Source organism: Lissotriton helveticus, chromosome 8, assembly GCF_964261635.1.
Source record: "Lissotriton helveticus chromosome 8, aLisHel1.1, whole genome shotgun sequence".
Taxonomy (NCBI): Eukaryota; Metazoa; Chordata; class Amphibia; order Caudata; family Salamandridae; genus Lissotriton; species Lissotriton helveticus.
In genome coordinates, this window is record NC_136069.1 from 52,704,537 (window position 1) to 52,831,738 (window position 127,202).

Genomic DNA, 127,202 nt, shown 5'->3' on the forward strand with positions numbered 1-127,202 from the left:
TGGGCTCAGCGCAGAGCCCTGCGGAACTCCCTGTGCAATGGGATGAGATTTAGCTAAGAAAGGGGGTGCTGAGACCCGAAGGATCTGTCCTTAAGGAAAGAATGGAACCACTTTAAAGCAAGGCCAGATACTCCGAATGTCTCCAGATGATCAAGAAGGATGTCATGGGACACCGTATCAAAGGCCGCACTGAGATCAAGAAGAATCAGCGCAGCACTTTGACCGGCATCTAAGATCGTCCGGAGGTACTCGGTAGTGGCCAGGAGAGCAGACTCCGTGCTATGGCCCGGTCTGAACCCATTTTGAGATGGGTCCAGGATGTTGTTCTGAACCATATGTTGGGACAGGGTGCTGTTAACATGGGCTTCAGCGGGTTTAGACAGCCATGGAAGCAGCGAGATCGGTCGGAAATTTTCTGGTTTAGATGGATCTAGGGAGGGTTTCTTGATGATAGGTGAAACCCACGCTTGCTTCCAGGCAGATGGTACACTAGCTGAGGAGAAAGAGAGATTCAGAACAGAGGCCAGGGAAGGTAGAAAAAAGTCAAGTGACTCCAAGAATTGAGCCGGACGCATGGGGTCTGACGGGAACCAGTTTTCACTTTGCGACACAATTTAGTGAGGTTGTCAAAGGAAATTGCTGGAATGTGGGTCATAATAGTGTGGTTAGGGAGGAGGTTAGTGCATTTAGCAAGGTTTGGGGAGTGCTGAGGGAAGGAGCTGTAGATCTTTTGTACTTTGTCAACAAAGAACGTGGCGAGCTCCTCACATTGTTGCGCAGAGGAGATATTGGGGAGGGGGATTTACAGCTCTGTAGTTCTTGGACAAGTTTAAAGACTTCTTTGGCAGGAGTGGGGCTCGAGTTGATTTTATCTGCATAGAAGGCGGTTCGTGCACCACGGATGGCTTTGTGGTAAATTTTTTGTTTTGATAGATAATTATTTTTGTCTTCATTGTTGTAATCTCTTCTCCAAAGACGCTCAGCTCTTTTACAATCTTTGCGCATGGCTTTGAGGGTGTCATTATACCATGGATTGGACGGTGTGCTGCGTCCTTTCGTCCATTTCGCTGGAATAAGAGTATCTAGTCCTCCCGTAATCCAGTCATGGAACGTGCTATAGATTAAGTTGATGTCTGAGTTAGTCTCATGATGGAATTCCCCAAGAGTGGCATGAAGATCACTAGTGGATAGTTTATGCCATGGTCTTTTTAGACGTCGGGCTGGTGCGTTTTTGTGCGTAGTTTTATTGACTAAAATAGTCAGTTTAATGAGGTAGTGATCTGTCCATCCCATTGGTAGGGGCATATCAGTTTTAGCCTCCTCGATGTTTGTAAATACTGGGTCTAAGGTGTGACCAGCTAGATGCGTTGAGGTTTGTATAAGGGAGTTAAGTTGCAGGGCGGAGAAGTCGGCAAGAAGATTTTTGATCGTGGAATCATTAGGTAAGTCAAAATGAAGATTGAGGTCACCTAATATGGTAAAGTTTGCAGTTTTAGTCACTAGAGAGTTCGCTGTCTCAAGAAGAGCTTCGATGAACCTTGAGGCAGGTCCAGGTGGGCGATATATGTAAAGACCTGACATAGTGAAGTTAGGGTTTATAGTGATTTTGAAGTGAGCACATTCACAGTTGGGAAGTTCTTCTCTGGTGAATGCGCAGGTGAATGTTTTTCTGTAGATTACAGCAATGCCTCCACCTCTCCCATCTCTATTCAAGCTTAACATAAGGTAGTCGTCTGGGAGCGTAAGGTTAGGTATGACTGAGCTGCCATCGCGTAACCAGGTTTCACAGAGGAAAAGGATGTCTGGGTTTTCATCCAGTATGAGGGTGTTAACCTCAAGGTGATGTTTGATGAGTGACCTGACATTGAGATGGAGGATCGTAATAGGGGTTGTTTTGGGTAAGTCTTGGAATTGTCGAATGTGGCGGGGGGTGACAGTAGTAAAATGACAGCTTTTACATTGAAGGCACGTTTGACCAAGCGTACCTGTTGGGTGGGCACAGGTCCGTCCAAGGTCACAGGCAAGTAGTTGTTCCCTGTCGTAGTGAAGGGGTGCTGGTGGAGTCCGACCAGGGGGACTGGCGAGAGGCGATGACTTGGCGAAGATGGGCTTGCCTTAGGCGTGCCTTCCGCGCGCAAACGGCGCGCCCGCTGCGCCCGTCCGCTGCGCGTCCGGTGAATGCACATGGTTTAATAGATGTAATAGGGCGGGGGGCGTGGCCTCGGAGTGGGCCGTCAATGGCGGCAGGGATTGTTGGTGTTTTTCTCGCTTCTCTCTACAGCGCTAGATCCGCTGTGAGAGAGTTCAAAAGGGCACGTCCAGAAGTGCCAGGAGATCGAAGTAAGTGCATTTTTTTTAAAAAGCAACACAAATTATAAGTGACACAATATTTTTAAAAACAAGTGGTCTCGCTCCCGGCTTTTCGCCTCACGAGGGTGGGTGAATCTGTAAACAGCGCTAGCAGTCAGCGCTTATATACAGGTAGGGCAGGGGGCGTGGCCTCGGAGTGGGCGTGGCCTCGCAGCACGCCGTCAATGGCGGCAGGGATTGTTGGCGTCTTTCTCGCCTCTCTCTACAGCGCTAGATCCGTTGTGAGAGAGTTCAAAAGGGCACGTCCAGAAGTGCCAGGAGATCGAAGTAAGTGCGTTTTTTTTTTAAAAGCAACACAAATTATAAGTGACACAATATTTTTAAAAACAAGTGGTCTCGCTCCCGGTTTTTCGCCTCAGGAGGGTGGGTGAATCTGTTTCTCTTCTGTCTGTTGCACGTGAGAGGTTCCTCTGCTGTCTGTGACAGGTGAGAGGTTGCTCTGCTATCTACAGGTTTGCTCTTCTGTCTGTTACACGTGAGAGATTGCTCTGCTGTCTGTGACAGGTGGTAGGTTGCTCTTCTGTCTGTGACAGGTGAGAGGTTGCTTTGCTGCCTGTGACAGGTGATGGGTTGCTCTGCTATCTATTGAGTTGCTCTTCAGTCTGTAACACGTAAGAGGTTGCTCTGTTGTCTGTGACAGGTGAGCGGTTGCTCTGCTGTCTGTGAAAGGTGATGGGTTGCTCTGCTGTCTGTGACAGGTGATGGGTTGCTCTGCTGTCTGTGACAGGTGATGGGTTGCTCAGCTATCTATAGGGTTGCTCTGCTGTCTGTGACAGGTGAGTGGTTGCTCATCTGTCTGTGACATGTTGGAGGTTGCTCTTCTGTCAGTGACAGGTGAGCGGTTGCTCTGCTGTCTGTGACAGACGATAGGTTGCTCTGCTATCTATAGGGTTTCTCTGCTGTCTGTGACAGGTGAGCTGTTGCTCTGCTATCTATAGAGTTGTTCTGCTGTCTGTGACAGGTGAGAGGTTGCTCTTCTGTCTGTGACAAGTGAGAAGTTGCTCTGCTGTCTGTGACAGGTGATGGGTTGCTCTGCAGTCTGTGACAGTTGATGGGTTGCTCTGCTGTCTGTGACAGGTGATGGGCTGCTCTGCTATCTATAAGGTTTCTATTCTGTCTGTGACAGGTGAGTGGATGCTCGTCCGTCTGTGACAGGTGGGAGGTTGCTCTTCTGTCTGTGACAGGTGAGCGGTTGCTCTGCTGTTTGTGACAGTTGATGGGTTGCTCTGCTATCAATAGGGTTTCTATTCTGTCTGTGACAGGTGAGTGGTTGCTCGTCTGTCTGTGACAGGTGGGAGGTTGCTCTTCTGTCTGTGACAGGTGAGCGGTTGCTCTGCTGTCTGTGACAGACGATGGGTTTCTCTGCTATCTATAGAGTTGCTCTGCTGTCTGTAACAGGTGAAAGATTGCTCTGCTATCTATAGAGTTGCTCTGCTGTCTGTGACAGGTGAGAAGTTGCTCTTCTGTCTATGACAGGTGAGAGGTTGCTCTAGTGTCTGTGAGAGGTGAGCGGTTGCTCTGCTATCTATAGAGTTGCTTTGCTGCCTGTGACAGGTGACAGATTGCGCTGCTATCTATAAGGTTGTACTGCTGTCTGTGACAGGTAAGAGGTTGCTCTTCTGTCTGTGACAAGCGAGAGGTTGCTCTGCTGTCTGTGACAGGTGAGAAGTTGCTCTGATGTCTTTGTTAGGTGATGGGTTGCTCTGCTGTCTGTAGCAGGTGAGAAGTTGCTCTGATGTCTTTGTTAGGTGATGGGTTGCTCTGCTGTCTGTGACAGGTGATGGGTTGCTCTGCTCTCTGTGACAGGTGATGGGTTTCTCTGCTATCTATAGGGTTTCTCTTCTGTCTGTGACAGGGGAGTGGTTGGTCGTCTGTCTGTGACAGGTGAGCGGTTGCTCTGCTGTCTGTGACAGGCGATGGGTTGCTCTGCTATCTATAGGGTTGCTCTGCTGTCTGTGACAGGTGAGCAGTGGCTCTGCTGTCTATAGGGTTGCTCTTCTGTTTGTTGCACGTGAGAGGTTGCTCTGCTGTCTGTGACAGGTGACAGGTTGCTCTGCTATCTATAGAGTTGCTCTGCTGTCTGTGACAGGTGATGGGTTGCTCTGCTATCTATAGGGTTGCACTGCTGTCTGTGACAGGTGGGAGGTTGCTTTTCTGTCTGTGACAGGTGATGGGTTGCTCTGCTGTCTGTGACAGGTGATGGGTTGCTCTGCTATCTATAGGGTTTCTCTTCTGTCTGTGACAGGTGAGAGGTTGCTCTGCTGTCTGTGAAAGGTGATGGGTTGCTCTGATGTCTGTGACAGGTGATGGGTTGCTCTGCTGTCTGTGACAGGTGATGGGTTGCTCAGCTATCTATAGGGTTGCTCTGCTGTCTGTGACAGGTGAGCGGTTGCTCATCTGTCTGTGACATGTTGGAGGTTGCTCTTCTGTCAGTGACAGGTGAGCGGTTGCTCAGCTGTCTGTGACAGACGATAGGTTGCTCTGCTATCTATAGGGTTTCTCTGCTGTCTGTGACAGGTGAGCTGTTGCTCTGCTATCTATAGAGTTGTTCTGCTGTCTGTGACAGGTGAGAGGTTGCTCTTCTGTCTGTGACAAGTGAGAAGTTGCTCTGCTGTCTGTGACAGGTGATGGGTTGCTCTGCAGTCTGTGACAGTTGATGGGTTGCTCTGCTCTCTGTGACAGGTGATGGGTTTCTCTGCTATCTATAGGGTTTCTCTTCTGTCTGTGACAAGGGAGTGGTTGGTCGTCTGTCTGTGACAGGTGAGCGGTTGCTCTGCTGTCTGTGACAGGCGATGGGTTGCTCTGCTATCTATAGGGTTGCTCTGCTGTCTGTGACAGGTGATGGGTTGCTCTGCTATCTATAGGGTTGCACTGCTGTCTGTGACAGGTGGGAGGTTGCTTTTCTGTCTGTGACAGGTGATGGGTTGCTCTGCTGTCTGTGACAGGTGATGGGTTGCTCTGCTATCTATAGGGTTTCTCTTCTGTCTGTGACAGGGGAGTGGTTGGTCGTCTGTCTGTGACAGGTGAGCGGTTGCTCTGCTGTCTGTGACAGGCGATGGGTTGCTCTGCTATCTATAGGGTTGCTCTGCTGTCTGTGACAGGTGAGCAGTTGCTCTGCTGTCTATAGGGTTGCTCTTCTGTCTGTTGCACGTGAGAGGTTGCTCTGCTGTCTGTGACAGGTGACGGGTTGCTCTGCTATCTATAGAGTTTCTCTGCTGTCTGTGACAGGTGATGGGTTGCTCTGCTATCTATAGGGTTGCACTGCTGTCTGTGACAGGTGGGAGGTTGCTTTTCTGTCTGTGACAGGTGATGGGTTGCTCTGCTGTCTGTGACAGGTGATGGGTTGCTCTGCTATCTATAGGGTTTCTCTTCTGTCTGTGACAGGGGAGTGGTTGGTCGTCTGTCTGTGACAGGTGAGCGGTTGCTCTGCTGTCTGTGACAGGCGATGGGTTGCTCTGCTATCTATAGGGTTGCTCTGCTGTCTGTGACAGGTGAGCAGTGGCTCTGCTGTCTATAGGGTTGCTCTTCTGTTTGTTGCACGTGAGAGGTTGCTCTGCTGTCTGTGACAGGTGACGGGTTGCTCTGCTATCTATAGAGTTGCTCTGCTGTCTGTGACAGGTGATGGGTTGCTCTGCTATCTATAGGGTTGCACTGCTGTCTGTGACAGGTGGGAGGTTGCTTTTCTGTCTGTGACAGGTGATGGGTTGCTCTGCTGTCTGTGACAGGTGATGGGTTGCTCTGCTATCTATAGGGTTTCTCTTCTGTCTGTGACAGGTGAGAGGTTGCTCTGCTGTCTGTGAAAGGTGATGGGTTGCTCTGATGTCTGTGACAGGTGATGGGTTGCTCTGCTGTCTGTGACAGGTGATGGGTTGCTCAGCTATCTATAGGGTTGCTCTGCTGTCTGTGACAGGTGAGCGGTTGCTCATCTGTCTGTGACATGTTGGAGGTTGCTCTTCTGTCAGTGACAGGTGAGCGGTTGCTCAGCTGTCTGTGACAGACGATAGGTTGCTCTGCTATCTATAGGGTTTCTCTGCTGTCTGTGACAGGTGAGCTGTTGCTCTGCTATCTATAGAGTTGTTCTGCTGTCTGTGACAGGTGAGAGGTTGCTCTTCTGTCTGTGACAAGTGAGAAGTTGCTCTGCTGTCTGTGACAGGTGATGGGTTGCTCTGCAGTCTGTGACAGTTGATGGGTTGCTCTGCTCTCTGTGACAGGTGATGGGTTTCTCTGCTATCTATAGGGTTTCTCTTCTGTCTGTGACAAGGGAGTGGTTGGTCGTCTGTCTGTGACAGGTGAGCGGTTGCTCTGCTGTCTGTGACAGGCGATGGGTTGCTCTGCTATCTATAGGGTTGCTCTGCTGTCTGTGACAGGTGAGCAGTTGCTCTGCTGTCTATAGGGTTGCTCTTCTGTCTGTTGCACGTGAGAGGTTGCTCTGCTGTCTGTGACAGGTGACGGGTTGCTCTGCTATCTATAGAGTTTCTCTGCTGTCTGTGACAGGTGATGGGTTGCTCTGCTATCTATAGGGTTGCACTGCTGTCTGTGACAGGTGGGAGTATGCTTTTCTGTCTGTGACAGGTGATGGGTTGCTCTGCTGTCTGTGACAGGTGATGGGTTGCTCTGCTATCTATAGGGTTTCTCTTCTGTCTGTGACAGGTGAGAGGTTGCTCTGCTGTCTGTGACAGGTGAGAGGTTGCTCTGCTGTCTGTGACAGGTGAGCGGTTGCTCTGCTGTCTGTGACAGGTGATGGGTTGCTCTGCTGTCTGTGACAGGTGATGGGTTGCTCTGCTGTCTGTGACAGGTGATGGATTGCTCTGCTATCTATAGGGTTGCTCTGCTGTCTGTGACAGGTGAGAGGTTGCTCTGCTGTCTGTTGTCTGTGACAGGTGATGGGTTGCTCTGCTGTCTGTGGCAGGTGATGGGTTGCTCTGCTATCTATAGGGTTGCACTGCTGTCTGTGACAGCTGGGAGGTTGCTTTTCTGTCTGTGACAGGTGATGGGTTGCTCTGCTGTCTGTGACAGGTAATGGGTTGCTCTGCTATCTATAGGGTTTCTCTTCTGTCTGTGACAGGTGAGAGGTTGCTTTGCTGTCTGTGACAGGTGAGAGGTTGCTCTGCTGTCTGTGACAGGTGAGCGGTTGCTCTGCTATATATAGAGTTTCTCTGCTGTCTGTGACAGGTGGGAGGTTGCATTTCTGTCTGTGACAGGTGATGGGTTGCTCTGCTGTCTGTGACAGGTGATGGGTTGCTCTGCTATCTATAGAGTAGCTCTTCTGTCTGTAACACGTGAGAGGTTGCTCTGCTGTCTTTGACAGGTGAGAAGTTGCTCTGCTGTCTGTGTCAGGTGGGAGGTTGCATTTCTGTCTGTGACAGGTGATGGGTTGCTCTGCTGTCAGTGACAGGTGATGGGTTGCTCTGCTCTCTGTGACAGGTGATGGGTTTCTCTGCTATCTATAGCGTTTCTCTTCTGTCTGTGACAGGTGAGTGGTTGGCCGTCTGTCTGTGACTGGTGGGAGGTTGCTCTTCTGTCTGTGACAGGTGAGCGGTTGCTCTGCTGTCTTTGACAGTTGAGAGGTTGCTCTGCTATCTATAGAGTTGCTCTTCTGTCCGTGACATGTGAGAGGTTGCTCTGCTGTCTGTGACAGTTCAGAGGTTGCTCTGCTATCTATAGAGTTGCTCTTCTGTCTGTAACACGTGAGAGGTGGCTATGCTGTCTGTGACAGTTGAGAGGTTGCTCTACTGTCTGTGAAAGGTGATGGGTTGCTCTGCTATCTATAGAGTTGCTCTTCTGTCTGTGACATGTGAGAGGTTGCTCATCTGCTGTGACAGGTGAGAGGTTGCTCTTCTGTCTGTGACAGGTGAGAGGTTGCTCTGCTGCCTGTGACAGGTGATGGGTTGCTCTGCTGTCTGTGACAGGTGAGAGATTGCTCTGCTGTCTGTGACAGGTGGGAGGTTGCTCTTCTGTCTGTGACAGTTGAGAGGTTGCTCTGCTATTTATAGAGTTGCTCTTCTGTCTGTGACAGTTGAGAGGTTGCTCTGCTGTCTGTGAAAGGTGATGGGTTGCTCTGCTGTCTGTGACAGGTGATGGGTTGCTCTGCTGACTGTGACAGGTGATGGGTTGCTCCGCTATCTATAGGGTTTCTCTTCTGTTTGTGACAGGTGATGGGTTGCTCTGTTGTCTGTGACAGGTGATGGGTTGCTCTGCTATCTATAGGGTTTCTCTTCTGTCTGTGACAGGTGGGAGGTTGCTCTTCTGTCTGTGACAGGTGAGCGGTTGCTCTGCTGTCTGTGACAGGTGATGGGTTGCTCTGCTATCTATAGAGTTGCTCTTCTGTCTGTAACACGTGAGAGGTTGCTATGCTGTCTGTGACAGTTGAGAGGTTGCTCTGCTGTCTGTGACAGGTGGGAGGTTGCTCTTCTGTCTGTGACAGGTGAGCGGTTGCTCTGCTGTCTGTGACAGGTGATGTGTTGCTCTGCTATCTATAGAGTTGCTCTTCTGTCTGTAACACGTGGGAGGTTGCTATGCTGTCTGTGACAGTTGAGAGGTTGCTCTGCTGTCTGTGACAGGTGGGAGGTTGCTCTTTTGTCTGTGACAGGTGAGTGGTTGCTCTGCTGTCTGTGACAGGTGAGAGGTTGCTCTGCTGTCTGTGACAGGTGAGCGGTTGCTCTGCTGTCTGTGACAGGTGATAGGTTGCTCTGCTATCTATAGAGTTGCTCTTCTGTCTGTGACACGTGTGAGATTGCTCTGCTGTCTGTGACAGGTGGGAGGTTGCTCTTCTGTTTGTGACAGGTGAGCTGTTTCTCTGCTGTCTGTGACAGGTAAGAGGTTGCTCTGCTGTCTGTGACAGGTGAGCGGTTGCTCCGCTGTCTGTGACAGGTGATGGGTTGCTCTGCTGTCTATAGGGTTGCTCTGCTGTCTGTGACAGGTGAGAGGTTGCTCTGCTGTCTCTGACAGGTGATGGGTTGCTCTGCTGTCTGTGACAGGTGATGGGTTGCTCTGCTATCTATAGGGTTTCTCTTCTGTCTGTGACGTGTGAGAGGTTGCTCGTCTGTCCGTGACAGGTGGGAGGTTGCTCTTCTGTCTGTGACAGGTGAGTGGTTGCTCTGCTGTCTGTGACAGGTGATGGGTTGCTCTGCTATCTATAGAATTGCTTTTCTGTCTGTAACACGTGAGAGGTTGCTCTGCTGTCTATGACAGTTGAGAGGTTGCTCTGCTGCCTGTGACAGGTGGTGAGTTGCTCTGCTATCTATAGAGTTGCTCTTCTGTCTGTGACACGTGAGAGATTGCTATGCTGTCTGTGACAGGTGAGAGATTGCTCTTCTGTCTGTGACAGGTGAGTGGTTGCTCTGCTGTCTGTGACAGGTGATGGGTTGCTCTGCTATCTATAGAATTGCTTTTCTGTCTGTAACACGTGAGAGGTTGCTCTGCTGTCTGTGACAGTTGAGAGGTTGCTCTGCTGCCTGTGACAGGTGGTGAGTTGCTCTGCTATCTATAGAGTTGGTCTTCTGTCTGTGACAGGTGAGCGGTTGCTCTGCTGTCTGTGACAGTTGAGAGGTTGCTCTGCTGCCTGTGACAGGTGGTGAGTTGCTCTGCTATCTATAGAGTTGCTCTTCTGTCTGTGACACGTGAGAGATTGCTATGCTGTCTGTGACAGGTGAGAGATTGCTCTTCTGTCTGTGACAGGTGAGTGGTTGCTCTGCTGTCTGTGACAGGTGATGGGTTGCTCTGCTATCTATAGAATTGCTTTTCTGTCTGTAACACGTGAGAGGTTGCTCTGCTGTCTGTGACAGTTGAGAGGTTGCTCTGCTGCCTGTGACAGGTGGTGAGTTGCTCTGCTATCTATAGAGTTGGTCTTCTGTCTGTGACAGGTGAGCGGTTGCTCTGCTGTCTGTGACAGGTGATGGGTTGCTCTGCTGTCTGTGACAGGTGATGGGTTGCTCTGCTGTCTGTGACAGGCGATGGGTTGCTCTGCTATCCATAGGGTTTCTCTTCTGTCTGTGACATGTGAGAGGTTGCTCATCTGTCTGTGACAGGTGAGAGGTTGCTCTGCTGTCTGTGACAGGTGTTGGATTTCTTTGCTATCTATAGAGTTGCTCTTCTGTCTGTGACACGTGAGAGGTTGCTCTGTTGTCTGTGACAGATGGGAGGTTGCTCTTCTGTCTGTGACACGTGAGAGGTTGCACTGCTGTCTGTGACAGGTGATGGGTGGCTCTGCTACCTATAGGGTTGCTCTTCTGTCTGTGACAGGTGAGAGGTAGCTCTGCTGCCTGTGACAGGGGAGAGGTTGCTCTGCTGTCTGTGGCAGGTGATGGGTTGTTCTGCTGTCTGTGACAGGTGATGGCTTGCTCTGCTGTCTGGGACAGGTGATGGGTCGCTCTACTATCGATAGTATTGCTCGGCTGTCTGTGACAGGTGATAGGTTGATCTGCTGTCTGTGACAGGTGATGGGTTGCTCTGCTGTCTGTGACAGGTGATGGGTTGCTCTGCTATCTATAGGGTTTCTCTTCTGTCTGTGACAGGTGAGAGGTAGCTCTGCTGTCTGTGACAGGTGTGGAGTTGCTCTGCAGTCTGCGACAGGTGGGAGGTTGCTTTTCTGTCTGTGACAGGTGATGGGTTGCGCTTCTGTCTGTGACAGGTGATGGGTAGCTCTACTATCTATAGTGTTGCTCGGCTGTCTGTGACAGGTGATGGGTTGCTCTGCTGTCTGTGACAGGTGATGGGTTGCTCTGCTGTCTGTGACAGGTGATGGGTTGCTCTGGTGTCTGTGACAGGTGATGGGTTGCTCTGCTATCTATAGGGTTTCTCTTCTGTCTGTGACAGGTGAGAGGTTGCTCTGATGCCTGTGACAGGAACGGGTATATAACAACAAAGGGTACGGCTCATAAGCAGTAAGGCTGAGCACAAGAATGGGGCAGCTCTGGCATATATATAGGGTTGCGCTGTTGTCTGTGGCAAGTGAGAGGTTGCTCTGATGGCTCCGACAAGCCTCCCAATGACCCACTAAAAGTCAGGTGGGCCTAGATTCCTTGGAAAGAAGCTGTGCTCAAAGCTAAGCTGAGAGCTGAGTCTGAGTCCGGGTCTAGCCGCATCCCCTGAACAAGGGAAGATAGTCTATTTCCTACCTTTCCTACCAACTGGTGGCTCCACAACCTCTCACAATGCATCACCCACTTACTACCTCTTAGGGGCACTTGGCACTGGAGTCCGAGTTTCCATTAAACCCTCAAATCCTTTTGAAGAGAGCCTGAGGTCTCTGGTGCAAGACATTTCGCTCTCTAGCCCCCACAGGTCATGTCCATCCTCTGGGACAGACCCCATGACTCACCTATAGCCTCTGTCATTCACCTACAGGCTCCTGGAGTCACCAACAGGCTCTGCCACTGACCTACAGGCTTTGTCACTCACCTACAGGCCATTTCACTCACTTACAGGCTCCGTGACTCACCTATAGGCTCCGTGACTCACCTATAGGCTATGTCACTCACCTAAAGCCGCAGTGACTCGCCTACAGGCTCTGCCACTGCCCTACAGGCTCTGTGACTCACCTACAGGCTCTGTTACTCACCTACAGGCCATGTCACTCACCTATAGTCTCCGTGACTCACCTATAGGCTCTGTCACTCACCTATAGGCTCTGTCACTCACCTACAGCCTCCGTGACTCACCTACATGTTCTGCCACTGACCTACATGCTCTGTGACTCACCTACAGGCTCTGTCACTCACCTACAGGCTCTGTTTCTCACCTATAGCCTCTGTCACTCACCTACAGTCTCTGTGACTCACCTATAGGCTCTGTCACTCACCTACAGGCCATGTCACTCACCTACATGCTCTGTCACTCACCTATAGGCTTCGTGACTCACTTATAGGCTCTGTCACTCACCTACAGCCTCCGTGACTCACCTACAGGCTCTGTCACTTACCTATTATAGGAAGCTGGCTCTGTATATAATATACCAAAATGAGGTATAGTGTGCACAGAGTCCAGTAGAACCCCAAAGGTAGGCAGAGGTAAAAGTAGATAGCACCTTACTCTCTATTTGTGGTAGTGTGGGCGAGCAGTAAGGCTTTATCAGGGGTATGACGGCAACTGCACTACCTAGGCTAGTCACAAAGAAGATATTATATACTTGTATTTCCCACCTCAAGTGGCCAGCTGCCACATGACTACAAATTGATTACATAAAAGGATTGATGAGAGGCAACACAGAGAAGCAACAAATTACAGTGCATACAAAACAAATTAGTTACGCAGGCGTGATAAGGTTGGTATCACGTCTTTAACCCCTTGCATGCTGGTGACGAGCCCCAGCCGTCACGCTCCGCGGTGCTCGTGTGCCGATGACGGCTGGGGTTCGTCACGGCCCCGCCCTGTTCGTTTGTTTACCGCACAGCGGCGGAAACGGGCCAGCATCGAAGGGGTTAATATCCAGTCCTTTGTACACAAACAGCCAATGCGTTTCACCCTTCACAAGGGCTTCTCCAGGGCTAAGGTAAGATGGCCAAATTCATGTCTTAGTTAGAAAAGTTCAGCAATCTGTGTCGCTGAGAAACGTCATTATTGTAGGACGCTGTCTCCATTCGTGAGGCTTCAGGCAGACAGGCGGGATCAAGTCTCCATGCACAACTCCTTGCATCTTCACTTACCACAGAGCTAAGTGTGCACTCCCTGCAAGCACATGCATGCACAGGATAACGTCTATGTGCACACTCCTTGCATCTTCACTTACCACAGAGCTGAGTGTGCACTCCCTGCAAGCACATGCATGCACTGGATCAAGGCCCCATCCATACTACTTGGATCTTCACTTATCGTAAACCTAAGAGAGCACTCCCTGCAAGAACATTCATGTATGGGATCACTTCTCCATGCACAGTCCTTGGATCTTCACTTACCACTAAACTAAGTTTGCACTCCCTGCAATCACATGCATGCACAGGATAACGTCTATGTGCACACTCCTTGCATCTTCACTTACCATAGAGTTAAGTGCACACTCCCTGCAAATGCATGCATGCACAGGATCAAGTCTCCAGGCACACTCCTTCCATCTTCACTTACTACATAGCTAATTGTGCACTCCCTGCAACCGCATGCATGGTAGGGATCAAGTCCCCATCCACTAAATACGCACTCCCTGCAGCCTTATGCATGCATGGGATCACATCCCCATGCACACTTCTTGCATCTTCACTTACCACAGAACTAAGTGTGCACTCCCTGCAACCGCATGCATGCACGAGATCATGTCTCCATGCAGACTCCTTGCATCTTCACTTAACATACAGCTAAGTGCACACTCCCTGCAACTGCATACATGCATGGGATCAAGTCTCCATACACAACTCCTTTCATCTTCACTTACTGTAGGGGTAAACCACATTCATGTATGGGATAATTTCTCCATGCACACTTACATGCATCTTCACTTACCACTAAACTAAGTGTGCACTCCCGGCAATCGTTTGCATGCACAGGATCACATCTACGTGCACACTCCTTGCATCTTCACTAACCAGAGAGCTAAGTGCACACTCCTTGCAACTGCATGCATGCATGGGATTGAAATTGAATTGAATTGAAAGAATATTTGTATAACGCCATACTACCCGGAGGCCTTGTAGCGCTTCAGAACCAAGAGTGACAATTCAGTGAAGACATTAGTTGAAAAGATGTGTCTTCAGGTGTTTACGGAAGGCAGTGAGGCTGTGTATCTCTCTTAAAGACTGGGGGAGAGCGTTCCACGATTTAGCCGCTAGATGTGAAAAGGAGCGGCCCCCCATCTTGCTTCCACATGCACATTCCTTGGATCTTCACTTACCATAGAGCTAATTGTGCACTCCCTGCAACCGCATGCATGCAAGGGATCAAGGCCCCATCCACTAAATACGCACTCCCTGCAACCTTATGCATGCATGGGATCACATCCCCATGCACACTTCTTGCATCTTCACTTACCACAGAGCAAAGTGTGCACTCCCTGCAACTGCATGCATGCACTAAATCAAGTCCCCATCCACACTCCGTGGATCTTCACTTATCATAAACCTAAGAGAGCACTCCCTGCAAACACATTCATGTATGGGATCACTTCCCCATGCACACTACTTGCATCTTCACTTACCATTAAACTAAGTGTGCACTCCCGGCAATCATATGCATGCACAGGATCACGTCTACGTGCACACTCCTTGCATATTCACTTACCATAGAGCTAAGTGCACACTCCCTGTAAATGCATGCATGCATGAGATCACTTCCACATGCACACTCCTTGGATCTTCACTTACCATAGAGCTAAGTGTGCACTCCCTGCAACTGCATGCATGCACTGAATCAAGTTCCCATCCACACTCCTTGCATTTTCACTTACCATAGGGCTAGGTTTGCATTCCCTGCAACCGTATGAATGCATCAGATCAAGTCCCCATGCACACTCCTTGCATCTTCAGTTATCATAGAGCTAAGTGTGCACTCCCTGCAACTGCATGCATGCATGAGATCAAGTCTCCATGCACAACTCCTCCTCAGCTTGCACGCACATTTTCATCTTTAATATCTACTGTTCAATTTTGGGATACATGTGTTGAATCAGACAAGGAGTCGTCTAGCTCCCTAGGTGCTTGCCTAGAGGCCGTGGCCGAGTGGATGGAACTCTCTTGCCTCAAGCTCAATGGGGACAAGATGGATATTATGTTCCTGGGCAACCCTCCGTCGTCCATCCCCGCTCTCCAGTGGCCGGTATGTCTTGGCCCTGCACCACCTCCAAAGGTACAGATCAAGAGCCTTGCATGTGGCTCGACAGCTCCCTTAATTTTAACTACCATGTCACCAAGCTCTCAGCTACCTGCTACAGGCTGATGAGAATGGTGCGGAAAATCATCCCCTTCTTCCCTTCCAGGCAAGAAGAATTATGGTACAGGCCCTCATACTCTCTTCCTTGATTATGGGAATGCCCTATATCTTGGAGCTCCCCAATTTACTGTCCACAAACTGCAATTGATTCAGAATTGCGCAGCGCGCCAACTTCTCCAGATTCTCCAGTGGCAATCTGCAAAACCAGCACTGAGGAGTCTTCATTGGCTACCAATTCCGGGCAGGATACAGTTTAAAGCCATGTGCCTGGCTCACAGAGCCATCTGGAAGACTGGCCCGGCCATTACCCATTCCCTGGTCACTCCCTATCTCCCAACCAGAACCCTTCGCTCTAGTTCTTCGTTTTTGGCCACCCCAAAGAAAATACGAAGATCTGGATGGGATGGACGCTGCTTTTCGTTCAATGCCTCCAAGATTTGGAACACTCTCCCCCCCCCCCCCCCCCCCCCCCCCACACACTTTACGGAAGGAAAATAGCCTCTTGGCCTTCCGGAAACTCTTAGAAACCCATCTCTTCAAGACATTGCTTTAACTCCACAGCTCTTCTGTTTCTCTGTCAACAGCGCTGGGAGGCCTCAGGGTAGCCATGTGCTATACAACTACAATTTCATTCATTCAATCACAAGCAGGATCTTATAATATAGTTTACTAGGCTGTGGGTAGGAGAACAACTTTAAAGGTATTAACAAATGGGTGATATGCAGTAAGCACTGCCTGCTGTCCCGATCCCTGTGCTGCCTGCTGTCCCTGTGCCTGCGCTTCCCACTCCCGGTCCCTACCCGGCACCCAGGTCCACCTGAACCACCTACCAGGACCTGGGCATGACCACGCAGCGGTCGCGCACAATGGGTGCCACCAACACCCTGTCAGTTGGACAACGCCCAGAGCCAGGATCCCTGGCCCTCCCGCCACCCAATGGTACACGACCAAGGAACTCCTGGACCAGGCACCCGGATTCCAAAACAACAGCTGTGTCTACTTCTCCCTACGATTCACCATAGGACCCTTCACCTGCTGACACTGCCACTTCTCCTGCAACAGAACCTATGAAAGATCCAGTACCACTCCTGCCCACAAGACTACGAACACCCCGCAACCACTCCAATGTATGTTGCTCAATGCCTGCAAACACGTCTCGGAAATCTGGCACACCATCACCACCTGCTCCATGGACATTGCCTTCATCACCAAAACATGGCTCAACCCCTCCTTGAACCCCAACATCACCACCGCCACTCCTGAAGACTACAAGATGATACACAATGACTGCGCCAACAAACTAGTCATAGGCATCACTATCATCCTTAAGCAAACCATGAGATGCACCATCACCAACGACTATCCCACGAGTCTCATGGAACACCTCAACTTCCTACTGCAAACTGACGCAAAGACCACAATAAGAGACACCCTCGCGTACAGACCCCCGGGACCCCAAGCAAAAGTCTGCGATGCCATCGCCAACCTTATTGCCCCTCTAGCAATCAACACTCACTACTAGATCCTACTTGGCAAACCCAACTTCCACATCAATGACTCCAACTCCATTGCCCTCCTGGAGAAACTGGACAACATTAGCCTCTCCCAAAAGATCACTGAAGCCACGCACAAAACAAGACACACACTCGACCCCATTTTCACCTCCAGCAATAGAATAAAATTCAGCCACAACACACAGAACTCACCTGGATTGACCACAACATCATATACTTCACCATCACCGATGTCCAGCACATCATCACCAGGCCTCAGATCTCCTCCCACCACAGTTGTAGCAAGGTCACTGAAACTCAGTGGTCACAGGCCCTCACCACCTCCCAACCCGATGCCTCAATGGACCTTGACTAGGCCATCCAGAACTTTGCCGCCTGGATCACCAATAGACACAGTTGACTCACTGAAACCCACAAAACCCAGCAAGACCTCCAAGAATGCCAGCTGGTAGACCCCAGAACTCAGGACCACCAAGCGCAACTGCCACCAACTGGAGAAACTATAGTGCGCCACCAAGAACCTCGCCGACAGAGCTGCTCTCAGCAACTATCACCGGCACATCGAAGAAGCCAAAAAAGCAGCCATCTTCATCCGCATCAACTTCACAACTAACCACACAAGGGAACTCTTCAAAATAGTCAAAGAATTCTCCAACCCGACAGCAATAGAGAACACCATCCACCTCTCCCAAGAAATCAGCGACACTCTCTTAGACTGTTGTATAGCACTTTAGGACCCAAGTCCAATTTTCCCGATTCATGCCCTTATATAGGTACAAATCACCTTGCCCTTAAATAGGCATAGAAATCATAACCATATTTAGACATAGCCCATGCAGTCCAAATACAGGCATGGATACTTCCACTAGTTCCGAAAAGCCACAAACGATTTCTTGGAAAACAGGGACTTCCCCTTGCTTGAATATTGATTTGTCCAAGAGCTCATGGAGTTTTCAAAGAACTGCCATTCCCTTGGAGTTCTTTGATGACGTTATTATGTCCAATTTTACGTCACATTCGGCACCTTCAAGGTATAAATATGCCCCCACTTGCCCTAGCAAACACGCGGTGGTTTGGAGCGGTTCGACTATCTACTTGCCCGACACAGCTCGCTACACCAAGTTCCGAAGGAAGCCGACCCTCCAGCTGACGCACTGACAGAGAGGCTGCCTTTCTCTCGCTGAGAATCCAGCTCCAGTGTTTCCAAGCTCCCCTTGCGGGGTGTTGGGAAATCAAGTCCCGAGACAGAGATACCAGACCTCCTTCATTCTAAACCAAGGTGCGGAGCTGATTAGACCCTAAGAGAAATCTTGGATAGATTATTGGCAAAGATTACTAAACTTATGATACACCTCACTTACTCCTTCCCTCGTACTAGACTTAGGTTAGGTACATCGGGGTAGGCATATTTTAGAAGCACCGGTTGAGTACTTTTAGTCTTTGTTATTTATATATGTATTTTATGGCTTGGAAACCATACCATGCTTTTACAGTATTATTTTATAATACTCTTTTTTCTGTACGCATTATACTTTACAGCCAGTATTACGATTGTAGCAGTTAATTTCTTCTGCATGAGAAAGAAGACTGTTCAATAAATCCTTTTATTGAAAACACCCGTCTCTCTATTTCTCTGCACCTCTGATGAAACGAAGCATGCACGATTGACTGAGTGAAATATCTATCTATTGTTTCCACGACTGTGAAGATACATTTTATTCTTGGGAAACAAAGTTGTCATGTTTATGCGGTTGTCAGAAACGAATCCCTTCTTGTTTATTCGAGAAAGTTTCTAGTGACCTCTGAGCTAGCTGGCACTCACAATTAAGTTTAATATATTCGATAGAGACCTAGTCGACCTAAGTCCTACGTCAAATTTATAGGATATGTTATTCCAATGCGCAGAGCCTATTGGGAATATAGTAACTACACTACAAGACTACTTCCACAGCAACATCACCAACATCTACAACAATTTCAACCTCCAACCTGCCACCCTCAACCCCAACGGCCTCATCCAACGAGCGAACACCCGGTTTCCACTCACCGCCCTGACCACCTCAGCCATCATGTCTTCCATCCACTACGGAACGCCCACCGACCCCTACCCCCACCACTTCTACAACCTTGCAACAAACCCAATCAGCATGCAATTCACCAGCATTCTCAACATGTCCATCTCCACAGCAACCTTCCCGGACAGATGGAAAAATGCAGACATCAGCACCTCCTAAAGAAAGCCTCTGCAGACCCCAGCAATCTCCAAAATTATCATCCAATATCCATGTTCCCTTACCCTGCCAAAGTACTTGAGGAAGCCATCAACCAGCAATTCACCGAATTCCTGGAACAAAACCACCTACTGGACGCCTCACAATCAGGATTCCATGCTGACCACAGTACTGAGACCATGCTGATCACTGCCACAGATGACATCAGGATGTCACTCGACCGTGGAGAAGTTGTGGCCCTAATCCTCCTCGATCTCTCTGCCGCATTTAACACTGTCTCCCACAACAACCTCATTACCAGTCTCTACAACAAAGGCATACAGAAAGATGCCCTCAAGTGGATTGCCTCCTTCCTTACAGGAGGCACATAGGGCATTCGACTGCCTCCCTTCACCTCCGCTCCCAAAAACATTATAAGTGGCATACCACAAGGATCATCTCTCAGCCCTACCCTGTTCATGTCTACATGACCCCCCTCGCAGATGTTGTCAGATCCTATGGACACAACATAATCTCCCATGCAGATGACACTCAACTGATCCTCTCACTCACCTAGGAACCTCCAATGCCAAATCCAACTTCTGCGACCCTGTGACCAATGTTGCCAAATGGACGAGGGACAACTGCCTCCCAATCAATTCCGACAAAAATCAAAGTACTGTTCTTCTGGAAGAATACCTCCGCATGCGACCACTGCTGGTGGCCTGCAGAACTCGGACCTACCCCCACACCGACCGACCATGAACGCAACCTCTGCTTCATCCTCGACAGCCAACTGACCATGAAACTACAAGTCAACGCAGTCGCATCCTCATGCTTTTACACACTTTGCATGCTCAGTAGAATCTTTAGATGAATCCCATCCAACACCAGAAAGACTGCCACTCAGGCCCTTCTCATCAGCTGCTTCTACTACGGCAATGCCCTCTACGCCGGCATCTCCAACCAGCTCCTCAGCAGCCTCCAGACCATACAGAACGCTGCAGCCACACTCATCCTGGACCTCCCCAAACGAACCCACATCACCCCCCACCTGAGAGACCTCCACTGGCTCCCCATCCAGAGAGATGTTAGTTCAAGAGCCTCACGTACGCCTACAAAGCCCTCCATGACCTAGGACCTGCCTACATCAACCATCAACTGAGCTTCACAAACCCTCTAGACAACTGCGCTCCTGTTCACTCGCCCTCGAACACCCACACCCCACATCCTTTGCAGCCACATCAGTGACTGCTCCTCCTCCTACATCACTGCCAAGATCTGGAACGTTTCCCTCCTGCTCTGCACAACCCCCTCAATGGCAGACTTCAGACAGACTCAAAATCTGGCACTTCGAGGGAGAATCAGCGCTGTGATACCCCTGGGGGTGACAATTTTGCGCTTTACAAATGCTGTTTGATTGATTGAATTGATGCAAGAAGTGGCAGGTTTCTTTTAATTATTCAGTAGCATATGGCTGTTTTTTCTAAATTGTTTGCTTTTAACATATTATGAAGCTTCTCTTATTATTCACGAGCCCTTCTTGAGACACTGTCAATGTTCTACCTTGATGTGATAAGCATGAAAAGAATGTGGGGACATTGATGAAGGAGAGCTGTTTGCTGTTGGATGTATCTACTTCTCCTTGATGTTTGAAGAGGGTTTAAGTAAAGGAATATACCTGGAAAATACCTCTGGGGTATTGGAATTCTTTACAACAATCTACAACTACGAAGTTCTGTTTTGCTTTTACAGGTGGTTTTCTGGAGTTGTCGTTAACAACAATACAACTTCACTCACAAAGCTGTAAAACTTGTCCTTTTCCAATATGGCCGCCCTATTTCCTTCCACAGAACCGAAGCCTCAGCACAGCCTGTTTTCAATATCCTCTTGAGATTCGTCGACCTATTAGATGGCAGAGTGTGCATTCCAAGCCTCACTCTGGGCGCGGCCCCGCCCCTCTCCTTGGCCGCGAGCCGCTGGCTCTGATTGGCCGGTGTCACGGAGACGTCCAGAGCAGCTGTGAGTAAAACGGGAGGCGGTGGAATGGAATGTGGGTGCTGTGATTGTAGGGCTCGGCCATGGGGTGACGGTGGATTTGGAACCCCACCCAGGGGGGGCCCTGTGAGGTGCATGTGGGGGTCCGGGGAACTTCTCTTGGTTCTACACACGGCCACCTTACTTTCACCGCACCGGGGGATAGAGAGCATCTTGAGGGATAGACCTGCTATACAGAGCTTTAGCCTAGTTGTTACCTTGCCTTGAACAATTGCTCTCCTGGCTGGCAACAGAGGCAAAAAAATGCGGTAGAGTGTAAACAAAGGCTCACACCTTGTTAACACTTCACACATACTTAAGAGAGGCAGCTTTTCACTTTGTTCAGGTCTGTTTAGGAGCTATGCGTGCACTGTTAGAACATCAGATGTGTTGATCTTTCCCAGCATTTGCACAAAATAAATAGCATTTATATAGCGCTTACTTCCCTTTGAGGAGGCGTTGTAATAATTTAAACATCACTCTTTTTTCTTTTAAAGCACTATGGGTAGAGGAAGCTTTATGCTGACAATAGGCAACATTGGTTTATGTGAAGCTTTACAAAAGTCTGAATCTTCTTCCTAAATCCGGAGGGTTTGCAAGTATACTCTAAATGTGCTCAAATGTCCTAATGCTAGCCCTGTGTTGCATCTGTACCTTTAACTTCACTTAGGTTCTGTTATGACATGTTCTGTGTTCCACATTCTTTTACCAGTGTTGGCTGTCGTGTCATTCCGATCTGTACCTGGACACGACAGCATCTCATCTTCATACCTCTTCTTGTGGGTTTCTTATGATATTGACTTTTATCTGAAATAAACATCTATCAATATCACTCGTGCCATTTATGTTGTCCTCATTACAACATAAATATGGCGACGATGGATTGGGATCCGAAATAAAAAAATTTTTTTTAAAAGGCAGTTGAGTTTGAAAGTCAACCCACCGAGAAGCAGAAAATTGTTTTGAGAAAGAAGGAGGCATCTACTTCCACAGACATCTAAGAAAATATTGCGGTAAGATTACTTTACCTAAATAGTATGCCTTGGATGTCGGAAGGATGATAACTGCCTCTTTTTGAAATGGACCCGGCATTCCAGAGCCGCGTGTGACTGCAGCGTGTCAGTGAAGCGCGTGTCAGCCTTCTACGCGTCGTGACAGAGCCAGAGCTTCGCGTTACTACAGCGCGTCACAGAGGCGCGTCTCAACTTTCAGCGCGTCATTGAGGGGCAGAGCGTTCTGAGCAAGGCAAGCAGAGCGCGCCGCGTGGTTTGTGTGTCATCACGCAAGGTCAAAGGACGTGACCCAACGCGGCGGCCATTTTGTGATAGTTAGGAAGATCGTAGGAAGCAGATTTGCAGTACATCACGAAGGAAGAAGATAAAGGGGCCATATAAAGATCTTTTTGTGGTATTTACAATTTCTTCTCAAATCGGAAGCTAAAGGGAACGATTACAAAGTACTTGCATTGAAAATTTAGACTTAAAAAAAAAAAAAAACAACTATAATAACAAACTGTTTGAAAAATAAGCTGAAGGTAATTGGATATTTGTTTATTGAGATTTATTAGGAGAATGGCTTATCAGATTCAACCCTATCAAATTAATCCTTTCCTACAGAATGCTGGTAAACCACCAGTTAGGTGGGAACAGTGGCATAAGTCTTTTGAGAGTTATCTCATTGCAATAGATGGGAAAGACTATTCGAATGAAAGGAAAAGTGCTGTTTTATATGGACTTCTCGGTGATGCAGGAAGGGAAATATTTGATAACATTCCTGAAAGTGAACCACCAGCTGGCCAATTCATTCCATGGGATGATTACACTGAAGCAGTTAAAAGGTTGGAGAAAAGATTTCATGAACAACCTAACATTATGGTGGGAAGACACAGTTTTAACAAAAGAAAACAATTGCCAGAGGAAAGAATAGAAGACTATGTTTCAAACTTACGTATTTTGGCAGCGAAGTGTGATTTTGGAGATATGTTAGACATTTATTTAAGAGATCAATTAGTATTTCATTGTTTCTCAAAAAAGGTACAAGAACGTCTCTTGGCATGTAGGAATCCAACTTTAACGGAAGTGATTGACATTGCTATCGGAATAGATAGGTCTTCAGTGTCAACGAAAGTTATATCTGGAACAGATAATTCAGAGGCTGTATGTTCAGTAACCGACAAGATAAAAACTTTAGAAATTAGAAAAGATAAAGGTGCCACTTCTGCTAAGAAGAATTTGTCATGTTATCGTTGTGGGTCTAAGTCTCACTTTGCTAATAATCCAAAATGTCCTGCACATGGAAAAAAATGTGCAAAGTGTAAAAAAATAGGTCATCTTGAAAGTGCATGTAAAACTGTTTTTAGAAATAGGAATGTTTCACAAACCAGTGTTAATGCTTTAGATGATATGGAGGATGAAATCAGTAACCTTGTAATTAATATAAATCTAATTGATTCGGAGATTACTTTCAAAGCACCCCTTGGTGAAGCAGTTATTGCAGGTGTTAAATTGGAGGTTATGGCGGATTCTGGTTCGCCAATAACCATTGTGGATGAAATAACATATGCTAATAATTCTTTTCCTACCAAGATGTCAATCCAAAGGCTATTGGAGGTCATTACATCAACATATTAGGATATTTCACAGGTTTGGTGGAACTACTTGGAAGGGAGATAACAACTAAAGTTTATGTTGTTAAGAAAGGTAAAGATATCATTGGTTGGCGCGATTTAGGAAGAATGGGTATCATGTTAAAACCCGGTAGTGATACACCCATTATTCTTGGAGATATTCCTATTGCTTTTATGGACGAATGCAAGGTGTCAGAAAATTCACATGATTTAGAATCAATTCTTAAAAAGTACAAGGAAGTATTTGAAGACAGAATTGGGTGTGTGAGAGGGGTGGAGCATGAAATTGTATTAAAAAAAATGCATCACCTGTGATACATAAGGTTAGAAATGTACCGTTGAGTGTAAGAGAAGAATTGAAAGACCATTTGGATAGCCTGTGCAAGGATGGAGTGATTAAACCTACTAGCTCATCAGAGTGGGTTTCAGCTGTAGTTTTAGCTAAGAGGAAAAATGGAAAGTTGCGCATGTGTGCAGATTTGCGCACTCTAAACAAGAACATCTTAGTGGATTGCCATCCCTTGCCTTTGATTCAGGAGATGCTGATGGCTATAGGCGAATCTACTCATTTCTCTCTTATTGACTTAAAATCAGCCTATCATCAGGTTGTTTTATCAGATAAGTCACAGAATCTTACCACGTTTGTAACTCCCTTTGGTGCCTTCAAATATACGAGACTCCCATTTGGATTAGCTTCTGCAGCTAGTGTGTTTCAGAAGCTAATGGACTCGTTGTTTGTAGACATCAAAGGAGTGCAGGCATTTCAGGATGACATCCTCATCTTTGGAAAAGGAGTTGAGGAACACAACGAAATTTTGGGAAAAGTTTTGAGCATCTTGAGTAAGAGGGGGATGACTGCATCGAAAGATAAGTGCAAGTTTTTGGTTCAAGAGTTGGAATATTTAGGGCACTCTATCACCAAAGAAGGCATTAAACCTAAACAGGATCTAATTGATTCTATTATGCTTGCACCAGCACCTGTTGATAAAGACTCACTAAGGTCTTTTTTAGGACTTAGCGAGTACTATGCACGCTTTGTGCATGGCTATGCATTTGTAGTAGAACCACTCAGATGTTTAACCAGAAAGAATGTGAAGTATGATTGGTCTTTAATTCATGAGGAAGCTTTTCAGAAAGTAAAAGAAATGATCAAGAATGCTCCAGCATTAAAACCTTTTACTTGTGGTATCAAGTGTATTGTCACTGTAGATGCCAGCTGTGTAGGTCTAGGTGGAGTTTTAACACAGTTTGTGAATGGAAAGGAGAATACGATTGCTTTTATTTCTACAACTTTGAGTGTGGCAGAAGCTAATTATAGCACTATAGAACGTGAAGCTTTAGCCTGCTCTTGGGCAGTCGAAAAGTTCAGAAATTACTTATGGGGTACTTGTTTTGATCTATTTACTGATCATAAACCGCTTATTTACTTGATGAACGGCAACGGAACTGGTCAAGCTACTTCGAGATTAGTCAGGATAATTTCAAAATTGCAGGAATATAATTTTGAAGTGAAACACATCTCAGGAGGAGCAAATTTTAGGGCGGATTGTTTGTCTAGGATTCCCCTAGTGAATCAGGATGAGAGTTTAGACTCAAATGAGGAGGAATGTGTGGTTGTTTCCGCTTTAGATGCTTGTGATAATACTTTGGGATGTTTTACAGAGAGTGATTGGTTGGAGGGTTACAAAAAAGATTCTCTTCTGTTGGAAGTCAAGGAATACATTAGAAAAGGATGGCCACCATTGAGAAATCTAAGTAAAGTTTTGATTCCTTTCCAACAGGTTTCTTCCGAGCTTAGTCTAGAGAATGGGTTCATCACTAGATGTGGGTTTTTTGTACCACCTGAAACTCTGAAAGAGGGTCTTGTGGTTAGAGCACACTCTGGACATCCTGGCATGTCTGGAACCAAGAAAATTTTAAGAACATTTTATTGGTGGCCGTGCATGGATTCTTTTGTTGATCAGTTTGTTAATCGTTGTCCAGAATGCCTTCTATCGGACAAGCATTGGAAGAGTAAAAAAGCAGTTACCTCCACCAATTTGTTGCCAGACCAAGCATGGGAAAAGTTGGCAATAGGTTTTTCAGGACCTTATAATATTTTGGCAGAAGACATGAAATATTTAATAGTCTTGACTGATTATTACTCAAAATGGATATCGTATGATTTTGTGAGGTTCCCTAGTACAGAAGTTGTGATTGATTTTTTTGGAGAAAGTTTTTTGTGTGGAAGGGTTTCCCAAGAAATTAGTATCCGATAATGGCACACATTTTGTGTCAAAAAAGATGGTTGATTTTTTTAAGTAAGCATAATATTAAGCATATTAAAAGTCCTTTGTATTTTCCAGCGGCTAATGGGTTAGTTGAGAGAGCTAACACATTTTTCAAAGAAGGGTTACAAACAGCTCTATCTTCTGGCATGGATGTAAAGAAACATATCAAAGAGAAAGTTTGGAGTTATTTGAACACTCCACATTCAGTAACCGGTTTCACACCTTTTTTCTTATTGAAAGGGAGAGATGCAAATGATATAAACAAACCTGTCTTTCAAAAAGATATGACCACTTTAAAAAAAATTGAGGGAGATACTTCTCCTAGCTCTATTGATGAATGTGTAATAAAAAACTTTGAAAAAAAGTACGGATTACAGAATAGGGTTTCTCCTCTGAATGACTCCAAAATTGAAACAGGTGATTGGGTGATCATCAGAAAACCGAAGAAAGTTGTTAAAGGGGAATCTAGGTATCCTTTGCCTCAACAGGTGGTCAGAGCGTCTAATTCATCTGTGATGATTAAGAACAAAGGCTGGTGGAACAAAAGTGCTGTTATTAGGCTTGAACCTTTTCAAAAAGACATTATACATAAAAAAATGGAAGAGAAAGGTTATTTGGACGATTCTTCTTTTTTATGTTTTAAAGATTTCTTAAATAAAGAACAATCTTTACTGGATACAGGGTTGGTAAAACAACCTTCCTTACAAGAGGGTGATGGTGTAGAACAGTCATCATTTGATTCACAAGTTTGTGAAACTGATGATGAGTCTTGTCACAATTTAGATAGAGGTAAAAATGGTAATTCAGTTTTAGAAAGAAGTGTGAACAATAATTCAGTCTTAAATGAAAACTTGAATTCTTCAAATTGTGTTCCAGATAATTTAGTTGACAAAACTAGTTTTCTTCCTGAAATTGGTTCTGATTTGAATGAGACTTATGCTAGAAGAAATACTGTAATACCTACAAGGTTTAAGGATTATTATTTGTATTAATGTTTATTTTATTATGTTTTTTCTTTTTTTTTGTTTTGTTTATGGAAAGGAGATGTTGCATCTGTACCTTTAACTTCACTTAGGTTCTGTTATGACATGTTCTGTGTTCCACATTCTTTTACCAGTGTTGGCTGTCGTGTCATTCCGATCTGTACCTGGACACGACAGCATCTCATCTTCATACCTCTTCTTGTGGGTTTCTTATGATATTGACTTTTATCTGAAATAAACATCTATCAATATCACTCCTGCCATTTATGTTGTCCTCATTACAACACCCTGCTAAACATGTATGTGAGGGCTTAAGATCTAATGCCACTTCCTGTGATGTCAGCGCTCTGATGTCATGCGCCGCGATGCCACTTGCATACTGGTTAATTAGGTTAGTCCCCCTACTTCTTTTTTTTTAGGACTTGTGCCCTGCCCCTCTCTATACTATTTCAGTTTCTGGTGTTAGCCGAGACCTTTAGTTATAATACACTTACTCATGTACTCATGGGAGCTTTTTGCCAGCCCTCATCATTTCATGGATAACTTATTGAGCCAAGTTTTGACCATCATGTATTGGTGGAGCCAAGGAGGCCCTAAGGTCTTCTCGACTGCCGACAAGATTACACTGGCTTTGTCCCACATGGCATGCATGCAGCGGCCCAATAGACGGACAGCATTAACCAACCACAATGCTAGACTAGCGGAAGAAATTGTACGCTTACCAAAAGTCTCAATCCTTTTAGACTCCCTGTCCGGAGGAGTATTGGAGAATTAATTGGGATTCCCTTTATATGTTGAAGCCTGATCGACGAGGCTAACTGTAGTAGGATGTTTAGTACGAAAATCAGAATTGCCAGGCTCTAATCTGTGACACCTGGTCACCTGCCTATTCACCCACAGGCATGAGCATGATTTTGACTTCAGTGTACCTGTGAGGGCCTTGTTAAAAGGGAGAAAAGGCCCTGACATGGCTGGCCAAGGTTGGAAAATTTCTGTGAGACCATTTGTTTTGGCATTTACTGAGGCCAGCTGTAAAATACAATAAAATACATTTATAAAGCGCACAGCTACCTTAAAAGGTGTCCCGGCTCTGGCTTTGCATGTGTCCACCAGGTTCATGGGTCAATTCAAAAGGAGCCTAAGCTGCATCAAAGAGGAACGTTTTGATCCTCTTCCTAAAAAATGCTTCAGTTGTGCAGCTTCTTAAGACGAATGGTAAGACATTCCAAAGTTTGGCAGTTTGATAAGCAAATGAGTGGCCTCCTCTTCTGGATTTAGCAATCCAAGGAGTTTGAACCAGCCTAAGATTGTTAGAGCAAAGGGATCGGGCCTGGAGAGATAGTTTAAAACAGCGCCTAAGATATGAAGGCCCCCTGGAATTAAAAAGTTTAAAAGCAAAGGTAAGGACCTTTAACTGTATACTTTTAGTAATTGTGACCCAGTGAAGCTGGTGCAGGTGGTCCGAAATAGGACACTAGGGAGAAAGTTTCAGGATCAGCGTTCTGAATAATCTGTAGCCGGTGTAAAAGATAAGAAGGTAGTCCAAGATATAAGCTATTGGAATAGACCAGTTTAGATATGATAGTGGCACATACTACGGTCTTCTGCTGATCCACAGGAATAAAATGCATTATCCGTCTCAAGGATCTGAGATTCAGAAAACAAGAGCTAGACGATGAATTTATTTGGGGTTGGTAAGTTCTGCATCAAATTTGACCCCAGGTTTCTGACCACTGCGGCAAGATACAGCGCATTGCCCCTCTCAGGTGGCCATCAGAAGCTACAATCAGGTCTGATTTTAGGACCAAAGAAAAGAATTTCGGTCTTGTCTGAATTTAATTTCAGGAAGTTAGCATTCATCCATTGTAGAACAGAGTTGAAACATGTTTTAAGGGAAGTAGGACCTCAACTGCCCTCTGAACAACCACTACAGAGGCGACACTTTCTTCCACTGAAGGCTGAAGGGGTGAGTCAAACCCTCTCACAGGGGAGGTGTAAAACCCACTGGCCTCTTATAAATCCACTTAAATATTATTGCATGTGCAATGAGAGCGGAGAAAACCGTCGCCCATCCTCTCCATCATCATCACCCATCCTGAGAAGTACCTGTTCAGAGTTAGAGCCAAAATAACAACGGAGCCTCTGCTGGTCGGTAGACGCAACGGGGTCATAGTCAGTATTTATGATAACCGGCTGTGCTTTTTGTGATTTTGTAGTGCAACATTGTTCGAGATCGAGCTTAAGTCGGTTCAGTATCTGGTATCGGATTCCACACTAGATCCTCTACCAGCATCTGTACCATCATTGTTGTGGAAGGGCACAGCACAAGTTTTGGAGTCAGAGTGGAAGCTTTTTACAACGGCTGGGATGGTTCCCCAGATGGGTCCCAAAGAGTCTGATGGAAGCAAAGAAGGATCTGTATTTGGTAGACCTTCAGGGGGCCCCTTCGGTTCCTTGGAGCCCAAAGACAAGGCAGAGGGAGCTGGAAGCACACCAGATATCTGCAGCCTGGCCTTCCTAAATGCTTCCATTGGTTATGGAGTTGCTGATGATGTGGGAAATTCTGGGTGCACCAGGGCCCACAGAAGAACCAGCTCTGCACCCGGAGATCTCTCGAGTGAAGGACTCACATCATTATGCCCTTACGCCTTCACTTTAGGTTCAGCGTGGTGAGAAAAGGGTTGACACCTGATTAGCTTTTTTAAGTTTGAGCTTGGACTTCGACTTGAATTTACTGGAGAACTTTTAAAACAGAGTTGACCGCTTGCAATAATGACCTTGGGAGGGGGACTGAGGGCATTCCCGCAACTTGGGAGTGGTACATGCACAAAGGCTGCGACTTCGTTTGTTTGGCAACCTTCAGCCTCGCATTCCCGTCCTTTATCACATTTGGGTAAACGAGGGCACATTTATCCCATGACTTTGAGCCACGGCCTGAACCCTGATGCCATGGAACCACCTTGTGCTGATCCATTACTGACATTTGTTTTCTGCAGTTGTGACAAGGTTTGAACCCTATAGATTTTTGGAAGCTCCCTAGCATGCTTGAATTTGATTTAGAAGTCATCAGAAGACCAACAAAATTGAGAGCTCTGGGTCCACATCGGAAAGCGCAAAAAGAAAGAGACTGGCATACGCACATACAGGTGGCACTTATGTGCCGCTCTGCTCTGTCACTTCCGGGGCGATGCGTAGCCAAAGTCAACACCTAGTGCCGCATGCGAGCACTACTAAAGAAAAGTTTCTGGATCCAGTCTGGTGCCTGGGAGTATTTTAAGGTGATGAATCTGCGGTTAGAAGTATCCATCAGAAACGCTCTGCAGGAGTTGGTTATTTCTTCTGTTCTAAAGCCTCCCAACAGGATTTGTTAGCTCCTTTATGAGAAGAAAGATTCGTTTTTGATTTGTCTGCTCGGTAGCCGATGGTTACGGAAGGCATCCTGGGTAGGTCTAGCAGGACTAGGGCTATAATTTTGCCTTAAGTAGTGGCCTTTTTAGGACTCAAGTGCAAATGTTGAGCATGTATGGTTTGAAGTGAAGCTGGACCTTTCGCTTTATTGTTTAACTTTAGTTTTCAGAAATGTTGTAACCAGTGCACGGTTTTTTTCTGCATTTGCAATAGATGTCTTTAATGTGACTAGTCTTGCTGGAATCAGTGTGACTGAGGTCTTTCCCTTTGAGTGTTTCTTTTTTGAAAGAGAATGTTTTGAATTTAGTGATTGTGGGGCTCTAAAGAGTGAGAAGGATCTGAAGTTTAGAGTTTGCTTGTCTTCGATTCCCAGAAGGGTCCAGGGTTTTAGTTAATTCATGGGCAATCAATATTTGATATTTCTATGAGATTTTACTCTATTTCGTGTTTCCCTGTTTCCTGGTGGTCTAGCCTTTTCTGGTTATTGTGCAGCTGTTCATACCTGTGCGATTGTGCAGCCTCAGTGGTTTGTCATTGTGGTGCCGGCAGCTACCTCCCACATAGTGAGAAGATGGGAAATGGTATACATGGAGGAGTGTGCTTGCATTTGTTTCCACTGCCCGCATCTTGCTGTATTCAGCTAGTGGGATGTAGACACATACATCCAACTTTAGCATCACTTTGCCAATGGGTGGTGTGGATGTTTAGATCTGCTGCTATCAGGTGCACATAGTCAAGTGGGTCGTGCCAAGCAGCCCTCTGTTGGCACCAGCCGGGAGAGTTGCTGTTGGGTTTGGCCTCACCACATATCAGTATTTCAGAAATTGTCACTTGTTTATGGCGATATTCCATCTATATTATTCACATATTAAGGCCATCTCTAGGAATCTCAGTCCCATTCCCTGCATAATGGTAGCTCTCATCTGCCTTAATTGAGGCCTTCCCTTGAATATCGGGGGCACCCTAGGCATGATGGTGCTCACCTCCCGCTTAATAAGGACCTTGGCATGAAGGTTGTTATCCTTGCTATATGTTTGGCATCTATGGCATATGGGGCCCACACCTGGCATGATGGCTTGCACCCATAGAGTATTGTGAGCCTTGCCATAGGCTGTTCTTGACATCTTATGGATATCTAGCATAACTGGAATATTGCGGGCATCATTAGCACAATGGCCCCCATCCCAAGTGTGATGGTGGTGTTTGCATGATAGTGGTCATTCATTGTGGTTATGTCTGATCTCGTTGTACCCTTCCTTAGCAGATAATTGAGGTCATTCTTGGTATATTGTGAGCGTCATTGAATTGACGGTGTCTGCTCCATCCAGAATGCTTGCCTTAGCGTAATGGTGTTCCTTCTTAATTTATTGGCGGTGTCCCTGTTAGAATTATTCCCGCCATTATTCTAGCAATGCTTGCCATGATGTTGGCATCTTTGGCATTATTGAGCTCAACCCTGGTATAATGGGACCACAATGTATTGTGGGCATCCTTGACCCAATTGTGCTCCTCTCCATCAGCGGTGATGGTCATCCCCGGCATGCGATGGGCGTTCATGGAATTTGATGTTGATACGCAGACATGTAAAGCCAGACTCTGTCCATGGGGCAGTAATAGTCATGAGTACTTGATGACATGGAGATCAGATATAACTAAAAATGAAAAGCCATTATTTTGAGAGACTGAAATATTTGTTTTTGGGAATCAGGAATATTTATTAAAAATGAAATGCTTGTAATAACAAGCCAATGCATGATGACCAGCTGTGATCGTGTTTCCAAAATGTTTATAAAGTTGATATTAAAGTGATAATTCATGCTAATTTCTGGAGTCTTATTGTTGACTTTTCCTTGGTGACAGATAGTTATTTCATTATTTGTTCGGAGGCATTTCATCATTGAAAATAGTAGAATTTAGACGTTATCGTTACAGTTTTCTCAAGGTCGGACCTATTAGGTTTTAGTGAAGTGCCTGTTGTAATCCCTGTAATGTGAAGGCGGATTTGCTGATGTCTGTAAGATCTGTCTAGCTTCGCTGACTGAGATTGTAAGGTTTGTGTCACTTTACATTTTTCTACTCTGTCCCTCCAAACTATGTTCTCTAAAAGCCAAAAGATATACGTGAGAGTCTTCTTGGAAAGGACAGGATTGAAACACGAAACCTAATAAAGTGTAGAAATTAAGACAGATGGTTTGTACTTTTTATAAAATAAGCTATATGAACGTCCTTATCCAATTTTCGACCGCTTGCCGTCGCTGCAACTTTATAGTAATTTTTTTAGGGAAAACGTGCTGCTGCTGCTGAATTTTGTACTGTTTTGCCACTACTTTTTCAATGTTTACATGCACAACTTCAGCCACACCCCCTCGGGAAGGTCCAGCTTGTTTGGCACACCATGAAGCTTTTTGAACACTTCAGTAATGCACCTTCCAGGCCTGTGGGTGTTTACCAGTTTACATGAGATTTGTGCAGTAAAATGCATTGTTTGACAGGAACGGAAGTAGGTTTGATACAAGCTTTTCAAGGAGAACCAAACAAGTCATGTTGTTGGAACTCCCTTTAGGAGTTGTTGTCATCTACATGCTCGACTCTTGGAAATGATTTCCTCCACTGTGGGCATTCTTTAAGCCGCTGCCTTTGTTGCTACACAACTTATTACCAGTGCTATGTAGCTAACGACATCACTGTTATCCTGACTTAAATAAACAGAAAACTTAACGTGCACATTCTGTTCAAAGTGGCAGCCTCTGTACCAAAACAGTCCACCCGAAACAGCTGCCTTTTCTGTTATGTTAGATGAATTTGTAACGCGCACAGCTACTCATGAGTGTCCGGGCGCGATGCCTAGCGGGGTGTGGAAAGTGGAAATTCAAGAAAATAGATGTGTTTTCAGTTATCTCTTAAAGGCCACTGGGTCCTGGATAGTACATAGGGCAAAAGGAAGGGCATTCCAGGCAACAGCAGCCTTCACCGCAAAGGAGCTGCCCGCTAGCCTCTGAAACTTGAAACGAGGAACCTGTGCAAAGCATAGGAACGAAGATGGCAGGGATCGTGCAGGAACATAGAAGGAAAAACGTCTCTGCAGGTAAAGAGGACCGGAACCGTGAAGAGCATGGTGGGCTAGTTCTAATGATTTAAATTTAACTCTATCCACCATGGGGAGCCAGTGGAGAGAACGCAGCTGATGACGAACACTGTTCCTAGCCGAAATGCCCGATAGGAGTCTGGCTGCCGTATTTTGAAACACCGGTAACTTCTTCAACAGGTAGCCCGGGATGCCAGCATAAAGGTCATTTGCATTATCTAGCCGTGACAGAATCAGTGCACAAGTGACCATTTTCCTCGCCGCCTGAGGTAAAAGGGGGAAAAATCTTCTGAGAGTTTTATGCAGGCCGAAACAACAACCAGCCAGCTTCTTCATGTGTGTCGAAAAAGAGAGACTCTCATCAAACCACACCCCCAGATTTTTAACTGGCTTCCCTGACAAGGTAGGCAATGGGAACTCAGGAGGCCAGAGCTGCTCTCTAAAATTAGGGGGGAATTGACCAAATTGCAAGATCTCGGACTTCTCTTCATTGCACTTAAGCTGCGCATCCGCCAGCCATTTGAAAATAGAGGATAAGCAATGTGGAGCCAATAGTACAGAGTCTGCATCTTTGTCCCAGGTAAAAAGCAGCTGGGTGTCGTCAGCATAAGACATATCAGAGGAGTGACATAGATATTAAAAAGAAGGGGACGGTGGAACCCAAATCTGCTCAGCCCGCCCCTCCAAAAACGGCCTGAGCCAGCCCCAAACGGCACCCGACAGACCGATCCTGGCCAAACGCGCCAGGAAAAGTGAGTGCGGGACCGTATCAAACGGTGCCGAGAGGTCCAGCAAAATTAATGCGGCTCTCCCGCCGGCGCCGCTGGTGATGAGCTCCGGCAGGGAGCTCCCGCAGAGGGATGGCCTTTTTGGCTTCTAATCCCTTGTTATCCACCTCCGACCGGGACCCATTTTCACTCACATGGGGTCATGTTCGACTACTGTCCTCGTCGCTCCAATCTCCTGCTTTTCGGCTCGAGATCTACGGAGTAAGTCGTGTGTGATGTCCTGACCGCGGAGACCGAGCCATCTGGGCCGATGTCCGATGGAGCTGCTTGAACGGCTATAGGGGAGATTGGCTCCGGCTTCAGTGCCTCAGCCGTCACCTAACCAGCCGGATTTCGGACTCGGCTCTCCTCGTCTCTCTGCGGTATCGCTCTCTTTCCCCTGCCTCACTGATGAGATACTACGGAAAAGTGGATCCTTTCTTCCCGGGAAGCTGCTGGGGGCATGGTGGAGGTTCTCTCTCCCCTCCCGCTGTCGCCTGACTCCTCCGGACCTGAGACGCGGTTTCCTGGTGTCCCGCTGCACAGGAATCTAAAATCGTGAGACCTCTACACGACGCTGTTGTACTGCTCCATTGAGCCCGCTTTCCCTTTTTCTCCGGGCTCAGCCACTGCCTTCCTTGTCCGGGCCGACCCCCCGGACTTTCAGGACCCCGAGAATGATTTGCAACCGTCTTCCATTTCCTCCCTCCTGAACCGACTGCCACCTTCCCCACTCAGCTCCGCTTTTGGGGTAGGTTTTTCTTTATTTTTTTTTCTTCATTGCTGTTTTTTTACTCAACTTTTTTGTTCTACCGGCATTCCTGCCATCTTGTTTTTGGGATCTTTGTTCTGGTCCACCATCTTACGGATCCTTGCCACAGGTCAGTGCCCTCAGTGAACATTCACCTTTTCTTGATCACCTTTGAGCCTCCGGTCTGTTTCGACCTACCTTCCCAAACTTTTGTTATCCACGGAAGTCCTCTATGCCACGACTGGACTACCAAGACTTGGTACGTATTTCTACCCCCTTGTTTCTCCCCCATCATTCTTTTGTGCTTCTCAGGACTTATTTTTCTATTTTACGTTTTCCTACCAACAGATGTACTTACTTAAATTGTGTTTCTGCTCTGTTATGCTCTAGAAACTACTGTAACCTTGTAATACTGTTCGTTTTGTAACCAATATCCTCATGTAAAGCACACTGATACCTCAGGGTCTAGTCAGTGCTAAATAAAACTTTTTTTTTTTCCAACTCACGGATGGCCTCCGACACCTCAACCAGCACTGATTCTGTACTGTGAGACGCCCGAAACCCTGATTGGGCTGGATGCAGGAGCGCCTCCCTTTTCACAAAGTCCATGAGCTGTTTATTAACCACCTTCTTACACAACCTAGCCAAAGCAGGAAGGAGGGAGATAGGCCGGCAGATCCCTGGACAGAGGGGGTCCAACGACTGCTTTTTGAGGAGTGGCAAGATTTTAGCTTGCTTCCAAGCCTGTGGTACAACCACTTTCTGGAGGGACATGTTAATGATGGTATTCGCTTCTATGTTGGCGACCACTGCCACCGCTGCCGGTAGCCTACCAGGACAGGGGTCCGAGGGCGAGCCAGAATTAAGACCCTTGAGAATTTTAAGGGATTCGAGTGGTTCGACTGGTCTAAATACAGACAGAGAATGAGCAGGGTCAGCAGATTGATACTCCAAAGATGCCTCAATTCTAACGTCACAGGGAGTGAATGCCGCCTGAATAGTCTGGATCTTATCCCAAAAGAAGCAAGAGAGAGTGTTACACCAGGTAGGTGAAGATGACGACACTCTAGCTTGGGCCAGAGGGGACGTGAAGCTCTGAACGATAGCAAAGATTTCTTTAGAGTTGTTACTGGCTGATTCAATACGGGCTGAGTAGAATTGCCCTTTAGCCATCGTAATGGTTGCATAGTATATTTTTTGCTTATCCCTGCTTTTCTGGGTGAAGAGATGTATGCATGTGACTTATTTAGTCTGCAAATTAATGACAGTGGATCCTTTCGAACCCTTCTGCAGGGATGTAGGCGAACCCTTACCCAGGAACATGTCTTTCATGTCGGAGATCAAGAGGTCATCCACCAGAAAGGATCTTCCTTCAATGGGAGTCCTCTCCCTTCTTGATTAGGGCAGCTAGAAGGAAGATTGTAAGATCTACCTCTCCTTGGATTGAGCTTCTGTATCAAACCTACCTGTAACAAAAACACATCTGCGTTGTGTTCTTTCTCTGGCTCTTAAATGCAGAATGCTGTCGGCACCAGAACCCCTGAAGTCCTGATGCTACAGCTGCCCTGTAAGAACTGGATTGAAACCTGGTGTCTTTCGAGGCCTGGTTCTTATCTGATACATCAGGCCCTGGTTGGAGTCCAATCAATCAATCAAGAATTTGTAGAGCGCACTACCTACCCGTGAGTGTCTCAAGGCGCTGGGGAAAAGGGGGGGGGGGCTACTGGTCGAACAGCCAGGTCTTGAGTAGCCTCCTGAAGTCCAAGGCAGCTTCTAAGAGCTGGAGTGAAAGAGGAACAAGGTGGTCTCTCTGCTGCCAAGTGTAGAGCTTTAGAGGGCACCAAATGGTCAGAAACTTCTGAGATGGACCTGCCTTCCAGCTGCAGTGCTTTAGACCCATGTATACCCTTGTGGTGTCCCCAGGTTTCCACCACGGACTGATCGTGTGGAAGATATTCAGAGCCACAGCACGCTGCACTGGTCTTGCTGCCTAGTTTCCCGAGAAACCTGAAACAGAGCTTTCTATTAAAAGCTGAAATTCTTAACTAAAAAAACCCAAATCACAAAACAATATCAAAGAAAAACCATACCACGATTTTTCAAAGTAGCAAAGAATGAAGAAAAGTATAACACTGGGCTTATGGGATAAGTTTGAAGGTAATACAACGAAGGGTACACAATAATGAATAACAAGATTTATGCAATACTTTTGAACTATATTTGGCAAGCCTTTGTAGCGATTAACAAAAATAAATACAAACATGAAATGCAAAACAACAAGAGAAATAGTTTTGTAATATATATATATATCCACACATCACATTTGAAAACAGTGGTGTGTAACAGGAAGTCCTGAACTGGAAGAGCTGTGACCTTGTGACAAATGATGGCCCTAGGTTCACAAAACCACATACAACTGTGTGCCTGCGATGCTCACGCAGCGAGACACTGCTGCATCGGACGGGTCTTTTGCTTCACGATTAAAGTTTTTTTTAGGTTTCGCCCTGGCGTTACAACTGCGTAGCAGTTGCTCCGCCCAGGGCGAAATCTCATGATCCTACATATGGGGCTTTGGTCCCGCCTCTGTCTCCCATTGGCTAGCTCCATAAATGGAGGCTAGCCATTGGGAGACAGAGGCTGTCAACCACGCTTTCCCCTGAAAACGCGATTCGGGGGCGTTTCCCGCCCCTTTGTCCTGGGCCGCGCTGTCATTGGCTGCCGACCCGGGACACCCCCGTGACGTCATTCCCCGGGCCGCGCTGTGATTGGCTGGCCGGCCCGGGACCTGACTTGTTAGTTTCTGTTCCCGCTCCCCCCTCCATTAGCCGTGTTCCTGTTCCCTTTGTTCCCGCCCCCTCCTGCTGTCTCGCAGCTTGTGGCGGTCATGGAGACGTGCGCTTGTTTAATTTATTGGCACAAAGACGTGCTTCGCTTACAATCAGCACGCCATGCCCACTTTCACTTTCGAAGTGCAGGCGGGACAATGGCGGCCAATTGTACGAGTGTTCAGTAAGCGCTTTTAACATTCGCTCCAGAACCTGAAGCAGGCAAGTCTTAACGATCATGCTCAGAAAGCCCTTATATTTATTTTGTGGACGATTGCAGCCAGGGGCAGACTAGGTTCAAGCAGTCCGGCCAGGATACGTCTGCACTGCAGCTCAATTAAAAAAAATACAACATCACGCACTCTTGCACGCCGGGAATGTGAGATGTGCCTGTGAGCTGCAAACGTTTGTTAACATGGGAGACAGAGGTGCCGCAGCTGAGCAGCGTAGTTCTGAAGTTTGCTGTAAGACACGTTCATCTTCAGTTATGCTAAGAATGAGAAATGCGATCACATGCTGCGAGGTGGCCCTAAACCAGGACGGAGCAGTCCCTCGGCTATTAACACAGCCGCCAGAACGGGCATCACACAGCGAAGTCAGTGCCCTGTTCTCAATATTGCTGTTGCAATGACGCCACACATGGTTTGCCTTGATTGCAGTGTTTTGCTGTATTCCCATTATTTGTGCCTCACTAGAAGAGATGGAGGGCAAGCAAAGGCCAGTGAGTGTGCATTTACATTAATTTTGTACGTTTGTGCGTTTATAGAATTCTTGATGCAATTGTCACAATTTACATTATGCGCCGGTTCTTGTTGCTGCTCAAGCAGCAGGGTTTGTGCAGAGGCTCAGGAAACAGGGGAAGTGTTTTGTTTAAGTTGTACAGCACAACTGATACACTCTCTCTCCCTCTTCATGAGAGATGACGGGCCCTTCCTCTTGTTTGTCAAGTGTGTTTTGGTTTGTACTTGTTACGGTGTTAGCGGGCTTCACCTATTCGGTCTTGTGGCAGGATAGTAGGAACACCTGAAGTGCGAGCTTCATTTATTACAACCAAAAGCAGTCAATTGTATTGGATGGTTCAGAAATTAAAGTAAGGCAGCATGTTTTCCTAAAAGCTGCATTTTGTCACCTGTATTGTTTGCTGCAGTGTAAATATATATGAATGAAAAGCACGCTATTCCCCCACTGAGTTCTAATTGCTATATTTCCCAGTGTTTCTACTCTTTAAATGTAAGAAAGGATGTGGTGTGATCGTTAAAACCTGGCAAGCAAAGTTCTAGTCTCGGCGTCTGCTTGACATCATATGATTCTCCTTGTACCCCAAAAATTAATTTGCCTTGGTGTAATGTAACTGCTGCTCATGTAAAGAGGCCCAATACCGTCAGGTCAAGTTCGCTCTGTAAAAAACTGTGGTGTTTATTATTTTTAATCAGCTCAATGATAAACAAGTATAATATAAAATGTTTTTGCAGACAAACAGATCAGGCACTATTCACTGCAGTGTCACTTTAAGCCCACACACTTCCTGCAGCAGCTGAGCTAAGAAGTGAGGGGAGGCAGAGCCTCGCACCATCTCTCCCTGCTCCAGGCACCAGGGCCCCCTCCTGGAAATGGAGCCTCCCATATCCTCTCCTGCGTCAGCCCCCAGGGACGCTAAACTCCCATTGCTGCACCCCCCACCTCCATAATCCTTCTTTCCCCTCTGCTGACATTTCATACAAGGGTTATAACTCCTGCTATAGTCTCCTGCTGGCATTGGTTTGCCTACGAGTATGTATTAACTCTAACCCTCCCCTGTGAAGTCATGACTCTCTTGCCCCTTCCATTGCAAAATGCTGATTTTACCCCAAATACAATTTGTCCCATATGCCTTCCTTCAAACTGCTGTATTTTCAGATCGTGCTGTTACATATAACTACACTTAACCGCACAACAGTTTATGTAACTTATTATTTTTATAACTTTACAAACTTGTTATACAATGGAGCCCTGCTCCATTTTAACCTCTCTCCTGACGTGAACATCCGCGCAAATAAGCAGTGTAATCGCATCCTGGCCTGGCAGCGATGTCTGTGTTTGTCGGCAGATGCCGAGTCCCCGTGATTTGCTGCGCGTCCCCCTAGCCCCTCTGGACAGATTCTTGATTTCGTCCACCCACAGCGGAAGAACTCGTCCAACACTCACGCAAGGCAGACACTTCAGTCGCTGTTTTCAAAATGATTTTTCGTGAGGCAGCTGGTTTTTTTCGAGTTTGGTGCTGGTCGGGAAAAGCAACTGTTTTGACCACCTAGGTCTGCTTTTTGGCGTACTTCGCCTGGCAGCCCGGGATGGATTGCCCTCTGGAGAGACGACGCTGACTGCCCGTCCATGCTCAGGTAGGTGGGGTGAGAGTGTGTGAGTGTGTGGGGGGAGGTGAAGTGGGGTGGGCAAGGTGTATCTTTCAAATACCCTGTCTCCCTTAGCAGGATATTGCGATCGGCCTTCGTATCGCGATATCTTCCGTTAAACCGGCACCCTGGCACTTGTCGCGGAATGATGGTTTTCTCTCCAAGCCCCCTCTTCACCCACCGCCGTCTCGCGCTCGTTGACCCCTTTCCAAGCACCGCTCCGACCCCTTTATGTGGGAAAGTCAGCCCATAACGCTCCTGATGCCCAGGCTGCTGGCGCAAGACGCCTCTCAGTTCCCATCTTGAACAATTACCAAATAAAGAGACGGGCGCTGGAAGCAGGAAAACAAGAACAGAGTTTTATTTCCCATGAGGAGAGCCTGTCATGTCGGACACTCGCATAGTGTCTTCAGGAGGTGCTCTAACAAGTTTCTCTGAGGCTTCGTCTTTTATACACAGGTTCATGGTGCACAAACATCCTTCATTACAATCAAGACATTGTGAGGTATGAAGATGCTGAATGTTCTGTCGATTCCTTTGGAATGTGTGCGCCTGATCGAATCTCAGGGGGTGGGGAGGTCATGATCAATAGTAGCTCCCTTTGAAGAGGGGCGAGTGCATACAGTAGCGGGCAATAAACTGTATCCTCAGGCTAAGGGATGACCAGCGGTCCGTGCAGACAATCGGGCTCAGAGGAAGGGGTCATCAAAGGAGGGGTATTCATGGAAGAGAAGGAGGTGTTGGTCAGGCGCGGGGTGTGATTCTCAGAGCCAGGGTCATGCGGAAGGGGAAGGGTTCATGACTTGTGCATGTGAGAGTGGGGGCGGTCGGGGTGCATGGGGGATGCTTGCAGGGTCAGGGAAGGGCGCTGGTGATCGATCGTGAACAGGGAGACCATGGTACCTAAAATGGCTGTCGTATATATGTGCGCATGGGTCTATGCTGGCGGGATAACACAGTCAGTGTTTTGCAATATCCGTTCTGCTTACGACAAGAGGTATAGTGAACACAAATGAACGCCGCTTATTTGTATATACATTGCCAATTTCAACAGTCGCCGCTTTTTAACATACGCTAGTTCATTTGTGTTTACCCCAACTGATGGAGTGTACATATAGTCGTGTGTGGCCAAAATAGCGTTTGTCAATACTAGCAGATCGCATGTAACCATATACAGTCGATACGATTGGCGGAATGCAGTACATATGAATTTACATTTGTTGGATTATTCATACAAGGCTAGAGATCGGCATAATACTTAGTCGGGGTCAATCAAGAAAAACATTCTGACGCATTATAGAATCAAGTTCTGACTTTCTCTCCGGTGACATCAACACACAGAAAAAGTGCTCTGATACCTTTGGGTTTTGTCAGCACTATAAGAGACTTTTGGAAAACTAAATACATGAGTGACCGATGAAACATTTTTGAAAGCAATAAAAAATGGCTGAGGGAGGAATTCAGTCCGATACAAGCAATAAGTCAAGGGGTGGGTAGAAAGTTCAAAAAAAGGGGGGGGTCTTTGTCACAATGTCTTTTTAACAGAGTCCGTCTTCTTTTGTTGGCGCTGTTGAGCACCGGCGGTGGAGCTATAGGTCCAGCTCGTATTCATCCTTACGCGTTGCAGGGTGCAATCAGTCCTCTGCTATTAGATCACAGTCCTGTTTCCTAACTGATCTTCGTAGGGGTGCCTCATGCTGGGCACCAGCGTGTCTTTCTTTTTCCGTGGCAAAACCTTATTCTATCTAGATGCTGCTCCTCTTTTCTGAGTCAAAAGTTATGCGGAAAGGGCGATGTTGTTGAATAATCGAGGGAGGAGAGGGCGGAGTGGGATCAGATCTTTGAACACACCAAGGGACCAAAAGGAGCAAAGGACGTCGAGCAAGCAGGCCCATCAGTCGGGCTCGAAAAGGACGGGGACTTCAGGCACGAGTGGGTCAGCGAATCGAGGGCTTCAAGGCAGCCCTTCATCTGCCGAGTTTGAGAATGGTGCCTCGTCCCGCGTCTCGTTGCTCTGTGACTCCATCTTTGGTCGAGGTCACACGTGCTTCATGATCTGTGGCCAGGCTGTGCGTCACGTCCAGCTCCTCTCCTCCAGTGATTGTATCTTTGAATGAGTACAAAACAAGTTTTAGAAAAACTGGCAGGAGAAGACATTTATACATCTCAATTCCGTCCCCAATCCTACGTAGGTGGGAGATATGTTCATCGATCACAGTCAGAAGTCATCACTTATGGAGTATGTAGGAGGGCATTTCTACTGAATTCGTAAGCCTATTTGGCACTCAGTCGTGACGTACGTGGGGAGAAATCGGACTAGGTACTGACAATCTTACATTTCCCTTCGAGGTCGGCTAACTCTTGCAAGCAGGGGGTTATCATCATGAGAGGGGGGACAGAGGTGAAACATGCTTTACTTGGGGAGCGATAGTTAACCAAGGTCATCAATTACACTTCGGGGATAGCTGATATGGAGTTGGGGTCAATCGGGGGAAGCGGGGACGCTTTGGACATTCGCACTTAAGTGCAGAGGGGGGGGGGGAAGAGAGAGAGAGAGAGAGAGAGAGAGAGAGAGAGAGAGAGAGAGAGAGAGAGAGAAAAACAAAAACAAACGTGTACAATAATGGTCCATTCAATGCGCACACAACACAGAACAGCAGGGGTTAAGTAATACGGAAACACAGGCAGAGGGATGACGTAGGATGCTTATTCATTAGTGCACGTCATTTTAGTTGTACTATTCGGGGTGCCAAGCGGAGTTATATTTTGTAGTTTCCCTTCAGGCTGCCCTCCCAGGCGCTAAGTTCAGGGAGAGGAATAGTCATTGTTTGCATGTCCTGTGTAGGCACCATAATCAAATCCTTTTTTCCATCTCTTCGTCCGCTAGACCACTATTTTTTTCGTACTTTTTACTCGACGTTCCGATGTGACCTGCAGAAAGAGGGAAAAAGAAGGGGGGCGGGGGCAGCATTTAAACAACATATTAGCGCGCATAAACCCAAAAAAAAGGCTTTTACTTACTACATACTCGGCCTATCTCCACGGAAGGCAGTCTCTGTCAACTCGGCATTTAAGCCCAGGTGGACCGCTTAGTGTGGGAGAGATAATTATCGGAAGCCTGTGGATAGCATAGGTCACCCAAGTTTGGTATTACGGATCGTGTGCAGGGGGGGGGGTCAAGTGGCACTCCTTCGGGGTGACTTAGGGGTATTTTTAAAACAATTTTCCAGATACAGGTAGCATATAAAGTATAGGTTAAATACCAGGATCTTTTTTAGCGGTTGCTTTAGGCTGTACAAAAATGCAAACCACATACAACCAAAAACCTGGACCGTTCAAATTTTGCAACATTCCTGTGTACTATATTTTTCAGCCCTTAACTAATGGAACTGAGCCATTCCACCTGTAATTTAGTTACATCGGAAATAGTAGTCATTTATTCGAAACTTTACCAATTTACGCGTGACAACTGCGTTTGCTTTTTCCAAAAATCTTTAATAAGAATGTCGGTGCACACATACGGGCCTACAACCTCGTGGGCCGGCCACGGAGCAGGCTGGAACTGTACATGTGGGGATACTTAGTAGTGGGAAACTTAATGGAGTCGGCGGTCGTTAATTTCATAAAAAATGCGACAAGTACAATAAAATCATATCGAAACTTCAGTGTGAGCAAGTATCATAAGCGTTGAAATTCGAACTTTCAATAATCATGATGCGCCAAAACGTAACAACAATTCATTGTCCGAATGTTCAATCGGTACCCATCTCGTGTCAATTCATTGTCCTTCATTGTCCGAACACATAATCAGTACCCATCCCATATCAATTCATTGTCCGAACTGACAGTACACATCCCATATCAATTCATTGTCCGAACATATAATCAGTACACATCCTATATCAATCCATGTGTTTAAAAAAACTGCATACATATCTCATGACACCAAGGCTGAGCAATCGGGGTACAACAAGGAGTTGAAAGTTTCATTTGTACCGGCGCCATTTTGGGTGCAGCCAGGCAGGTCCAGGCATAGTCAAAATCTCCACTAACTCGTGGTTGGCCCAGAGCCTCTTTCGGCAGTCCAAACGTTCCGTTAAAGGGCAACAGAAAGGATCGGCAGTATGGACCATCAGTCAAAAAGGGGGAGGGAGGCAAAAAAAATTCTACCGGGTCATACTGGGTTTTCACCGGAACTGATCCGAACTGCAGTCTGCAGAATTTTAGTCATTCAAACTGAGGCTGGCGTCAGCATGGGAGCGCCGACGTCCCGCGGCTACATTTTCATCGTTCCGCGGGCAATCATGGCAGTCATTCCCCATCGGGGGTGTCTGCGGGGGTCGGGGACTCCCGCGGCTCCTATAGAATCTTCAAGGTCGAGGAGAAATTTTATGATGGTGGGACTCGTTTCTTAATCAACAAGCAGCCGGGCCATCTCTTCACCCCGGGCCTGCTCCAGCAGGATCGTCCGCCATTTTACGAGTGGGCGAACCCACGTCGGGTGAGTGGAGTGTTGGGGGTGCCGCTGGGGCCTCCACCTGGGGAGGTGGGAGAGGCTCGTTCGCGCCGCCTCTCCCTCCCAGCGCACCCCACGCCGGTTTCCTCGGCGCCAATATACATGATGGCCGGACCAGGCGATGAGAGAGGGGGGGGGGGGCGGAGGCATAGGCAAGACATCCCCCCCCCCCCCGGTGGCCTACAAGGCGCCGCTTCAGGGCCGACCGGGGAGCTTCTACCAAGCCGTGGCTGGACCAGGAGATGCGAGGGGGGGGGTCGGTGGCACGAGCAAGACATCCCCCCCAGTGTTGTCGCAGCCATTATTAAAGAAGTGGGGACGGCCGGACCCCGTCGGCCTCAGCTCTTCTTCGGGCCCACCTTACTCGATGGCCTCCGGCCGACAGCTGGCAGCAGGACCCGCCCTACATGTGCCGAAGATCTCGTCTTCCGGATGGGCGTAGCCGCGAACCTGCTGCATTTCGAGAGTTTCCAGAATGGGGGTAGGTATCTGTTGACTTGTATCTGTCTCATGTTACCGTTATTGGGGCGTGGCAAGCGGTGGGGCAGACATGTTTGGAGCAGTGAGGGGTGACGAAACCTGGTTGCCCCGTGGCTGCCATGATGTCAAGCTTGGCTTCTCTCACCATTTTCATGTTTCTTGTTACGGGCTTATTCCTAACGTTTCTTATTTCTAGCGAAGATCAAAAACTCATCAGTGGCCTACTGACTTTACTCGATTCCTTCTGTTTTCCCTAACGATTTTTATATATTTTTTTTTTATTTGCTAGCACGATACAGCGGCTAATCCGCATTTTTCTTTATATTTGTCCTTTTTATTAGGGGTGCCCTCTGGTCGAGCCAGATGACCTACCTCTAATAAATTGTCCGGGTGGAACTAGTTTACCAATCAGTGGGGAGTAGATAGGCCCGAGAGATTACAACGGGGGACAAAGGTCCACCTTACCTACCCTTCACTACTTGCAAAGATTAGACAGAATATTTCTTTTCTACGTTATTTGCAAACAGAGGATACCTCAAAAGAACTATTCCTTGAACAATAAATGTCCAGACAATCAATCAATCAATGGGGAGAAAAACAGGCATGACGGATTACAATAGGGGACAAATGTCTGCATTACCTATCCTTCACTATCTGCAAAGGGGGCAGAATACTTCTATTCTTCCCTGTTTGTAGACAGGGAATATCTCAAAGAGCAATAATCGATAAAAATCGATAACAAACAATCAGTGGGGAGAAAGATAGGCATGACGGATTACAATGGGGGACAAACGTGTGCATTACCTATCCTTTACTATTTGCAAAGAGAGAGGAACGTTCCTATTCATCGCTGTTTGCAAATAGAAAATGTCTCAAAGAGAACCAATACTTTAAGTACAATCAATCAATCAATCAGATGGATAAAGCCATCCTACCAATCGGACATAAAGATGTCCTATTTAACCTTACCCGGACCGGACCGTGTGGGCAATTCTTCGCCTTCCTTTTTCCAGCGCCCAATCGTTCTCTTTCTCCTTGTTTTTACCGCAGCATTCCTGTGGGATTCCAGCCAGGACAGTAGGTCACTTGAGAGAGGTCCGTTCGGAATCGGTGAAGTTCATTCAATCGGCAGCCGGACGAGGGCCCTCTCAAGGCAGGTATACTCCAATCGTTTAGATGTTCACCCCATCGTCTGGACCTCTCTTACCGGACCTTATGTCGCTGATGGGCCCCGCGTTGGTCGCCAATTGTGGGAAAGTCAGCCCATAACGCTCCTGATGCCCAGGCTGCTGGCGCAAGACGCCTCTCAGTTCCCATCTTGAACAATTACCAAATAAAGAGACGGGCGCTGGAAGCAGGAAAACAAGAACAGAGTTTTATTTCCCATGAGGAGAGCCTGTCATGTCGGACACTCGCATAGTGTCTTCAGGAGGTGCTCTAACAAGTTTCTCTGAGGCTTCGTCTTTTATACACAGGTTCATGGTGCACAAAAATCCTTCATTACAATCAAGACATTGTGAGGTATGAAGATGCTGAGTGTTCTGTCGATTCCTTTGGAATGTGTGCGCCTGATCGAATCTCAGGGGGTGGGGAGGTCATGATCAATAGTAGCTCCCTTTGAAGAGGGGCGAGTGCATACAGTAGCGGGCAATAAACTGTATCCTCAGGCTAAGGGATGACCAGCGGTCCGTGCAGACAATCAGGCTCAGAGGAAGGGGTCATCAAAGGAGGGGTATTCATGGAAGAGAAGGAGGTGTTGGTCAGGCGCGGGGTGTGATTCTCAGAGCCAGGGTCATGCGGAAGGGGAAGGGTTCATGACTTGTGCATGTGAGAGTGAGGGCGGTCGGGGTGCATGGGGATGCTTGCAGGGTCAGGGAAGGGCGCTGGTGATCGATCGTGAACAGGGAGACCATGGTACCTAAAATGGCTGTCGTATATATGTGCGCATGGGTCTATGCTGGCGGGATAACACAGTCAGTGTTTTGCAATATCCGTTCTGCTTACGACAAGCGGTATAGTGAACACAAATGAACGCCGCTTATGTGTATATACATTGCCAATTTCAACATTTACCTCTCGGTACAGGTCCCGTGCTCCCTCACTTACCTCTCACCGTCCCCTCATTTTGCCACTCACTCCCCATTGTGCACTGTCAAATATTATTCACTCTGCGCTTGAAGTGGTAACATTCAGTTTCCGACTTCTCTTATTTTACCTGCTGCTTTGCAATTTTAAAATAACCACCATCTTGCGCTTTATTCTATGCTTTAAGTTTAGTAATTCAAAAAACGAAACTTTAGCATTATATTACAGTGCAGGGTATTTATGATAATTATTGCTGCTCTGTGTCGTGGCTTGCTCTTTAGCTTCATATTTAGTCATAACATACCTATAAATTGTCCAGGAACAGCATGTTAGTGGGGGTCGATATCATTTAAAAGCAGGGGGTCTGTGTGGTGGGTGGGTGCGTGTGGCTCTGTGTGTGGGTGTGTGTGGGTGTGTGTGGTTCTGTGTGTGTGTGGGTGCAAATGCAATAGGTCTCGCATTTGCGAGAGATTAATCTATTGGCATTGTAAATGACAATGCCATTTATTTATCTGTTTTCAAAAACAACACATAAATAAAACGATTGTCATTTACAATGCCAATAGCTCTAACTTTTGCAAAGGCGAAACCGTTGCATTGTAAATGCTTGTTATTCTTTATTGCTTAATTAATACAAACCATTGCAATATAGTGCACAATAAAACACTTTATAAACATACAAAGCATTAACATCCAAACCCTATACATAAGTGTGCATAGCAGAGTTTATCATCCATAAGCCCTTTTAAAACGACCCATGCAACGCGTGTAACCCACTCCCCCAAGCATTCATCAAGCAGAGTTCGGCGAGCTTATATTTTTGATGGTTTATATTTTTCTGACAGCTCTTTTCTATTCTCCTTATTTTTAAACCAATCCTAATGTATTTTCTTCTGTAAAATAAAAATAGAAAACATGTTTCTCATATCTCTGCGTTCAACAATTTCACTTCTTATGCATGTCAAGGAGACGATTCACAGGGAATCTGAAAACATTTTAGTATTTTTTATGACAACGAAGTAAAAATATCCCTTTTGTCCGAAAGAAAACGAAAAATGTAATGAGGACAGAGATAGTCGGGGCAGGAACGGAAAGTGCAGCAGTGTCTAAGGGGGAGGGGGGGGGGTGTAGAAAAGTTTGTTATTCCTGTCCGGAAACATTCCAGTTAGCCAGTTACAAAGGGTTTCTAAATAGATTTTGCGGACAGGAAAGCGTTAAACACGGTTCTTGCAGTTCAAACACAAGGGCGGACGGTGAGAGATTGCCGTCCCCCTTTCTACCCATGGTGTGGGGGGGGGGGGCGGAGGGGGTCATCTGTACCCTCCTGTCTTTTCTCCCCCCAGACTTCCCATCCGAAGGGCCCGGGCAGCAGCCTGTCCCCGCCTGGAGCCGCGGTGTAAAAATAACAGGCAGCCGGTTAATTATAGCCTCCCCGGGCAGGTCTGTCTGAAGCACTCAGGGGAGGGGGCGACTGGGGGTCTTTGAAGAGCTGTGTCTGCAGCGGAGGTCTGCAGGGCTGGTCGGGGGTCACAGGGTTCCCAGCAGCAGGACTGAGCGGGGACAGGACAGGTAGGTCCGACTCGACTCTGCTTTAAAATTGGAATTGATTCAACCGGTTTCACATTAGACCCGCGCTAAACTAGTATAAATAATAAAACAAAAACTGTTAGTAACTGGGAGAAACATACACGTTTATCTTTTCAGGTCTTAAGATTCTAGCTTCAGGACCGGGTACTTAAGAGTTTGTGTTTGCGTTGCATAGTGCCATTAATAAAGGACTTCAGACCCCTGACGAGGCCGCAAGGTTTTTAATTTTACTTTCTCTCTGTTTTAATACTGATCGGAGAATCGTAAAGTCGGTTGTTAGTTGTTAGTGTTAGTTGTTAGATTGAGAAGTGCTCTTAAAGACGTGTCGCCAGAATGCCCCACAGAGCCACACTCCTTTGCTTTGCTGACTCATTTAAACTCAGTTTGTTGACACCAACATGTTATTTCGGGGCTATATACACTGCCCCTTGGAGACAAACTATTTACCAACAACAGCAGGAATGCAGTGGGAACAGGACTTGGGGTGTGATGTTACAGATGAGCAATAGATAATACTGCTGATCCATGATTACAAATATTTCACCTGATAGCTGACACAGGCTCTTCAAATTTCAGATTATTCAGAAGTATTGTCATACCCCGGCTAGGCTGCAGAAGGCTGGCCTTCGAAAAGATGCGAAATGCCAGCGATGAAACTATGAACTTGCAGACCTAATCTATCTGTCTTGGTAGAGTCTGGGTGTCCACAGTACTGGGAACACAGTCTTGTTGAGACAGAGAAAAGGATAGGCCACACCCTCGAATTGTCACCATTAATAGCATTGCCAGGACATCTCAAAAGACGTTCAGTAGAGGTTAGAATATACATAGCACTGACCTTCGTACTAGTGAAGCACAAAAGGAGAAGTGATAAGAAGGGGAAAGGCCCATCTCCTCAAGGTGAAAGATTAGATACAAGACTTATACTGTAATAATGCCCCAGGTAACTTCAGGATACTTATGAATCTCAAATCCAGGCCTAAAAGCATCTGCTCACCATTGTCGTCTTACTTAGCGCAAAAATCACAAGATGATAGAGACACAGAGAGTTAAGATATAGATTACAGGATAATCCACGTGGCTGCCTTATTAGACTTTATTTATCCGAGAGGAACAGCCAAAAAGCATCACATTGTATACTATAAACTGCTAAAGTGTATTGAAATACGGAGAAAATTGGTTAAAATGGTGATCTGATAACAAATGATGTAATGTTGGGTCAGCATTTCAAAGTGGATATTGGAATGCAAAGGATTGTGGCAAAAAGAGAGTCCCATAATTGGAAAAGTGTCACACATTGCTTCAAAGGACAACTTCAAAATTGGTTTGAGCACACTGGGGGATCATATCTGTAAAACTAGATACGTCAGTGTGGTTTCCGCCTAAAATTCAAATGTATATTAAAAGCGCACCAAAATTGCTTCAAGAACACCCCCATGGGGCATTATCTGGACCGAAATTCAAACCGGTGCAAAGCCAGGTATACTGGCAGATGCGTTTATCGTCCGAAATATAGAAAGCTTCAGTCGAGATACGCTCGTATTCAGATCCTGGATATGATAAAGGGTTGTGCCGCCCATGCTCGGCTCCCAAAACACCGAGCACGGGCGGCGCGTCCCTTTTATAATTTCCAGCATTTTGGGCGCGCTTTTAATATGCATTCAAATTTTAGGTGATACCATACTGACTTATCCAGTTTTACCTATTCGATTCCCCCCACCCATTTTTGAAGTTGTCCTTTGAAGTAGTGTGTGACACTTTTCCAGTTATGAGACTCTCTTTTTGCCACAATCATTCGCATGCCAATATCCACCTTGAAGTTGCTCCAGGATATATTGTCTGACATTCGCTCGATTGCGGGACTTTCTGCCCCAATGTTTTGGTGTCACTGTTACATATTTTGCTTCCTGTTGATGACCCTGCTCAAACACCGACGAATATCATATGAGGACTGTGTTTTTAAGAATTTGATGGTGGATATCAACACTTGTTTTACGGGTGTTGACTTCAAACATTGTGTTGTTACTAACATCCACATGTGTATATATATTTTTTGTATATAGTACAAATGCATTTTTTATTCACCATATATCACTTTCACTGCGCCATCCCGTTTTAGGTGCACCTTGTATAATATTACATTATACTGTTCAAATTGATTCAAAAATCTTAAATGAGATATGTATTAATAAAAGCATCACTGAAACTTACTCATTTGAGGGGTTTTCTTCTCTCCCTAGTGTGATACTATTGTTGTGGAAGTCAAGGGCTCCACTTCCTACATAGGAACCACTTTATAGTTGAATCATTGTCCAGCCCAGGTCCCTGGGTTACTGGGTTCCTGGGTTCCCCTTTTTCTAGAATAATCCTACTGCATTTGAGCTGCTTGGCAGTAGCTCGCCAGATCTGGAACTCCCACTACCCTATCCATCCTAGGTTGTTTACTATTGCAAGGGCCTTTCTCCTTTTATTTCTCCTCATCATCTCTAAACATAAAGTGTCACGTTTGTTGAAGAACTTTCAAGGTGGTAACAGAGGAGTATTCCCACAGATATAGAGGAATCCAGGTAGAACAAGCATTTTGATTAGGGGCATGCTACCCATGACTGCTATTGAGCGAGATTTTCGAAACTGTTCTGACATGGAATGCCTTTGGTACCCTTTATCCTAAAATAATGTGTTATCGCCTGCCACATTTTCTGTTCCCCGAGGGTGTCTTCGCCTGCCACACTTTCCCTCATGAATATTGGTTTGGATCTGCACGCCGACTTGATGCCCATATCCCCCTCACTGATACTTTGAACACCTCCCACAACATTTTATATTCTAGGACTCAGCTTAGACTTTCTGTGAAATCATTCAAAATTGTGTCTTCCATTGTGCTGTAAAATGCCTGGTCTTGAAGTGTCTGTGGTTGCAGTTTCCAAATCAGCACATTTACTCTATTGTGCTTTTTAGGTTTCGCCTGGGGCACGGAGCGTTAGCTCCGCCCCCAGAGAAATCTCTAGTCTTCAGTAAGGGACTCTTGGAATACGCCCTCTGTTCCATTGGCTAGCTCCATAAATGGAGGCTAGCCATTGGAACAGAGATCTGTCCGTCAAGGCCGGACCAGATTCGGGGGCGTTCCCGAGATTTTTTCCATGGGCGGAGTTTTGTTTTTTCCCGTTCCCTCCCCTTTCACTGAAAGTGATTTGTTTCTGGAGCTCGGGTCAGATGCGCTGTCCATTCCCGTCCCCCTCCGTGTGCCTCCCCGCCCCCTCCCGCTGTCCGTGTGCTTTCCCGCCCCCTCCCGCTCCCCGTGTCCTCGTAGGTGCTTGTTAAGATTTATCATTTAAATGTTCATTTACATAATCATTCTTTCAATGGCTCAACCTATGTTTTGGTTTCCCACCTCAAGCGTCTCATGGCTGTCCCGGACGTCTTTATGAGTGACAGTTGCCCTGGCCTATGAGCGTACTGAAAATCTCTGCGCACACTAATCATGGAAAGGGAAGTGGCTGCTGGGCGGGGCTTGCGTGCGTCAGCTTGTCGGCATTGAGGGTTGTTGCCTTTGAAATGATAAATCAACCTGAAAGGTTCATTGAAAAGAATTGTTCTGGATGAATATATCGGAAAATATGGCTTGTCCGGTACAAGTTTGGTTCGAAGGAAAGTAAATCAGGTTTAAAACTTTTAAGGCACCCCACAAGTTTGCACCCTTGCCCGCCACGCCCACACACTCACAGGAAGATAAACAAACTGCTTGTACAAATATGAGTGTACTCACAAAGTCACTAGTGTTTGTACATCTTTTAAACTGTTCTTTACAGGCAATGGCTGTGGGAAGGAAAGGGAGCCGGGAAATGACAATGGACGGGGCACCTCGGCGGTGCAGTCAGTTCCTGCACATTTCCTCTCTTTATGCTGCCGCTGGGAGGAGGGGAGGGGGCGGGGTGCGGCATCTGGGATGGGGCTGGCAAGTTTGTTGTTCTCTTGGAGCCCCGGTGTAGTGCCTAGGGTGCAGCAAAGGAGAGCAGCTTGCACGAGGCACCCTCCCTGGATATTGTCTCTGCCGGCAGAGAGCGGGAACCTGGGCTGAGGGTCCCGGGAGATTGATCCACCCTGCGGGCCCCCCTGCCACCCCTGGGCTGGCGGGGATGCGGCATGTGTGGAAGCAGAGGCGGTAGATGCCGGGAGAAGGAGCGGCGGCGGCTCGGGGAGCTGTCACGGGGGGAGCAGCCTCCTCTCCCGCCTGGATTCCTTCCAGTTCTCCTGCTGACCTGTCTGTGGACTGAGCCGGTGTCACGAGGACACTTCCGGCTCCTGGAGCCGCCCGCGGTCGCAGGATGGAGCTCTCGCAGCTGCTAACCCTCACGAGGATCCGAGGAGGTAAGGTTGGGAGGGGACCTCGCAGTGCATTGTGGGGCACTTCTTTGCCAACCTCTCTGGTCTCAGAAATTGGACCACAGCCGGTCCCTCTGACACCTTAACGGGATCTATTGAGTTTAATCAACAAGACTCAAACCTGGGATGTGTACTTGTTTATGGAAATGTAAACTTTTGCTGTAAGACCCTTGCATCTCACTTTTGTGAGGCGAGGTGGCCTTATGTGTCGCTGAGAAATGTCTCAGGGGTCTGTAACTCTGAACAAGCAGCAGGACCTTGGAAGACCACTCACATGTCACGAGCTATAGTGAAATCCAGAATGTTCCCAACGCGTGAGTTGCCCTGGCCTTTCCTGTGAGTGACGCTGCCTCAACCCACCTGGCCTGTCAGAGGCAGTCGTCTAGTATCAGAAAATCCTTATGACAACCCCGAGAGATGTCGGCCACAGGTGTGATCAGTGCAGAAAGTTGAAATAGATATGACACACACATGGAGAGGATATGACACATCCGTATTGCCGCAATCCTTAAATATGATTCTACATTGAGAAGGTGTCAAGATAGCGGCACACAATAAATATATTTATTATCTCCCAGTGATTAACTAGGCCAAGTAGCTCATACTCATACCTGGTAAGGTTGGGTTAAGCGTAACTGGCGTTTGCAGGTGATTGTGGTGGGCCTCTGTAAAAGTGGACTACTGCGCTCTGGACGCATAAATATGCTACGCGCAGCCCTCAAAACATTTAATCTCAGAATTCTCAAGGAACAAGAAAGATTTGAGAGCTTTGGAACAAAAGCTTAAGCTTTATTAACCATATTGCACAATATTTTTTAATGTAGGTCTATTGAGTCCATTCTCATGCCCTTTCTAAAAGAAGCAATTATTAGGTGCTACCGGTTTCCAAATTAATTCTACTCAATTTATCAGCCTCGGTAGGAAGGATTGCCAACTTGGCCCTGTTGGGATTCAAACTCGAGATCTGCAGATCACAACATATATCAGTGATGACCATTTAACTCACTAATGCGAAGGTTATTTCTATGTATAGGAGTGGTTTGAGACTGTCTAACAGTGAGTCTGTGATCCAAGCCGTGACACTAAGGCCCAACAGGTGAGGTGTATGTGCCGTTCACTTTTACAATACAAAATATGCACTTTTGTCTCAACCTGCACAACGCGTTCCTAAGTGTGGTTATTAATGGGACCAATGGGCGACATACAGCAATGTTATTGAGAAGAAATATGACTGACCCAGAGAAAACCTCTTTTCACTTTTAGATAGGGGTCGCGTCCCTGAGACTCAAGATTTGTCCTAGGAAATTCCCGGTCTGGAAGGTTGGGGCATCTGTAGTCTTGGAGCATTAAACATAAAGTATAGAAACAAATGAGTGAGGTGAACTCTCCCCTTCCACATCCCGCGGGTAGGGGTGCTCAGTGAGAGAAGCAATCCTGTAGATCTCGACCTCAAACCCACAGAGGCATCACTGGCTAGCTGTCTGTCCTAATTCACCCCACTGGATTCCCTAGGGAAAGCAAACATCTGGTCAGAAATCTACTTCACCTGGCACAGCTCGTTGACATAGGGTATGGAACTTGTTCCTGCTAAATCAGGCACGACTGTGACCCTTTATTCAGTCCCCCAAACCATTCAGGTATTGGTTTCTGGCACAGGAATGAGCTTTACCCACTGGATTTGCCCAGGACAACAACCTTCTTTTAATTGTTAATCATTGGTGCCTTGTTGGTTTGTGGTTGATGGAGACTTAAGTTAAATATCCAGTGTTGTTTCCATGGAATGACTTGTGAACAATACAAACCGTCTTAGATTGTGAGTTTTCTTTAATTGGTGTGTTGTGAAGGCATGTGTAGTGTTATGTGATTGCTGCATTGTGGGCTGTGAGAGCTGTGTGGGCTGTGAGAGCTGTGTGGACTGTGAGAGCTGTGTGGACTGTGAGAGCTGTGTGGACTGTGAGAGCTGTGTGGACTGTGAGAGCTGTGTGGGCTGTGAGAGCTGTGTGGGCTGTGAGAGCTGTGTGGGCTGTGTGGGCTGTGTGGGCTGTGAGAGCTGTGTGGGCTGTGAGAGCTGTGTGGGCTGTGAGAGCTGCGTGGGCTGTGAGAGCTGTGTGGGCTGTGAGAGCTGTGTGGGCTGTGTGGGATCTGTGGGCTGTGAGAGCTGAGCGAGCTGTGTGGGCTGAGAGAGCTGTTGGCAATGTAAATAACAATGCCATTTATTTATAAGTAAACAAAAAAAAAGAAATGTCATGAGCAATGCCAATAGCTCTAACTTTTCCAAAGGCGAAACCATTGCATTGTAAATGCTTGTTTAATTTGATTCTGTCTCGGTTGAGCCTCTTTGATTGTTAGGCGTGTCCTTCTACAACAATCAAATAGGTTTCTGTTTTTCTAGGAGTAGCACAGGCTTATTTGTAACAGTTACTTCTGAAGTAGAGCGTAGGTGTAACGTGATGTAAAGAGAAGGGACCCTCCCCTGTAGCATAGTATGCAGGGAAAATATTTCAATATAGGAACACCTAGGACTGCTCTTACATATTTTCTAACAGTGTGTACTAACTATATAATAACAATGAATAAACAAGGCACAAAGACTGTGTAAGAAAAAGAAGAAAATCTATTCAACAATAATATTCTTTCATTTGTTTTTATATTAATGTATCAATGTGTTAAGTGTAAAAAGCAATTGAATGCTACAAACATATCCTTTTGAATGTCATCAATGACATTTCATTCATTCTTTATTCGCATCAACAACAAAAAAACAACACACACACACACACTGAGAACTAACTAAATCGAAAATACAATATTTACAATGCAAAGAATGTCTAAAGTATATATTAATCAATATTGCTACAATCTTGGTAGCAACAGTAAATTCTTATTGTGGCTAGTTGCCAAGTGTCTTCCAAATTCATCTATGCGCGTTTTGGGAAAAAGCGCCTTTCTTCAGGAAAGCCACTAGGTACCACTGTATAAAAACCTGCAATCACATGTGCCTAGTTTATTTATTTTATTTATTTAACTTGTAACGCGCAATAGCTACCCGCAGCTGGTTTCCCGGCGCTAGGGATAGACTCAAGAAGAAAGAAGTAATAGGTAATATCAAGCAGACCAGGACAACGGGCAGATCACTCAAAAAGCAAGGACAAAAAGCAAGTTAGATTACAACAAACAATATTTTAAAGCTGAAAGCTAGAATATTGCACTATTTGTCATTGAAGACTGGACAAAGCTTGAAAAAGACGGCAAAATATGCCCAGGAGTTGTCAAGCATTGAGATAAAAACTGTGTATAGAAATGGGCAAAAAGCTAAAAAGGTTGTAGAACTGAAGAGATCAGTAGTATCCTGAATACATAGATGGGCGTTATTGAATAGACAAGATCCTTCCCCTCTAAGACGGAGTAATGCTCTTAATTTGTAAATGGTGAGAGGGATTCATTGACCTCCAAGATTGTTGTATTCCTGCGCTTGAAAAAGAACCTAAATGAACGACATATAAATATCTTGTAGATGGACAAAAAACACATACAGGGATGTCCTTCCAGATCCAAGAACCCTAGATAAGGAAGGCCTGGGCCTAGATTTTTCTTTTGTACACTTCTTCGCCTTCACTGTGATGGTGTCTTGGCTGCAGGTATGCTGACGGTCACCGGAGGTGGTGAGCTTGTCAGTCTCACATGCCAGTGTGATGCGCACAAGGGATGGTTGGAGAATGATGCAGCTCGTCTTGGCTGTGGAACAAGCTATCACAGGGAACCAGTTGAGTTCATCAGAGTGGGGATGAAATTATTCATATTTTTTCTGGCCTTAGAAATCACCTATGCTTCAGGAAGTCCAGAATTAGTTGGGGTGCAGCAAGTTGGGTGATCACCCACGTTCTTTGTTCTTCTTTACAACTACTTACATGTGGGTTGTGTCATATGTTCATTCAGATGGATCATGTAATGGTGCACAATGTATATGCAATGCTGTTTTCAACGTGTACTGTACCGGCTAAGTTGTTTATTGGCTGTAAGATAACTCAAGGATTAAAAAAAGTAACAAAATAGGTTCAGGTAGGTGCTGTGCTGGACCAACAAGAATCATAAAAGAGCATCTTCTCACTGGAAACTACCTGGCGTTTCCTATTGGCTTTATGAATAATGTGGTTAGCTAACGGCTGTACGTAGCATCCGCCAAAATAGGAATGACATCGACAGACAGTATTGTGGACATTTTTAGGTCTCGCCTAGCCAGCGCTTGTGCCATCTCTTCGAGACATGCTGTATTGAGGATATGGGCATTCAACGTGCCTAGCACTTTTGGTTGGTTAGTTGGCCTGCGTTTCTAAATTCCTTTACTCTTGTTGGTTAATACTGTCCATATGTCCCTCCTTTGTGTGTCTTTGGTTCCCTCCCAGCGGACATCACCAATTGTTTATTTTTTGGTTGACTATATCTGGCCATCTGTTGCCTCCTCGCTCCCAACCCCTCCCTCCGCACGGTAGAGTGACCGGGATTAAAGGAAGTACTGGAGGCTGATGTTGATAAAATGTATACCACACAGTGAGTTTTACTATTGCAAATACTGCCATTGGGGCCACAGTTGACTTGCCTGTTGATGTTTGTTACCTCTGTTACCACCAGTGGCAAATCAATACTAGTTCATGGTTTTCATGCATGTGCACATTTATGTGCATCACCTCTTGGTACCTGTATTTGTGTTCTGTTTGTGTGCGTGTCTGTATGTGTGTTGTGCGTTGTGTTCACATGCAATCAGACAGATATCTTGGGTTTGTCAATCCTTGTTCTTATTGTTTTTTTCTTTTTTTCTAGTGAAGCATTTCTTTTCCTTTCCTCTCCCTGAGATCTGATTACTGCTGGTTGACCCACTTCTGAATGATGTCTGCAGATATGAAGAGACTGAATGTTGGCACCGGGAAGTTCGCAGCAGGGGCCCGTTCCAGCAGGACCAGATGCCCCCTGTGTGCGGAGCCCTATACAGACCCCAGGATCCTGCCCTGCCTTCACACCTTCTGCCTGGCCTGCATCCAGCAGCTGGAGCCCCTGTCCCCCCTAGCGTTCCGTGGTGGGACGGACCCGGCCTCTAGTCCGCGGGACAAGCCCCAGCTGAGCGTCTTGTGTCCGGTGTGCGATGGTGAAGTTGAGTTGCCACCTGGAGGTGCAAGGGCACTAGTTACTGATCACCTGGCGGCCAATGAGGTCCTGCTGGAGAGCCTGCAGCGGGACGGCGTGGGACTGGTGTGCGACCTGTGCAATGAGCCCAGTGCAGAGAAGAGGTGCAACATCTGCAGAGCCAACCTGTGTGAATTCTGCTGCCAGGCACACAGGTGAGAACTGCTCCCTACCACACTTTATGCATCCCAGTTAATAGGAGCCATGTAAACTGTGACCCTACCTAGAGATCAGTCAGCAGGAGACTAAGAGAGGTGAGAACTGTTCCCTACCACACTTCATACATCCCAGGTAACAGGAGCCATGTAAACTGTGACCCTACCTAGAGATCACAGTCAGCAGGAGACTTAGAGTGGTGGGCAAAGCACCACAGCCCAACCCACGTCAATAGAAGGTGGCTTAGACAGCAGCACTAGTAGAAGGGAGCTGTGTCGGTCCCACACGAGGGATTACAGAAGCAGCAGGACAGAGAGAGGAAGCCCAGACAGATCCTAATCCCCACCAGCCTATATTCTGACTCCAAGAACTGGGTGGCAGCCCTGAGTCTGGGAAGGGAGTTAGAGACCTGTGCTTAAAAAGTGATGCTTATCTGCTACTGACTTCTTAGAATGTGGCTGTTTCCACTGCCTGTTTTTTTATTTGGACCAGCAGACAGTTTGTTTAACCAATTACATATGTAAGCATCTTGGACACATTTATTTACATAAACAATTCTAATTGTGTTTCATCCCTTTGGTCAGATAATTCTCACCTCATTCTGTGTCAAGCCCGAGCATGAAGAGTATTCTGTTCCAGAGCTTATTCACCACCAACTATGCTGTATCCCCAGTGTCTTTAAAGTGTTATTTTTTAAACATTGATTCTCTGGACTAATCTGCAGCCCTCTGAATTTCTTCCAAGCAAGCTCCTTGCAAGGAAGCTTTGGAAGCAATTACTAAAATGCCTTCTTTGTTGCATTGTCCATTTTACCCATTTTGCTGGGATGCATGTGATCAGCAACTGTAGATATGTTCTGACCGAACTCTCTGGTCACCTCTGCAGACTGCTCACTGCACTGAATTGTGGGTGGCCTGGGAATAGTCTGTTACATGCTTGTTGGACTTATTTCTTTTGGCTACATTATGAGTTAGTCTGTCTACAAAAATATTTTCACTTGCAGGCCTGCAATGGTAAATCCTCCTTGTAGACTGCTAAACACACTGTTATCAGATCCTTGAGTGAAAACACTTTAGTGAGTTGTGAAGATGTGAAGACCATCATTACACGTCAGAGAAGAGAAAGCTTAAACCCTTGAAAGGTTACCCAACCAAAGCACTCTACATACAAAGGGGTGCTCCCTAATTGGCTCATCACACTGAAAACAGTGTACCACCATTAGGGTGGACCTAAAGGCCTATCGTTCCCTACTCGACTACGGCAACGCACTCTACGCCGGAATAAACAAAAACCTCATCCGCAAGCTACAGAACATCCAGAACGCCGCCGCAAGACTGGTCCTCAACCTGCCAAAACACTGCCACATCTCCCAGCACCTGCGCACACTCCACTGGCTCCCCGTCAAGGCGAGAATCACCTTTAAGATGCTCACCCACGCACACAAGGCCCTCCACGGCACCGGACCAGCATACCTGAACAGCCGACTCAAATTCCACGCACCCCAAAGGACCCTACGATCAGCCCAGCTTTCCTACGCTGTGGTCCCCCGCACCAGAAAGACCAGATCGGGAGGCCGCTCCTTCTCCTTCCTCGCGGCCAAAACATGGAACGCCCTTCAGCTCCACCTCAGACAGACAACATCGCTCCCCATCTTCGCAAGAAACCTCAAAACCTGGCTCTTCGACAGACCCCCTCCTTGATGGAATGGAACCTGCACCCCCCAGATATTTTGATCTAGCACTGTACCTGCCCAAGTGAGATCCAAACCCCCTCCAAACCCCAGCCAGACTGTGGAGTCTACATTCCCTGATGTATTTTGTTGTTTTCATCTGCCCAGGAATTAGCTACCTTCTGATAGTTGCTTACAATGGTTTAACCCTTTAAAATGTCCATGATCTTGCTGGGCCTCGTAACGCAAAGTCCCTAAATTCAGTTGATCAATAATGCCAAGCGAGCCAGCTTCGTTGCCAGTTCCTTGTCTGGGCTGTGTATGACATGTAGCCGGTTTCCTTTTTATTACCAAAGCCATGATGAAGAGGAGGCTGAGGGACTCTTGTACATAGTTCACCGCTACTTTGACAGTTGCGTCCAACTTTCCCCATTTATTTACGAACAATAATACATAGGTTCTTGGTGGGGAGCCAGTGTTCCCGCAGTATGTGCTCCTTTTGACCCATGAAAATTATGTCTTAGCTGATCGTCCAAACACATCGTGCATCGGCAGCCTTTAGAAGCCAATCATGTTGGCAACAGTTTAAACGTGAGGGCTGAGCGTTTCTTAACACGATCCTCCATGTGAACTTTAAGAAAAAAAAACTCTTTGTAGTCGTAAGATCAGTGCCATCAGATGCTCTTCCTAGAGTTTGGGACAAGTCTTTCAGTCCCCTACCAACAGCATATCTCGGAGGAGGTGTATCCTTTCAGATTCAAAGTGCCTATACAACATCTGTTAGTTAAATTCACTTACGTTTAACTAATTTCACTCATTTATCTTTTTCGTATAACAAAAAGATCACTGATAAACTATGTGATATTTGTAAAGTTTTTCTATTACTCCTATCTCTTTGAAACCAGGTGATATTTTCTGAGGGAACCAAATATTAGTGATGAGTTCCATAAAACTCCAACCTGAACCCCTGAATTGTCATTCTTTTCATCAGTTATCTGCAAACTTCCTGTGCCTATGGACTCAACTTATAGGGGGAGAAAGTTTAAGGTTCACATGCAATAGAAGAGATCTCCAGATGCCTCCTGCCAATCTATACCCCACACAATGTCTCCTCTTTGGAGAAAAAGAAAGTGTTCACTCTCTGTTGGTCTCACCGATTTCAAGCCTCTTTCTGACTGACCTGGACTCTTTTGGAGCCTTGCCTCTGTGCCTGGCTGGGGTGATCTGCCCTTACAGCATTCACACTTTGAAATACATGAAACTGAAATACTTTCCCATAAAGACGTTTCCCATATCCAGGCTTTTCCATGTATAGATCTTCCTTTAACCCTCTTCCACTGTTAACTTTTGGTCAACGAGTAAGATAGAAGTGCACTGCATGGTAGTGCTTTCAATTGTGGTGTTGCCCCTCATGCAGATTACTCTCTAGGACACCCTGCATAGATCTATGGTGCAGTCTAGCCATGCTTCACTTCACTAGCATACTCTGCCAAGTCAAGGATCTTTGTTATTGGACGTGCTCGATGCAGCAACCTTGCCTCGCAAGTTTCCCATGAGTTGTCACTGCCCTTTGTTTAGGTCATAAACAGATTAGTTAACGTTTTGGCATTAGTATCTAGGCTTGATACCGCCATCACCTCCATTAGATGTCTAGTGCAATCTCCAGGTTCCTGTAGGTTTCTTCACCAGACCTGCACATAACCTGGCACTACTGACACCCAGTTGAAAATAACTTTGTTGTTTCAAAACCTCTGGGTTGAACATCTGTCTTCTTTCTGCATGTTCTCCTCCTGGGTGGTTGATGGTGAAACCAATAATCCTGGCTAGTTTGAACATGTCTTCTTCCTCCATTTTCTTCTCCTGGGTTGTTGATGGGGACCATGCATCTGTCTTCTTCCTCCATGTTCTCCTCCCTCCATGTTCTCCTCCTGGGTGGTTGGTGGTGAAACCTATATCCCTGGCTGGTTGGGCCATGCATCTGTCTTCTTCCTCCATGTTCTCCTCCCTCCATGTTCTCCTCCTGGGTGGTTGGTGGTGAAACCTATATCCCTGGCTGGTTGGGCCATGCATCTGTCTTCTTCCTCCATGTTCTCCTCCCTCCATGTTCTCCTCCTGGGTGGTTGGTGGTGAAACCTATATCCCTGGCTGGTTGGGCCATGCATCTGTCTTCTTCCTCCATGTTCTCCTCCTGGGTGGTTGGTGGTGAAACCTATAACCCTGGCTGGTTGGGCCATGCATCTGTCTTCTTCCTCCATGTTCTCCTCCTGGGTGGTTTGTGGGTGAAATTTATAATCCTGGCTAGTTGGACCATGCATCAGTCTTTTTCCGCCATGTTCTCCTCCTGGGTGGTTGGTGGTAAAACCTGTACCTGGCTAGTTGGACCATGCATCTGTCTTCTGCCTGCATGCTTTCCTCCTGGGTGGTTGGTGGTGAAACCTATAGTCCTGGCTAGTTGCACCATGCATCTGTCTTCTCCCTCCATGTTCTCCTCCTGGATGGTTGGTGGCGAAACCTATAATTCTAGCTCATTGTTTCTATGGTTCAGCCTTTCTGATGGAGGGGTGTTGCCCGGGGGGCAGTAAGCAATCTTTTGTCATCACTGCTGGTGCCATCATAGGCTTTACCATCTTCTTTGTTTGGTCCGCAGCCATGGGCAATGCTCTTCCATGTACTGGGTCGAATTGAGGATCTCTCCCTGTGAGTGGGTCGTATTGTTGAGGAGGACCTGCAATCACATATCAAACATATATTCTTATTCAAAGGGAATGCTAGCTGGGCCCTGGAGATGTTCCTACCACAAAGCTCAATATAGAACTGCAACAATCTGGTTCCGGGTTCATGGTTGGCCCCTGCGTGTTACGGGTTGGCTGGATTGTTGGCTGGGTGCTGGAAGTGACCTGGCTAGTAAGGTCTGAGAATTTCCAGTCTCAGGTGCCCTGCACCTCCACTTGTCGTACGTCTCCCACTGTGCAGGCAGAGTCGGATGGATGCACAATGGGTGTGGTAGACCTGAGAGCCTCTTTCCATATGAGCGTGAATGGGTAGAAAGCGCCAGGATTGCTAAGAGTTGAGAATCAGTGTAATGTTTCATGAGCTTAAAACTGCTACCAGTAGTAAAGTTGACTCCTAATTTGTGATGGAACATCATAGGTATTGAAAGGGCACTCAAAAATAATGAAACATCAAGATAAAGAGCAAAAAGAAATATGGACACTCCTTGCTAATTTGAGAGTGGCATGGAAGCTGGCCAGCTAAAAAGTGAATTTGTGCCCCAGAGGAGTGCCTAACAGGCTGTATGTAGGAGAGGAAGAAGCAGCCAGAGGCAAATAATGCAGTTTTCACTCACATGGCTCAAGGTAATGCTGAGTAACTGGGCCACGAGGTGGCACAACCACCTTTCAAAGCACGAGGAGGGGGGCTAAAGGGAGCATGACCTGTCCACTGTCTCTTACCCTCCACCTTCAACAACCTTCTTCTCCTAAGTTCAAGTTAAAATAATAATGTTCAAGTTATTTTGGATTAGCCTTTTAAGGTGATGGACTAATCTTTTGGTAGTGTTACCTTACTTCAGTTTACCTTTTATTTGCTCTATGTGTGTCTCAACATTGTATTTGTTATGCATATACTAATACACATATTTGAATTAAAAGGTAAAATGATGATGAGCGTTAGAGGTCACATTGAAAAAAACAAAATGCAATTAACCCAAAACACCATGTAGAACCCCCAATATTCCCATCTTTACTGCTGCAGAATGGCAGGTCCCTGTTGATACATCCATGTGACATCCCCAGTGGTTCTATGGACTGACCTATGTGTGGCCAAGTTAGTTCGATGGGTTATGCATCTGTTGAAGAGTCCTCTGGGCAGTCCTCATGTGGCAGGATTTTAGGTGCAGCAATCTTTCGTCATTCAAATCCGTTAAAGGGGCTCACCAAGAGGAAACAAGCATGCTCTTAGCCAATCCTGCATCACCAGTAGTCACCAACAATGAGGGTTCCTAAATATCCCTGTATTTGATGATGTCTGGTTGGATTAGAAAATCTATTTTGTCATCAATCACTGGGTAGCCCATTTAATCATCTACACCAGAGGTCTTCAATCTGTGGGGCGCGACCCCCGTGGGGGCCGTGGAGTCATGGGAAGGGGGCCGCGCTTTCCTGGGCCTCACTTCTGCCGGGACTCTTGGAGCAAGAAAAAAAAACGTCCCCGGACAGTTCATTATGAAATTAAAAGCTTTAAAAGCTGTAATGCCATTCTGGGAGTGTTCACTTGTGAAACCGGAGCTGATCAGACAGCTAAACAAGGTTTCCTTCCAGGATGCCTGCTTGTCTGAATGGAACGGCAATATGTGCTACCAGTTAATTAAAAAATGTAAAGGCCAATTTGCAGCTGCAAAGAATGATTGGGAGCCGGTACTGACTTTCATTGATACAATCACTAGAAGTTTTGTGATTAGTTGTGAAGTGTGTGCTTCTAATTCAAAGTGCTTAATCCCAGAGGAGGTGTTGAAGGCCAGTAAGGAGCAAGAAAACAAGCATTTGCAATGCAATAGGTCGCACAATTGAGAAATTTTGACCTATTGGCATTGTAAATAACAATGCTTTTTAATATTGCAGGTGTTTTGTAAACACATAAATGAATGGCATTGTCATTTACAATGCCAATAGGTCAAAATCTCTCAATTGCACGACCTATTGCATTGCAAATGCTTGTTCTGCCAGTGGCCAAGTACAAAAAAATGAACAATTCTGGAATGTGGCCACTTTGTTGGAGAGTGCCCTGGCCTAATTATGATCCCAATCAGACACTGATGGCCTATGGTGGTCACATGCATTAATATTTGGGGACTGTTTTTCATCAGGTTCTAACCCAAAGAAAGGGGAGGACAATAGAAAGCGGTGACAAATGGAGAAAATAAGCGTGAAAAACATCCAACAAAAGTGAGTTAAAGAGACACGGAAAGAAGGGTGGCGGTAAAAAAAACAGGTGCAATCAAGACTAGGATCCTTGGTGATCAGTAAGCACAGCATTCAGTATAGCACTAGTTATGGGCTGCTAAGAAAACATGTGGGCCACTACTCTTATGTTTATTACAAATTAAGCACTGGCCCAGTGTCCTAAACACAACAAAAATGAGTCAACGAACTGTGACTTATTGCGATATTTGGGTAGTTATAAGGCGCAAACACAGATTGACCGTCTCTCTGGAGAAAAATAAGCACACTAATCACTTTAGTTCAGAAAGGTGTTAAAATCCAAATAAGTTTTGCCAAAATATGTTTTATTTGTGAAAAAGTATCATTGTGAATTTTTGGGTAGCTCTTTTTGGAGACTTTTTGTTTGAACTGTATAGTAAGCCTCTGATACCAATCCGTTTATGGTTGTCGAGGATGGTTGTACCCGGTTGGAGAAATTTGTCAGAGGGGGTCCTTACACCTAAAAAGTCTTGACAGGGGGGTCTCGGCATCAAAAAGTTTGAAGACCTCTGATCTACACCCAAAGCACTAGTCTTCTGGAATCGCCTCACACATCCCGACCGGGGAACTTTGATCAAAATTAAGTTAAAAGCCCCCAAGTTCACGTCTCATCACCGGACGTTGTTTCTTATTGGTACAGACACCTTAATTTTCGCCTTGCTTCAAGAAGTAGCTGAAGATCAGTTTGTTTGGGTAGTTGGGGCTCACTAAGAACAGCACCAACAAAACCCAATCAGTGAGATGGGCTTGGCAATGCTATTTTAGTTTAATAATTTGTTTGCATTCATCCTTCCTTCCTTACTGTGAACAATTTTACACTAGTACCTTTCCTAACAGTGAGATGTGGATTTTGACTATTTTTCCACAATATGCTTCCATTTGTACCTGGAAGCTTAAGGGACAGCTGATGCATAGAAACACTGGATTGGCAGACACGTTACAAATCCCAGGCCAGCTTGAGCCTTCTTTTCTTCCTCCATTCCTTCTTTTTTATATAGCACATTCCACAACTGAATTATCTCTTGCGGAAATAAAATATTATCTGTATTAAAGTACTTGTTTGGAAAGGAATGGGCAGAGTCAGCCTTGCCCTGCTCAGGTCTGCACATTCATCCCACACGTTAGTCATAAATAGTTTCAGAAGGTGTGCAACTCACTTTACAGTAGTCTAAGGTTTTTGCTACACCCATAAGTGATGATAAAGAATTGTCCATTCCATGTCTTTATGTAGATTCAGAATTAGAGAAGTTCCTGGTTGTGTTGAACTTTTACCTACAATGTTACATTCTGAAATTGACCTAACATGATCATTTTGTCTTCTAGGCGACAGAAGAAAACTGCCTCCCATGCTGTGGTGGGCCTGAAGGACCTCAAGTCTTTCAGTCGCATGGGGAAGCCCGTCCAGTGTGCGTCCCACCCTGCGGAGGAACTGCGCCTCTTTTGCGAGACCTGTGACCGCCCAGTGTGTCGGGACTGTGTGGTGGGCGATCACCGCGAGCACGCCTACGACTTCACTGGCAGTATAATCCACAAACATGGTGACTACATGCGGGAACTGCTCAAGTGCACACAGCCCCATGTGGGGGCCCTGGAAGGGGCTTTGCATGAGATCGAGGGGGCCGGGAAATCAGTGGCCGACCGCCTTGAGTGCGTGAAGGCAGAAATCCACAAGTTTGCTGATGGTTATGTTCGGGCAGTGGAGGAGCACCGTGGGAGGCTGCTGGCACGCTTGGAGGAGCTGAGGTTGCAGAGGGAGCATGCTCTCCAGCTGCAGCGGGCACAACTAGGGCAGCTGCTGGCAGACATGAGGACTGGGGTGGACTTCACTGAGCGTCTGCTGACTGCTGGCTCTGACATAGAGATCCTGATGACAAAGGGGGTGGTGGTCCGCCGTCTCAGGAAATTGAATAAAGCAGATTACAGCGTCCACCCTTGCGTGGACAGTGGCATCCGATTCTCCCCTACCGAGAAGGCCCGCCAGTGTGGTGGATATGAAATGTTTGGCGCAATTGTTACCAAAACAGTGGATCCTAGCAAGTGCACCCTAGAAGGAGAAGGTATGGCATGTTTAAAAATGGTGACCGGTAGAACGACTCCATTATTTTTTCCAATGCCTTTTCTTAGAAGTCCTTGTCATAAACTTTTTTAGACTTTATATCTGACCTACACACATAGTGGCAGAGTACCTTAGTTATAAATGTACTGGAGGTTGTTTTATAAATGGTTGTCTCAACTAGATTGCCATAATCTTTGAAACCGCCTGAAGTATTTTTTAAATCAAATCTATCTTTCATTATTATTTCACGCTAACACATACGCTTGCCTGCATCCAGTGGCCGGTGAAAAACCTGTCAACCTTAAGTCAAGAGCAAGTTATATCAAATTTTCCTTTTCATAAATACCCAACAATAACAGATGAACCTAAGAGGCTACGACATTTCTTGATTTTTGTCTGTGACATTGTTAAAGGACTCTCGTGCTACTCTTCCTCCCTGTTGCTGCTATATCACAGGCACTGTGGTATATTTATGAATATTCTAGTGGGATAATGCATAAGAGTGTAAGTGTGGGCAAGTGTGTTCTCTGTTTTATACTGAGAACAGAGCCCAATCAGTCTGTAATGTAGACCTGAGCTCTTTAAGTGGGAATTCCAACATTGCCGCTGATCACACTCCTGTAAAAACAGCAGGCACCGCACTAGTTGTTCAACACGACTAGTGCGTGCCTTGGCCGTAACAGTCCTGTGATTGGTGGCCATGTTGGAATTCCCATTGTCCGAACTCTGGTCTAAGATAGACAGTCTCATAAACATTATCAGTTTTGGCAATTTTCATTGATATCTTTATCATGCCTAAGAGATTCCATGAATCAATACAGCTATTTCTTACAATCCAGAGCTCAGCTTTGCAGTGATTACTTGTCTGTCTGTGCCCAGTGTCACACGTGTGTGTCTGCCTCCCTCGTTGTACAAGGTAAGTCTGATTGTGCGGTCAGCCCTACATCATATTTGCTAGTAATCTTGGGACAGCAGTGTCAGTCATTTTACTAACTCTTTCAAAGACTTTCAAGTAGTACTTATGAAGTTTTGGGCAGTGCATAAAAGGGAAACAAAAGTGTCTGTATCCCTGCTCCGATGCTAACATTTGTTAGATGTCCATGGTCACCGTCATGCAAGTTAACCTGGGCACGACACCAATACAATGCAACCATTGTGTTTTTCACAGCGGCATGCTTTGCTGAAGAATGTGCCCCCCCTAAATATATTCCCCCATGCTTCCTCAATGATTTGTTATCCTAAATCTGCTTATTAGAGTTTCCACCATGGGAAATTTGACAACTGCTGCTAAGTTAGTGAGAAAATGTAAATTTCAGAGATCAGTTTTTATAATTTTCTTTTAATAAAATCAGCTTTTCAAATGTTGTGGGGATTGGCAGGGCGACTAGCCCCTGGTTTAGCAGCTGGTTCCATGGCCCAATGCCATATTCGGTGATAATGAAATCTTTAAAGACTCTAGTAAGCCAAAATCTCTCCTACTGCCCTCGGCAGCCCATGTCAGATAAGTCTCCGATGCGTCTCCTATTCCAGTACATTTTTTGATCCAATGCTGCAGTAAAGCCAGGGTTGCCGTAAAGCGGTGTAAATGGTGATAGATATGTGGAAAGGTCCAGTCATGTAGACACTGGTCTCAAACCTCAAATGTAACCCTAGTAGCAGGTGATGAATTTGAACCCCATAAGGGATGTTTTCTCCCCATTCATGGGAGTGTCCCAGCAATAAGCTGATCGATGAAGCACCGCTCCTGTCTTCTCCATTCTACTATACAGCAAAGTTGAGCAGTCCAGTGCAGAGTTACATTTTACAGATTTTACAAGTCACCAACATGCCCAAAATATTGCAAAAAGAGCTTTTAAATGTATGCAGCACAGAATAAAAGACTAATAATAATGTCACCCTCTAAGGGCCACCGCACAATAACATCACAATCTTGCTGCTGCTGCTTTTTTTTAAATGGTGGATCTCTGTGTCCCACCTCCCCCCTTGAAGAAACACATGATTCTTTGCATGGCTTTAACCACTGAAGTAAAACTATCCCCTCTCTCCGTTCCCAGATTTCCACAACGCGCGTGAGGCACAGATCTCGGCCTTCACACTCGTGTGCAAGGATGCGTCCTCTGAGCGGATGGGACGTGGAGGGGAGCAGGTTCGCGTCAGCATGGTGAACAAGGACAGGAAGGACTGGTGAGTAGCGAGCGCGGCCTAGTTTGGGAGCAGCTACTCTATTATTGATTTTCCATAACGTGCAATGTTTGGGGCTTGCCCGTCTGTTTGAGTTTCCACTCCAGTTGCATTCAATTTTTGATCTATCCAGTCCTACTCCACGGCAGAGGGCACCTCATGGCACCCGACATGCCACCCACTGTTTCCAGCATGTCTGCTCAGTAGACTTTGTCACTCGGATCTTCACTTCCGACTTGTCAGTGTGTTGTTGGTTAAAAGTTTACCTTGTAAGATTTTGGCTGAAGTTGTTGATTTTCAGGTTATTAATATCAGGATTTCCTCTGATATCAGTCTGTTTTCATATGTGTAATAAGGCCTGTTGCATTCTATTATTTCCCTTCTGTGATGTTCCTTATTATTTATTTATTTCCTTGTTGGAACTAGAACCTGGCTCCTGCGTGAGCCTCCCTGGTTCTATGTTCCAGATTCTCTGTTTGGCAGTTTGATCCTGCTCTCCTCCTTACTGGATGCTCTGTGCCTTTTCCCTTCACCTAATAAACCCTTTTATTGGATTTCAACGCCTTGATTCATACTTTACAAATTGGCGACGATTGGAGAACCTGAGGAACACTTCTGCAGCATTACAAGGCACAGGTGCGAAGTATTTCTCTTCAAAAAAAACGAACCGGTCTACCTCTTCGTTTTCTACATATTCGGACTGCTGTTTAAAAAGTTTTCTACTTGAGCGTCCGATCGCCAGCTTCCTGGTATGTACTCTTCGGATTTTATGAATTTTCTACATTTCTTCTAAATTGCCGAGATCTGCCAATACCGTTACCATAGCCACCATTTCGTCAACGACGTCACGCGCTTCTGGTTGCCATAACTACCGACCAGCATTCTTTCAGCCAACGCAGCGCGTTCAACGCGTCAACTTGTTTCTAACGCTGATGCACCTTATTTTCGTCTTGCACTACGTCACAAAGCAGCGTTCAGAGCCTCGTAGCGTCGGCCCTACATGACGCCTGTCTTGCTGTCCGCAGTGAAGTGCAAAAGGAAGTCAGCGCTAGCGGAAGCTAGGAGCGTTCAGCTGGGAGCGTTTATACCTGACACGCTTCTGCTGTCCTTGTTTCTGAACTATACGACAGCTATCCTGTTCTCCTCTCTACCGGATAACGCACTCTATGAACAACTTCTCTACAAACTGGTTGGTACTTTGGCATTGTATTCGTATTTGATCTACCTTCAGGAAAGACTCGTATATTCAAAATTTTACTAGACTGTGAAACTTTTACTCTACTTAACTTTTAGCAACTTTTCACGTTTTTGGGACATCAACTTCATTTAAACTTTCTCATTTTTGGCATTTTACAATTTTCTGTGGAAAACTATTGCTATTTGTGTTAATTTTAAGGCTTATTTATATTATTCTATAATACATAGTTACTACATTTAGTTAGTGTAACCATACTATTTTACCATGCAATTTGATCCTCCTAGCAAGTTTCTACAGACTAAAGGTGAACCATCTATTCCGTGGTCACGATGGAAAGAAGAGTTTATTACTTATCTAAAGGCTATCGATGGCGAGCGTATGTCTGCTGAGAGGAAGAAGAATATTTTCCTCCACTGCTTGGGTTCAGAGGATCAAAATGTATTCAGAACTCTTCCTACTATGCGCTCAGGAGGGGATCACAATGTTTATGATGAAGCCTTATTGCGCATTGAAAATAGATTTAAACCGAATACTAGTGTGGCATTAAACAGGTATAAATTCTATACTAGGGCTCAAGAAGAAAATGAGAGTTTTGATGATTTTCTCACTGCACTTCGAGCTTTGTCCCTACATTGCAACTTTGGTTTAATGACCGACGAAATGCTTAGGGACCAAATCATTGTGCACGTAAGAAGCAAAAAGGTTCAGGAACAACTTTGGATCCTAGGTGATCCCAGTTTAGAAGTGACTATCAGTACCTCCAAAGCTCTTGAACAATCTGAGCGTTGGATGAAAACTCTAGAAAGTAAAGCCTCCTCTAGAGCCTGTGCTGTTAGCAAATCATCCTCTACTGTTGACGAGGGCAATGTTAATGCTGTTGCTGTTTCATCCTCTAGCTCATTTTCCAATAACAAGCCTAATACTAATAACAAAACTCAGTCCAATTCTAAGAATTATTACTGCTTTAGATGTGGTAATCCCAACCACATTGCTTCGTATTCTCGTTGTCCTGCTATTGGAAAAGAGTGCAGTAAGTGTGGACGTGTTGGTCATTTTTCAAAAATGTGTAAAGACACTGGTACTAAAAAAGATTCTTCCTCCTCATTTAAAGGCAAAATTTCTACTGTATCACAAGGTATGTCTTCATCCCAAGACCTAGAACATGGTATTGTTGTTTCTATCCGCAATGTGGTTGATATCAAATCTGCAGAAAATTTGAGTTCTCCGGATTGTATTGTTAATATTTTAGGAAAAGAGCTCAAACTTATGGCTGATTCAGGCTCTCCCTGGACCATTATTACCAAGTTATATTGCAATGAAATTTTTGGGAACCTTGTTGATCTTTCTACCTTATATGAGTCTGACATTGCTGCACTAAACTTTGATGAATCCTTTATTAATGTGGTTGGTTATAAAGAAGTTATCATTGAATTTAGAGGGAACAGTGCTTGGATCAAGATGTATATTGCTGTCAAAGGTGTGAATGTTCTGGGCTGGAGGGATCAATTCAAACTTGGAATTACCTTAAATCCCAGGAACAAAGATCCTATCTCTGTGGTTGCCATCACTTGTGATACTGCACCTTTGGACAACACTGCTTCCTGTAAGGCCAATACTCTTCTGTCTGATGATAGTATGATTGCTTCTGAATCTTCCAAGAATGAGTGTGATCTTGAGAAGGACCTCCCTTTGTTATTTCCTCAAGTTTTTTCTGAGAAACTTGGTAAACTTAGAGGTTTTTCCCATAGGATCAAAGTTAAAAGTGGTGCCATCCCAGTCAAACAAAAATTGAGGGGTGTACCCATTAGTATAAGAGCTGAACTCAAGGTCTTATTGGACGACATGATCCTTGGAGGTGTTATTGAGGAAGTGGAGTCCTCTGAATGGGTTTCGCCCATCGTTTTGACCCAGAAATCCGATAAAAGTATCAGGTTGTGTGTGGACCTAAGGGCTCTCAATGCTAATTTAATCACTGATTGTCACCCTCTCCCTAATATAAACGAAATGGTTTGTTTGTTGGATGGTGCTTGCATTTTTTCCACACTTGATTTGCGTTCCGCTTATCACCAAATCGAATTGACTGATGATGCAAAACATTTTACTGCTTTCATCACTCCGTTTGGACTTTTTCAATTTAAGCGGATGCCTTTTGGCCTAGCCTCCGCTGCTTCGGTGTTTCAGAGGGCCATGCACCATATTTTTAAGGAAGTTAGCTCTTTCGTAAAGTGTTTCCAGGATGATATCCTCATTTTTTCCAAGAATGTGGATGATCATCGTGTCCATCTTAAGGATGTGTGCAATAAGTTATGTGATGCTGGTCTTACCCTCAAATTTAACAAGTGTAAATTATTTTGTAAGAGTGTCGAATACTTGGGTCACACCTTGTCTGCTGACGGTGTAGTTCCCAAGTGTTCCCTTGTTGATGCCATTGTAAAAGCCCCTTCTCCTGATAACAAGGAGAAATTGCTTTCCTTCGCTGGCTTATGCGAGTACTACAGTAAGTTCATTCGCAATTTCGCCACGAAAATGGAACCCCTCAGGGAGCTTACCAGGAAGTCCTCAGACTTTGTGTGGTCTGAAAGACAGGAGTCTGCCTTTTCTTCTATCAAAGAAGATATCGTCAATGCTCCCACTTTGAGATCCTTCTCTCTTAACAAGAAGTGTATTATTACCGTGGATGCCAGTTGTTATGGTCTTGGAGCTGTGTTAGGTCAGGTTTCTGGCAAAGAGGAATGGTGTGTTGCCTTTGCGTCAAGGACCCTATCACTCACTGAGAGGAGGTATGCGGTCATCGAAAGGGAGTTGTTAGCCTGCACATGGGCTGTGGAGCATTTTCGCAATTATGTTTGGGGCAACAGATTCATTCTTAAAACTGACCACAAGCCTTTGGTTGGAATTTTGTCTCCTGGGGGAGGTTGGAACTCAACTGCTCGCATTGCACGCTTATCTTCAAAATTGCAGGAGTATGATTTTGAGGTTTTGTATGTTCCTGGTAGGAGTAATGTCACGGCGGATTTTCTCTCCAGGTTGCCTTGCCCTGATGTTGGTTCCAACCCGGATAATCGTGAAATTGACATTGTTTCTGTGGTCAATGACTATATTTCTAGTGATTTCCGGGGTATCTCTGAGATTGAGTGGATGTCGGAAGTTGAGAAGGATCCTATTTTCTCATTTATTTTTGACTGTTTGGAAAAAGGTTGGCCCAAGGATAAATCTGTTTTACCTGAATTTGCCCCTTTTTGTCAGGTTTCGTCTGAGATTGAGGCTGTAGGAAGGATTTTGTTTAAGGCTGGGAAAATGATTCCTCCTGCTTCGCTGTACAACAAGATTCTTTCTTTGGCCCATAGGACTCATATTGGAATGTCCTCTATGAAACGTCTCATTAGGACCAACTTTTGGTGGCCTGGCCTTGACAAGATGGTAGACAGAACTGTCCGTGACTGTGTGGATTGCATTAGTAGTGATAAGATGCTTAAAGTGTCTTCTGCTCCCCTTCATCCTGTTTCTTGGCCTGACCATCCCTGGCAGAAACTAGCTTTTGACATTTCTGGTCCCTTCCATCGCCTACCAGAGAATGCTCGTTTTGCTTTAGTTTTAATTGACTATCACAGCAAATGGCCGGAAGTTAAGTTTGTCTCCTGTGCCACCACCTTGGTCATCATTTCTTTCCTCAGGGAAGTTTTTGCTAGAGAGGGTTCCCCTGAAATCCTTATTACTGATAATGGCGTTCAACTTATCTCTCGGGACATGGAGGATTTTCTTGTTTCTTGTGGTATCAAGCATCACACTACCTCGTTGTATGAGCCTAGAGAAAATGGCCAGGTTGAGAGGTTTAACCGTGTCCTCAAAAATGCTGTGGAGCTTGCTTGTTCTTCGGGTGAATCTTGGAGGGATGTGGTAAGGGAAAGACTTTGGATGTACCGCATCACCCCACATGCCGTCACTGAAGTCAGTCCCTTCCAGCTTCTAAGAGGGAGAACTCCTAGTTCCGAAATCTGTCCCTGGTGGGTTAAGAAGTTGGATGTTAAGGTTGACCACTTGGACATCTCGCAAGTGGCCAGTCGGGTTGAAACCAAACAGAACACTATGAAGAATTTGTTTGACCGGAAAATGAATGTGAAAGTTCCTGATTTTGTTGCGGGTGAGTGGGTCAGGATCAAGAAACCTGGGTTCACTCTCAAAGGTCTTTCTAAGTTCGGCAATCCCATTAAGATTGTCAAAGTTTTCAGGAATTCTGTCATTACCCAAGATGGTAGAGCCTGGAACATAAGGAGGGTTGCCAAGTGTAAGTCTGTTCCTCCAGGTTCTGCCCAGACATCTACTCATGACAAATGTTCTGCTCAGAGTCCTACTCATCATGACAGTACCAACGTTCCACATTCTCAGTCTGTGGCTCATAGAGTCAAAACCAATGCCAGACCTGTTGTTTTACCTTCTAGGTTCCTGTCTTAATATTTCCCTTCTCTTTACAGCTCTGCTTGTTTTATAGGGGGGAGATGTGTTGCATTCTATTATTTCCCTTCTGTGATGTTCCTTATTATTTATTTATTTCCTTGTTGGAACTAGAACCTGGCTCCTGCGTGAGCCTCCCTGGTTCTATGTTCCAGATTCTCTGTTTGGCAGTTTGATCCTGCTCTCCTCCTTACTGGATGCTCTGTGCCTTTTCCCTTCACCTAATAAACCCTTTTATTGGATTTCAACGCCTTGATTCATACTTTACAAGGCCCTTGAGCAGAGGTGTTATTTTCTTTTTGTTCCAAGCCCTTCTTCAGTAAAACTACATTTTACTTCCCTCCCTCTGTCCTTAAGGGAGGTAACCTGCTGAAATGTTTTATGGTGCTGGTGTAGCATGTTGGAAGCTAAGACATGTTTGTTACTAACCCTATGCTTGGAAGTGGGAGGAAGGGTTCCTGAACTAGACGGCACTCAGCTGCTGACTTTTGCTGACTTATACCCGGACGGTTCATTTAGTTCCCCCCCCCCCAGCGGGTGTAGACGGAAATTAGGTCCCTTTTCTAGAGAAATTTACATACCATAGGAGAACAAACGTGATATTAGATCCTCCAGACATTAAATGTGTAGGGATCCCAGCAGTGTATAAAGCACATGTAGCAATGAAGCACACAAAAAGAGCAGTGAAAGCTTCCCTCGCACACAACAAACAGGTACAGCCAGGTGTGCAGCAGCAGGTAAACACACACGCTCTCTGGGCTGTTGGGGAAGTCGTGAAGTTGCGCTGCTTAAAGCTAAACTAATCGCCCATCACTGGGTATAACTCTATATACAGGCTCTGCTTTGGATCGTGATTTTGTTGTTTGTCTAGTGTTTGAGGTACTCTGCATCAGCCCAGAAAGGAACCCAACCCTTCTGGAGATAATGCATTTAAATCATGGTTGGTCAGTCACCCTACATTTGGAGCATCTCAGACCCCTGGACTGAAACCGAATGAGGGGTCATGCCTTGCACTGAGGTCTACCAAGAAACGATGCCAAATGGCAGACGTATCATTGCAAATGTGAACGTTGTGTGGTGTCTGGCTCCTCTGTCCTATTGACTGGGTGATGGTAAACCAGCTGTAGTAAACCAGAAGACACACAAAGGTGGTCGAGATGATAAAAAGTTTGCCATCGTAATTGCATGGGATGTAAGACCCCAGCGCATAAATGTTATGAATGTTTGGGGTTGTATCTGGTGTATATCCTTTTCTATTTTACCTCCATGTAATAAAGTCTTATTTCTTTTAGACGTAATACCTCTGACTATATGCACTCTTTAAGCCAGATGCATCACGCATTTTTCTTCTTGCAAACGGGCCAAATCGCAGAATTCCGCCCGTTTGCGAGCGCAAAGCATGCGTTTCCGATGCAGCAAACACAATGATGCTATTAGGCAACCTGCTACCAAATCACAAAGTGAGTTTGCGATACGCTATTTGGAAGGGGAATCCCTTCCAAATAGCGAATTCTAACTGTATGCATAAATGTTTTGTGACCGTTTGTGACCGTAAACATTTGCATTTTACCACCTACTTCAAGTAGGAGGAAACCCATTTGCAAACGGGAAGGTTCCCCTTTGTGAATGTTTGTAAAATCATTTTTTAAGAGCAGGCAGTGGTCCCACGGACCACTGCCTACTCTTAAACAGACAAAGGGTTAAATGGCCTTACTTCCTGGATTCCCCTAATAGGCTTGCTAAAATATATCAGATCGCTTTTCTTCGGATCATCGAGATGGGCGATCCAGCCTTAAATCGACAAGCCGTTGAAATACATAGGCAGCTAGCTGTGGCACTCGGGGAGGTGTTTTACCCATTGAGTGGAAATAAACGGCGTGGGGACAAGACACACCCCTGGTTTGACGATGCCTGCAAGAAGGCAAAAAGGGATCTCCTTATAGCAGTTAAATCCAAAGATAGCATAAAAATAAGGTCATCTAGACTGCTCTACAAAAAGTCAATCATCAGGGGTAAGAGAGAGTGGGAGGAAATTAGGTGGGAAGAGCTGAGATCTGCGCTCCTCTCAAAGGATGCCAAGTTGTTCTGGGCCATAGTTAACTCAGGTGTAAGAGGGGGAGGTGAGGCCATTTCCCCGAACATTGCTCCCTCAGTGTGGGAGGCTCACTTTGGCGAACTCTACACAAGTCTTGAGTGTGTCGACTACGCAACTCCAGGCCTGGACCAGACGTTAGATGGAGTCACGGCCCTCCCGTTATCCCCGGCCCTAGACCTCTCACAAGAGTCTTATTCACTGGGGGTCGTGGGCGTGGGATCACACCTGGATCACCAGGAAAACCGGGAGGCGACACCCCATGAAAATGGAGAGGGTATTTCCCTTAAGGAAGTAGAATCTGCCATTGAAAGACTTCTCCCAAATAAAGCCCCCGGCCTTAATAGACTGCCAGGCGACCTGTTTCGATCCCAGCCTAAAATCTGGCCACCCTACCTTGTAATCCTGTTCAATGCGGTCCTTAGGGGGTCTGACCTGCCGGACACCTGGTTGGGAGCTGAGATCGTCCCTATCTACAAGAAGGGTTGCCCGCTAACCCCATCTAATTATAGGCCCATTAGTCTTTTAGATACAACTCAGAAACTAATGGGTAGGATCATATTGGACAGGGTGCAAGGATGGATGGAGGAACATGAAATACTGACCACTCTCCAGGCTGGATTCAGATCTGGCATCTCGACCCTGGACCAAATTTTTAGGCTCAGGTCCTATTCTGGAAAACTGCAAGAGTAGAGGGTGGCAGCCTCTACCTTGTTTTTGTGGACCTGCGGGCCGCATTCGACCTTGTGCCCAGGGAAAGATTGTGGAAGGTGTTGAAAGAATTGGGCATCCCGTCGTATCTACTAGACGTCCTGATTAGATTCCATGTAGGGAATTATGCCCAGGTTAGGTGTGGAAGGAATGGGGGCCTCTCGGCCCGTTTCCCTGTATCTAGGGGTGTTCGCCAGGGGTGCGTCCTGGCTCCAACACTATTTAGCCTTTACATCAATGGCTTGGTGGATGCCTTAAATGGTGTCAAGGATAATGACGCTCCCTGGTTAGCTACTGGTCGGGTGCCCGCTCTGATGTTCGCGGATGACACTCTGTTGCTATCCCGAACGTCAACGGGCATCCAGCAGGTTTTGGACGGGTTTGTAATCTTCTGTGCCTCGCGGGGATTGGAGGTAAACTTGGAGAAAACGAAGTTCATGATATTCAATCCTCCGAGGCAGACCCGCCCTAACCCTGTTCTGAATAACATCCCCCTTGAACGGGTAAAAACCTTTGTCTACCTTGGTGTCATGTTGACAGAGGACTTTGATTGGGGCCACCAAATATCAAAATCTGCCCTGAGACTTACACAGATTATAGGGGGTATTGGCAAACTCTACAAAACATCAGATTTTAAACCTGTTGCTCCCGTTCTTCAGATTTATAGACTACAGGCCAGGACAGCAGCCGTATATGGCGCAGAACTTTGGGGACATAAAAATATACTGAGCTTCCTAAAGGTTGAACAGTCCTTCATGAGAAACTTGGTGGGCTTACCTCAAAGTACACCGCTTACACCACTTCGACTGGATTTGGAGTCTATCACGGAATTGGTAGCCGCACGACCCCTGCTCTATTGGAGAAGACTCTGGTCTGTACCTGAGCTCTCAGCCTATAGAGCGGAATTTCTTGAGGTTTGGGGACAAATAAAGAATAAAACCATTCCCTGGTTATCTCATATTAAGGCTCTTTCCTATTACGTAGGCTTGCCCTAGTTATGGGAGACCCCCGAGCTGAGCTGCCCGAGGATACTTAGGTCAGATTTGCTGGCCTATGTGAGGTACCAAAACACCCATGCACTACAGCGCTCGACAACTCTGGGCAGCCTCTCTGCTGCGTTTCTGTTGGTAAAAGTTGATTCTCAGAGGGAGGAATTCTTAGATCTAGTGCAACCTCCCCTTGCAAGAAAATTATACACCCAACTGAGACACGGCTGCCTGCCCATCCGGGCGTTTACTTCCAAATGGGCCAACATTGATGAGGGAACCTGCCCAGCTTGCAACTGTACCCGAGAAGATGTTGTGCATGTTATGTTCTTTTGTCCGTACAGTAAAATACGAAAATGTTGGCTGATCCCCCTATGTAGAAATGTGGGACTTAGGCAATGTATGCAGGCGTGTAGGGTTTTAACATATGATACCTCCCCCCTCATTGTCTTTGCTGTTTCCCGTTTTCTACATGGTATGTGGCGCAGAAGGAAAGGCTTTGTTTACGGTTAAATGGAAGTAATTTGAATTAACTGCACTTCTTCTCCCTTGTCGCTTTTAATATACATTTTTCTTATCGGAGTCTCTTTTGATAACTTACTGTTTAATAATTTTGTTTATCATTTATTCCAATTGTTTATATTTATGGATTTTATCACTGTGCTTTGTATTTATTTTATATGCACTTTTATGGTCTATGACCGAAATAAAGTTATCAAACGAAGCATTTGCAATGCAATAGGTCTCGCATTGCGAGAGTTTAAGCTATTGGCACTGTAAATGACAGTCTTTTATTTATATGTTTTGATCAATCATAAATAAAAGGCATTGTCATGTACAATGCCAATAGCTCAAACGCTGACAAACGGGAGACCTATTGAAAGAAACGGCCGCCATTGTCCCTGGCTGCTTAGAAAGTGAATGCGCGCATGACGCACTGAATGTTGCAGGAACACATGTTGTGCCTGCAGTAGGAGAAACTATTTAAATAAAATAGTGCTTACAGACTAAAAAAGACTCACAGTGTAACCACCAAAGTAAAAGGGGCAATCCTCATGGGAGGTTACGAATGAAGACAGGAGGGACTAACAAGCCTATTAATGAATCAGAAGCCAGCATTTACAAATGACAATGACAAATATAGGGGGAGAGTGGGCGGGGCTTCTATTCCATACTCCAATACAGCATGACTCGCAGAGCAGCGCACGCGCTGCCCAGGCTTGACCTGAAAATGTTTATTCAGAGGGGGGCACACACCATGGCTTTATGAGGATTTTGTGTTAGCAGCTACACTTTTAGAACAGGATTGACTTTGATGTGGAGGGCCAGTCTGGGAGAGAGAGTCTTGTTGTACCACTGCCCCTCCCCCCCTCCCGGTCCCCTTTGCTAACAAACCAAGAATTGAATGCAGATAAGTACATTTTACAGAAAGACATTGGTGAATATAGGCACTTCTGCATCAAGATGGTCTAGGAAAGCTGGAGAGCGTTGCTCAGTGAGAGTTTGTAGTCAAGCTATCCTGGCTGAACACGGCTGATAGCCAGAAACCGGCTCTAGGATGCTTGATTCCGGTCCAGGAAAGACATGGCTTGGCAGTTCGGGCTGGACTGTTCCCATGAGGCACAGGGTCAAGGCTGATTTGCATAGGGCCATGTCTGAACTGGGGTGGTGTGGAGTGCAAAAAAACGATGGATTTAGGCCCAGATCTCTGTACTGGGGTGAATGTTTGACATTGTTCTGCATTCTGTCCATCAACTGTTGTTTTTGCATTTGTCACCCCGAGTGGGATGGGTATGCTCAGACGTGAGTCCCATGCTCTCCACACCACTGGAGTCAAGCTATCCTGGCTGAAGACGGCTGATAGCCAGAAACCGGTCCTAGGATGCTTGATTCCGGTCCAGGAAAGACATGGCTTGGCAGTTCGGGCTGGACTGTTCCCATGAGGCACAGGGTCAAGGCTGATTTGCATATGGCCATGTCTGAACTGGGGTGGTGTGGAGTGCAAAAAAACGATGGATTTAGGCCCAGATCTCTGTACTGGGGTGAATGTATGACATTGTTCTGCATTCTGTCCATCAAATGTTGTTTTTGCAGTGAGAGTTAAGGCAGGAGTGAGACCACATCGCCAAGATTAAAAGACTGTTATCCTTTTGGGGGCAATGGGTTCACATGCTGAGGCATGGTGGGCTCCTGAATTGGCAATTGGTGTCCGAAATGGCAAAGCTGTCATTACCTTTTAGCAGAATGCTGCATTGTGCATTGAAGGTTTTGGTGCCCCCCCGCTTTATATTTTAAGTTGAGAGGGAGCCTACCCCTTATTGTCCGCCTGGTGTTTCATTGATGAGGCAGGAGCCCACTCCGCGTTTCACTGCCACAGCCCAAGCTGTTCTGGAAGCCTTCTCCGGGCCGCTCTCAGCGCGACCCGCAAATCAGGCAACCTTGACTAGGACATGGGCGGGGCATGGAGCGCGCGGCCGGAAGTGTCCAGGGCTCCCGTGAGCTTAGGGAGCCCCGCGTGTTGTAGCCCGCGTGTAGGAGAAGTGAGGAGGGAGCCCACCTCGCACTGGCAAGCCATAGAAGGAAGTCCGGCAGCAGCCCACCCTCCTTCGTGAATGCCGCATGGTGTGGCTGGAGTAGGATTTCAGGCGGGGCTCCTGTGAGCAAGACGGAGCCCCACGTGTTGCTGCGTCACAAAGAGTGACCGGGTGAAGAGCGAGTCCCCCTTGCCATCGAGGAGACCAGCCAGGGAGCAGCGCAGAGTCCCCACAAGAGCCAGTGAGTGGAGTTGAGCGGGAGCCTGCAGGTGGTTAAAGAGGCATGCTGTACGTGTCCACCGGCTGATAAAGCATGCAGCTGACGCAAGCGCGCCGTGCCTGGACAGTAGATGTGCCTGCATATGGTGCAAGCAGGAGTTGTGAAAACACCGCGAGCCGTACGCCATCTCCTGTCTGTTAACCTTCGACACAGACAGTCGATGTGCATGCGTACGGCTTGCGGCGTTATTACAACTCCTGCTCGCACCATACGCGTGCACATCTCCTGTCCAGGCCTTGCCGTACGTGTGCACATGCCCTGTCCCCCTTGGCAAAGCAAGTCGACAACAATAGATCTCGCCTAGGTGTTCAGTGCATGGTGCTGCATCGCTTGGCGAGACCTAAACATTAAAAGAAAACTTTTCATTTTTGTTTTTGAAACGCATCCCGTTTTCCTTGGAGGAAAACTGGTTGCATTTAGAAAATATTTTGCTTTATTTAAAAGCAATCACAGACATGGGGGTTTGCTGAGCCCAGCAGGCCACCATCCCTGAGATTTTTGTGATTCTAGAGGGTCGCAAATTGTGACCTACCTCATTAATATTCATGATGTAGGTAATTTGCAATCCCCTAGGAATCGCAGAAAATGTTCCACACACTTTCATGCATTCTGTTTTATGATTTTCTAATTGCGAATCGCAAAGATTCGCAATTAGGAAATCGCAAAACGGTTTCTTTATGCATCTAGCCCTTTATGTGCAGGATGAAAGCTACCTACTGACCCTCTGTTTGTTAGCCTTGACTGTTCAGCCTCATGACTGTTACTGCGACTTGCACTTGCCTATCTAATTGAAGGAGCAAAGGAACGCAAGACTGCTACAAACAATTGGTCAATGACAGAACCCACAAAAGCTACTATCTAATAATCATTGTCAGTCTAAAAGGTCAGGCTTCACTCGGGTACCCAACATTCATTGTTTGCATGTGTTCAATGGGGGCGGTTCCAGGAAGAACCCTAGGAATCCCTGGATAGATGGAAGAAAGTGCCCAGTATTATCTGTAAGCCCATCTCCTGAGCCTTTAGCTCATTATAACCAATCACATTCAAGCACCCTGTCCAGTCACTGAACAAAGATATTTACATGCAACAGATCAGGGCCCCAAAGTTAAACTAATAGGCGCTGTGGCATGAATGCAGGAGCCCTGCATGCGTTTGAGAATCATGCAGCACAGTAGGGTGTGTTTATTGAAGGTGCATAACTGTGATGTGACCAGTGAGAGGGATGGTTCTAATGTGCCATCGTTGGATGTTCTCCTAGATTCATTTATTTTAGGTCTAGTAGTACATCAGAAGTTGACGGCCATTTTGTGGGCATTGTGTACGTTTTCTACAAACATAGCCGGGCGGATCCAAATTCATCCCTGGCAGAAATGTTCAAACCAACCTTGTTATGTTATGTTATTGTCCTTTATATAGCGCAGTCCGAATAGCCCCTGAAAGGGTCTTTTGGCGCCTTGGGCCTGGCAGTCCATCCAGCTCAAAAACCAGCCCCCTGACCAGCACCGCAACGAGGAAGTGCCAGTGTGGTAGAATGGCCTGTCCAGTCTGGCTGCATATCGTATCTGACCGGAAGTGTGCGTCATAGCAGCACTTGAGCATTCACCATACCAGCTTTCACCTACAAGCACTAGTACGTGGACGCGCCGAAATGTCCTCAGACTACTGAGAAGTCCTTTGTCCTTCTCGTTTTGACCAGTGCAGAAACGACACGTCGTAGTTTTTAAACAATAAACAACAAATCCTGTTGTTCATTTGTTTAAAGTCTGCTGTTATATTGCATACAAATAAAGGTATCCTGTTTCTCTTTTCCATCCCTCCTCTCTCTTCACTTTCATTAATTCTTTCTTCCAGTCAGGATTTAAATGTTCTATATCCATTCCACCATATAGCCATATTATCCTCTGCTTTTTAAATCATTTTTCTCTTTTATTTGCAGTGTTATAAAGCCAACCATTCATGACAACAACGATGGGACATACAGTGTCTCGTACACACCCCACGCTCCAGGCATGTACACAGTCGGTGTTTGCATTAAAGGACAGCACGTGCAGGTGAGGATATCTACAAATTAAATTTGCTCCATTAACACATCTTATGTGTTGCACGAACAAGTAGTATGCACATGAGCAGATCTCTGTGCATTCCGTGAGGCATACTTTGTTTAAGATGGTTGTCACCAGGCAGCTTATGACTATGTGTGCCTTGTATATAGTGCGTACAGCATTGACTCTAGCGCTTACCATAATCTTGGATGGAGATTTGATAGATTTAGGGCTCATAGAAACATCAATTGTTTCATCTTATGTCTCTGACACTTGTGTATCAAGTTGCCCAAGTAGCAGAAAGATAGTTAAGACTCCTCATTCAACTCTAAAGAAACGGCTAATAGGAGGTGTTGATTGTTTCTCTGTGGCGGTCTGGTGCAAATAGAAACATCCTTTAAAGACCGGGGTGCTCGGGTCACTTGAGGATCATGTTTGCATTGATCCTTGCACCACTGGAAAGTTAATGTATGTTAATCAGTGTATTTTCTTTACCTTAGAAAAATCCTAGGGTTCTAAGCTCAAGAGGACAATTTAGTGCCAGACATTGGTCGATCGTGGTTCCTTCAGGCATGACTGAAGATCAAAAGTGTGTGTGTTTTGCGCATTGTCTTAAGTTCATTCTAGCAATTAATGCAACCAAAACCGGTCAAAATGAATTTGGGGTGTTTGCTACCCATAAATATTCACCTTTAGCGTTTGCACTGAGTGGTTCTATATCCTTGTCAATAGGGGCCAAGGCTAGACCTCACTTGGGGCGTGCAGGCCTAGTTACCGGTGCTGGACATCGATGACGGAGAGAGTAAAGTATCAAGTAACTTCACATACATCAGTGGTGTTGTGCGGATTTCTGCCACTTAGTCCCTCTCTTTGTAATCCTGGCTAGCAGTAAATTTGACCCAAATGTCCAACAAATCCATTTCATACAAGCCCCTTACGGATGGGTACATCACAACTCTAAAACAAGTCCTGGTTCTAATGACCATACGTTCTGACACTTAACATTCAGAGGATCAGCCTTTGAAGGTACATGTTTGTAAACTAGATATGCATCCTGACATTATGAACAGAAGCCACCACCATTAAATTCTCTTCCATCACATCACCACCTCATCTCTCTGAGTTAACCGAGAAGGAGCCAGCAGCTTCCTTTTATTATATTATAATTTATTACCTCCTAGAGTTTAGTAGATCCATACTGTTGGCAGCCGAACAGTCAAATCTACCTGGCATTTTTCCAGCACCCTCTGATTCCAACAATCTTTAATCATAGAACACAATATTTTACCAAGATGTAAGTCTATTTAGCAGCTTTTACTTTGTAGTTAATGCAATCTTAGTGTTATTGACTATGAACTTTCACATAATATTCTGCTGACCGTTGGAGTGCAGCTTGCCTTATCTTCATTAATTGGGACCGTCCATAGATTTGTTACAACCATACCACGTCCTTTCCCTGCTTGGAGTAACCTTATCATCGGTAATTAAGGACTTGACAATGGACCACCAAGACTCCTGGATTTATTAGAGTGACATTATATTTTGGACGTGAGGTGTGGCGTCACTAAAGTAGACGCTGTTCATCGGAGTAGTTTATAGAAAATTTCCGGTTTCTGTAACGAATACTGGTAGGCTCACTCATGTGAAGGATATTTCAAGATGTATAGTCGCAACTACATGTCAGACAAGTATAAAGAGAGCCAGCATCTTTAACTGGAAAAATTAGCTGAATAAAGTAATTACAAAGTGGATATTGCCTGGTACAGTGTTTGCAATTGTGGGTTTTTGACGTGAGCAGCATCATTTGAATTTAGTCTTGAAAAAGCAAAAAGTGTTGTGGTACTCACGATGGCTTGTCTATCAGTTGATGGATGTTTTATTATATCATTTGTTTATGGGATTAACTATTTAATATGTTATTTTGATATTATTTGGAGAGTTTGGTAATTCCCATTTGAAATATATCTAATATTAGTGCATATAAGAGAATGTATAGAACTTGTAAATTTACGCTTGTTAAAAAATAAATTGGCAGTAGACAAAACTTAAAAATAAATTGCATTTTGAGTATCATTTTGGGTGCCTCTTATACTTAAGATGAATCCTTGCAGATGTGTCTCAGACACAAGGCCATTGATCCAGGAGATCTGTCTACAACGAATATGCCTCCTTTTCCCGCTCTCCCTCACCCCGCATGTTGTTACAACGACCGCGTTGTAACAACGCAATACCATTACCGGCAAGTTGTTACAACGACTTGCAGAGGGGGGGTCGCTGGATATTGGAATTGTATAATTTACTATTCCAACTCCAGTCTGTGCGGATAGTAGGGAAGGTGTTGGATTTTAAAAGCAAATACAAAACCTTCCCGCCCTCTGCAAGTCCTTGTAACGACCTGCAGGGTAATGATATTGCGTTGTGGCAACTCGGTCGTTATAACGACCGTGTTGTGACAACATGTGGGGTGACGGATGCGGGGTGACTGATGTTTACCGTCTACAAGAGCAGAAAGACTTGGGAAGAGGAGTTCAACTCTAATTTTTGGTTAGAATCCACAACCTAATCGCAACACACTGTAAAGAGGTGCATTTCTAGGGGTTTATGGAACTGCAGTGTGCAACTTCTGTCGGAAACGTTTTCAGAAGGGCTTTCACTGTTAAGCTTTAGCCATTGCTAAGGAAAGGCCTCCCGCCTAGTATTTCTAAATATACCTGGGTATATTCTAGGCAGTACAATTTAGTGTAATGTGAGGCAGTCTGAGATCTCCTCAATATTTTCCACTGGTGCACAGAACACTCTGTGGCAAGGCTAAGTTAACCAGTCAACATCTACAATTTCACGTGAGCCTCCACCCCATCCAGTGGGGACGTGTTATACCCATGAACTCATGGAATCTTTACCTCAGTTTGCAAAGGGTTTGTAGGGCTGTTATGAGCATGGTACCTTTGTTTAAAAACAAGCAGCCTACATACATGCTGGTGCCATAATGCAGAACTGATAGAAATGTAACCCTGAGTAAGGAGACCTGGGCTTAAACTCAAAGAAACGAGATATCTCTTGAAAGGAGCATGTTGAAACTATTGATGGTGCGGCGTAGCCAAATAGTTCTAAATTTGCTGTTTAGTTATGAAAAATGTGGCGTTGAAAGATATGCAGATGGAAGGAATTCTCTTATTTCATATAGTTCTACTGACACTTTATGTACTTTCAGGGTTCTCCTTTTCTCTTGACTGTGAAGAGTAAGTTCCGCAAACACTCTGGTGTGTTCCACTGCTGCACCTTTTGTTCCAGCGGGGGACAGAAGGACGCGCGCTGCGGATGCGGCGGATCCATGCCAGGTAGGTTTCTTAGATGTGTGTGTTAGGTCCCGTAAGAGCCTCGGAAAGTAGTTTGTCTGCTCTAACATCATCACACTGGAAGATGTGAGTCTAGGCTTTCTGTTTAATGACCAAAAGAAAGACACCTCCTAGTATTTGTTATGTTGAACAGTGAACGTATGTGCACCATTACACCGCTTGTATTTGTAATGCAATAATGAATCCTCCATTCTGTGGCACGTGGCTCCTACAGGTGTTTTGATGCTGCTGTGTACCTTTACTCTGAACCAGTGCTTGAAATAATATAGAGCGAATGCAGCTTTTCCCCCAACCTTCCCAGTGTTATGTGATGGAAGTCAGATATCGCTAGTTACAGAATGCTACGTTGCACCCAACCCGCTTATCTCAATCAAAGATCCCCGGGCGTTGCAAGGTAACGCCCCTCTATGATGGTTTTTGATGACAGTGGAAGAACACTGCAGGCAAAGAGTCTGTTACACTCTAAGCCCACCCACAGCAGTGTATGATGCCTTCTATGACTCCATGCAGTCTTTGATTGCCATTGCACAATTTCAAAGAATTAAATTGCAATGTACCATTCTTTGTTTGCCATCACAAAGCATCTGAGGGTTAGGATGCAAAGGATCATGACATAAGTGGAAGCGATCCTTAACTGCCATGGTGCTGGCTGTGTGTCCTCTGATGGTAGACATGGAGTGTGGGCAGTCGTATAATTCTACATTGCACCTTCCCCCCTGCTTTAGTGTTCAGCCCACAAGGAAGTCTTGGATTCTTATATGCGAGGACCCCCCCCACTCCCCTCTTCCATCACTCCGTACCCTGTCTTTTTGTGTTTTATCCGGTGCTCTCAAGTTCCTTGTGTCTGAATCCATCAGTTTTTTGTCTTTTCAGGCCTAGCCTTGAGCACTGTTTTCTTGTTACTAATGTGTGTCTTCTGATTTTGGCAGGTGGCTACCAAGGCTGTGGCCATGGGCACAAAGGGCACCCTGGACATTCGCACTGGTCCTGCTGCGGAGGGCCGCTGGAGAACTCTGAGTGTACGGCGATTGCAGCAGACAACGGGCACAGGAGCTTGCTGAGGACTGTAGCCCTGTAAGCCTGCGGTGCCAATCCAACCTATGGCAAAGAGCTACATGTACCGCCTGAACGGGGCTTATTTTCCTGCCAGGTGCCCTGCACTTTGCAATTTCACCGTTCAACCTGTGAAAGCCCATCCAGACAAGACGTGGCTCCAAAAGAGCTATTCAGTATGTCCATGTTTCATCAAAGTTCCTTGGGGAGTCAAAAAACTGCGCAAAAGTACTAGAAGTGCTTCATCATACGGTCGACTACTGGGAACAGACACCCACATGACAACAAAACAAGGCTGCCCGTCCTAGGCCATTAACTTGGTTTTCTGTTCGAGGAACTCTTTGGTCACTTTGAAATATATTCCCTTATATTAGAACTAGCGGCAAAAAATATTTTGAAGGTTCAAACCCTATCTAGCGCATGTAGTTCATGAGCTCAAATTCCTGCATGTAGGTAATGAGATTGAATGAGGTCATGATACTGGCATTGCATCCTCCTATGATTGATACATTGGGAATTATTGAATTGAATAATGGTAACACTTGCTGGATGCAGTATTTAGCGCTATATAAAAAACAAGTTATTATTCCTTTATTTGTATTATCTGGATCCCTCTATACACCCCAAGGAGTTTTTAGCCACTGGCAGTGGGTAAAAACTCCTTGGGGTTTATAGAGGGATAGATGGGCCTTGTGAGGTCAGTATGTCAGCTTTGGAGTGGTAGTGGGGGGTCGCGAGCGGGGCGCTGGGTTGAGCAGAAGAACATTTGTAAAGAAACCTGAGGCCTTATAAGGAATTGCATAATGGTGAGAGTCAGATAAAGCAGGACACATCTGACTTTGTACACCCTAATTGTCACTTGTTTCAAGGATTTGCCATTCCCTACTTCATTGTGCTCACTATGCAATACCAATCAACCAGCGGGGGGTAGATTTGGTACTTGTTCCAAAACCCACATCAGTGCCTTCTTCTTGAGGGCAGTACCTGGCTTTCCAACACTTCCTTGGTCAGATACACCAGGGGAAGGTCAAGGGGTTCCTCATCCACCTCACCTCCACATTGTTAGGGGTGCCAAAGCTCCTCGCCAGCCACACCACCACTACACTGGTAAGCAGGAGTTTTTTAGCAGCATCTCCATCACCTCACTGTTAGCTAGGGGGGACTCATCAGCACCAGGACACCTTTGGGTAGAAGTGCGCTTTAAAAGCTTATTAACATAACATAACATCTCCTCATCACCATCATAGTGCTCTCAGGGGCAGCTTGCCAGCCTCACCACTACCACACTATTGGGTATAGAGCCTTCACGGCATCACACTGAGACACAGGGCAACTCGCTTTCCTTTGGTGCAAGGACTGGGGTATACTCAATTTGAGTTGTTGGTCATTACTGTAGCTTGAGAACATTTGCCAATGCAGTGGTGGGTTAGTGTGCTGCAACATGTTTTCTGTCACACTAAAGAAAACACAGTTGCATTTTGGATGGAATGGCAGTATGCTTGCAAAAGTATCAGCCACTGGCAATGCTCTGGGCTTCATTCCAGTCTGACGTTTTTACCCACTATGCCACTTTAGACAGAGACTAGCTATATATAAATCAGCCTTGGTGTTGCTCCAATAGGAAGAGGAAGGGGAGAGGATGTAGCCTTACGGCTAGAGCGGTCAACCTCGAAGCTGGGGAACCGGGTTTGGGCCCCAGCAATGACGCTCAACATCCTGTGATTCTGGGCAAATCAGTTAATCTCCCCGTGCCTAACAAAAATGAAGGTGTCGTTCTGAAAAGAAGCTGGTGCTCATGTAAAGCGCTCTGAAACCCAATTCGGGTCTAGTTCGTGCTATATAAAACTCTATTAAAATTTTTTTAAAAGGGTTGTTCAAACCGCCAGGCTAAGTTCCCGCGGAGTTTGAATGCTTGATACCCTGACTATTTATGGCCGGCACACACCTTTTCAGCGAGGTTTAGCTTGTGTGATGTGACACAATGAGCAGGGAACCCAGGCCTGTGCATGCCCATTTCACAGAAAAGTGATAGGTGGAAACCTTGCTAAAGTCTCACTCACTGGCAAGCTCGAGGTTTGTCACATTTTGTACGAAAGATCAAGTAATGTGATTGACCTGAAAGGGTAATACAATAGCGCTACAAAATCCTTTGCTGTAACCATGCTTGATGAATTGGCAGAGTGATTAGCAATGGTAGCTGTTAACTGAAGCTACTAATATCTCACGAGATTGAGCCCAGTCGGCAGAGACCTTTGTGTAAGTTGTAGTTCACTGGTGTGAATCTGGTAGTCTGACTCAGTTTATCACAGTAAGGTTGTTAGAATCCATTCTGTCGAGCTGCAAAGTCTGTTGTTTCGGTGCCAAGCGATAACTCTAGATGAGTAATAAATGGTTCTTCTTTTTTATTAATTCAAAGGCCTGTTGCTATTTAGAGAGTTGTTTTGGAATGGTCAATTCTGTTTCAGTGCTCAGGCGTAGCCGCTGCGACAGATGAAAACCTCCGTTGCGCCAGGTATTTGGTTGAGTGCCACATGTGTAATAGTATGTTTATGTCTCTTCATGCTACAGTTGCTCAGACTTAACATGCATATTGTCCATGAGTTTGGTATGCTTGCCTAGAAGTGAATGAACCCCTACTCTGGAATAGGGTGTGTTGTGGTCATGTTCTGGTTTATCCCTCAAGTTGCCTGTTAGTGCTTACTTTGTACATGAATTGTGCCAAAGTTGGACCCATTCATTTAGTTCATAATGTCTTTTTAATTGACCTTCGTTCTTTGTAAACCTTATTGCAGCATGCAATACTCAGCTCTGTTCAGTTTTTACTGTGCACATCTCCGATTTACTAGCCAACTGTTTTATTACTCCGTGCGCAGGGAGGAGTAGGTACTATAGACCAGTACCACTATAGACCAGTACTTCAGTGATTTCCACCGCATTGGTGTTTTGCACTCTTATTTTCACACTTGGTTGTCTAGCAGTTGCATTTTTAAACTAGCATTTCTAGTGTCCCACATCATGGCTGCTTTCCTCTCAACTGTGTCTAGATGGAGTTCCCAGTGCTTGTTCAGTTCTTCCAGTCCAACCATCAGACACTTTGTCGAGTATACTGTTTACAGTTCGGTATGAATGTCCCAGCAACAAGATGTGTGACTGGCTGTAGCTGTGTAGCAGGATCTCTGTCCTCTTTCTCCCTATGCTTTAAGTAAGGCGTGTGATCCTCTGCCCATAATTCTGTACAGAATTGGAGATTTTATTTGTTTTTTCAGGTTGCAGTTCTCCTTTTCGTAACCATTCACTCGCCATTTATGACTAGAACTCTCACCTTGACAACGTAAGAGTTCTGTTTTTAGCTCTAGCAACTTATTGTGCCTTTGTTATGATTGCCTTTTATTTGGTCTGATGTCTCTAGGACCATTTACTTTCTACCCTTTTTGTTAGCAGACTTGAGGGGCGGTGGTGGCAGTGGAAAGTTTTAGGCCCAATTTTGATCTTGTTGAAGATTTATCCTAGGCAAGTATTTTTCGTGCTCTTATCAACAGGTAACCATAAGTGCCTTTGGCTTTTATTTGCGATAAAATTGGATTTGAATGTGTGCCAGTCGATTTTTCAGATGGGCCAAGATGCCTTCTGCTGTTTGGATATATAATCTTAGTGCACACGGTTTTCATGTTTTAGCTAGTGGGCATGAATCAGCTTCCTGGTTCTCGTTCCTGAATGGAGAAGGTCTTTGTGCCAAATGTATGAATCAAGTGGTGTGAATCAAGTGGTGTATCAATTAGGAAGAACTCGGGGACGAGTCTGTCCATGCTTCCCACTTATGCGCACAATGTTTCAAATGAGAGGTATCAGCCCATTATTTGGACTGTGTTTTCCCAGCTGAAATATGTTTTCTGTTAGTCTTCCAAGCAGTTTTTGTGTGCCAAGGTTAGCGTCTAATCTTTTCCACTCACAGGGCAGATTTAGGACGTCATTTCTTAATGTTCTGGTAGCAGTAATAGGCACAAAGCAGCCAAGGCCTCCTTTTATTCCTTTACGTGTGTCGCACCTAGGTTTCTGAGAATTGGGTTTTAGTAGGGTTTTACTGTCTTTTAATTCTTTTTTACATTGACTTGAAGAGACGGTTTTCTAATGTGCTATGTCTCAGTCTAAAATATCTTTGTGCTTGTAACACATTCTTGTCAGATTTAAAACAGTGTGTATGCCTTAATCCTGTTGTGCCCGACGTTATATCCAGTGCCTTTCTGTGCCTTAAGTGTCAGACAGTATTTAAGGATTTTTTTTATATTACTGAAATAGTTCTCTTTAGTAAATTTCAGTCGTTGAACACACACATTTACATTGTCTTATTGACTTTAAAACACAATTGAACTTTTATTTTGCTGGAAATAAATTTTGTTTATGCATCATTGTATATCTATCACTAAAAAACATGTTAGGGTGTGTAATAACCATAAAAGCATATGTTATATCCTCTGTGATATATTCTGTGCAGGAAGTGAAGTATAGATATTGACTATAATTTACAGTAGCAAATATACATGATCAATGCTATTCTGTCCACAACGCAACCTCCTTCAGCAATTGTGTTTTTTTCACCAAAATCAGTACACAGACAGAAGCTGAACTCACCTTCTGAATAAAGAACACGCAATGTTTAGCTTTAATAATTCCAAGCAAATACTCTGAATAGTATCTCATTACAGAGAAAGAAAATGTTTTTTCTACTTCACATTTCAAGAGTGATTTTTTTTAACTTGTTATATCGTGGAGTTTAGTACTGTAGAATGTCAAACACAAGTAGTCTCAGAAAGGGCCTGGATTCCGAAGCAGGCCACAATTCGCTTATGGTAGATTTCGGATTCATAATGTGTCACATGACATTGCATGAAGATTATATCATCCTTCACTTGGACTGAAAAAGTTAGTACCCCTCAACATGTAAACCTTATTACCTACGTCTGGGGTTAAATAGTTCCACAAATGCTGCAGTGGAACTATGTCATGTGTTGAAAAGTTCAGGCAAAGAAACATTTTTATCAGCAAATTCTTGTGAATGTGTAGCCTCAATTTAATTCAGTACCATATCTTAGAAGTGATCTGCTATTGAGTCCTCTACTGAATGTAATGCTTTGCAGATGTACTTTCTTCCTCACTAAGGAAATACAGTCTTCTATTGTGCGCCTTTCCCTCCCAAAAACACAGTTCTGTGCTGTAGAGGCTAATACTGTATTTCTTGATGTGTCTGACGTTATGTGGTCAATGCACACCAATGGCATGTATACTGCAGTACTCTAAGCTATCCATTCTTGTATATCCTATTCTTGAAAGACATATCCATTTGTCTTCCATTGACTATAAGATGTGTATTTTGCAGCGGTTCACACATAAGTCTAAATCCTTTAATGATCTCTGGCTGGGAACAAACAGACTTGTTTAATGCACAAAAGTCCCATGTTTGAATGTACAATATGCAAAGTTCTATTCTGGTTATATCTTACTATTCCTAAAGCCATTTCCTTGCTCTTTGGTTGTTCTGTGCTAGATGTAGCACAGATACGCCATCATATTACTGCCAGAAGTAGTTATTTGTGTATGTGTGCATGTATGTCTTACTTTGCCTCAAGCAATGTTGTGTTTTACCGATGGCTGTGCTGTACTTTTCCAAAAGCACACATATCCTGTGGGTCCTTCAGGGCCTGAAACACAATTCTGTTGTCCTTTTGGCTCTGACTGTGCCCATACTCACAGTTCTGTTGTGTATGCATGAGCCAGTTTTTTTACTACTTGTTGCTGTGACCTACTGTGCCTGAAGTACATTTGTATTAGTAGCTGAGCCTTGTTAATATTAAAGCACACTTTTGTTCAGGCTCTGCCTTTACCTTACTATGTGTGAAGCACAGTTCTGTTTAGCCTGAGTAATGGTTCTTTTTCTACTCGTGGTGGAGCCTGAAGCACATTTCTTTTGGTAGATGTGCCTTAGTATTCTGTTCATACTACGACTGTATACATTGCTATGCACCACACAACAATCCTATTCTAATGTCCTAATGGGGTGAATTGGTACTAGGAAATCCTTGGTGCTCATATATTGGCGTATTGGTTTTTTAACAATTTGTTATAATCAGTTGCAGTGCTCAAGGGGAGGGGAATCACCCTAACCCTCCAAACTTTGACCCTAAGGTCTTTACTTAAATACGACAACAATCCTTGGCTCACGCATGCATCAAGAGTAACATAGAATTTGCAATGGTCCTACAAAAAGTGGAGAACAATGCGTTATTTTCTGATCTTCGTCTTTAATTCTTTTCGCCCAGTCAAAACGTGTTTCGCCGATAGGGGAATACCCCGCGCTTCTGGGATACACTCAATGATACAACAGATGGAACACTTGTAAGCAGGAGTGTACTCGCTCCAGGAAAGGACGGGACTTTTGGCATTTCGCATCTATTTACTAAACTGGACCGAACACGGTTGTATCACATGCCTAATACTAGGGCTTAACTACTATGGAGCTACATGCTCACTTTTAAGTGGACATCACAATTTTGACCAGCCTGGTCGGAAGTAGAACCGGCAGAGAGGTGAGTGGAATTGAGAGTTTGGCGAGCTGTACAGCCCTGAAGAAGTCGCAGGGTATTCCCCTATCAATGAAACACGTGGTTGCTGGGCGAAAAGCATTAAAGACGAAGATCAGAAAATAACGCATTGTACTCCACTTTTTGTATAAACATTGGAAATTCTATGTTACTCTTGATGCATGCGTAAGCCAAGGATTGTTGTCAAACAATCCTATATCCTGACTTATTGTGCCTTTCTCTACATAGAAATAGGATGTAGTTTGTCCCTAGAAGACACTGCTCATCTGGCGACTTAGTATTCCTGAGCACAGGTCTGCCTTGTCTTACCATTATTCAGATTCTGCTTACTATGCCTTAAGCACACTTGAGTCCTGTTGTTGCCTTCCGGGTCCTGAGCACAGTTCTAGTCCATTGTTGGCTGTGGAGTACTGTTCCCAACCCACAGTTCGGTTCTGTTTGTGTGCGCCTTACTCTACACAGAAGCAATTCTTTACTTCTGTCCGTGCCTTACTACTCTTGAAGCATAGTAAGATAACTCAGTGAACCAATACACCTATTGTTGAGATCTACTGACATTCGTTAGAAGGTAATATTGTGGCAACTTGTGCAAACTAAATTTCTGTTAAAATGCAAACGTATTTGTTTTTACCCCAGTAAACTGAGAAAATTAAAAACTATAATTTTAACTCCTGGCCTGGCCCCCTCTTTTTATTGAAAATAGACATTTTGAATTTCAAAATAAAGGCGAACTTCTGCTGTGCGTGGGATGTTGTGATGTAGGCAATGTTATGTGGCGTTGTTTAGTGCGGTGCATGATGGTAGTGTGTAAAGTTGTCTCACTGCCTCTAATGTCTTGACCCAGACATGTGAAAGTGAAGTGATTCATTTATCCAAGGATCTGTGTTTTCCAGTGTAGTTTCCTTCACTGTGCTGCCTGGGATGTGGCAAATGCTCAACACAGCATCCTGCATACATGGGATGGTATTTGGAATAATTAGTTTGACCTCAATGATGCTATAACACTTGGGTATAAAAGCTGAGCAGGGATGTCTTCTGTACTTTTATTGATCTACAATTGATTGGGTGTAGTAAAGTCTCTTTCCTTTGTAAACCTGAACCTGTGATTGTTTATGTTGTGATCATCACTCAATGTGCTAGCGTTCCAGAAGAGATGCTGCATACTTGCTAAAGTTTGAAAGCAATTCAAACAGTATTTAAAAAATGATCTCAACCCTTGCAAAAGTCTTACTCACTGGCAATCCGTCGAGGTTTGTCACATTCAGGTAAGAATAAGTAATGTGCTGGTCTGACAGCGTAATGTAATGGAGCTAGGAACTATTCGCAGCGACACGTCGTTTGGTGTGGCGGTCAAACCCATTACCGGGTGTTTACTTGGCTTCTAGCCTGAAACCATTACGTGATGAGATGCCCAAGTCAGTTGCGTCTGGCCTCATTCGGCTAATAGCAAGAAAGAATACCATTAAACGACACTCTAAGCCGGACATGTCCAGCCTATGTGCTAATAGGATAGTGTCCATGACAGATTTTCAGGATTTTGATAGCTCTATGAAATATATTTACATACAGTAACTCAAATAAGATTGTGCTGATCATACTTAAAAATTCTGGATTAACAAAAATAAGGAGTACCACCAGAAAAAAAGCTCAAAGAGCGATTTCTGTGGGATGATTCACTATCAAAGAGAAGAAAGTCCTTCTTTGCTTATTAATAACCCCTCACTCACCGACTTGGTCGGTGACATGCTTCATCATCGGGGCCACCTTGATGGCCGAGTGCCATCAAGGTGTGCTTCAACACCTGAACTACAGTGGAGCTGGTATGTGAGTGATGAATGTGAAAAAGAAGTAAGTGAGTTAAAAATTGTCCTGGTATGACTTATATGAAAAAACTTTATTCTTAAGACTACTGGACAATAGTAAAATGTAAGTGTTGATCCAGTTAAAGGTATAGTTATGACCAAATGTATCTGGAGAGTATGTGGTGGGTCTACATGTTTCAAACCGTAATAGGAATTACCGGTTTTTCTTCAGGACCAGATCAAAGAAATGGGTGGTCAGGGTACACTAACACCCTGCCGTGCCTGCATTTCCTTGTGCCTCGGCAACAAAATTCGTGATGCCAGGCGAAAAAACAAATAAAGGTATAACCCGGTGGTGGTTTACCTAAAAAGACCTGTGGAGAGAAAAATAATAATCACAAACAAACTCGTTACAAGCCTGCAACGTAGTGAAGTGACGGAGTCTCATGTCTTCGTGTCTCTTGAATCATCCCATACTTAGATTATATGGTTGTATTATAGTGCAGTATTTCAGGGGTGCACAGTGCAGCTCAGAGAGTATCGTAATTGATTCTTGGCGCAGAAGAACCCTCAATATCTACCTTGCACACCTATCAATTGTAGTGTGCTATTTGTGGTAGTGATCCTACATTCTTTATTCATTCACACGCATCCCAAAACTATCGGTGCGTGGCTATACAGCACTCACGACATTTTAGGTGAGGGGCATAGCGATGTGATAACTGTTTCTTGATTTAACATATAACAATACCAGACAAACACAACATCAAACACAAAGTAAAAGATGCTTACTCCTAATGAAGGGTCATAGGGCAGCACGGGATGAGGGAGGGGAGGCCTGGGTTAGAAACATATTCTGTAAGGTAAGGCATAAAGAGCGTTAGAGTTAATGCCGCTTGCCCGTTGAGGAGAATTAGGGGGACGCGAAAAAAGGGCCGAGTCACGAGGCATAAAGGTCCATGTAGCCCCGGGGTACGGCGAGTCTCTACTTACAGTTTCGCAGGTCTAAGGAAGCAGTGTACCTATGCGGTCCCTCCACGCGCCCGTGACCGGGGTGAAGACGGGACCGGAGATAAGAGGGCCGCCATCGCGGATGTTGGGGGCGTGGCCAGCCTCGCGTGATGACGTCACGCCGTTTACTACGGAGGCCTAACGGGGACATGAGTTTCCATAGTTACATCGCCCGCTTTCTGGTGTTTGCAAAACAATACTAGAGAGAGCATCAAATCACCTGCAATCTGGTGTTTACAAAGATACGGGGAGAGCGTTAAAATTAATTAGTGCAAAGGGAGATGGTCAGAGGGTGGTAGACAATAAAATAGGTGGTTGTTATTCCAGAGATATGTCTACTATTTCAAAAGGAGCATAATCAATAACGACTTGTCCTGACTAAGGGTGATCAGGCAAGAATTGTTATACAAGGGAAAGGGCTACTGAGTGGAAGGCTGGGAAAAGAACTACAGCGAATAAGCAGCCTGGGGTGTCACAAGAGCCTGGGGTACTGAAGGCATAAGTGAAGGCCTATCGATGATTACAGAACATTGGCCCATTGTATATTATCGTTAAGACCATTAATATGTGTGGACAGTCTGTACACCCATCTTTGTTCTTTTTCATATAGACGCTTCTGCAGGTTTGGCCCAGTTGGCAGTTGTTCGATCACAGTCCAAATCATGTCGTTTGGCGTGTGATTTTTCTCCAGGAAATGGTCAGTTAATCTTGTTGCGCTTTTTCTGCAGCGGATGGTACTGCGATGTTCGCAGATCCGTTGCTTTATCTTCCTGGTGGTCATTCCAATATATTGTTTCTTGCAAGTACATTCAATCAAGTAGACAACATTGCAGCTATTGCAGTTTGTGTGTGCAATTTGTCTCCATTCTTTACCTTCTTCCAGGTTCAGTGTCTTTGTATTCCTCGTAAGGTGGCAAACACAGCAATTGCCGCAACGATAGTGACCAGTCACATTGGGGAGACCCCAGATCTCAGTAATAGATTGGGTGATTGGGACTGTCTTTATTTTGGGTCTGGTTTTTACCAAGGTGTCCTTCAGACTCTGACTTTTTGAAGGAAAAAAGGGGTTTCTCCCAGTGTAGATTTCCAGAATTTATGATCGCCCAGTGTTTATTTATACTCCTTGTCACCTGGTTGGATATTGCGCTATATGTGGTCACGCAAGTCAGAGGTATGGAGTTGTTAACTCTTGATCTTTCTTCCAGAAGTACCTCTCTCGGTTGATTCCTAGCCCTTTTCTGGCATTTCTTTATGATCTTGTTGGGATATCCACGATTCTGCAATTTCTCTGATAGATCAGTGGCTTGTTCCTTATATTCAGATAGTTTACTACAGTTCCTTCTTAATCTGAGGAACTGTCCGTATGGGAGATTTTCCCTGAGTGGACGCGGGTGAAAGCTCTCAAATCTTAAAAGGTTGTTTTTAGCAGTTGGTTTGTAATGAGTACGGGTCTCCAAACGGTTGTTCTCCTTGCTAATCACCACATCAAGGAACACAATTTTCTCCTTGTCATAGCAGTTGGTAAATCTCAAGTTGCCATCGCAGGTGTTAATCCAGGAGATGAACAGATCCAATTGCTCCGTGGGTCCCTGCCAAATTGCTAGGACGTCGTCGATATACCGTTTCCAAAAAATCAGGTTTTTGCGAAAGGGGTTGGTGTCACTGAGGATAAATTTCTGTTCAAAGTCATGGACATAGAGTCCGGCCACGCTAGGGGCAAAACACTTCCCATTGATGTACCCCCTGTTTGTAGATAGAGGGTGCCTTCAAATTCAAAGTAGTTACATTTCAGAGCCAGTTTTGCACATTCCAAGATGAAGGCTCTTGGTGTATTGTGTGGCCATTCAGTGTTTGTCAGGGTGTCCTCAAGGACTCGGATGGTGTCATCCTGAGGTATATTTGTATAAAGGCTTTCTATGTCGAAGCTCAGAAGTATTGACTGCTCGTCTACCCTTAGGTTTTGTAATAGGTTTAGTAGGCTTTTGGTATCTTGTAAGTAAGTTACTGTATTTTGAACAATGGTCTTCAAGAAAAAAATCGCAAAATCTTGATAGAGGTTCCAATAAAGATCCAATACCTGATACGATTGGGCGTCCAGGTGGTGGTAGTCTACCCTTATGCATTTTTGGAAGGATATAGAAATAGGGAATTTTCTCTTCAGTAGTGCATAGATAGTCCGCTTCCTGTTTTGATATCTTGCCAGTAGCTTCTGCAGATTCTACTAGTTGTACGATTTCTGATTTCAGATCACTAGTGGGATCCGATTCCAACCTCTGGTAATGTCGGTTGTTACTCAAGAGTCTAAGGCATTCTTCACGATATGTTGTTACGTCCATAATCACCAGACCCCCGCCCTTGTCTGCAGGTTTTATTATGATAGTCTCACAGGTACGCAAATCACTAAGAGCTCTGTTTTCAACATTGCTCATATTTTGAAATTTTGTAGTGTTCTGCATCTTTTCGACATCGTTATAAACAGCCTGTTCAAAAGTGATTAGTTCAACAGGAGTGGTGTGTGTGGGTGGCGTGAAGGTAGATTTCACTCTCAGACCGGTTTCATTTTCAATCTCATTCTCTCTAGGAGGGCCCTGTTTTTCAAAAAAGGATTTCAGTCTTAACTTTCTGAAAAAAAACGGCCAACTCGCAGTGTAGTTGGAACTTGTCCACACGTGCTGTCGGGACATAGCCTAGACCCTTATTTAAGACAATCTCTTCGGTTGTCGTTAGAGGTCTAGAGGAAAGATTGGTAACTAAGGTTTCGTGCTGCTTGGGCCTGCTTTGCTCTTTGTCCGGTTGCTCACTGGGTCTTCCTCTTCCCAGTGTACTTGGTTTGGTTGTCTGTTTTTTCCTCTTCCCCGTCGACCCCTGTGAAAAAAAGGGGGTTGAAACTGGTTCTGGTGAAACGGGGGTGGTTGGAAATGTGGATGGAAGGGTGGTTGCCATCCATACATGGGGAAATGAGGCGGATGACTAAACGGGTCTTGAAACATAGGAGGATTGAAATTGGGCCAAGTTTTTTTGCCTCTTCTCCCCCCTCTGCCTCGTTGTCTGTTACCGCCATTGTTTGACCCATTACTACTGTTTGATGAGTTGCTAGAGACATCTGAATCAGATTGAGTTTTCTCTGGTTGTTTGAATTCTGGGTCTGAGTAAGGATAGGTGTTTTTAAACGTAAATCTTTTCAAGTCTTTTTTGACTTTAGTGACTTTTTGTTGGGTCAGATTTTCTTTGTATTCATTAATTTCCTTGTTTATTTCATCAAGTTTCTTTTTATACCCAGTAATGCTTGTCTTGATATGTGATTCAGTCTTTTGGATTTCGATCTGGATAGCTTCCGATAATCTCAAAGCTGTTTTTAGGATTAGTACAATCCAGTCGTGGGTGCAGTGCCACGCTATTAGGGCCCAATCTTTTCTGAAGGTAGGGTCATTCAGAAATATTCGTGGAGCATTTGTAACCAACAAACCTTTAGGTGCCATGTCATTAGTTAAGTATTCTTTCAGAATAGTACCATGTAAAATGGTTCTTATACGTTCTCTCTTCATCTCTGACAGCTTTTCCCAGTCACCTGTCTGTGATATTACGCCCAGGCGGGTAATTAATCGCGCGCGGGCGGAGCAGCGCTGTTATGACGATGCACAGCTCCACCGTGACTCATGACGAGCTGGTCTCGTCACGAGCACCGAAGAGGTTAACCAGTCTTCAACACTAGATGCACAGTCGTAGACCAGGGCAGCTAATAAACCTCTTCATTTCACTACAAGTCAGAAAGACCCCCCCCCTCCCCCCCTCCACATACAGCTCTCCCAGCTATGTGATCAATCTTTCAGCATCTGCAACTTTAAAACAGGGAATTAAAACATTCAGCATCAGTGCCCTTTCCAGACGCGGCTCCTCTGCTATGGCGGAGCACCGGTGCAGCCCAAAGAAAATAAAACTATTATAAACCGTGATTTGTTAGTTTCATTTTGTGCCCTGGTAGATCTTAAGCTTATAACATTCTAAACATATCCGCTTAACTATCCCATATCCACTGCTGGATGCAAAACAAGTTACTTACTTTGGGTAATATTCTTTCTGGGGAATCCTCGATCTACCTGCAGATTCCTCACCCGGTGAATGCTCGTTCCCTAGGTATCACACTGGATCCAGACATGTTTAAAACAGTGCTCTTGTACCTGAAGTGATCAACAGAGCTGCATATTAGCACCACCCATGCCTGCTAATGGCAGTGGCTTTCTTAGGCTGCCTGCACCCTCAGATGTGGAGTCTGTCGGCAGATTGGCACGACAAATTGACAGATCTCTAGATTTGGTCCTTTTTAGATGCCAAGAGAGCCCAGTTTACGGAACGAGAAGTGGGTCAGTGAAGAATCAGTGGTTATAGTATCCCCAAGAAAGATCGCTACGAAAGGTAAGTAACTTGTTCTTTTGATGGATACTTCCAATTGCAGATTTCTCACTTTTTGAATAGATACCACAGCAGTACCTTGTCAGGTCCATAAGAAGGACAGGTGGTCCTCCATCACCAGCCCAGATAGTGGTGGGCGGTGCAGTGAGTTAGAAAGAAGTGGGAGGGTGTCGCCCTGATGTGTAATTTGAAGGACACAATTGTCTGAAGTGATGGCTTGCCACTCTTGGAGGAAATATCAGAACCGGCCTCTGACGGGGTGGATGTGTGCCAGAAAGGAGACAAACAGTTTTGCAGATGGCAGGTGCCGAAATTCAAAAGTTGGATGATGGGAGTGTTTACCATGAGTCGTATTTCAGTGGCTCGTTCCCATACTTATGAGAAACAACATTGGGAAGTGAAAAGAGAGTTACTGGTGAATGGAGGTGGTCCCCATTGTGGACAAAGAGACTGAGTGTTTGCCTGCTACTGTGTGTTTGGATAATTCGGTTGCTGAAGAAAGAGGGGAGGAAAGGGATATGTCATATTTGGTGAAAAAGCAAGATTTGCAGCTTGGCTTGATGAGTAAAATGATTGTTGGTAAATCCAGCAAATTTGGCAGATGTATTAAAAACCCTGAAGTCTTTGTAATACTTTGTGTATGAGTAAAACCTTCGCTTTAAGGGGTCCGATTCACAGAACTGACTTAAGACAAAATTCTAAACTTACTACCATTTACTCATTTTGGTATTCACAGCAGGCACTTACTCATTGATGAGTAAGTGCCTGCTGTGAATACCAAAATGAGTAGGTGCCTCCTGTGAATACTGAAGTAATCAGCAAAGCAGATCTTGTATCATGTGTGGTTTATTCACAGGAGATAACAGCTTATACATCCACCAACATTGAAAAGCCAGAATGATCTGAGCAACTCCCACATACAGAATGTTGAACACTCAATGTAACATAACAATTCTGATGAAACATTCTAAAAGTAATACTACACACCTTCCCTCCTAAAAAAAAAACAACAAAAAAACCACACACAAAAAAGAAACACAAACAAAAATCAATGAATGAAATCACACAATTTAACAGGAGTATGTTTAACACGAGAACTTTTTCTTAAGACAACATCACTAGATTGTGCATCCAACCTGTCCACCTTGCTGTTTTCATCAATACTACTAGGAATACGCTCTTGAGTAATATTGTCACACACAGCATCGGAACTTAGTGGCTCTTGCCCAAAAGTGTCTAACAAGTTTGAAAAAACCTCATCGTTATTCCTAGTTGAACTTTGTAAATTGCTACCAAACGTGTCCAACAAAGCAGAGTAAGAATCATTATTAGAGTTTGATGAAGACAATTGTGAACTTGCTTTAGAATCAAATGCTTTACATAAAGAAACCCTTCTGAAATTCCAAACTTTGCCACCATCAACCCTAACAGCTTTGCTGAAGACTTCTATTACTTTGCATGGATCAGACAATTTATTCCACCTAAAACCAGAAGTTCTTCCAAATTTGACTCTCACAAAATCACCAACTTTAATCCTTGAACCACGATCACCCAATCGCATGGAAAATCCCTTCATCTTTTCCTGATATTTCAAAACTTTGTCTCTAATCTTAGAAGGATCAAAAAAAAGACTCACATGGAATCTTCATCTTCATCCACCAAGGTAAGAGTTTAGAATCTGGTATATACCCGTAACTGAGTTAGGAGAAGTACGGTAAGACAATAGGGACGCACGGAGAGTTTTCTTCCAGTCTAAATTACTTTTGACAGCCAGTTGAATGGATTCTTTAATAACTCTATTAAAGCGTTCCGTTTGACCGTTGGCTTGAGGATTGTAATTAGACACTCTTTTGTGTACTATACCACACCTATCAAGAAAAGAAGTACATTCACTGCTAATAAACTGTGGACCATTATCAGACACTAACTCAGCCGGAATGCCCTCTCTACAAAATATTTCATCAAGGAATTCAACTACCTGAGTAGAACCAATCTTGTCCACCACTTTCAACTCAGGCCATTTAGAGAAATAGTCAATCAACACCAAGACAAAAACCGCCTTGTTATCTGATAAATCAAGAGGACCAATAATGTCAATCCCTAATTTCTTCCAAGGACATGTAGTAAACTCAATAGGAGAAATATCCATCTTCCCAGCTAATGGTTTAACAGACTTGTCACTATTGGCACAAGGAGAACATGAACTGACCCATTTGTCCGCCATTCTATCAACACCAGGCCACCAATAGAATTCACAAATTCTTCTTTTAGTGCTTGACATTCCCATGTGACCTTCATGGGCCATAAGAATAATTTTTTTTCTCAAGTCACAAGGAGTAACTATCTTATCTCCTCTAGTTACAAAACCATGATCAAACATGAGTTCCTCTTTCACTTTACAAAAGGACAAAACATCACCCGATAATTTTCTTTCTTCAGGCCACCCTTGTTGCATAAAGTTCACTACATTGGATAAACTTACGTCCCTGCACATAGCATCTCTCTAATCAGTTTCTGAGATAACACTAGATAACATGTTACGTTTTCCACCATTAACGTCGTCAATTGTGAATGCAACATCAAAATCAGGACAAATATTAGCGATCTCACATGAATCAACAGAAGGCAATCTAGACATGCAGTCCGCATGTACATTTAGGCGGCCAGGCACATATTCAACTATACACTGAAATTCTTGTAATTTGGCAGCTAAGCGTGCCAAACGTGCCGTCAACGTTCGACCACCACCAGCAGCCAACATCTTTATCAAAGGCTTATGGTCAGTTCGCAAACGAAATTTCGTGCCCCAAAGAAATTGCCTAAAATGTTCGACCGCCCAAGTGCAAGCTAAAAGTTCCTTCTCGATGGTGGAATAGTTGAATTCTGCACCACGAAGAGTCCTAGACGCATAGGAAACTACGTATTCCTCACCCATGTTCTTTTGCATTAGCACAGAACCGAGACCAACATCACTTGCATCCACACATACTATGCATTCTTTACCCAAATCAAAAGGTCTCTAAAAAAGAGCATTAGCAATTTCATTTTTTAGTGATTCAAACGCAGACTGTTGCTCATTGTTTCAAACAAATTTGACATCTTTTTTTAACAGTAACCTTAGTGAATGAACTTTTGAGGAATAATCTTGCACAAATTTGCTATAAAATTCAGTAAGGCCCAAGAATGATACAAGTTGTTCTTTGCTAGTAGGTGCCGGTGCCTTAACTATGCTCTGGATATGATTAGATTTGGGTTTAATACCTTGAGTAGAAATCTCATGTCCCAGATATTCTACCTTGCTCTGTCTGAATTTACATTCAGAAAATTTCAAAGTCAAACCCTTTTCTTGTACAGATTTTGATACTTTATCTACATTTTTGTCATGATCCTCAAAATTCCTCCCAAAGATTAAAATATCATCCTGGAAGGCAATGGCATTCTCACAACCATCCAGAACCTCTTTCATAAGCCTTTGAAAGACTGACACTGCACTGGCTAAGCAGAATGGGATGCGTTGAAATTGGAACATGCCCTCTGGTGTTATAAAGGTAGTAAGGAACTTAGATTCCTCATGTAGTACCACCTGGTGATAGGCACTAGCCAAGTCTATGGTTGAAAAAACACAAGCACCTGAGAGTGTGGAAATTAGCTTGTGAATATGGGGTAAAGGATGCCTATCGACCCAGATTTCACTATTAAAACTGCGGAGATCTACACATAAACGAAGCTCACCATTGCTCTTAAGGGATAAAACTACCGTAGAAACCCAGGGAGAAGACTCCTCTAGTCACTAAATCTGACAAGATTACTTTCAATTTGTCCCGGTATACCAAAGGTACATTCCTGACTCTATGTCGAACAGGAGTTACACCTTCCTTTAGGATAATTTTATGTTTAAAATTTACAAATTCCCCCAGACTATCAGTAAAAATGGTTGGAAATTTACTTTTGATTTGGACTGTAAACTCATCATCCACAGGAGATACTAAGTACACTGGTGGTGAAGCATTGGCATCCAGCTTGATGCCCAATTCGTGTTGATGTGGCCAACCAAGAATAGATGCACCTTTAGCTGCAATGTAAACCTTGCCTTTTATGTTCCTATCTTTAAATTTAATATCAGCCCACATAAAACCATCAAGATCAATTTTCTGACCAGAATATCCACCTGGTTGCACATCTGGTGGTAACAAATTTAACGAATTCCAGTACTTGTTAAAAATATCTCTGCCAATTATACTGTACCAGGCACATGAGTCTATGAGCATAGAAATTTCTATTCCATTTATCAAAATGTTATCTTTGGGAAAGCCTTTGCATTTAGTGTCACCTACACATAATAAACTGTTGATTTCCTGAATTTCTTCAGGATTTTCATATTCCGGATAAGTCAACAAGTTTACTTTTTGTGGAGACCTACACATTTTACTAAAATGACCTGGCTTCTTGCATTTTATGCAAATTTTATTCCATGCTGGACAACCTCTGTAGTTACCCACATGATCATTTCCTCCACACCTGTAACAGATTACTTGAGTTTTCTTACCCATGAACTTATTATCCCTTCCAATATTCTCTCTTTTAGTTTGGATAAAGGGAAACTTTTTTTGATTGTGAACATCCTTTACTATAGCAACTTCAGGAATTATTACTTTGTTCTTAACATCTTGGCCTCTAATCTCGCTAACAAAAAGCTCTGATTGTTCGATGCCTTTAGCGATATTTAATACAGCATTAAGAGTAGATTCTGTCCCCATCCACAAACGTTCCTGTATCTTTTTGCTCTTGGTCTTCATCATAATTTGATCTCTTAATACTTGTTCAAAAATTATTGTTTCAAAAGCACAAGATCCAGCCAAGGTACGTAATGCAGCCACATAGTTCTCAATAGACTCATCCTCTTTCTGTGCCATGGAATAAAACTTAAATCTCTATATTACTGTGTTAATTTTTCTACCAAACCTAGTACTTAATTGCTTTACCACAACCTCGAAAATATTAAAATCACCTGCGCCCTCAATAGGAGGTAAGTTTTCTAATTCCTTGAGACCTGCGCCTCCTAAACAATTTTTTAAAACAGCTCATTTTCTTTTGGGAGAACATCCATCTTCTTCCACCACATCTACATATGCTAGAAATGTAGGATACCACAGGTCCCATTCCATCTTTGGATCGCCAGCAACAGGCAAAAAATGTGCAGGAGAAACAATATTATTCGACATTTTAGATAACTTTCTCACAATACATCAACGTAGTAAGTTTTAAAATGACAATGGAACATCCAAAACCACAAGCAAAGAAAAGATAAGAAACTAAAAAAATAAAAGTAGTCACGTAGTCCAATTCGTTTCTTCTTTTAAGTTAATCTTTTCTTTTTCTTTTAAAACAAATAGAAGTTTAATGACCGATCACAAACGCTCCCGTTCGTTGTATGCAGCAGCACTGTGGAGACTGAAATGACCTCTTGTCGACTGTAGCAGCGTAGCGTTCAGAAATAGAAAAGAAAAAAGAACGGCTGCTACGTTACGTCCTAGCGCATCATGCTTTGACCTCTGCGTGGTGATGTAGTTTACGTCATGCAGCAAGTCAGAAACAAAGCAAAGGAAGAAAGAATCCGAAGCTCGCACCTTGGTTGACGATGGAACTCCGGCTGATGTTCAAAAGATGCACCAACCCTTCAGCAAAGTACGAAGCAGGAGCCTTACTTTTTGGTATAACGATACACAAGCCCATAATAGCCATTGCCCAACTTAAGCGATCAGTTGTGTTCAAGCCAGAACGAAATACAAATTTAGCTGCATCGTCGTCATCCTATATAGCCCGAGTCGGTGGCATCCTGGGGTCGTCCAGAACAGCTGGTAAAATGTGGGCCACAGTGTCCCCTAGAGCATGGTGTAGCGGCTTACAAGATTCTTGGAGTTTACAGATCGCAGGGCAAGGCAGGTGGAGGAAGAGATGCTCTTGCCGAATGTCTGTATTCTATTTAAATCACGATCAGGTGGAGTGGTGGGAAAGGTGTTTGGATTTACCTTACATCTGCACCACCATCCACTCTGGCATGGGCTCTTGTGGGAGATTTTAAGAGGTGCAGACAGGTTAATTATAGAAGGAACTGTATTTAAGTTCATAGGCACAACGCCTAGACACGTCATCTCTCCGCAACTACCAGCTCTCCTCTCCCTGGTCCAGATCCAGAATGCTGGTTACCATGGAAAGAATGCAGAGCATGTTGCTAAGACACCATATCAAGATACAACAGGAGACACGCAGGGTTGCCTGGTGCTGGATGTTGGCGCTGAGCCACCTGACCATGTAAGAATCCATAAGGGCCTCATTAAACGGAAATAGAGGCACTGGAGGCGCTAGGCCAGAGTACCCTTGTTAAAATATTAGGGCCCAATTCACAGAATGAACTTAAGACTCAATCCTAAACTTACTACTATTTTGGTATTCACAGAATGAACTTACTACTTTTGGTATTCACAGAAGTTAGGATTTTGTCTTAAGACAAACTTAAGACAGACTTAAGACAAAATCCTAACTTAAATCTGTCTTAAGACAAAATCTTAACTTCTGTGAATACCAAAAGTAGTAAGTTCATTCTGTGAATACCAAAAGTAGTAAGTACATTCTGTGAATACCAAAATAGTAGTAAATTTAGGATTGAGTCTTAAGTTCATTCTGTGAATCGGGCCCTTAGTCTTCACTTCCATAGTAGAGTTCTAGGTCTAGCACACCTACCGACCCCTCGGGATCATCACTGTGAAGAAGGTGGTAGCAGGGCCAGGAGGAGAAACAAGGCCAGTTTCTGCAGAAATATCCAGGCCACTGGCATCTTGTAGTTCTTCATACCAGTTTTCCTATTATATTGGGGGGACAAAATCATTTCAGTCATCAGTGTCGAAAAGACTGTGCAAAATTTGAGCCCGACTGAGTAATGAGGGCAAAGCACCAGAGTCAGAAAGGTTGCCAGCTGGCTGTGCTGGACTGGGGGCCAGGCGTGGCCTCTGCGGTGCACTGCCAGAACTGAAGTCTGTGCCTAACACGAAAGAGGATCGCGGGGCATAGAGGGTGCGGAGGGCTGGTCCACTATCTGGAGTACAACTAGAGGCCCTGAGAAAACTTTGGCTCTAAAGGCATGCCAGAGGGAATGGGTAAAGAACCAAAGATGGCCAGCATGGTTTCCCTTCAAGCTTCCACTTGCTGCGAAATTGGCAACAGGCCCGGAAATTCGAGGATATCGCGACTAGACTCCGGATTGTCTCCGACAATCATCGGGAGCGAGAAAGGTGGCCCATTGATGTGTCCTTCAACTGGACGACCTGGTAGGTAAGAATTAAATAATCAGAGGATGGGGAGGAGCAGAGGTAATGAAAAATGGGTCATAAGTGAGAGAGGAAGTCTCAGGCTGCACTGACAGAAGCACTCCAATTTTGAGGCAGAGGATAAGTGGGAGAGGAAAGAAACAAGGCAATAGCAACGACCAGAGAAAAAGGGGAGAAAGTAAAGAGGGATGGTCAGGAAAGAGTGAGTGAGCAAGAAGGAGAAAGGATGAGAAAGCAAATAAAGATGGTGCACAGGTATGTTTCTTGTTCAAAGGTTGTTGTACTGTATAAACTCCTTTCCAGGGATGAGGGCATGGATTATCTCCTGTAGGTTTTTCAAAAATCTGACTTTTCACTTTCTTTTAGGGAATAATGTGACCTTTCACTGGAGATGTAGGGGTTTTGGCTCAGGGCACTTGTTAGGAAGTTGGCACAAGGATGCGCCCTGACCTCCGATGCACTACCGCTGGAACAATATCACCTGTGATAGTTGGATGTGGCAGGTTAGCCAATCACAGCTCAACTAGAAGGATCTAATTTAGAGCACGGGAACACACAACCCAGAAAAAGATCACATCAAAGGCCTCGTTTACAAGGCTTCTAGCAGCACTTTTGCACTGCCGGAGTGTCACTTTATTAATACTACGGTGGCGCAAAATTCCATGGCATATTTACTTCATGTGGCTTTTCATGGCATTGGAAATGTGCCCCTTTCACGCAGAACACTGCTTGAATGGGGCGTTCCATGGGTGTTCCCACACAACACCCATGTAACCGGATGCATTCCCAGATTTACAAGGCATCGTATAACTGGGAATGAGTCAGGATTTAATGCCACTCCTGTTTTCATTTTTCTTTGTTTTTTCCATGTGTGCTGCATAAATCGCCCAAATTCATTATCTCTGCACAAAATCAATCAGCCCTGCACTCCAGACACCCTTGCATTATGGTGCAAGAGCACCTGCTTTGGCACATGGCTGCCCATTGTTCACCAGATCTGCCACTGACCCAATCGAGATTCGGGAGCCAACACTGCAACTGTCGTGCAGCACCCTCCGAGATCTGGACGTGATCGGACAGGTTGCCCTGATGCTGCGCCCACTGGAACTTCAGGTCCAACTGCAGAGCCTGCATATGCCATCTGGCATGTGTCACCAACAGGATGCTGGAGGCCATGAGGCCCAGAAGCCGGAGGGTCATCCTGACTGAAACCCGGGATAGAGGCTGAAAGAGCAGAATCATAGCCTGAATATCCCGGACTCGCTGTTCGGAAGGATAAACCTGAAACTGCGTTGAATCCAGAACCGCTCAGATTAAGGGGAGCTTCTGAGAGGCTCTCAGGTGCGAGTTCGGCACGTTGATGGAGAATCCTAGCAAATGCAGGAGGTCGGCCGTAGTCTGGAGGTGGTTGATGACTGCCTGGGGCGAGCCCGCCTTCAACAGCTAGTCGTCGAGGTAGGGGAAGACTGACACCCTTGACCTGCGCAGATGATCCGTAACCACCACCATCTCCTTCGTGAACACCCGAGGGGCATTGGTTAGGCGAATAGGAGCACGGCAAACTGAAAATGCTCCTGGCCTACCACAGGTATCACCGGTGGGCCGGCAGGACGGGGATGTGAAAATAAACAACCTGCAAGTCCAATGCTACCATCCAGTCTCCAGTGTCCAGGGCAGACAAGACCTGAGCCAGAGTCAGCATCTTGAACTTCTCCTTCCGGAGAAGGCGATTGACGTCCCGTGGTTTAAGATGGGGCGTAAGACCCCCTTGTCCTTTTTGGGGACCAGAAAGTAGTGGAAATAACAACCACTCCCTACTTCCTGACCAGGAACGCACTCGATGGCCCCCTTGGCCAGGAGGGCCGTGACTTCCTGACGGAGAAGAGACAAATGATCCCCTGACATGCAAAGGTACCAAGGTGGCATGGCTGGAGGGGAGGACAGAAAGGGGAGTTAATAACCTTGGCAGATTATCTGTAGCACCCACTTGTCCGATGTAATTTTGCGCCAGTGGTGGAGGTGGTGGCGAACCCTGCCACCCACTGGCGTGGGGTGCTCCCTGAAGCTCGGATTAGGAAGGTTTGGAGGCGGTCGCAGCGGGGGTGGAGGTGGACTGACCCACGCGCTGGTTCCCAAACCCGCCCCTTGCGGAATCCACAGCCGCGCTGGGGCTGGTTCTGCACAGGCTTGGTAGAGGAGCGTACTTGGGAGCCCCTGCCCTGGCCCCAAAAGGAACGAAATCCAGGAGTGACATGGGTCTTTGTAGAAAGACCCATGGACTTGGCCGTGGCCCGAGATGCTTTAAAGCGCTCCAGGGCATTGTCGGCCTTATCGCCAAAGAGACGGGAGCCATCAAAGGGCATGTCCATGAGTGAGCCCTGGACATCGGGCGAGAACCCAGTCGAACGCAACCAGGCGTGGCAATTGCCCTGCCCAATGAATAAGCAGTGTCCAGACCACACCTGATGGCCAACTTCGCTGCATCCTTGCCCTCCGCAATCACGTGGGAAAGGACAGCCTGGACCTCCTCAGAACACGGAGGCAAAACTTCGGCCACCAAATCCCACACTGCGTGGGAGTAACGCCCGATAAGCAGGCGGTGTTAACTGACCGCAACCCCAAGCTGGCAGAGGAGAACAACCTCTTGCCAAATTGGTCTAGCCTCCTAAGTCCTTATCCGGCGGGGTAGTGGGAAAGGCACTCTGCGACATCGAGGGCAGAATGACCAGGCTCTCAGGCGTGGTCAAGACAGGATCACCAGGTGCGGGGCAGTGATGCCTAGCGACGTTTTTATCCACCAGAGCCCCCGAGGCCGGGCGCAACCAAGTGCCCAAGAGGACTTTGGTGAGAGCCTCATTGAAAGGGAGCAGCGGCTCCGACGATGTAGACACCATCTGGAGCACCTCCGTAAGGAGATTGGTCTTTAGGGCCACCGTAGGGAGGTCGAGATGGAGAGCCTCCGCAGCACCACAGTGTAGGAAGCGCCCTTCTCCATAGTAGGTGGGGGAGAGGCAAACCCCAGGACAGAAGACACATCAAGCTCGCCTGCATCTTGAAGATCGTCTTCCCAATCCTGCTCGGAGTCACACTGCCGTGCAAGGGGGTCCTCGGAGCCGTCCCAGTCCTTGTCCGGAGTAGAGGGAGCCGGCTGTGGCGGCAGGGCCGGAGCCGGAGAGGGGGCAAGCAGCTGGGGCCAGGCTGGAGCCGTATCCCAAATGCAGATCCCAGGTCGGAACAAAATGGTACGAGAACCTGGGCAGGGGTGGGATAAAAGACACCCAGTGCGGCGCCTGTGGCAGCTCCGGGGCCTGAGGCAAGGGCGGCGCCGGGGCCAGCGGCGCTGCACCTTGTGGCTCCGGGGCTGGAGCTGGTGCCGGTGAGCCAACAGGATCTGGAAATGGGATCGCAGGGCCCGCAGGCACGCTGGCAGGAGCCTGAGGCCAAAAAAGGCGGTCCATGGCAGCAAGAAACTCTTGCATCTGTTCGGGAGTCTCCGACGGACCGGGGTATGGTGGGTAGGCTGCGGGACTCCCAGGCTCCGGAGGAGCCAGAGATGCAGAGCCACTATCCCCCTCGTCTGCCTCTGAGAGGCAACGGGGGGACGTCAGAGAGCGAACACGCTTCTTTGACTTCTTTTTATGGAGTCGCTTACCAGAATCTGAAGGCAAAGACTTAGAGCGCGAGGAGTGACCGCTCCGGTCACGCGAGCAGTCCCGCGAACGGCCCCTAGACCCGGAGCAGCAGTGAGAGGAGTGCCGGACCTCCAGCAACTTCCAGCAGTGCTCCCGCAAGGCCTTCGGGGCCATGGCTCGACAGTCTCTGGAGTCATGGTCGGTCTCCAGGCAGTAGAGGCACACATCGTGGGGGTCCACCACAGACATGTTACGGCAGCACGACCCACAAGACTTAAAGCCGGGCTTCCCTATGTGCACCGGGACAAAAGTCTCAAAAAGTAGTCAAAAAATGAGGTACGTGCTCAATCCGGATCTGCGCTTTTGGCGCGGAAAATGAAAGCGTGGGAATAGCGGCCCGGGAGGCAGTTGGGATTCACAGCCCCAAAGACCAAGCTAGTGGAAGAAAATACTCACTTTCGAAGGGTCTCCACACTTTTGGATTCCGTATCAGGGGCAGTAGTTGGGAAAGTGTGCAGGCTTGGGCAACTTGTAGACACCTGCACCACTAAGCTTTCAGCAGAGGGGTTTCTGGGCCAAAAATGCTCCTTAGGGCAGGGTGGTAGCTTGGTGCAATCTTGCGATTGCCTTGGGGGCCTGAGCAAGTTTTGGCCCAAGCCCCCAAAAGTTTATCTGGAAGTACCTCAATGAAGGGCAGGAGGGGCTCGGTAGATGTTTGCCTGAGATGGAACACTTCCATCTGACACAGGTATGGATCTGTAAGGTGGGGAGCTGGAGGTCAAGAACTTAGTCTGCCCTGTGCGTGACGATTGCGTAAGAAGCTCTTTCCTCAGCAGCGGGAGGGGGAGGGCGGGGGGAAGAGGAGGCACATCTCAGGTAAAGTATGAAGGCCACTAGCATCTTGAAACCCATCATACTAGTTTTCCTTATGGTATGGTTGCCCTATTTTGTCAGCCACATCATAATCATGTCCAAATCCATGCCAAACAAGGAGTGAAAGGTAGGAGTCTGTCCTTGTGGGGGTGATAAGTCTAGTGGGTGAGGGGTGCTTCAATGGAAGCCGAGAGCAGCCTCAGTAGAGGTGATAGCTGCACCTACTCAGAAAGCACAATGGGCACCTCGTCCTCCGGCGACCATGGAATCAGGATCAGCAGCGAAGTTCCAGAGACTGGCCTGGATCTTGGTGCCAGAAAGGAAGCCAGAGGAGTTCTAGTAGTGGAATCGGAGGTACCAACTGGCACCTAAGGCTTCGGGGTGGGAGCCAAAGCCCTACAACAGGGGGTCGGTAAGGATCCAAGGAGTTGGAACACAGCCTTGAACTACTCTTGGATCTGCCTCGGTGACACTGAATACCCTGGAATCTCTGGTTGTGCCGGACAGGCTCTGACGTTGATGCACTACGGAAGCGAGATTGAAAGGCATGGTGACATCCTAGCGCCATCTTAGGAGTGTGAGTGGCTGGAAGGGGCAGAGTCCTACTTGGATTTTTTTTGTTTTTTTCTTCAACTTACCCGAAGAAGTGGAGCGACCGACCTCTGGAATGATTCAGTGACTCATGGAATGGGAACAGGACTGACCCAGCAACTTGGACCAGTATTGTTATGGAGTCTTCCAGTGCTTGATGGCAGAGTTTCGTCTCATATGACCTTTGGGTTCCTTGACTTAGTCACTGCAGGCCTTGAAGGTTTTTTTAAAGGTTTATATAGCACAAACTAGAACAAAGACTTCAGGTATCGGAGCGCTTTACATGAGCACCAGTTTCGTTACATGAGGAGGCATTCGTTTTTGTTAGGCATGGGGAGATTAAGTGATTTGCCCAGAAACACAGGATGTTGAGCGTCGTTCCTGTAGGAGAGTAGGATCTGCTTCCTATGGTTACCCCTACTTTTTGCTGTGATTCTCAGTTTTTTGCCTTTGTCTGGCTGTGGCCCTGCTAATCAGGCCCACAGCCTAGATGTTCTCTCTAAATTGATACCATGTACTCTAGGTACATACCAAATTGGTGGGGGTCACCCTTGTGAGCCCCTGTATAGTGTACCCAGGGCATAGGTGCACCCTAGGCCTACCAGGGGCTGCAGCATGTATTATGGCACCCCTGGTTTGCCTTCCAAACTGACACCACAGGTCTGTGCTTACAGCCTGGGTAAGGTGGTATAATCACCCCCTTACTTAGATATAGTATATCTACCTTATGTATAGACACATAGTAACCTATAAGTCACTCCTATGGCAGACCTTGACAATCCTGGAGGCAGAGTGCTTGGTTTTATGTGAGAGGGTGCCCTAGCATGAGCTGAGCCCCTCTGCAGCTTTCGGAACCATCTCCTTATAGCTGTTCTATGATATAGCCATACCATATACTCGTAAGTGCATTATAATCCTCACGGTTAATGTTAACTTTGGTTTGGTTTTATCAAAACACGTCGTGTAAGGTGTCAAACACTTTGGAATATTACCCCCCCCCCCCACCAGTTCTGGTGGAGGGGGTAGCATTCCACCCTTCTAGAGGGAGAAGACATGTAGTTACTTTTAAACCCGGTTAAAGTTAAACAGAGCCTCAGCATCACAAAATGGATGCTGCTACCATAGACTCAAGTCTGCCCTCCTGCTGCTGGATGAAACTCCGGCAGGGGAGGCCTGGACAATAGGTTTCCTGCCCAGGGAGGGGCTGGCACCTCCCCAGACAGGCTTTTGTGTATTGGGGCAGCGAGGGCTGCATTCAGTGAATGCTTTCCAAACACTGCCTGGGGCAAACCAGGTGCTCTATGCATTTCCCAGTTCAAACCGGTTGCTGGGGCACTCAGCCTCAGCTCTGGAGCGAAACTGGACAAAGGGAAAGGGGTGTAACCACCCCCTTCCCAGGTCCACCCATAGGAGGGACCTTTAAGTTAATCCAACCCCTACACTTAGTATAAGTAAAGGATCCCAGTCCCTAGGACTTTAGATTACCCTGGACGAAACTCTGAAACATATATCCTGGACCTTCGACATTCCATTTCGACTGGAAGATGGAAGACATCTCCCTTGTGGTCAAGGAGTGACCACTCTGTTCAAACAGGCACCAACAGCAACTTTGCCGGTCTGCATTTTCAAGGCTCCCACCGGATCCCGAAGAATCTGCGACACAGGACACGGACTTCCAGACATCTCTGACCCCGACCTTCGCTCACAGGAAAGCTGAGACCCGTGGCAGACACAAGAGAAGTGGGACCGGAACTCCTGGACATCCTGCATTTTGCAAGCTGCATCGACTCACAAAGTATCTCGAAGTTGTGCATTGGAGTGCTTGAAGCCCCAGCCCGAGGACCATTTGCACTGAAGCTCAGAGGCCCACACTCCACGAGTGTCACGTGGGCCCCGCTTTTGCATTTCAGCTCGACGCATCTTCCCGGTTCCTCGTCCATTGGCTAGTGAGCCCCCTGAAGACTTACTTTTGAATTTAAGTTGCTTTCCTGGTTGCTCCAGGCTTGCTCCAACTTCCCTACAAAAGAGAATCGCCAACGGCCTTGCTGGTCTGCACCGAATCCAATCTCGACATCTTGCGTGGATTGCGTTTGCCAAGGCTTGTTGAGTCCAATCCAGATACAGACACCGCAGTCAACTAGATCCTTCGTGGGACAGCGCGAATCCAGCTCCTGGTCATCGTCAATGTCTCCTGGACCTCGTGGCTGAAGAGACAAACTTCACCTTTTCACCTGAAATCACCAGACATTGGCTGGCAGCTTTCCATAGCAATCCTGGTCACTGGCAAGTGACCCAGACTCTGTCCCTTCTGCTTTCAGGCTCTTCAGATCTTCGATCCACCCTTGGATCCACCCAGACACTTTTCCTCTGGTCGCCTGCAGCACTGAATTCGATGACGAAACCCGACACCAAAAGACACCTATGCACCCGGCTTCCGTGGGTGAGGTAACACGAGTACTCTGGTAGTCTCTAGGGTATTGGCCCTCCTAGTGTCTAAGTGTAAAAGGGTTCCATCGTAGTTCATTTAGAAGTGTCCTTAAATTGTAAGTTTGTAACTTGTTCGTTTCCCATAGAAAGTCAATGGTAACCCGCGGCTGTGTTTAGACACTGCACGTGTCTCCTGTGGGCCTCCTACTTCCTAACCCTTGGTTGTTCCTAGAAGCCCCAGCATCCACAGGCCCTAGGCCTTCTTTCTATTTCAGACGTGGTTATTATACCATTATTTTAGTATATGGTTTGTGAGGCCCCTAGGGCAAAACGTATACTGTGCAACTTATCGTATGCTAATTAAGTTCCTTGTATTGTGCTTTTACCTCTGACCTCAAAGAGTGCAGAGGGGTTGTGTTTAGAATAAATACACATATATTTGATATAAACCTTGTGTGGTGTGCTTTCATTTGGTACTCAAGGGATTATAATTGGTAAAACAACTAGCTTAATTCACTCTCTGAAGTTTTAGCCTGAAGACTGCTCGTCTCAGCTACCACTAGGATAGCTTTCTATAAGGTTGACTTTACAACCACCATCAATAAGGGTCAATTAGACTGGTGCAAGGTGCCCACTAGAACTAGTGGACATCATATGCCAGGCTAACTTCTCACAGTTCCAGAGACTTGAACCCAGCTTCCCAGCTTTGAGGTCGCCCGCTCTAACCTTAAGGCTACACCCTCTCCCCAAAGTTGTGGCTCAACCTCAGGTAAATCTGATGAGGATCGGTCACAGACATTTGTTTGCAACAGTCGTTGGAGGGTTTGAGTCCTGTCATCTTGGGAGGTTGGAAATTGTAAAATGTTTGATTGAAAAACTGTACCAAAGAGACTAGGAGCTAGCTTCAGTTGCACATCTGGTCGTGCAGAAAGAAAAGAACGGATATCAGCATGCTCGAGTTGTTCCGATAAAGACCCAGTAATTCATTTCAGGAGCAGAACGGTGTCAACGCAGAGCCATATGGAACAAACTACTGCCTCACAGAGGTACTGCTCAAAAGCTTCCGGATCCAGTGTGACACCTGGGGTGTATACAACTGGTGTGGACTCTTAGAAGTGTCTACCAGAATAATGATTTCATTACAAGAACGGAGGCTACATTATGCATTATTCCTTTAATGCAGTCCAAGCAGCCGCTTACATCACAATATTAAAAGGTTCCAGAATAGGACAATAGCAATACATGAAAGCATGAGCCATCAACAATCTGCCTCTTTTAAATGCAGTTCCAAGCAGATAAGTTCATTTTCCTTCATTACCATTATTCATTTTTATCTCTATTTTGAAGTTCCCTAGTGTGTGGCTTAACCCCACCCCCCTTCCTACTGCCTCTATACCGATCTCCAATTTACGGAGATCTCCCTACACCCCCTTCCCCCTAGTCCCATCCTTGTGTTACTGATCAGATTAACCTGCCTTTTCTTTCAGCTTATGTACTATTTCTAATGTTTGAATATATTTAAAGATTTTTAGATGTTTAATCGAATCTTAATATTTTGTCTTTTGTGTAAACAATTATTCTTCAATTTCATCCTTGTTCTACTTCCTCATGCCATAATGAGTTTAAGTAATGTCTTCGTTTAACTCCTGTTTTTCACCTCGTTCCACCGATGCAGGCTGCGCACTCCAACGCGGCTCTGCATTGCTACCTTTTATTATTTCGGATTTCATCAGCAAGTTGTTATTGTTTTACAAACGTATTCATTAAAAAAAAAAGGGGGGTTTTAGCAGGAAATTCTCATTTAAATGGACTTTTCAACGTTCTATAACAAAATTAATTATAATGAGAGGAATTATTATTATTATTTATTTTTGTAGAGCGCATAGTCACCATAAGGTATCCCAGCGCTAGGCACCCCATCTCTTTGGTTTGGGCTGGTTCAGGACGGTTAAAGAAGGAACGGGGGGGGCAGGGGATAACTGTTTAGAGTAGGCGTGAGTCATTGGGGAAAAAGATGAGTTTTGAGCCGCTTTCTGAAGTGAAGGTACCGTGTTTCAAGTCTCAGGTCGCGGGGGAGCGAGTTCCAAAGGTGTGCAGTTTGGACTGAGAAGCGTCTTCCGCCTGAGCGGCTTTTCTTAAATCTGGGAGTGGTGATGAGGTTTTCTGTGTCCGACCGAAGGGATCTCGTGGGTCTGTAGGGTGTAATCAGTTTACTGAGAGCGGGGGGGCCTTGCTTTTGAAGTAGTTTGTGAGCTAGACACAGGGCCTTAAATTTGACCCGCTCCCTTATGGGAAGCCAGTGGAGGAGTTTGAGGGCAGGTTTGGCGGAGGTTCTAGCAGGGGTGTTTGTGATAATCCGGGCCGCAGTATTCTGGATTCTTTGAAGCTTGGTGAGGGTCGCCTCCGGGGCACCTAGATAAATCACATTACTATAGTCAAGCCTTGAGATTATCAAGCCTTGAATAAGCAATTTTTGGGAGTTGAAGGGCAAGAGGGGCAGGACTTTCCTCAGTGATTTCAGGAGCCCGAAGCAGGTCCCGGCTACTTTGTTTGCCTGCGCAGTGAATGAGAGGTCCGAGTCGAGCCATACCCCTAGGCTTTTTACCTCTACTTTTGGGTCAGGGGGGGGGGGGCCCATACAGGCTGGCCAGATGTTCGGGGAGAGTGAGAGCCCTTTTGGACCGAGGAGCAGAACTTCGGTTTTTGTCCCATTTAATTTTAGGGCTGAGTTGTTCATCCAGAGGTGGACCTGTGAAAGGCAGTTAAATAGATCTGCTGATTGTTGTCTGGGGTGGGATAGAGACACCACTAGTTGTGTGTCGTCGGCGTAGCTGACGACGCTCACTCCGAAAGGGGTGATAACCTCCTCCAATGTGGACATGTAGATATTGAATAGAGTAGGGCTCAGAGAGGAGCCCTGGGGCACGCCACATTGGAGGGGAATTTCGGAGGAGCGGGCGTTTTTTTCCCAGATCTGATAGGTCCGTTGATCTAAGAAGGATGAGATCCAGGAAAGGGCGGAGCCTTCCACACCTACTCTCTTGAGTCTTTTAATGAGAAGTTGGTGGTTGACGGTGTCGAATGCCGCGCTGAGGTCGAGGAGGATCACTGCCACTGATCCTCCGTCGTCAAGCAGTGTTCTGGCTTCCTCAACCGCGGCCAGGAGGGCGATGTCAGTGCCCTGTCCTGGACGAAAGCCCGTCTGTGAGCTCTTTAATTTGTTGTTGCTCTCCAAAAACTGGGAGAGCTTCCTGTTGACCAACTTTTCGGCGATCTTGCTTACTCCAGGGAGTAGGGAAATAGGCCTGTAATTGGCCAAATTTCCGGGGTCGAGGGAGGGTTTCTTGAGTAAGGCTTTTACGACGGCCTTCTTCCAGCTCGGGGGTACAACTCCCTGTTGGAGTGAGGCATTGATCAGATGTGTCAGGGGAGAAGTGATCGTGGGAGCTACTTCCTTGAGAAACCGGAAAGGTGCGGGGTCCCTAGGAGATCCACTCTTTATGGAATTCAACGTATATCCTACCTCCTCCGTTGTGACTTGCCCCCAAGAGGAGAGACAAGTAGGTGTTGAGGGGTATGGGGGATCGTTTTCATCACACGAATTAGTAAGGGGGATTGAGTCAAGGATTGTTTGGATTTTGTCGTGGAAGAAGTTAGCCAATTGTTGGCATTTTTCCTGATCGACTTTGGGATCTGTGGGTTGTCTTAGTCTCTGTTCTGGGGTTTTCAAAAGCTCTTTAAGGATGTCATAAGACTCCTTACTAGAGCATCCCGCTTTCTCTATTCTTTCTTTAAAAAACTCGCTTTTGGTTTTCCGTATAGCGGTTTTGTAGGTTAGAAGGGAGGTCGAGTAGCTATCTTTGTCGCTCTTCGATTTATTTCTCCTCCAAGAGCGTTCTGTTCTCTTGCACTCTTGGCGCAGAGCTTTAAGTTCTGGGGTGTACCATGGAGCCGCTGGTATTCGTTTGGGATGTTTATAGGTCACTGTTTTAGGAAGAAGTGTGTCTAGGGAGCCGGTAATCCACTCCTCCAGCTGCCCATCAGCTGTAATAGGGTCGGTAGAGAGCTTGGGGGTGGATTCTGCAAGGACGGCGGCCCATTCCCCCGGTGTGAGTTTATGCCACCGTCTATCGGTAACCTGGATTTTAGTGGTTGGGAGGTTCATGGTGGGAATTTCCCAGGCAATAGGGACCAGAAAATGGTCCGTCCATGGAAGGGGCATGGGTGGTTTAGTGGTGATAGTCGCTACGTTTGTAAAGAGGGTATCCAGTAGGTGTCCCTTCTCATGGGTGGGCTCGTTGTTAACCAATCGGATGTCGAGTGACATCAGGTCTAGCCGAAGGTCGGAGGCTGTCCGGTCCGAGGGGTCCGTGAAGTGGAGGTTTAGGTCACCTAACATGAGAAAGTTGGAGGTTGCAGATGCTAGTTGTGACACTGATTCAACGACGGCGTTGGTGAAATTGCCGGGGGGACCTGGGGGGCGGTAGATTAAGAGCCCTGACATAGAATGAGCTGGGGAGGTTTGGAGGGAGAACTGACAACTCTCGCAGTCCTCAATGTAGGCATTAGACGTTCTGCAGGTATATTTGTCCCTGAAGATTATGGCTACCCCCCCTCCCCTCCCTTTTGGTCTATGTAAGGCTTGGCAGAGGTACCCAGTGGGGAGGGCCGATACGATGTCTGAATCGGAGCTATCTGATAGCCATGTCTCAGTTAAAAAAAAGTAGATCAAGATCCAGATCTTGTATTAGCAGGTTGGTTTCAAGGGCATGTTTGGGAAGGGAGCGGCAATTAAGGAGTCTCGACATTCCGTCATCTATAAATCTTGTCACTATTATTAAGGGAAATCCTCCCTAATTATCTTTCATTAAAGGGCTTTACCACTTTTTACAATTTAACATTTCCTATATACCATGTCTGACTGACAAGGCTTCTGCCCCTACTCCTAACATAGACAACAAAGCCCTGCATAAAATCCTTCATAAGGAATTGAGGTCCTGCATGTTTGAGACTTAAGTCAGGTCATGTCCTATAAAAAGTCACTCCCTGATGAGGACAAAATCTCAGAAATTCCAAACCTCTACTTTGACAAGATCACTGAATTAAGGGGTAAAAGACTTAAGAAAAGTAAAAACATTGATAAGAGCAATATAGGAGGTCCAAGCACTTTATCAATTCAGGGAGGTCTTAGCACCTCAACTTCAAATGGAGGTCCTCGCACCTCAAACTCCCAAGGTGTCCCTAGCGGCACAACTTATCTGGGTGTCCTTAGCGGCACAAGTTATCTGGGTGTCCTTAGCGGCACAAGTTATCTGGGTGTCCTTAGCGGCACAAGTTATCTGGGTGTCCTTAGCGGCACAAGTTATCTGGGTGTCCTTAGCGGCACAACTTATCTGGGTGTCCTTAGCGGCACAAGTTATCTGGGTGTCCTTAGCGGCACAACTTATCTGGGTGTCCTTAGCGGCACAACTTATCTGGGTGTCCTTAGCGGCACAACTTATCTGGGTGTCCTTAGCAGCACAAACATCTGGGTGTCCCTAGCGGCACAAACATCTGGGTGTCCCTAGCGGCACAAACATCTGGGTGTCCCTAGCGGCACAAACATCTGGGTGTCCCTAGCGGCACAAAATATCATAATGCCTTTTACATTATGGTAGATAACAAATCTAATGATATAGAATCCTCAGACACACCTGAGGAGTATGTCCTTGATCTTGATGAAGATGATCAAGAATTTTACAATCCATAAAAGGAACTTCAATCATCCTCGAAGGACATTATCCTTGACCCCATAGGGGAGTAAATGTGTTCCCCATTAAATCTGAAACACCCAATGAACGACCATAATGTGATTCCTTAAGTTTTTATTGTTTTGTTCTTGTTTCTGAGAAAAACCAAAAACCGTACTGATTGACTGAATAATGGAACAGTAGTGCCTTTTCTCTGAAGCAGTGATATTGTATTGTGCGAGAGGTACCAACCGGATTTTCATTGGACATTACTGCATGCTGATTATGTTATTGTGATGGCGGCCAGCCCGGACGGGTTGTAGGCCAATAGCTGTGTAAATTTGGAAGGCGCAATAAAGGTTTTTGACTTAAAAAAAAAAAAATCTGAAACACCCAAGAAGTTCTGAGTGGTTCCCTCAGGACCACGTCGCAAAATTCAAAAGCAAATGAGATCTTGTATTTTAGATACATTTAAGGAGGGTATGTCCTCTGAAAGACCCCTCCCCTTTCAAGACTAAGCACCCCGATGGGCCAACTTGTCTCAACCCCCTAGTCATTAACCACGGTAAAAAAAGCAAACAAATTTAATTATTCCGAGCCTTATACTAAGAGCACCATGGGAGGTCCTAGCACCTCAAATGAGTTGGGAGGTCGTAGCACCTCATTCATGAACGGAGGTCCCCGCACCTCAAATTTGAAAGGTGTCCCTAGCGGCACAATTTACTCCGGTGTCCTAAGCGGCACAAATTACAATGGTGTCCCCCGCGGCACGTCTTACATGGGTCTCCCTAGCAGCACAAAAGACCAGTGTGCTCATTATATTACGGACTCTGATTCAGAAAATGAGGATGTCTCACCTGACCCTTCGGATGAATTTGTCCATGATTTGGACAGTGATGAGGACCTTCATTTTAACAAAGAGCTTAATGATGACTCGCCATCCTCATCTAAAGAGGTCTTCTTGACGTACTGGGACCATTAGCCAGAATCCTAGATTCCACAGAAGACAGCCACATCAATGGCACCCCTCAACACCAATCTCATGGAGCCAGAGAGCATTAATTCTACTGGGTAATCTCAACGCTAGCAGTAATGCAGAAAGACAAAGAGTCGTTTTGACTAAAATAAATCCAAGACTAACTGACATGGCGGATAAAGAACCCTCGCAAAACCCAAAAGGTTTACTCTTTAAATCATTTATGATAGATTGGACTCGCACACCTTTACAAACTTCTTACCCAAGAGACATGCCTCTCTCCAGAGCAACAAAAAATAATAGAGGAGGAGATCTCCTCTATGCTTCAGAACAGAGAAATAATAGAGGTCCCATTAGAAACTTTAAGATTTATAAGCACACTCTTTCTTGTAAAAAATAAAGACAAAGGTTGGAGACCTGTCATAAACTTAAGATAACTAAATAAATATTTGGTTTACAGACACTTCAAGATAGAGGGTATCCATCGCTTGAGGAATTTACCTCTAGAGGGAGACTGGCTAGTCAAACTAAAGGATGCTTACTTCACCATTCCTATGGCCGAATCCCACCAACCCTTTCTTCAATTTGTCTAGGAAAAATCACCTTTACCAATTTCAGGCTCTCCCCTTCGGACTCTCCTCTGCCCCTTGGTGCTTCACCAAGGTCATGAGAGCTGTTGCCTCATCTCTAAGAATAAGGGGCATTCGTTTAATCATTCACTTAGACGACATTCTTATAATGTCTCAAGAGCCTTCACAACTAGCCAAAGTCCTGAAGACTGTGATGGATCTCCTAGAAAGTTTAGGATTCATCATAAACAAAGATAAATCAATGCTGTCCCCTTCCAGATCTCTGGAGTTCCTAGGTTTCACAGTAGACACATTGAAATGTCTCCTTTTACTACCTTCAGAAAAGATTACCAAACTCAGGAAGGAAATAAGACACGTCCTGAGACAGCAAGACTTATCTTTGAGACAGCTAGCCAGGATTCTGGATATCCTCTCCTCCTCCATCCAAGCCATCTTTCCCGGTCCCCTCAACTATCGGGCCCTCCAAAGGGTAATGGCGAGAGCCCTAAGAACTGGCCTCTTGTATGGAGATCGGTTCGGTCTGGATCAAGAAACCAAATCGGCACTAGCCTGGTGGCTCGAGAACCTAAACGCTTGGAATGGAAAAGCAATCTTTGGTTCAAAACCAGAGTTTGTTTTACAATCAGATGCAAGCCTTCATGGCTGGGGAGCTTGCTGTCTCAATCAGAACACTGGTGGTATCTGGTCACAAGAGGAATCATCTCACCACATAAATTATTTAGAACTAACAGCTGGGCTTTACGCCCTCATGAGCGCACCAAATCTGCATACTTCTCGAATCTAGCAAAGAAACTTTGGATGTTCTGTCAGGAACATAAGATCGCTCTTCTGTCTGGAACATAAGATCGCTCTCAAAGCAGAATACTCTGCAGACTGGAACTCAAGATTCCTGTTAGATCACAATAGGAAACTGAATGCTTCCGTGTTCACTACCATAAACAAGATCTGGGGCCCTCTAGAGATAGACTTATTTGCGAGCAGACTAACCTTTCAACTGGAGAACAACTTCAGCTGGATGCCCGACCCGGGTTCCCTAGCAGTCAACGTCTTACTACAATCTTGGAAAGGAGCCAAGGTGTACGCATTCCCTCCCTTTGCCATGATTCATAGAGTTCTTCGGATAGTGAGACAGGATCAGTGTTTCCTTGTCCTAATAACTCCCTTTTGGCTAAGCATGGTTCCCCACCACTCTAGAACTAGCTTGCAACCCCCCCCCTTCTTAATTCCTACTCTAGAGAATCTTCTTGCAGACGTAGACAGAGAAGTTCACCCCCTAATTCAGAACAGGAGTTTAACCCTTCTTGCCTGGAGATCCAATGAAATCTCAGGACTTTCAACGACGGCTGCAACTCTCCTCAAAGAGTCTTGGGCCCCAGGCACTCACTACAGCTATAACAACATATGGAGAATCTGGGTACGTTGGTGCCTGGAAAGGAACCTGGATTCCTTGGAAGCACCTATTGTTGACATAGTTAACTTCCTTGTTAAACAATTTGATAAAGGCCTCAGCTATAGAACTCAATTGCTATAGATAGGCTATTTCTGCTGGTCATGTCCTTGTCAATGGTAAAACGGTCGGTACAAATGTCATTGTTTGTAGAGTGATGAAAAGCATTTGTTTAAGAAGACCTCCTGAACCTAAATATGAAAGTCTTTGGGATATCAAACTAATGCTTGATCTTTTCAATAACTGGACTGTTAATACTCTCCTCAATAAAATAAAAAAAAACGTATCCATTAAGCTGGCTACTCTACTATGCCTAATCTCATCCAGAAGGGTCTCCGATGTCCAAGAACTGGAGATTACGAATAGATCTCTTAACATGTTCGGAGTCAAATTTAAGATTTATAAAAGAACAAAGACTATGTCTGAGTCAATTTTTACCCACGTTTTGATTTATGTCCAAAACTTTGCATTGTGGACTGCATGAGAGAGTGTGATCGCAGAATGTTTGCTCTTCGCCTTTAGGATGTTAACCAATTACTTGTATTCTTTGTTAAACCTCACAAAGGCATAACCTCGACCTCTATTGCTAGATGGGTTAAGACATTTCAAGCTCACTCCCTTAAGGGGTGCTATGGCCAGTAAATCTCTCTGGTCTAGAGGTAAGTTGGACGACATTCTCAAAACTGCTGACTGGTCAAATGCTAGCACCTTTGCACATCATTATTGCAAGCCTATTGAACATATGTCTGATGTTGTTTTACAAAGCTACCAACATGCATAATGTAGCCTCCGTTCTTGTAATGAAATTGAGATTCTCATATTAACAGAGACTAGAGAATCTGGATTTCATTAAAGACACGGAGGCTGACATTATCCCTCCCATCCCTTGGTGGTCTTACAATGATTTAATGCTGTTTTTGTTACAGTTTATTACTGTACTTTTTATTAACAGTACTTTTTTCATCTCTTTTTCCTTTTAGCTTGATAAGCTTGACACTATTTTTTACATTCAAGAGATATTTACTTCTTTCTCTTTTCAGGTAACTCTCCTTAACTGTGTGTCATCTGGTTTTACCTTCGTTCTTCCTTCTCCTTCATCCGGCTAATCAGAAGATCGTTTTGATGTTTCAAGTTTCATGAACTTATTTTCCTCCACATTTAAAAGAGGCAGATTGTTGATGGCTAATGCCTTCCATGTATTGCTATGGTCCTATTCTGGAACCTTTTAATATTGTGATGTAAGCGGCCGCTTGGACTGCATTAAAGGAATAATGCATAATGTCAGCCTCCGTGTCTTTAATGAAATCCAGATTTCTAGTCATGTTAATATGAGAATCGCAATTTACATAGATGACGTAATGTTTGTCCTTTAAGAACCTATAAATAAGCCAATACATAAAACTAACATTTTGAATTCCACTGCTTGTATAATCAGAATTTATGTACTTATTGGTGAGGTAGAAACGACCACCCCAAACCAAGAATAGCAAACCGGGTGCATAAACATTCAAGGAACAACACTGAAAAAATACACAATGTAGGTGCCTGTTACATTGGCAAAAACAGAAAAATAAAGTAGCTCTTTTAAAGGGAAGTGTAAGACAAGTATTACAGGCTATTACTATTGGAAAGTACTACATTTTCATTCCTTGCATGACACCATTTGCTTGGAGCAAGGGCAATACTAGAAACATGCCCATTTAAAGTGATGTCTAGAACCTCCCTATTAAAAGC

General features: G+C 45.5%; 1 protein-coding gene across 2 annotated transcripts; it reads left to right on the top strand.

The window, feature by feature from the left end:
- The first annotated feature begins 20,944 nt into the window (after nt 1-20,944).
- TRIM45 (tripartite motif containing 45) lies at nt 20,945-95,323 on the top strand. 2 transcript variants are annotated; one of them, XM_078656602.1, is made up of 7 exons: nt 20,945-20,968; nt 57,955-58,469; nt 66,442-67,175; nt 69,229-69,358; nt 83,545-83,659; nt 86,862-86,988; nt 87,936-95,323. In XM_078656602.1, exons 2-7 carry the CDS (start codon nt 58,018-58,020, stop codon nt 88,082-88,084), a joined length of 1,707 nt encoding a protein of 568 aa, XP_078512728.1. In that variant the 5' UTR covers nt 20,945-20,968; nt 57,955-58,017; the 3' UTR covers nt 88,085-95,323. The 2 variants fall into 2 exon arrangements, with proteins under 2 accessions (XP_078512728.1, XP_078512729.1); XM_078656603.1 differs by lacking the exon at nt 20,945-20,968 and having other exon boundaries at nt 57,894-58,469.
- Nucleotides 95,324-127,202: the final 31,879 nt, after the last annotated feature.

Excerpts from the sequence above, each read along its gene's own strand:
- TRIM45 (XM_078656602.1), top strand. The coding sequence starts at position 58,018 with ATGATGTCTGCAGATATGAAGAGACTGAATGTTGGCACCGGGAAGTTC. Across the intron at positions 83,660-86,861 it reads TTAAAGGACAGCACGTGCAG|GGTTCTCCTTTTCTCTTGAC; the intron begins GTGAGGATATCT and ends ATGTACTTTCAG. Across the intron at positions 86,989-87,935 it reads ATGCGGCGGATCCATGCCAG|GTGGCTACCAAGGCTGTGGC; the intron begins GTAGGTTTCTTA and ends TGATTTTGGCAG.